A 143,342-nucleotide genomic window follows, 5' to 3' on the forward strand; every position below is an offset into this window, starting at 1 on the left:
TACTGTTACCAACTTCAGCTTTTGCTCAGGGACTCCCCTACTGCTGAATTAAGCAATATCCAGTATGAAGTAATTCAAATGGCATAACTTAGTCGCTACAACCTTGGTGTTTTGTTTGAGTTTTTAGCCTCTTCTTATATACGCATCTAGGCTAAAGTATGATTTTTGTCTTAATATCTTAATCTCCTATTTTACAATATTGAGGATTTTGATCCCAAGTATCAACTGTCAATTTCTAGACATTGGCGGTTAAATTAAAAATGTTGACCATTAACTTGTTAATAATGTGGCACCTTAATATTAATTTTTTAATTAATATTTTGATTAGTATAAAATTTAATTTAATAAGAACTTAATTAAAAACTAAAATATGTAAACAATTTTTACTTCTTCAGTTTTTTTATTATGTTAATTAATTAACTAAAAACTATGCACCTTTAAATAAACAAATGAAAAATAGGCATGTCACAACAGTCAACGCTAGACATGTCAGTCAATGGCCTGAAATTGATGGTTGAGGCCTAAATTCTCAATTTAGTAAGAATTAAATATCTTTATTTTTTATAAAATATAAAAAATTAAAATTGTGAATTAAGTAAAATTAGAGGAATAAAATTATATTTTAGCCTTACATCTATAATTTGAGACTGCAGCCTCCATCGCATTTTGGTTCGAGGCTTGAAAATTTGGACTAGTCTTATAAATGCTAATTATTGAACCTCAAACAATTTCTTTGTTTGCACATTATTATATTTCTTGTTTTCTTTTAATTTTTGTAGACTCAACCATACTCTCTACTTTACTAGAATTATTTTTCAAAATAAAGAGTAGGTTTAAATTTCTTAATAACTAAGCAAACAAATAAATTCATAAACAATGACAATTTAGTTCACTGCATTTCCTTTTAATTTTAAAATACTCCACCCAAATACAACATAATTTGATCACAAATCTCTCCAATAAGAACTTACTACAAAATCAGAACCAACCCGAGTGTTCTGATGAAATTAGATTGAAGAGGAATACTATTAATTTCAGTCACTAATAATTACGCGAAATAAGTTCAGTTAATTCACAAAAATTGTGTTAAAAAGTATATTGTTTACATTTCACTAAATTTAATTGAACAAATTAGGTTCAAGTTATACTTCAGCACATATATGAAAAAGAATCATAATACAATTCCGCTCGGTAAACAACACTCAAATCAGATAGTCATCAATACCACAATCTCTTCTACGGGACTATGGAAAATTATCAACCAACAAACCAAAAATATAGACAGGCCTTCACTTTCATTTTAAGAAGGGAAGTAAGATTGCTGGACTGGAGACAAACCTGCGCCCTTCCCCAAAGAAAAAGTGAGGAACAAGGAATACACAAGATTAAATACAAGAAATACATTACACGTAACAGGTTCCAGATAGCAAGACTGACAACCCACTCCACCAGAGGCAACAGTCGGAAAGTCTGAAAATAGAAAGAAATAATGCATCGGGTGGAATTGCTAAACTAAAAGGCACTCCAATTATCAGATCCTCGTCTTGGAGTTTGATTATCCGATGAAGTCCTAAACGGGCCAGAGCCAAAGGGATCCGAGTCATCAAAAGCTGGAAACCCATGAGCATGGTCAAAATCCACACTGTTGCGTACTGAATCATATTGTTCTGTCGTCTCCCGAGCAGGCAAAGATACACTATCATGTGTTCTGAAGGAATCAAATCTTGAGAAATCAAAAGCAGTTTCCAACCACTCTTTTGGCCTTTGCGGAGAGCTACTTGAGCTGTAAAGTGGTGTGCTTGGAACAGAATCATCAAAACCGAATCCACTGCTCCTCTGGAAGAAATCACCAGCCTGTGGTGAACCTGTTTTGATGGGGTTTAAGCCCAGTTCCCCAGAATCAAAGAAATAGTTGTTCCCAGCTCTATCAAGATCTCTCTCCTGTAAAAAGAAAATCCGGAAAGTAATGAGTAGATTGCTAGAGTATAAATATCCATTGATCAAACACGTACAAGCAACTCAGAATGTTAAATTTAAGAAATATATTACCAAGTACATTAACAGAAAGTGAGGGTTCAGTATTTTTAGTCAATCCTCAAATATATTCAATTATAAATCTTTGGGCTGGCAGATCTAGCACATTCAGATTACATTATGCTTTCTCCTCTGATCCCATCAATCCTTTGCAAACTGGCTTCCATAGTTTTTTGCAAAGAATGACACATCTATCCCTTTGATTTTAAGACACAATCATAAAATCTTATAAAAGCTCTGAATTTCTACTAGCTAAATCATCATGTCTTCATATTCAATCACAAGTATAACGTAATGTAACCATTGAAATCTCCTTAAAATCCAAGTCATATTCTCAACAACCACATGGAGGCCAACTAATGCTGGGTTCGATTGTAATCTATAAAAGGAAACAAAAGACCAGCACAATCTTCATTTATCTGGAAAAATCCTATGATAGGGTGCCACAAGAAGTCCAATGTAAAACTCTAGTGATAAGGAGTTCGTATTTTATATAATAAAATTGTAAAGGATATGTTTGAAATGGAGTTATCAAAAAAAGATTTCCTTTCAAAATAAGGTTTGCACCAAGGTCAATTTAGAGTCCAACTTTTTATCTTAGGCAATGAATAGCGAGTGAACTAATAGAGTTGTAATATAACCGTAGTCTTGCACCAAGGGTCAACTTTTCGTGCCTCTATCATGGTATTGCACATGCTTATTGGGCACAACCAAGAGTCAATGCCTCAATTATGGTAATTAGGCAATTGCTGCATATAAATATCCTTAAATATGGTAATTATGTAATTCTGAGTTACATAATTATGGAAATTAGGTAATTATTTTCTCTTTAATTAAATTATTACCCATAGACCATAGTCTATAATAATACACCCCGCTGTGTACACTAACACATGGATTCAGTTATGTCTCTTACTTTTTCTTCTTCTCAACATCAATAAACACTTTCTACAAATTATACATATAGGTCTGTTTTAAGAAAGCATTTTTTTAATAAAATAAGCAGTTTTCTTCATTTCTGATGTGTTTGTCTAAGCTACTTTTTCTTAAAATAAGCAGTTTCTGTTTTTTTTTTAAGAGGCAAATCCTATCTACTTCTTAAGAAGCGCTTTCTTTTAAATTGTTTTTTCAAGTTTAAACAAAAGGGTCCGATAAAAAAAAAAAGTTTAAACAAAAGGGCCCATAGTCCTAGTTGATGAGTGAAGAAAAGAAAGAAATATAGAAAACTTGAATTGTGGAGGAAGACCACCAAATGAAACATGATCAAGGTTTTGTCTCAAAATTCTGTTTTGAATGGGCCTATCTTAACTCCCAAAACTCTTGAAGTTACCATTGTTCAAGCCCTTGTTCTACTATGGTTGTATCTATAGTCGATATCGGATCTCAACAAAATTTGAGGTTTATTCAGTTTAAAGTTTCACAATAATGTGTTATAGATAAATTAGAAGAAATTTAGTGTATTTGAGCCTTTCTCTATATGATTTTGTCAATAATCTCTTGACTCTTTCCAAATATGCATACCTCAAATGATGATTTGTATTACCACATTAACTGTTCTCAATAGTGACAATTTCCTAGTATGCATCTTTCCAGTAATATTTTTCTTCATAGGCTATGTAACATCTTGACTAACTTTTCCAGATGAGCATCATTCTAACAATCTAATCACTATGTCGTCTTTATTAATGCTCTTTTTTGGTCAAATGTATTTAAGTCATTGTTTGGGAACCCAAATAACATTGTGTGCTTTGGTGAGCCTATCAAAGTTTCGAGATGACGACATACTAATCTTCAACTAGGGGGAGTGTTAGAATATTAGGATTATCATTATTGTGTAAAGAGTCTTGCCATGTTACTTATACAACATTTGTTACTTACTTGAATATTAGTATTCATTGTTGTATTAGACTATAGTGTTGGGTTAGCGTTTTCAAAATATTACAACATCTCAATTCAGTTAGTTACATATACTCCATATTTGTCTCTTTTCCATTCAGTCCCTATAATTTCGACAACCACCACTGGTCATGACAAGGAAGAATAGTGCAGGTGAAATTTAAACACACACACACACATATATATATAACTGGCAAACACGTGTTTTGAAATAAAAATTAATTTGGCCAAGACAATACTTTAAGGTGTGAGAATTGGCATACCTCCTTAGTGAAGCTACTAGCATTGAATCCCCAAACTGAATCAATATCATCATTTGTGTCAAAGGTTCCCCAATTTGGTTCATCAAAAATTTTGTCTCCAGAAAACACAGACTTGACACCACCATGATCACTACATATGCAAGATTATATGTAAATTATTTTGCATCATCAAGAGATCCATAACATGTGAAAATATGAAACAAAGTATACATTGGTATCTATTGACACTGATGTATGTCAAAATCAATTTCAAACCAAATTTGGAAATTAAAGTCTGTATCATGCACTAGAAATGTTCCTAGGACGGGTTGAAACAGGTTTAGCTTGATCCCTACCTAGTTAAAAATTTTAATAGGGTCATTTGATAGAAGCTGAATGTGTGTATGCTGATGATAGCATCACCATTCAAATATGACTAGTATAAAAAAATATGATAGTCCTAAATCTATAAAGTGATGATATACAACAATTTGTGACTCTGTTAAACGTGTCATATGAGAGATGATAGTTATGAATGACTCTTGAAAACTTGCTATCCGTGGGTCTCTAACACACACCCTCACATAAAAGCCCTTTGAGTTGAAGCATGGAAATGCACAGGCTCATTTTTCCTTGTGCTAAAGTTATAATATGATTGAAAAAAATGGGGCAGCACAAATCAAACTTTTATCCAAACAGTAAGAGGCTGTAAAACCATGTCAAGGACAAATCTTCTAGAAGAATAAGTTGTTGGGTGTAGACCAAGGAGTCTTTAACAATAATGCGACCATTTTTGTATAAAAAGAATAATAATAGAGAAGGGATCGAGTTACTACTGGAGGAGTAACTCTTCGTAAAGTTACTCCCTTCAATAACTCTTTGTATATATCAAATTTTATTAATCCAACTGTTAAATTAAAAGTTCTTATTTAGTACATCAAGTCTACAAATTTTTATAAAATTATAAAACTATTTGATACTTCGTCAAATAAATTTAATTTAAAATATAATATATTTTTGTAAAAATATAAGTAAATGTTGAGTATAAGATTACATAACTACAAATATCTGATTTATATAAAACTTGATGTGTGCGGTCATTGAATCAATATCTAAATATTCAATGGTAGGAATAATAAAAATTCATATAAACAAAAAGTTATTAAAGAGACTAACAAAAACAACAACCACAACCAATAACAACAACAACATTAATAATAATATTATTTTTATAAATACCATGACCTTCCAAAGGCATAAAGAATATTAATGGTCAGCAAAATAAGAGGACGCCTACTAAATATATGATCAAATGAGCAATTGGCCAGCATTTGGGAAACTGGTGAATAAATCTTAAAAACCATACCTTTGGGTTTCTTGTATGGTATCTTGATCACGGAGTGAGCTATCTTCACCAGCTGTCTTTCTAATGTCAGAATCAAAATCCCCATGTGGGCTTCCGATAGCACTGCTTGCAAATGGACTATTGGGAGCACTTTTTACAGACCCATCTTCACTTTTATTATAAACAGATCCATTGCCAACTCCCTGTTCATTGGTAGTCCGGGGCTTTTCCGACTTATCATCACTCTTGGGAGAAGCAGCAAATGTAGGACTGTCGGTGTTCACAGCTTCTGTGTTCACAGCTTCCACGTTCACAGCTTCCGTGTTCACAGCTTCCACGTTCACAGCTTTCGTGTTCACAGCTGACGGCAACTTTTGCTTTGGAGGCACTATAATGTTTTGCACGTCGAGAGTGAGTTCTTTGACAAAAACAAATTCTGCAAGAATAGTGAATAACAAAATTTATTTAGTCCTTTCCATGATTATCCAAACAAGAACAGATGCAGGTCAGAAAATAAAGAAGAATCAGTTAACCGTTATTTTAATTCAATCAATATCTTATAATATCTCTTAAAATATACACCTATTTTTGGAATGTATTGTCTCCTGAACTACATAACTGTTCAAAATTGATCCCTCACATTAAGAAGAACAGCTACACTTAGAAAATAATGACACAACAAAGTACAGCTAAGTAAAGTTCATCAGCTAACAAAGTACTTAGTGTAAAAGAAATATAGATATAAGAGAGGTATAGGCAAGCAGAGAAAGTGATAGAAACTAAGGTCTGTGAGTGCATAGAAGAGAATAATTTACAAATAGAAAAAGACTGGCCAGCTTCTACTGGTTCTTTTGATGCCGCAACCAATTGTAAAACTTATGAGTACCAAATTTCATTATCCCTCATCCAACCCATTAATTATTTACTTGTCACAAAGGTTGCAGATCAGTTTGCTTAGTCTTCTGATATTATAATTTTCTTTCAGCTATTAAAAATGTCAGTGTGTCATGAGTAGGCATGCCTTAAGATTCAGCTCTTACCTCAATGTTGCAATTTCTTCTCTGATCTGAAGAGATATTATCTGCATTTATTTCCTTAATTATTATCTCTATATTCTTTATTTTTTGTATTTGTGGACTTATCATCAATTAGGTTGAATAGGTTCATAAAAAATAGGAAAAATTGCAATTTTAGTCCCCCTTTAATTATTGATCTGTGATTTTAGTCCCCACATTTTAGAAAATCCATAATTTTAGTCCAATCCTCAACTTAACATACATTTTATTTCTTTTATTTTGGCCCAAAATAAACACTAGACCTAACATATTCACTTAAGGTACTATCAAGTATCAAGAAATAATTTAATTAATTAAAATGTAAAAATAAAATAAATGTAAGCAAAATTGAGGATTGGACCAAAGTTGCAGATTTTCTAAAATGTGGTGACTAAAATCGTGGATCATAAATTAAAGGGGACCAAAATTGCAATTTGGCATAAAAAAATATTACATAATTTTGTAAATTTTTTTATATAACCCTCCATTTCCTTTCCCTAGTTCATTGCCTTCCCTTTCCTCCCAACTTTCAAAACATATCTGATGTGGTTACTAGGACTATAAGTGCAAACAACCAAGGAAGAACAGTAAAAAAATTGATAATGCATTAAATCATAATGTATCACATATACATACTGTCAATTTTATTAATGCGGAAGAAAATACAGATGGAAGGATGAAAAACACTAAGCAAAACAAGAAACAAGTAATGCAGACTTTAATACTTCACAAACAAGTTTTTTTTTTTAGATCAACCCCTTAAATTATAAGAATGACAAAAGAATATCCTTATCAAAATGCAAATGAAATCAAATTGAGTTTGATGATACAGAAGGTAGGCATCCAATAAGAGTATATAAAATAAAAATGTGGTTTCATAACCTTGTGCAAAATTTCCTCAATTAATGGTGGATGCCACATAATTGGCACAGCATTTTTATTTTTATTCAATTAACAGATTATCATATATAGTTAGGGTTATTTTGGATACCTTTATCTTCAAGCTTATCCCAATCTTCATCCCAGTCAGCAGCTCCTTCTTGGATACCAGGTTGCCAGCCTTACAGTATAAAATGGAGTGAGGCCACAGAATACAACAAACTCAATATGCACATAATTATTGCATTATTCAATATAATATATACTAAGGGGAGCGCATGGGGTTTGTGGGCAGAGTTACCCGGTGTAACTCTTTCTTTTCTTTTAGTCATGTTGTGAGTCTAACTATAGTTGGTAGTTAGACTGATATTAGTAAGACAGTTAGTTAGGACAGCTGTCACTAACTAACTCAAGTTAGTTGACAGTTACATAACTATAACTGTTAAATAAACTGTATTGTTCTCAGTTTCTGTTTGGGCTGAATACAATATTCTTTCACCTCAATTTAGTTCTCTCTCAGTTTTACTTTCAGATTCATTTAGCTTCATTAAAATCATGATAGATAAATGCAATCATACAGATACAGAAAGCCAACAACTAAAGTTTTTTGTCAGAACAATCTAAATAAATAAGCATTACTTAATAGAACACCACCAATATCAATTAAATCAAATGTATTGAAGATGAAAATGCATAGCATTTCTTACATACTGGTCTCAGAAAAATCAGTTTTTCATGTTTCCCTTCTTTTCATAAAATCAATGCATTAACCCAACATTTGATAGCAAGTACAGTAGCAACTATTACAAAGAACCATATAATTATATAAGCATCAATACAAAGCCTCATCATATTGTATAGTAAATTGATTTCCTAAAAAAATTGCACAAGAGAAAACATTCATGATAAGGAGCATTTCCTAAACTGTATATATTAAATGTCAATTGATCAGGTTATACAGTTTATTCTGATTTTATGTAACCTTTAACTGATTTTTTACAAAGCATCATCATATGGTATTTTATAGAGCTTGTCAAACAGAGCTTTGCAACAAAATCAGTTAAAAGTTACATAAAATCAGAATAAACTGTATATATTTAATATTCAAAACTAGTAATTCAGCTACTGAAGGCCAGTTCCTCAAATTACAAAACAAAGCTGATATCTAAAACAAATGCACTAAATACCATATAACGAAATCATAGACACGAAAAAGATTTGAGAAGGACTGAAAGTAATAACAAAATCAATTATAAATTTGAATTTACCAAAGGGTAGCTCCAATAATGTAGTGGGCTTAGCACGTAATCCGTATTTCTTGCACCGCTCATTCAGAGATTTCACCAGCTCATCAAGGTCTGTTTGAATACGATCAACATGAGCCTGAAAATTTCAGATGACTAAATGAGATACATAAGTTGATCACAATTTCTCAACATGGATGCACAAACCTGGTAATATTAAAATGTACCTGCAGAGTTGCATCACCTTTTCCATCCTGTTCCATCTTGACAATTGCTTGGTACAATTCAATTTTTTTCTCCTACACATAAATAAATCATTTGACAGCAATGAAGCAGAACAGGTAAAAAAAATAACAAACTTTTTAGCATATATGCTTATAAGCTATCAATTGAAGATAAAGCCATATTTCATTGCACCTGTATGTCACGAAACGTGGCTTCCTCGGTAGTTAACTTGGATGATAAATCTCCCACTTGCTTATATTTATCTTCATATTTCTTTGCTAAAATCTCAACCTTAAATTAATATATTGAGCAAATAATAAATATTATGATTATTGAGGTGATAAAAACACATGCAATTCTAAAGAAAGATACCTCATGCTTATCAGCAGCTATCCTTTCTATGACCTCATTAAGACGATTGTCACATCTGCTTTTGTACAGAACCTTTTATGGGCAAAAGAACAAGTAATTTGTTTAAAAAAGGTGAAAAGAAAAAGAAATGATGAATACTAAGTATTAACCTGACACTAACACTATTAACCATACGAAGAAAATGGAAGATAGCTTTTATATGCTTTAATCTTCTAGGTATCCACAATTTCATAGTACAAAAGGGTTACAAAAGAACATGTCTGTTTCATAGGCTTTTTTTTCCAGTAGTTCCTAGGTATTTGCAGAAGCAGACAAAAGCTGAAAGAAAAGGGATAGCATCTATTAATGCATAACAATTAAGTAAAAGACCTTTCCAAGAGACCCTTTTTCACTTCCTTAAATTTTTTTTTATCACCAAAAATACTATTATATTAGATATAACCAGAGTACACGAGGTACTGTTCAAAATACAAATCAGCACCAAGATATGCAGAAATATGCTATCCTAATACAAGCTAATTAACAAGAATTAGGCTACCATACATCTGACAGTAAGCTTGGTATATAACTACCCAGTATCTATAGAATACTCCCCCCCTTATTACAAAAACCATCCCTGATATTACTGGACCAGTAATGGAAAGGTAAGTCACTTCCTTAAAATTAATAGGACAGGAAACCCAAGAGGCAGACAGGTGATTGTGTAATTATGTTCAGCAGATCTATAGTAAGAAATGATTAGTTTGGTTAACAAATCTGGATATTGACAATAAGAACAAAGGCATGGGATCTAGGAATATGTTCTTATATATACTTAAACAATAACCTGCATATATTTTCCATCCTTAAAGCTTTGACAGTAAAAGCTCTTGGTAAGAATGTAAGATGCATTCTTCCTAAAGTACAATAAATCATAATGGTGAACAATTTTTTGACCAAAGTACATTTCACAATTACTACTGCTAGCTACATCAGTACATCTATATGGTATATAGCTCAGCCTGCAAATCAAGATACAGTATAAATGTACACAAATCAAATGTTAATCTGTTAAGCGTATTCTAAAATAAGTCTCAAGCTTGGACAGTTAGGCAAGGCGAACCCTGTACATAAAAGAGACTAAAAACAGTAAAAAAGAACTCAGATAAAGCAGACTAGAGTTTTAAACCTCTTTTATTTAAGTTTTTTTTTTAAGAAAAAGTTCTTTTTAATTAAAATGGCATCTTAAAAGAATTTACAATGATTATATTTATGTAAGTTTTCAAAAAAGAAAAACTTCAAAAATGCTGCTCTAGTGGTTTTCTCAGAAGCAAAAAACAGTAACTTCTGAAAGAAAGCTCTAAAACAATGCATCACAGAACCACTTTTTCTATACACAGGCCTTAATAAGATACAAAGGAAGAAAGCAAGAAAAACACTCACAAGTTCCTGCATTTTTGCACGGTAAAATTCTATTTTCTCTCTGGACTCCATAATTTCCTTCTCAAGTTCTTCCACCTGCATTTAGCAAAACAAAAGAAGAGATGAGAATTGACTGTGTTCAATTGAACCACAAGAATTTTATCAACAATACATGGACTGCAATAATGATATGCTTCGCACAAATGACAATCTACAATATGATCTTTCCACGCTATCTTCAAATATACCAGTAACAGCTAATAATTTTTGTATCTGTAAGCTTCAATCATCAGCCAAAAAGAGTAAGCACACTTCATGACTGAAACCAAAAATAACTTAAAATGTCATCACACCACATCCTCAAATTAATTGACCTGAAAAGATTATCATAGAGGACACATTCCCCATATTTGTGATCACAAAGAACCTACTAAGCTGAAAGGTAAGTTTATCTTATTCCTATATGACTGACTATACTCTATCTATAGTAGTGAATGTTGAGCTTTAAACGGACAATAAAAGAAAAAAGTGAGAGTAAAAGAAATAATAATATTAAAGGATGTGACCACAGAAAAAAGAACAGAATATGAAATGATTGTATATGAGATTATGGGGAGATATTAATGTAACACTTATCAAAGAAAAAATGACAGGAAATTTGTTAAGGTGGTTTAGACATGTAAAGAAAGTCACTGAAGGCACCAGTGAAGAGAGTAGATCACATGACTTTTGGCCCTATAAAAAGTGCAACAGTAGAAATGATGCAAAAAATAAATAAAAGCACCTTCTTATCAGCTTCTGTCGCTTCTTGAAACTTTGAATTAATTGAATTTTGCTCATCTGAACTCAGCTGATTAATGAGGTGCTTCTCCAAGACTGGAATTCTAGATTTCTGCGGCTTGTTCTGAGGTCCTTCATCAGACTGAGAGACAGCAGCCGGCCTTGGCGGCCGACCTGCAGCAGGGTTCACTTGTCGAGCACCAGAACCAGTTGTCCCTGGCTGTTGTTGAAAAGCTTCAAAAGATAAAAGGGGGCAAAGACACAAAAATAAGAGAAAAATATAAATTTATCATTTATCCGAAGGGTTATATCAGTATAATACTACAATAGTAGTACTGTAGTAGTAGTAGTAAAATAAAACCTGCTAATTCTTGGGCACACACCTGATGGATTTCCCCAACTACTATAGTGAGCAGCAGGTTGACCAGTAGTTGGTAAATCAAGCACAATGTTACTTGGAAGTACTGCTGGAAGAACACGTCCTTCCCTGTGTCGCTCCATTAGGTACAATGCAATACAAAACTCCCTGAGAGAAAGCATGCTATCATTATCTTGATCCGATAAGTCCCAAACCTGCTTTAAAACCTCTGAAAAATATAAAACATGGCATACACATAATGTTCAGGAAATTAGCTAGCCATGAAAAGTAATACACATGGAGGATGTGAAAACTAAACATAACCCCCACCCCAAACAGACAAAAAAAAACAAATGCTATCAAATGCAACTTAGTTCGGAAATATGTTTAATTAATCATATTTAAGTTGATTTCCTAATGCGTGTATAGCTAGAACACTAGAGAAGTAGAAAAATATATATGGCGTTTTAAGCCAACTGTCCAAACAAAAAGGCAAGGAAGTAGAAGAAATATACCTCTTGGTAATCTCCAACTAAGAAACAAGTTCCGCGCTTGTTCCCCCGTGATTTTCCCATCTCTATCTGTGTCTACTTCCATGAATACTTTCATATATTTCTGAACATCAGTTTGAGTCATCCTTGGCCATGGAGCTTGGGATTGACTGGAAGCAGAATCCTGTAATCTCCCTGGAAGTCCAGATGAATTCGGCATATTATGTGTCTGGACTGACGCATGCTGGTCCTGTTTTACCACCGGCTGGGCTTGCTGAAGCTGTGCACCAACAGGCTGGGTTGCAAGTGAGCGCTGCAAAGAATCAGGGGTACTAGTCCTAGTAGAATGCTGGTTTCCTCCAGATACAGGAACAATAGCTGAAGAAAGCGCTGAAGTGCCAGAAGAAAATCCTTGTGGAGAAGAAGCTTGCTTGGGCTGAAATGAGCTAGCTGAGAATAAATCTCCTCCAAAAAATGAATCGGAAGAATCACCGTTAACAGAAGCATCCACTGGTTTAGAATCCTTAACCAATTGATCTGATGACTTTATGGGGGAGGCAGGATATTGGCCAGGTGGCCGTGCCACATTTGATCCAAACCCAAACCCCTCCTGCGCTGATGGGGGACTAGTTCCTCTAACTGCTACTGGAGAGGAAGTTACTTCTGGAGTTCCACCCATCTTGCCATAACTGGAAATGCCAGGGGTTTCAGGGCGAGCCATTCCTTGAGTGGCAACAGTAGCTGGAGGCCTCGCAAACTGATTTCCCTGAGAAGGGAGGGTTTGCTGGTTACCACTCAAATTTGGAACTGCCCCCCTTGGTCCAAGATTTTGGTGGGATAAAGGACTAACAGGACCAATCTGTGGTACAGGTGCAGGTGCAGGTGCAGGCGCAGGTGCAGATACTGTGGCACTGAAATTAATCTGAGGAGCAGGAATCTTAGATGCAGCCGGGCCATACAATGCTGCTTTTACCATTTCGGGAGTTAGTTCCCGCTTACTCTGTGCCACGGTAACAAGCTTAAGGGCATTGTAAAACTCTGCCCGCCCAAGGAAACCACTCTGGCTTTGGTTTGCAAATGCCCAAATCTGCCGACACACAGACAGTTCAGTGTGATTTCTCAAGTATTTAGCATTTAGACAAACAGATTTCTAATGCAGTGACTAACTAATTCAAAAAAAACAATGCTCTGAGATGCTTGGTGGCACTTGATGTGAAGTAAATCAAATAATAAGCAGAATTTGATTGAGAATAGAGAGAGAGTGAGACCTGCGCAAGAACATGTTTGGGCAAACCGGAGCCCTGGAAGAAGGAGACGGCTTCGGCACCGCTGATACGGCCGTCTCGATCCAAATCTGCACGGCGAAAATAGGCATCGAAGAGATCGACATTAGGCGCTGCCGATGCCATTGCAGAATTCAACAGCACCGCCTGATTTCAATTGATTCCACACTTTTTTAGTTCTCCTTTGCCTTTTCAGATCACACCATGCATTTAATTGTGATTCATAAAAGCTCAACAAACATCAAATTTCGTACCCCGAAGATTGATTAATCGCTTGATTTGCACTTTGCTTGCCTCCAATCCAATCCGATCAACACACTCACCCAACAACAAAATTACAGATCATCCCTCGATTCTCAATTTTCGCCCAACGGACAATTTTAATCCTCTTTACTGTCTGAATTTCAAAAATACCACTCCTTATCACATTTTTGGGGAGACCCTGGCCAACTGTTTTAATCTTCTATGTTTTTATCCATTTATTTTCATGTGATTGAAGTTTATATTTATAATAATACATAAAATATTTTAAAATAAATAAATTATATTTTTAATTTTTATTCATGATTTTAGGTCATTTTTTATTATCGATAATTAGTATTTTAATTTGTATTAAATCATCATAATTAACTTACCTCATAGGTCAACTTGTTTACTTAAATATTTATGGTGATAGACTTAATGTTTATAAGGTCTTGGATCATCCCGACATGCTCTTAAGATTGACTCATACTTTTGTAAGGTGTGAAAATAGTTTTACTTTCGCACCCTAGACATCGTCTTATTTTGATCACTAACCCAAGCCTTAATCACCAGAGGGAAAAATATTATTTTAATCATTTTACCTCTCAACTAACTCATACATTCTGATACATTGACCTTGTACTTATATACGAAACTTAAAATATTAAGACATGATGACATAATTAGGAAAGTGTCACATCCATCCTAATATGTGAGACACACATAACTACATCTCATATATGTAAAAGGGGGCAAGAACAAGCACATGTCATGGGGTGAGGATGAAAAACTTGTAAGACGGTGACACGTGGATAGGATTGTTAAAAGCATTATATATAAATAGAGGGGGATTAGATGATTCACCTCAAATCGAAATATATCCCTTTTTTGAATATTGTGAGTCACTCTTTATTCTAGAAATCAATTTTAAAAAACACTCTTCATGATACACCCCCTTTCAAAGCACCCTTTTATCCTCCAAAAAGTTTTTGTTTGCAAATGTCATTTAGTCACTTTTGATATGTCTATTCAATTATAGCTAAATTAGGATTTTGAATGTGGAGGTTAGTGCAACGAAACATGGTGAATTGGAAAATAATTAAAAAAATTGAAAATAGAGTTTATTAGTAAAAATGAGGGGGTGTAAATATCATTTAACCTTGTTGCATATTCTTAGACTATCTGAGTCCAAAACCATTAGTTTGTTTTTTTATGGAATTTTCTTTCTAATCTACCTCCAACATTTTTTCAAATATTCCAAAATTACCCAACACTTCTTAGACTATCCCAGCCTTTTCTTTTTACCTCATTTTTTTTCCAACACAACCCCTTTTTTCAATTTTCAAAATATCAAAATTATCCTTCCCTTTTAAAAAAATAAAAAATCACCCCTCTTCTCTCATCTCACATACCTTGTCAATTAAAAAGGAAAAAAAATTATAAATAACCTTACAATTTTGAATTTCGTAATATCTCAAAATTTATAAAATGCTCTTTTCTAAATAGTTGATAAATCTAAAAATGAAATTTGATTTTAATGCATACGAAAATTCATAAAATTTATTTAAATTTCAATCATTGACAAAAATATCAGAACATATAAATGTAAAAAACTTAAATCAGAACATAAAGGAGAGAGAAAATTATTTTTTATTTGTTAAATTATTCAATTTTAAATTACTACAATACCATTAAAATTAATTAATTAGAATAACTAAAAGAGTGGTTTTTTGTCCTAATTTTTTTGTATAGCATGCTAATACACACCAACTCAAAATTACAATAAATAAACTTTTTTTAAGAGGCTACAATAGATAGAATTAAAACTTTTTTTTAATGAAGATAGAGTTCAAACTTAATAACTATAAAAGGTATAAAAATAAAATATGTCTTTATTAAAAGATTTAATACAATATTCACAATAGACAATGAACACTTAATTTTACAAACACCCGCATATATATATATATATATATATATATATATATATATATATATAATTAAATCTTTTAAAAAAATCTTAATTTTTTTACATACTCAGTTTTTTTTCCTATAAACTTAAGCATATCATTAATAATCGGCTGCGAAATATAATGACGAACATATAGATAAACTTTAGATTAGTGCATGACGTAGATGCTCATGCAAGAACATAATTCATTACATTAGCATGTCTTTTCACAAACTTGACTCTAAAGTTTTAAAATAATGAAAGGATTTGTCTACGCTCATTTAGGTTGTCTCCAAATTCAGAAATATCAAGAGATAAGTTATGGGACAGTTTGTTTGAATTTTTAAAAAATTAAAATAAATACTTTAAAAAAAATTAATTTTATAATAAATAAATATGATTTGTTTCTTAAAATAAAAAGAAAATTACTTTTTTAAGCATAATTATTTAGACACAGTTATTTATTTTAATCAATTTTTTTTTTAAAAAAAAAACATATTTTGTTTGTCACATTAGAGAAAAAGTTAAGGTGTTTGTGAAAATTTCGTGAAGAACAACTAAAAATAAGTTTTGTATAAAGTATAAAATAAAGACTAAATTTAATAATATAAAACTTGAAGGGCTAAAAAAAATTTTACAAAAATATAAAGACTAAGTATATATATATATATATTTTTTAAAATTATTCTTAATTTTTTCCGTCGGGCCATTCATCCCATTCCACACACAACTTAATAAACTTTTCTAGAGTATACAAACATATGAATTCTAGAATTATTACCAAAAGATAATTTTATCGACTTTTTTAGCCCAAAATTGTAGAGCAATTGTTCTTTTTTTTGGAAAGAAAACATGTGCAGTGGGATTGAAAGGATTTTCTTCTTTCACCTAACAAATTTCCTCATACACCCAACAGTCACAACACGGAAAATAAAAAATATTCTTACATATAATTTATATAGATTATCAATTCGTAAAAACTATATGAATAATTAAAAATATATTTTATGAAATAATTTAAAATTAATTATTCATGTAAATCTCAAATATGTGAGTTTTGTATCACTAACACGACATTCTAATTAATTCAACTCATAAATTAATTATGTTAAAAAATAATTAAAATTGTTATATATAATACTAAAATTTATAATATATATTTAATACATATATAAATTTACATAATAAATTTTATAATAATTAATTTTGATCTAATATATTTTTTGCATTTTAAATTTTTATTAAATCTATATTTTTATTTAAAATTTATATATATAAAAAAATATATTATTAGATTAAAATTAATTATCATAAATTTATGTAAATTTATATGTATATTAAATATATATTAAAAAAATTAATTATTTTTTTAACATAATTAATTTATTAGTTCGTCACGGTGTGAAGACTTATATGAATTATTGGGTTGTGTTTAATTTTTTTAGTGCATCAAATTAGATTAGGTTTTTGGTTTTAAAATACAATTTGAAAACTGAAAGGTGTTTGGCTATTTCTTATTTCCTCTGTCGCGAAGACTGGAACACCACCACCGAACTCGCCTCTGCAACCTCCTTGATCCTTAACCTCACCACCAGAACATGCGTAGCACCCCCTGCATCCACCATTCCCCAATCCTTTATCCCTACGTCGGCTCGGATTCATGGAACGTACGAGCTCCAGCGCGGCCTTTCCGTCACAACAATTCTCGATGAGGAAGCGTGTGGTGATGATGCGTTGCGAGGTGCCGAGGAGACGGATCTCATAGAGGAGCTCGACACCGCCGGTGTTGAAGGCGGCGAGGAGGTCAGGGCCGGCCTTGGAGTGGACGAGGGAGCCACCAACCTATGTGCCGACGATGAGGCGGTTTTGCTTGACGCTGGTGGTTTCTTCGATTGTCAGAGGGGAGAAGCCTTCGCGGATTAGGGAAGTAATTAAGGGCGCGTAGTCGTACCAGAGGCCGAGGCGGTTGGTGAGGATGTTGATTCGGCCGCTGATGTCCAGGGTGCCGAATTGCAAGGGGAAGGGTTGGTGGATTTGATGCTGCGACGACTGAGGTTGCAGGGGCTTCTTGAAGGAAGATGAGTGATGGAGATGGATTTCACAAAGTAACAATGCTGAAGAACTTGCAACAACTTCTAAATTTTCAAAATTGAAAATGAAACTCAAACAAAAACTCAACACTCAAAACTAAGACTGGGTTTAGTTTTTAATAATTTTAAAAAAAATATAAAACTACTTCGAATGGGACCTTAAATAACTGATTTTGAGGGGGTTTTATTGCAATTTTTTAGGTTTTTTTTTTGTTAAAAGTTAAAGCGTCCAATTATTTTTAATTATTCAATTCGATGAATCAATCTAACCAACTAAGATTTAATTTGATTGTGTTAATAATTAGACTAAATTCTACCCAATTCGAGTAATTTACTCTCCATTGTGCAGAAATTACATTTAAAATACAAAAGTGTGGGGGGGATTAAGCGAACTTGGTTTAAAAAAAGAGTGAATTTCAAATTTAGGCACGAATTTTTGGCTTTCAACCTGAGCTTAATTAATTTAACAATCAAGACAGAATAAGGAGAACATGAAATAATTTTTTAATTCGCAACTTGTACCGAGAATTTGATAATACTTAGAGGTCAATGACATTATTTTGAATTCTTGACCAAAAACAAATTGATTCACGGGAGATTGGTTCTGAAAATGAATTTGGTCTGATTTGACTAAAGCAAGCCACGAAAGTTGACTTGGATGATAAGTGTAGGCAGGCAGCAATTACCTGCGAAGGAGTGAGCCTCTTTCCCACGTTGGACTGACTGACCCAGTCCATGTGACTTAATATGTCAATACAACAACAATTAATAAATCATCCTTCCATTAAAGTTTTGCCTTTTACTGTACCATACACATTTCCTATAGGCTCTTGCAAAGCTAAATTCAATTATTGAAGCCAAAGAAAAAGAGACAAGACCAAAGGCAGGTGTGGAAGGAAGAAGAAAGCTCTCATCGATCGGTGTTCAACTTTAAACACTCAGGAAGAGCCACAAAATTCTTCTTTCTGCAGGGTGCAAGGTACAGCTTCAATGGGAAATTGCTGGGGTTCTCCACCTCACAACCCAACCCCAACAACTACCGGTAACCTTAGTACAGGTTGGTTGGGTTGTTTGTTCTTTGGTCTCAATTCATTTGATTTCTCATGAGTTCATTTAATTTATGATTTCCCTCGTGCAGGTACGACGGGGACATCTCAGGCGATCAGCAGCGGTAGCTATACTACTACTACTACGACGACTACTACTTCTTCTGGAAGTGGGAGCAGCTCCATAAATAGCAAGTTCTCAGTGTCAAGCGGTGGTCAGCCTTATCCAAATGGACAGATCTTACCTACCTCTAATTTGAGGATCTTCACTTTTGCCGAGTTGAAGGCTGCGACTAGAAATTTCAGAGCTGATACAGTGCTTGGGGAGGGAGGTTTTGGAAAAGTTTACAAGGGTTGGCTTGAAGAAAAGGCCACCTCAAAGACTGGAAGCGGAACAGTTATTGCCGTTAAAAAACTCAACTCTGAAAGCTTACAAGGACTTGAAGAGTGGCAGGTAATCCTTCATAATAATCAAACCGCTTTTACTTTATTTACTTCTGCATATCCTTTTGTTACTTAATGTACTCCACTAGCTATGAGTAGCCCCTGTCACCAGAAGAAGATATTTTATGCACTCAACTTTTTGGTTGTGTCACCCTTCTCCAGCCCTTCCAAGCAATTATTTGGAACAAGAATTAGAATTGTGAAACTCAAATAATAACCGTCGTATCCATGCAATTTCCCTTCCCTTTTAGTTTTAGGATGAAGGCAAAGCGTAGCCGAATGAGCATACTGCTTTTTACTTAGATCACATTGACTTCTTTACTAAACAGAATTCTAAGATCTCAAATCTGGAAATATCCCCATGTCACCGTATGGGTAGCATTATGCACAGAAAAAAGTAGTTGAATTGCTGAATTGAGGGAGTATCTGAATAGTGTAGCTGGAAGTTTCATCATGTGCAAATTGTGTAATATATTATGGTATTGTAATAAAATGAAGGCATTAGTTTGTGCCCCCAGCCCCCTCCTTTCATTTTGTTACTTGCTTCATCAAACTGTTTTATCGTACACTTATAAATTGCTATTAAACTAATGGTTCATTCTTTTGGTGCAGTCCGAAGTAAATTTTCTAGGGCGTCTTTCTCATCCTAATCTTGTTAAGCTGTTAGGATACTGTTTGGAGGAATCGGAGCTTCTTCTGGTCTATGAATTCATGCAAAAGGGCAGTTTGGAAAACCATCTATTTGGAAGTGAGTGCTTAATGCCACTGTCTTGGCAAGTGTATTATAAGTTCAAACATGAATTGAAATAGCAAATTAAATGTATATTTTCAACTAAAAGCTACATTATTTTAATTGTAGGGGGTTCTGCTGTTCAACCACTTCCTTGGGACATCAGGCTTAAGATAGCAATTGGAGCAGCTCGTGGCCTCGCATTCTTGCATACATCCGAGAAAGTAATTTACAGAGACTTCAAGGCCTCCAATATATTGCTTGATGGGGTAAGTTCTGCGCAAAATAAGCATACACAATATATATTTGCTGTTGCCATGCTATGAGCATGATGAAAAAATGAATGTTTTACTTATTTTCTATCTTCAACATCAGAAATCGTTTTAGTTTAGTGGGTGGTCAACTTAATTAATTTCTGTGATGCTACAGTCCTATAACGCAAAGATATCAGATTTTGGCTTGGCAAAACTGGGTCCTTCAGCTAGTCAATCCCATGTGACAACAAGGGTGATGGGCACACACGGCTATGCAGCTCCTGAATATGTGGCCACAGGTAATGTCACGCTGTTCTAATTGTAGTGCATGTGCTTATTTGGTAAAACTGATTTTTTTCTTCTGTTTTCAAAACCATGTCAGTAATTTTTGAATTATAAGCTATGTTAAATACAAAATAACCCAATTGAAACGTGAATTTAAAGCTTGTGATGATATTTTGTCCAGCTGATTTTGTCATGTTCAAGTATTCTTTTTTTCTTTTTGTGGGGTGTGGCTGGAAATTTAAATTGATTATTAAAGTAGTGGACATTGAAATTTTGTTGGATTATTACGTAGGGCATCTATACGTAAAGAGTGATGTATACGGGTTTGGAGTTGTTTTGGTGGAAATACTAACAGGCCTACGAGCACTTGATAGCAACCGTCCAAGTGGGCAACACAAACTAACAGAGTGGGTGAAACCCTACCTGCATGACAGAAGAAAATTGAAGGGCATTATGGATTCTCGATTAGAAGGAAAATTTCCATCCAAAGCTGCATTCCGTATAGCTCAGCTTTCTATGAAATGTCTTGCATCTGAGCCCAAACATCGGCCATCAATGAAGGACGTTTTGGAGAATTTGGAGCGAATTCAAGCTGCCAATGAGAAACCTGTGGAGCCTAAATTCCGTTCTACTCATGCCGCCAGCCGTCAAGGTCACCAGGCTGTGCACCATCGTTCTCCACGTCAGGACGGTAGTAATTAGTTTCTCTTAAGAAAACTAATCCCGTTGGTTGGTTGTGTTATCTGTCTCTCCGTTGAAGAGTTTGCCTGTTGTTCATTATGTATTTCTTGGACTCACAGATTTGTATGGGTAAGTCATGTATTAGTATTGTAAAGTGTAAATTATTATTTGTGTTCTGCTAAACAAATGGAGAGGTCTCTAGTACAACATTATCAGGAAAGTGTTTGCATTAAATTTGACGAGTCTATCCAGATACAATGTAAAAGTCATACAAACTTTGATCAAATACTTTACTAGAAGGATGCCCAAGCCTTAAATGCTAAGTGTCAAAAACGGAATTATTACGTTTTGTATGGATAAAATTAATGAAAGGTTTACAAGGAATTGAAGGTGCTCTTAGTTTAGTCAACTTGGATAAGCCAGATTTCAAGGATTGTTGTGCCATTGGTTGGAGCATGATCTGAAGCATCAATGCTTTAATGTTTTCCTTCTCTCAAGTTATTGTTTATCATGTTCATAGAGAGAGGAAAATTATTGTGCTGATGCATTGGCTATAGTACACATGACATTAATGGAGATTTTATGATGTTTCAGCTACACTCAACTTTTTTAAGCCAATTGTTGCAAGCTGATGGGGTTGCTACCCCTAGACTAGTTCCTGGGTAGTCTTTCTAGGCCTTTGTCCCGAAATATATATATAAAAAAGTCTAGTTATATTCAAAGTTAGTATATATTTTAGGGTAAATAGTCATTTTTGTTTCTTAATGTGTAATTCACTGATAAATGTATCATTGAAAGATGAAAATATAAAATTTAGTCCCTGAAAGGATAGAGAGTGCAACAAATATGTCCTGACGTTAACTTTCGTCCGTCACCATTAATAAAATAGTTTACGTGACACGGAAAGACAAATTTGTCACTGAAATGATTGCAAACGTGAATTGTTAGCATAGGAACATATATGTCATAATTTTTTTTGACTTTTTATCATATTAGTGATTTACATTTGGCCTTCACATTCTTGTTTATGTGAAAGTTGAACAACAAATTTGTGCATTCAAGGAATACATCTTTCACTGCATTCATCAATGCTTAGTCTTTGTCAGTGACAATAAATCCAGGGAGGGCATCACGCTTTAAAAAAAGACCTCGAAAGCGTTGTAAAGCCCATACCAAATTATTAACACGTTCACCCTCCAGATATGCAAAACCAACAGAGAATGTCATCCTAGTCGGTGTCACCCCAACAAAATCGAGCAGTGGAAGTCTGTACCGATTTGTTTTGTAGGTGATGTCTATCAAAAATACCAAATTACATGCGTTGACTAACTTCAATACATTGGGGTGACACCAAAACATATCACGAACCACGTCTTCATCCTTTATTATGTGCCAATGAATATACTGATCACGTTCAAGAAGCTTCATCAGATGTTGCATTTCAAGATCGCTTCCTCTTATGGAAGAATGGAATGCACTTCTTGCATTGTATATCTGTTTAATGGTCGTACAACTATTGACATTGTGTTCCTTCAGAGTTAGCAGAATGTTTCTTGGCTTCACCATGGGCTTCGTCATATTAACAATAAGTGTTTTTTCAGCTTTAGTCAATCGCCCCGCATATGGATGTCCAACTAATGACTTGGCCAATTCATGATTATGCACTCCACAAATCAACTTCACCATTCAGCCTTCTCCTCCAACCACGGGCTTGCAACGAAGCTTGAAGGGACACCTACATTTCCTAGTCCTAGTATTTCTTTTGATAAATTCTTTTTTCCTACACCTATACTCGTCACTCCTTTCACAACCAATTAACACAAACATAGTCCTTCCTCTACTACCTGTGTTTGTGTCTGACCTTAAAATCACTGTCACAAATCCATTTTCATGAGCCATGGATCGAGTCCACCGCAAAACATCCTCTCGACACTCAAACACCTACAAAGCAATCCACATAATTTAAGTTTTCTACCAGTATTCATTTTATTAAATTTGTGACAAACATTAACATTATAACCTGAGAAGTATTGAATGCATCCGAACAATCAACATGTGGTTCATTCAAACCACATGCTTTTGCATTTTCATAATCCATATCCGCTCATTCAGACATTATTTCATACATCCACTCATCTTCGTCCATCTAACCAACTCAAACAAAAAATGACCATACAAAAAAGTTAGTAATTTAAAAGAAAAAAAGAAACTAATTCAAAAAACATCAAATACTAAAAATAAGTCTCTTACAGATCAAGTTGATCCATACGTCCGCGACACAACAATCACCTTCTGCGTACCTCGTTTGCCGTCGCCGACCACCGCAACGCACCTTCACCTTCACCACACCTAACCGTTCACAACGAACCCGAGATAATGACGTACGAAAACCACAAAAACAGAGAAAAACAACGAACAAAAATGATAGCTGTGAAGCGCAGGAAAAAAAAGAAGCTTTTATAAGGAAAAAAAACTCAGGGGCATTTTTGGCATTTAGAATTTTTGTTGGATGCACCAACAAAAATGCTGGGTACACCTAGCAGCATTCAACAAGTTTTGGGTGCTGGAAGCAACGGCCTTGTTTTTTTTCAACCATTAGAAGCTTAGCTTGTTAAGCACTAGTACCGACTACCGAGTGAATATAACTTTCTAGTGCTTGATTTCCTGAAGTGTATACAGTGTTCAATTGAAGATTTGAAGTAGACTGGAAAAAGGTCGAACCAAAAGTTTATTTGAGATATGAAATAATATTTTAATGATAGAAGAGATTTTGAATAAAAATGTCGTAATTTGTTAAAAGATTTTAAGACGGGGATTGTTCATATTGTGTGTGTGTGTGTGTTACCTCTAAGAAGGGTTCTATCCAAATTTTAAAGATTCAAATACTTTTGCCTGTGGGCTTTGTTAATCAATTTTGCTGGAATGTCATCCTAGTTGGGATCACCAACATTTCTGATTTCTAACCCACCTTAGCTTATTAAAAAAAAAAATACTAGCAAAACGAAAATTGAACAACAAATTTCGATTTTTTTCGTTTAAAAGGGGAAAAAGGGTTCTTCTAAGATTATAGATGTCTCTTTTTCTAGATAAACTCTAGACGAAGAATTGCTACTAAAAAGAAACTTACCAATTCAACTTCGTCTCATGGAGAAAGTAAGATACTTACGGTGAATTAATAGGGAAATGCCCTCACAGCCGTTTGATATATATTTTTGAATAAATCATCAATTTGGTGCCGTGAGTATTATCTTTTTTCCAAAATAGTCCTTAAAGTAATAAAATCATAAAAGTGATCTTTAAAGTATGAAATATCCACCAATTTAATCTCTAAATTGTTAATTTTACTAATATTGAGGGACTAATCTTAAGGATTTCTCAATAATCAAGAAACTAAGGAGCATAATTTCTAATACTTAAAGAATTACTTATCGTATATATTTATTTATTTTTACTTTAGGGATTATTTAGGAGAGAGAACAATACTTTAATGATAAAATTGATGGTTTATAGTATCATTTAAATACCAACCATCCAGAAGTATGGTATGGCCAACCTGTACTTGGCTATATCAACTCAAGTTTTAATATTTATTCGATAGGGTCTATTTTGACACAATTTATAATTTTAGCCAATTTCAAATAATATATTGTCATTAGATTTTATATATCTAATTCAATCTTAACTGTAGACATTTATATCAAAATCTATCATTTTTAATTTCTTTATAAATTACGCAGTTGAACACATACTGAAAAGACAGATGGTAAATCAAAGTCAGTAGAAGTGCCACTCTGTTTAAAAATAGCTTTGAACACAGCACAGACACGGGAGTGCAACTAACTCAACAACAAAGACAAGACAACAGAGAAAATATTAAAACAGCTGCCCCCTCGTGTGCAATAAGTGTATGCTGCAATTTCGTGAGCTGCATACTTCAATATGGCTCAGCTTGCAATTTGGTGTCCTGTATATTCAACTGGGTCTTGTGCAGCTAATTTTCAATACTATATGCAATGGTTTAATTAATAGTTAAACAATTTCTGTTTGCATCACATCACAACATCAATCGCAAATTGGGTTTCGATTGGTTTGGGATTGATTTTGTTCAACAGCTCAAGAGCTTCTCTAATTCAATTTAGCTCAAGGATTTCTATATAATATTTATATTGTGCGTTGGGTTTATCGGTTTATTTTCAAAATTGGTGTCTTTTATAGACCTTCATACGATCCTGAGTAAAAACCTACCATCGTTACAAAAGGATTGAAAAAGTAACTTCATTTCAATTTCACAACCCAAGGATTAAGGCTATCAATCATGTTTTATAAAGCTCTGAGTGTGGATCAATGTCCCTTTAATAATCTCAACCCTCATCTATTATTTATCAAATTTCAAGAAGCAATAGGTTAGAACATGATAAAATTTTCATTTTTCTGATAAAAAAGGTTTACAGCCAAACAATGATGTACAATACAGGGCTAAGGCTGATTAACAAGGACACAAATGTCAAGAAAATGATTATGATATTTCGAAAAATCTGAGGTAATTTAACTGGAGTTCTAGCCTTCTGGACCTAGATACATGAAAGTTGAATGATCACCAGCAGCTACTCAGGAAAAGCAAGCATCATGTTACACATTAAAGACATTTTAACAAACAGGAGGAACACAGTTCATAACAGACACAATAAAATGATATGAAAGTATTTAAATCAAATCCAAAAAACAAGAGCATAAGAATTATACATTTCAAACAAATATGGTGGAAAATCTTAAAATGCATTTGGAAGACAGTGATAGCCTGGCCTAAACCAAATAATTTTATCAACAACTCAGTATTAAATAATTCATAATCAAAATGGAACTAGAGACAAAACAAAAAAATTAAAACAAGAGGAAGTGCCTTACATACAGCTCTAAGCTTAATCAGCTAACATCCCTAAGTCTTTTTATCAATGTATCCAGTGATTTCCTTTTTGGATTCTGCCTGGCCCCACGACTACCAAAGGTTCCAAAGAGCCGATCGGAAGGATCCCTCAACTTTTCTGAAACAATCACCACTTTCTTGTGGTCCAAAGTATTGTAGCTCCTCTCCCTGATCACTGGATTCAAGAAATTCTCCGGATGATTGCTTAACAGCAAATTAATCAGTTGTTTTGAGCTGGCAAGTGATGCTTTCAGAACATCAACATCCCCATCAGAGAAAAGGGAAGCCTGATTATCAGAAAATGACTCTAAGAGCCGGATGTCTACTTCAATTCCATTAATAGCATTCACATTAAACCTCTTAACAGAATCACTAACTAAAGTCCCAACTATCTTCTCCGATATGTGAGCAAAAACCTCCTGTAAAACTCTCTTAAGGACTTGAGATGGCAATATCTGTTGAGCAGTTGAAACCAAAATTTCCAAATAAATTATGACCTCGTTTACATATTCATTTCCACTCTGAGGTGCCTCGTCACACATCCAATTTACATTTTCGATCAATGTCATGAATCCATCAACCTTGGCTTTGAGTAGCCCAGAGAGCATGTCTTCTGCAGCATCACGGGCTTTTCTAAGAGGGAACTGCCTTCTGCTTCTCTCCACCATTCTCAAGGGAACACCTGAAAGTTGTGCAGCATGGCGAAAGAAAAAATCACAAGCACGCTCCAAGACAACCATATTCGCTGCCATTTGCATTGCCTGGGAAACCCCATTTATCGAAGTATTGATAAGCTTCACTAAAGCTTCGTCCAAAACCTCACTCAAAAGCCTATCTAAGTATTTCTTGACAACTTCATAGAACTCAAGCTGCCCGCCATACGACATGAAACTCACAGAATCCTCAATGAAAGACCGCACAATGCGACAACAATCCGGCACAGTGGATGAAAATGGCGCCACATAGGGAAAAGCTGGTATGATATCTGAGGTCTGTATCTGGAAAGAAAGCACATGCATGGAATACTCATACTCCTTCTTCATCAACATCTGCTCAAATTTATCAGCCACAACCGCCTCCGCAATCTGCTTCCTACAGTCAGACAAAAGCAGCTCATGGTACTTATCCCTATGTTTGCTCAAAACATCAAGCAACGCATCAATGGGGTACCCATATCTCCGCAGAGTCACTCCTAACAGACTCACATAATCCTTAATAAGCAATAAATGATTAGCAGTTTGCATTCTGGAGAACTGATCCTCCAAGACAGAACACATTTTACTAACAGCAATATCCCAAAGGTTCTCAACTTCCATTTTCGAAATCAACCCACCCCCGGTCCTCAACACACGATCCTCCACCACGAAGAACCCTGCAATCTGCGCAAAGAACGTTTGATGCGACTCCAGAAAAGGAGTCATAGACGAAACCTGAAAGTCCGAAGTCAACTGAAGCTTCCGGTTCTCAAAATAATACTGCTTAAACCGATCCTCTAACCCTAAAGTCTGATGAATATGATATGCTCTATACAGAGAAGTCAAATCAAACCCGGCGGCTCCACCGCCGTCTTCTCCGATCCCGCCGGCGACGATTCCGTCTTCTTCCTCTTCCTCCAACGCATAGATACAGTCCCTCACGCTGAGCCTACTCTGTTCCTCCGCTTGGCGCTGCTTAATTCTTAGATCCTCTTCTCTCTGCCTTGCTGCCGAGGCTTGACCTATCGCCAATTGACCTAAATTGCGACTCACGACACGGATCTCCACCAACCAGTCACCGAACTCCTTGTTCACCTTCCTCTCGATGTAGGACCGAATCTCCGGAATCTTCTTCTCCAGCATCCGCCTCAGCGTGGACGACGCCGTTTGGTCCAAGTACTCGCGCTCGATCGCGTCGACGCACTTGAGCGCCATGTAGAAGTTGTCGTCGGCGAGGTGGCGGTTCGCGCGTGTGCAGACCTCCATGAGCTTCACGCACGTGCGGACGGAGTCGATGGCGAGGTTGACATTCTTGGAGACGTTGCGCGTCTCGACGAAGGCGTCGAGCGAGGAGAGGAGCGGGCACGCGACGTGCTGGAGGCGCGAGTTGGAGTCGGAGAGGGAGGACTTGAGCGAATCGACGTCGGAGAGGAGAGATCGGAGGTCGTCGACGGCGAGGATGAAGTCCTGGTAGTGAGCCTTGCACACCTCTTCGATCTCCGACTCTTTCGACCTCGCGAAGTGGCGAAGGTGGTGGTGGAGGGTCTCCGGCTTGCCGGAGGCGAAGGTCTTGCGGATGAACGGACCTAGGTCCTCGTTGTTGCAAATGGCGGAGGAGAGAAGGAGCTGGTCGAGTTTGTCGGCGGAGTCATCGCCGTTCGCCGGAACCACTTTCCGGCGCGGGGGTTTGGAGGAGAGCATCGTCGTCGATACGCGCCCTGGCAGGAGGAGAAAATTTAGGGATTCAGAAAATTTCCGGACACGCCATCAGAGTCGTCGGAAGTCTTTAGTTTTGGGTATTGCATAATTTTCTCGGGATATTTTGGTAATTTAATAGAAAAATGAAAAATATTTATTTCAGACCTCGTATGTGAATGATTATTGAATAATAAGAAGTCGCTTTATACATTGTAGAACTACATGTGGTGGGTGCATCAGCTATAACAACCTAAAATATGTAATGCTAACTTCTGTTTTTTTGGTGTTGGGAATCGGTTGTTATTGTTTGTAAATGATAATTATATTAAATAACATGACAAATGATTGACCCAGTCATAAAAGCTGGACCAACGAAAGATAAACATAGCTTCGATTTTACCCATTTAAGATCTCACAAAAAAATCTTACTTTCCGGAATAAGATAAGGTTTAGAATCAAATGAACATCTGTCATGTCTGAATGCTGTGTATAGTTAAATTTATTTGTTAAGATTAATTAATAAAGATATTTTATTAATAGTCTCATTATTATATAAAAAAAGTCTTATTATGACATCAAACAATAAGAACTTTGTTGGGTTTTTTTTTTCTTTCATGGTATTTATTGGTAACATCAAAATGAATGGCAGGTTATTATTGATCTAATTTGATGATGCATGGTGTAACATCAAAATGGATGATGGTGTTCTTAAAATGTTAAATTCCATTTAAACTACTTAGAAAATGAATGGCAGGTTATTATTGATCTAATTTGATGGAAAATAAAATGATTCCAAGATGATAGAAATATTCACTATTTTTGTTGACTTGTCATTGTTAATATCTTATTGTTGGTGCATCTTATTTGTTGTGATAAATATGGGTATGATTTAAATATTAAAATTTGAAGTATGCTAGTTTAGGTTTATGAGATTATCTTTATGTTTGTCCTAGAACTTACACACACATAATTGAATCGAAGATAGTATGTTTGCTCCTGCTTCAAGGAAAGAAGGAATTCAAGTTTCAACATGATAATTCTTTAAAGACAAATGCTAACCAGTGCCCTGGCATTGGTTAAGGAACTAAAAGAAGAAAGATTTTTATTGGGATGTACAAAATTGTGGGAAAAGCTTAATTCATTTTATCAGTTTTTCTTTCCCTACAAATTCTTAATGAGAAGTTTTATCGAAACAGGTCCTAGCTCATGTGGTCTTGGTGCTACAGCTGCACCCATGGTCAGTTAGTTTACTGGAAGACTGGTTGCTTTGGTACGGAGATTTTTTAGTCCCAAAATTGAATTAAAGTGGGTAATTTTGTTTTATTTGGAAGTATTAGTGTGTACTGTTGAGTAAGACCCTTCTTTTCTTAATAACCCAAACAGTGGAAAAATACAGAAGATGGAACTACCACAGTTAGTATTCTTTCTGAAAATGGGAAGGGACACCCATCAATCTCAACCAAATCTTTGGACATCTGCACCCTAATGTTGGTTTGGTTTTCAGTTTCAATTATTTCTAGGATTTATATTTTTGTTAATTCAATCTCGATTAGAAGAAACCCTACCTGCTTGACAGAAGAAAATTGAAGGGCATTATGGATTCTCGATTAGAAGGAAAATTTCCATCCAAAGCTGCATTCTGTATAACTCAGCTTTCTATGAAATGTCTTGCATCTGAGCCCAAACACCGGCCATCAATGAAGGACGTTTTGGAGAATTTGGAGCGAATTCAAGCTGCCAATGAGAAACCTGTGGAGCCTAAATTCCGTTCTACTCATGCCGCCAGCCGTCAAGGTCACCAGGCTGTGCACCATCGTTCTCCACGTCAGGACGGTAGTAATTAGTTTCTCTTAAGAAAACTAATCCCGTTGGTTGGTTGTGTTATTTGTCTCTCCGTTGAAGAGTTTGCCTGTTGTTCATTATGTATTTCTTGGACTCACAGATTTGTACGGGTAAGTCATGTATTAGTATGGTAAAGTGTAAATTATTATTTGTGTTCTGCTAAACAAATGGAGAGGTCTCTATAGTACAACATTATCAGGGAAGTGTTTGCATTAAATTTGTCGAGTCTATCTAGATACAATGTAATTGTTTACGTATATATAAACTAGTGAAAGAAAGAAGAGTCCAGAAACTATATTGGTGAACACAACAAAATTATGCATTTGTTTTCGCGCTTCAGATTTTAATTTCATTAGAAATAGCCAAGTTTGTCGTGTATAATCATCAACAACAGCAAGGAAATAACCGTGTCCAGGCAATGAAGATAATGCACTAGAGCAAAAGCATGACTAATGAATGTGGTGCTAGGCCAGAAGGAGGTTTAGATTGCTTTGCCAAGTGAGAGAAGCTTTATTTATTAACATTGTATTTCACATAAAAGTCATACAAACTTTGATCAAATACTTTATTAGAAGGATGCCCAAGCCTTAAATGATAAGTGTCAAAAACGGAATTATTACGTTTTGTATGGATAAAATGAATGAAAGATTTACAAGGAATTGAAGGTGCTCTTAGTTTAGTCAACTTGGATAAGCCAAATTTCAAGGATGGTTGTGCCATTGGTTGGAGCATGATCTGAAGCATCAATGCTTCAACGTTTTCCTTCTTTCAAGTTATTGTTTATCATGTTCATAGAGAGAGGAAAACTATTGTGCTGATGCATTGGCTATAGTACACATGACATGAATGGGGATTTTATGATGTTTCAGCAACATTCAACTTTTTAAAGTCAATAGTTGCAAGCTGATGAAGTTGCTACCCCTAGACTAGTTCCTGTGTAGTCTTTCTGGGCCTTGGTCCCGATTTTTATATATACATGGATACAAGTCTAGTCATATTCAAAGTTAGTATATATTTATCTGGCATTTGTTTCTTGCACTCCCCATATTAATTGTATGGAAAAAATTACCTTTAATGAGTATGAGTCTCAGTACTCCCTTCTCCCACATGTCTCACCCCTAAATCTACACAATCGATCCCTCCACCGCCGCCTTTGGCTCGGTAGCATGATTTCTGATGCCAATGCCGTTCCAGACGCTAACACTATTTACTACCGTGACTCACCCAACAACGAACGCAAGAAACTAGCACCGACGAGAAAGTCTGTTGTGGCGACCATCCCCTTGAAGAATCCCTTCTTCTTCAATAATGTTGATTTGCTTCTACAACTTGGCTGTGGCTGTAGTCCTTCTTGGAGGAGCGCACAGAAAAGGAGTGGCGCGAGTGCGGTGGAGAAGCAACGGGGCTGAGAAGAGGCTTGAAGTGAAATGATGTTGTTGAGGTTTTCCCTTGGGAGTTTGCGAGGTCATGATGAATTAGAGGTTGAGGGTGGTGTGCGCAGATGAAACGTCCATTCGGGTAAAAAGGAAAAGGAATATCACCCTATTTCGAAATAACTATTATTATAGAATGTAAAAATTACATTCAGAAATAGATATTTTGAAACAGGTACATTCAGAAATAGATATTTTGAAATATATACATTCAAAAATAGATATTTTGAAATAAGTGCTGGAGCACTTATTTGTGTTCTTGAATGTAATTTTTTTATTATTTAAGATTAAAATTATTCTTTTATCTAAAATAATCTTATTCGAGTTGAACGATTATTATTAAATTAAAATAATTTTATATCAATTAATTTTCACTATTTGATGATAATTATATATCATGTATGTATGATAAGTTTTTTAATTATATTATTAATAATTTTTTATTAGTTGATGGAATAAAATTTTTATTGTATGAATGCATATAAATTAAATTCTATCATTAGAGTATTGTTAGAGATTTTTAAGAGTTTAAATTTTATATATTTTTAGTGTAAAAATTTGTGCAATCAAATAATTAAAAATTATTATTTCACTATTAAGGAAGTTATGATAAAATAATTATATTTTAGTAAATAAATAATTTTATTTTATAAAGTGGTTTGTAATTGGATAGCAATATAAAGTAGTAAACAATGTATTTACTCATTTTTTTTAATTAGATGATCTTTACATAGAAATTTTAAGAAAATTAAATCAGGTTTAGTAGGATTTATTCAATAAAATAATAGAGATTAATTACTCAGTAAAAGTTTAACAAATGTATCAAATGATTTGTCAAATATTCCAATTAATTGTCCCCAAAAATATATTTTGACTATATATATATATATATTATAAAATAACTTCCAACCAAGATATAAACTTTAGTTGGGAGTATCTATATTTAATGCTCCATAGGACCATGTCACGAAAACAAGAAATCAAGAATAATATTAATGTCCAAATTTGGGTACTTAGAGGAATGAGACTGAGAGGAAAAAAAAGTAGAGGAATGTGTGAATGTGATAGGAATAAGAATGAGAAATAAGAATAAAAAGAACAGGAAAAATAAGTTATAAAAGGGTAAGATGTAATTATCTCAAAATTAATTGTTTTAAGAGAAAATACCAAACAATTAGCTTAGTCGTTAAAACTGGAAATGGAAAAATATCCGTGGGAAAATGTTAAATTCAGGAATTAATATGACAGAATATAGAAATTCAGGAACCAATGACGTAAGAGAAAAATATCCGTGGGAAAATGAAAAAAAGGAATAAAAGGTTTAATAACTGGCCTTGTAGGTTCCGTCTAAAGAGGAAGACGCAAGCATTGAGTTGAGGAATGAAGTAGTGTAGCAGTGTCATCATTCATCATCTGATCCGCGTTGCTATGGATATCATCTTCTCCGTTGCTTTTCTATTACAGGCAAGAACTGATTCCTCTCCTTTCTCTTAATCTTACCCTGTTGATCGGTTGTTTGACTTGAACTTGGGCTATCACTCACCTCCACTGTCCATCTTGATGTAGGTATTCCTACTCTCTTCTTCGCCTGCTACCTCACAACATGAAACCTTTAGGTACGTACGGCTAAATTTACATTCAGATTCTTTTTTCCGACCCACTAATCATTTCTCTTTAGGGCTAAGCATTCTGAAGAATACTGCGCAATGTATGATATATGCGGTCAAAGCAGTGATGGCAAGGCTCTCAATTGCCCATATGGTTCCCCTTCTGTCAAGGTAATTCATTCATCTCTTTTTTTACTTAATTAATTAATGCCGCACCATCTTCATTTAACTATAATCTTCTAACTCCAGCCTGATGACCTACTGTCTGCCAAAATTCAAAGTTTGTGCCCCACCATAACTGGAAATGTTTGTTGCACTGCGGATCAGTTTGACACACTAAGAGTCCAGGTTCAACAGGCAAGTTTTTTAACTCGGTGATTTTGGTTGTTGTCTGTTGCATTAGCTCGCTCTTAACCATTTCTAGCTTATGATAAATTGCTTTATCTTTTTCTTGGCCGGGGGTATCCCAAAAACTTATCTAATATGCAGCACTAGTATAGAGGAGATGAGGGAGAATATATACAGTTTATGTTGTACTGGCTATTTTATGAATTTTCTTTTACTACTCTCATTAATCACCTCATTGACATGATGACATATTGACCTAACGATCCTAATCAGAATTTTGTTTATTTCTGTTTTTATTATGCAGTAACATAAACTTTGTATCTTGCAGGCTGTACCAATTCTAGTGGGCTGTCCAGCATGCTTGAGGAATTTTCTAAATCTTTTTTGTGAACTTTCTTGCTCTCCTAATCAGAGTTTATTCATCAACGTGACTTCTATTTCTGAGGTCAGGCATTTCCTTCTCTGAACTTGTTTGTTAGTAACTTTTTTTTTTTTTACTTTTAAGTTTTTGGGTGGCTCTTTTATGGTCACATGAGTGTTTTCTGTGCTTCTAGGTTTATATATATCTTTTTAAAGTAACTGTACAACTTTGGCATTTGTTTTCTTTTAGCTGCATGTTACCCTGTTTGTTAGTTTTTATGGTTTGGAGATGCTGTTTTTGGAGTTCCAGGAAGTCTATAATACTGAACGATTTGGGGAGTAAAGTTTCCAGTTGTTCACCCGATCAGTGCTCCCTTTACCCCTTGTTTGGATACCATGGAAAAGAGAAGAAAGGAAGAGAATTGTGTGGAAATGGAGGGTGCATATGTTTTTGGTTGTGTGAAATTGTGTGGAAATTTTTGAATTTCAATGTGGGTTCCATGCCTTATATTTCTTACCTACCAAACAACTTCAATTCAAATATTTCCTCTCTATTCCATTCCCTCCCTTTCTTTCCTCACAACCAAACACACCATTAATGCAACTATTTTATGTATATTTAGCTTCATTGCAAATTATGTAGTGGATGCTTCCGAGTTTATGATAAAGAGAAATAAAGTGAAAATAATATATTGTCTCTAGAGCCGATAAAAAAAAATTAATCCATAGGTAGGCTCTTATCCTCATTGCAAGCTTATTCTTTTCTTATGACAGTAGGTTCCCCTCCACTGGTAGATGTTTAAAATGAAAAAAATACAATAATAAAGTAGCTAAATAATGGTATCTATTAATGAAATCATAAATGAAAACTTCAGTTATTAGGCTAAATGCTAATTCAGGTGTGAAATATGATATGATTTTAGTGAACTTGCAATATTGCTTAGCTTGGTATTGGTAAACTGCATATGTTTAGTTATAGTTTCTTAATCATGCCTCATTGCTCCAATAACTAATCAATCTTTCCTCATTAAAAAAGTTTAGAAGAATGTAATGATTTGATGCTTTTTGTGTTGTTATTTGTTAATGTTATATGTTTATGATAAAAACCTTGGGAGAACCACACCACAAAAGCTAGCTGTTGAAGTTGGAAAGCCCAAAGCCTTATAACCCCCCTGGGATGTTTTGCACCCATAATCATGTTAGTGTTTTATGTAGACTTATTGGGAAAAATGAAACTTAGCTCACAATTTTATAAATAACTAGTACGTTGACTTGTGCACTCCCATGGTTGCCTTGTTCCTTATAATATGTACCAAAATGGCTGACTTGTAACTATAGTAATAATTTGCCATTGTGCTGCTGGTGTCATTTTCCTTCTTTTTAATCAAGTCCAAGTAGCTTTCTTGTTCATATAAGGTCCAGTATTCTATACTTTTGTGATAAATGTAATGACAAATTGGTGAATAGAGGGGGAAAAATAAAAACAAATTGCATTATTAATAGGCAACATCACGTTGCCCCACCCAAATAATTTTTGTGAAAGAGGACAACTTACCTGGTGCTACCTCCCGAAGCAAACAAAGCAAATGAATGAGGTGGTTTGGAAAGAAAATCAGTGACTCCAAATCAAGCAGTAATAATTTCTGTTAGAAACCCAACAAGAACTCAATCGTTGAATCAACTGTACAAAAATATATCAATGGTTAAAATGACAGGTGAAAAATAGGCAGGTAATGTTTTAAGGAGCATATGACATTATGACCTATTATATTATAGGAAATACTTGTTTTATTATATAGATAGAAAAATCAGTTTTTTTCATGTGATTTTGTCTTATAAATTCACTCTAGACTTGAAATTATAATTTGATATTGACCATATTATGTTCATTTCAGGTTAATGGTAATATGACTGTGGATGGCATTGATTATTACATAACTGAAACTTTTGGAGAAGGTCTATATGAATCATGTAAGGATGTAAAGTTTGGGACAATGAATACAAGGGCCATAGATTTTGTTGGGGCTGGAGCTAGCAATTTTAAAGGTGATTCATTATAACATGGGTGGATTTATTGTATGAAATATATGAACTCTGTTATCAAGTGATCTTACCTTTTCAATTAGAACGATTCACCCCTTCTTGTATTGAGTATCGATATGTTCATTGTGCATGTTTTTCTATAATTTGGGGATGGATCTTGAGTTTTGCACAACAATAAAAGGGAAAATGGGGAGTTAATTTAATGTTAGTTTACTCCTTGTATGTCATGTTTGTAGTTCTGAGGTAGATTGCAGATATACATGTTTAGCCATAAAAAAAATACAAAAGATCCTCCTGAGTTGCTGCAGACATACTTTTTCTTGTTCCTATTTTGGTACTAAGTAGCTGCTAATGTTTTTCATATCATTAGAATATTTCTTTTTCTCTTTATCTGCATGTATTATACTTGCTCTTCATCTGCTAATGTGTTTTCTGATTATCATTGCCAGAGTGGTTTGCATTTCTTGGTCAGAAAGTTCCTCCTGGTTTTCCTGGTTCTCCGTATTCTATACTTTTTAAGACAACCATTCTTGACTCTTCTCCTATGAAACTTATGAATGCGTCTGTATATTCATGTAATGACACTTCGCTGGGCTGCTCTTGTGGTGATTGTCCTTCATCACCTGTTTGCTCGGGTTCAGAACCTTCTCCACCCAGAAAAGATCCCTGCTCCATTAGAATTGGATCTCTAAAGGTTGAAACAATAGAGGCTGCTTTTTTCTTTATAATTAATTTTCATTTGCTTTATGACTGAATAAATTCTGTCTTTTTCTTTCTTAAAAGTAATGCCTTTTGAATCATAATCCAGTGGAACAATTGGTTTTCTACTGAAAAACTGTCTTTCATCTTTTGATACATGTTGTGAAACTGGTTTTCGTATAATGATACCTACAGGTCAGATGTGTAGATTTTTCAATGGCCATTTTGTACATTGTATTGGTTTTCGTGTTGTTTGGGTGGGCATTGCTGCAAAGGACAAGAGGAAGGAGGAGACTTGGATCTGGTGTGGAACCATTATTGGATGATATGGTTGATGAAGGGAGTAGTTTTGCTAACCTCCAAAAGGATGGAACTCATCCTGCAGAGGTATGTTTAAAAGCTTGTTTTGTATTGACCCATCGTTTTGGCATTCAGAAGGAAGATTTCATTTCTTCTTGTTATTATTATAATTGTGGAAACCCGCTGTCCCAAAAGCTAATTGTTTGGTGAAGTCAAATGACTGATTTTATACTTAAATAATCTGTGCATATCAATTCATGCAAGAGCTCTTTTGGCTTGAAACACAGATAATGTTCAGGTTCACTTGTCTTGTGCTTAATTTCAACTTATTTATTTAAAAGAATGGGAGCTGCAAGGGCCGAACTCTAGACTACTTGGTCATATAGACTTTAATACTATGTAATGAACCAACTATCTCATAGAGATCAAATGTCTATCAATTAACACTAAGTATAGGTCTTAGAATGTGGGTTAGGCCTAACTCTACCCCAAAAGCTAGCTCATGGGGTGAGGGTTGCTCCTCACTTATATATTCTATCTTTGCCTTATCTCTAGTCATTGTGGGACTTGGGTTTTTCGCAATAATAGGGAACCTTTATTTATTCTCTTAAATAAATGATATTCCAAATCACCAAATACATAAGGCCCTTTCCATTAACATTTATATTATGTGGTTTATTTTTTATAATAAATAGTCATCTTTTCATACATTGTGAAGCAGCTTTGCAGATTGAAGTTCTTTGTGTTCTCTGTTTGAAGAAAGTGTTTTTATAATAAATAGTCATCTTTTCATACATGGGGTGACTGTTTGAAGAAAGTGTTTTTATAATAAATAGTCATCTTTTCATACATGGGGTGAGGGTTGCAAAGCAGAATAAATTGCTTAGGAAATGTGCTTTTTTGCCTGGTGTATGCTGCTTTTAGTTGGAGTGAAATTCCTTAATTTTACTTAATGTATTCTTTCTTCATTTTTTTCTCCTGTTACAGGCTCCTTTTTTTTATAGCATTTTTTCAGGTTTCACCTCACCAGTCTTTTGAAGGAGTTTCTTTGTATTATTATGCAAAGGGACTGCTAACTCTTCTATGCTATTTTTTTTTTTTTTATCAATCACCCCCCTTGCTATAGGGTGATATCTGATTCTCCATCTCCGTACAAATTTTCTCTCATAACGAACTCTTTTGAACCCCTCCCCCCAAAAAACAAAAGAAAACCTTGTTTTCCAAAATCCATTCCTGCTTAAACCTGAAGATAATTTGAGGAGAGTCTGTTTTTTAATAGCTGGTATTGTATGTGTAGTAGTGGTTGTTGAACCATATTTTGTATTTCAGTATTTTAAGTGCACTGGACTGCTACCCTTGAATACTATGTCTAAATTTCTTAGCATCTAACATAAGTAAAGTAGGGACTAGGGAGCTATTTTCTATTGAATAAGAAATTCATCGAAGATCTTGGAGTTCTAGGAAACACTGTTTATACATGGTATGTAAAATGATTTGCATAAGGCATCTGTAATACAACTTCGTTGTGTTTTCTTCTTGTTTAGCTGTGGGACCTGATTTAATTCCCGGAATCTTGTTTCTCAATTTGCCTCTTTCAATTCTACATTAAGATGTGTTAGAGTTAAATGATTTATTTCCCATGTATAATGAGCAGTTTTAGTTATTACTCATTATGATATTGTTGGCTTTGTATTGACAAATAAAAGGTGCAACAGATAGATCCTCAAGGGCAGAATGTGGTGCAATTTTCTTTTGTTCAAGGGTGCCTGTCCAGCTTTTACAGGTCAGTGGCTCTAGCAGTTCTTGCTAGGTTTACAATTACATAATCTTTGATTTTGTTTATGCATTCAGGACATATGGAAGGTGGGCCACTAGAAAACCCACAATTGTTCTTTGTTCCTCATTGACAATTGTCGTTTTGCTTTGTTTGGGTCTGCTTCGTTTTGAGGTGGAGACCCGGCCTGAGAAGGTACCGTATTTTCATCTTTAGTATCTCCACATTGTGCAATTTGGATTTGCTTCTGTAACTTCTACATGCAATTTTTTTTAATCTCCTTCCTGGCTATCAAATAATATCTACCTTATCCTTTTTGTGCTGTTACTTTGTTTTTTTTATCTACCCTTAGACATGTTTGGATGAGCTGTTGGAACATATGATCAAATGTTAAGCACATTTTGCATAATAGCTCAAGCAAATTAAAATTGTTTTACACTGTGAACCTATACTTATAAATAATGTCAAGAAAAATATTTTCATAAAGGCTTATGGTACCGAATAAGTGCTTTTAAACAAAAAAATACTGTCCAAGGGTTCATTCTTATGGAAACTACCTTTCTGTCTTGTTGAGCTTTCTGGATAGATACATACCAGACAATTTCTGGGCCTTAATTCCTGAATTTTAGAGAATTCTTAATATTCTAAATTTAAGATATATGATCATGGTTTTTCTGTGGAATGGTTTTTGTGTTTGTTTTCTTGTTGGAGGGCATTTATTCTCTAAATGGGTATCTTGCTCGCACTGCCCCTTTAATAATATTTCTTCTTTAATCCTCCCTCTCCACCACACAACAAAATATTTTCTAGTACTTAAACTGCGATAAGTTTTAAAAGGAATATATATATGCTCATAATGCTAATTTTCTTCTTGAAGTTGAAGAATATCGGCTTTGCTGTCTTCTTTGTGTTGCAGTTATGGGTTGGTCCTGGGAGTAAGGCAGCTGAAGAGAAAGAGTTTTTTGATAGCCACCTTGCTCCATTCTACAGAATTGAACAGGTTTCAGTTTGCTTGTAATTTATTTTACTTTTCTTTCTGGTCTCGTAATTCCATGTGTGTGATCTACTTACTGAAATCTAGGCTCCGTCTTATGTAAATGAGTTATCTAGCATGCCTGCTCATTTGCATGTTTGGCCTTTACCACCTCTTCCCCCCCCTACAAAATAAATAAATAAAGGAAGAAATATATTAAGATAGAGAGAACAAAATTAGTTTGAAAAATAAGGAATCCTCAATGAAGCAAAGCTACCTAATCCCTGAACATATCTGCAAGGGAGATCTCCCCTCCCTTAAAAAGACCATGTGCTTTATGCCAAATAGAAGCCAAATTTCTGACTTTTTGATCCAATGAAACCTCCTTAAAGATAAGAGAGATGCTTGAATGTATTTTCCACACAGAAAAATGATCTATTTACATTCAAGAGTATTACAATGATGATTAATGCCAAAGACTATTTACAAGGGAGCAATTAAGATACCACTACTTCCTAAGATGCACTGAGGCTGAGTACAGAAGCCTTGCAGCTGCTACAGCTGACATTTTGTGGATTCAGACTCTTCTTGGTGAGCTTGCAGTCCCACACCTCACTCCTATGGTGCTTTGTGATAATTCAAGTGCTCTGATACCATCTTGATAAACTGATATTATTGATATCAAAGGAGAAATTACAATTGGTCAAAGAGTCTCTGTTTACACTAAGATATGTATAGGCACAGAGATCCTAACTTACTAGTGACAGTTGCTGACAATGTACTAACCAACTGACAGCTGTACACAGCTGTATTGGCTAACTAAGGGTTACCTCTAACTAGTAGAGTTAACTTACAGAGACATAACAGAGTATACTCATGGTATGAATGAGATAAATATCTCAGCAAATCTCAATAGATATGTTTTGGTTATTTATCAAATAAGACATTTTGATTTTATTATTATGTTGATATTGATGCTGATGCAATTTTTAGTGCCCCATTCTTGTCAATGTCTTCCAATTTCCAAGAAAGTTTTCCCTTTCCATCCAAACATGTACTTTGCAATGAATATGAAGTCAACCATAGTTTCCTTTTTAATGTTTTTGTTATGTTGCCTTCTTATTTCCTGCTATTATTTTATCTGAAATAAATCACGTTTTAAAATATTTTTTGTGTATATTTCAGCTCATAATAGCGACAATCCCTGAATCTAAGCATGGCAAACCGCCAAGTATCATAACAGAAGAAAATATTGAATTGCTTTTCGAAATACAGGAAAAGGTGTTTTGATTTTCAGTTTTTTTTACTTACTAGAATTTAAATGGAGCTGTTGTATGCTTAGTGGGGCCTTCTTTATTAAAAAATATGTTTACATTTCAATATTCCAACAGGTTGATGGAATTCGTGCAAATTATTCTGGTTTGTTAGTATCACTGAGTGACATTTGCTTGAAGCCTTTAGGCGACGACTGTGCCTCTCAAAGCATTTTGCAGGTCCAACCCACTAATTTCCAAATTATTCCTGTAGTACTTTTGAATTGTGTATTGCGAATAATTAATTATTTGGCTTCTATTATCTGTAAGTTGTACAACCAGTTGGCTTTTCTTATTCAGTTCTATATCAATTTACTATTCTTTTTTTTTTGGCATACTCAGAAGCCTTCATTTGATTTCCTTTTTTGTCTTTATTTTATTCTAATAGTATTTTCAAATGGACCCTGACAATTATGACAACTACGGAGGTGTTGAGCATGCTGAGTATTGTTTTCAGGTAAACTTCTGTAATCTGATTATGGATTACCTTAGTTTTGTTATTCAAATGAGTTTAATTTAAAACAGTTTTACTTTATGAGCAGACAAATATTGTAAAACAAAAAGATTAATGTGTTAAGAAACACTAAATTCCAATAAGCATACTAATTCAAGTTGAAATATTTGCATAGGTATGGAAGGAATACCTGCTTTTTCATTTCTTTTTTCTTTGTAAATAGTGTAGCTGTAGTGTGTCATGCATTGAATGTAGAATGCTCTGTTGATGCTTCTATACATAATTACTTCTTATAGATTATGTTGAATTTATCTCATAGCTTGTGTTTAATAAGACTTAAATCTTATTATTTTATTTTATCATTTTCAGCATTACACTTCTACTGAAACATGCTTTAGTGCATTCAAGGCTCCCCTTGAGCCAACTACTGCCTTGGGAGGGTTTTCTGGAAATAATTATTCTGAGGTAAGAATCTTGAATTTTAGCATAGATTTCTTTTTATGGGTTACTGCTATGCTGATTCACCTATTCTAGGCTTCTGCATTTGTTATCACGTACCCTGTCAATAATGCAATTACAAAAGTCGGAGATGAGAATGGGAAGGCAATAGCTTGGGAAAAAGCATTCATCCAGTTGGCTAAGGTATGACTACTAAATATATTTATTACAGTTATTAATTCTTGTGTAGCTTATATGCACAAAATCTTCATTTTATTTTTGACATCTCTCTATAAATCCTTATGGTGCTGTTGTTTTCTTCATTAATGAAAGAAAATTGGTTGTCATCTTTGGTGCAATAATAACAGATATTCTGCAATTTGTGCCAATTAATAACTAATATTCTTCTAATCAATTCCATTGACATAACTAACCTGAGTTAGTTAGTGACAGCTGTCCTAACAGATAACTAACTAACTATAGACTAACTACTAACTGTTGTTTAGCCTTTACAGATCAGTTTAAGCAAAAAGAAAAATAGACCGAGTAAGTATACTCCTACCTATACTTATAGTGTTAGATTTTGATTGTTAGATGACTCTAGGAAAGAAAAACCTGGGGTCTCCGTGTTTGTTACCCTAGCATGTTCTAGTGAAGTATGTTTCTGAATACAGATTTGTTTATTTGTTACTGATATGCATGGCTCTAAATCTGGCTGTAGCCTGTAGGCAATATATTGGTATAAAGTAAATGTTGATCCATCCACTGTCAACTTTTGAAATAAGGAAAAGTGCATGAGTGCATTTTTCAGATACCTACTCATAAGTAGGTTTGAGTTAAATTGATTATATTGTCCTAGTACAAGTGGCTATATAATATACTTATTTTTTTGAGTGGGTGTACTTTTGCACATTGCATGATATTACAGATATGCTAGCTGAATGCTAAAGGTACTTTATACTATCTGTCTTTTCTTCTCATTCCTTATCCATACGTATTTTGATCCAATTTTACATTTGGAAGGAGGAATTGCTGCCAATGGTGCAATCTAGCAATCTTACCTTGTCATTTTCAACTGAAAGTTCAATTGAGGAAGAACTAAAGAGAGAAAGCACTGCAGATGTCATAACAATACTTGTAAGAAATTTCTGTTTCTTTCAACTGAATGTGAAAACATGATTTGTGTTGTGTGTAAGCTAATGACTGATTAGTTTGGTTGTGACTTCATAAAGATGTGCTTTATTGGAATATACAATAAATGTCTTCTCCAACATATTATTAGGTGAGCTATATTGTAATGTTTGCTTATATATCGGTGACCTTGGGAGATAGACCACCTCATCCGTCTTCTTTGTTCCTCTCGTCCAAGGTATGTTATTTTCCTTGAAGCTTTCAATTGTCTTTTTCCCATGATCCCATCTAGTGTACCCTGTGATACCAAATTGTTTGTGTATATTCAAAAGTCAAAACATACATGCATAATATAAGTGCCAATACGTGATAAATTGTACTTGATGTTAATGTTCTTAACTAATGCTCCCAAGCATCTAAACTACACAGCAGAGTTGAAGTGTAGACCATTAATTCTGAATTTTACTTAGCAGAGTGATCTATTTATAATAATTGTGATTACAAGATAATAAATAACTACTATTATCAAGAGAACTACTTCCTAAGATAATTCAACTAAGCTAAATGCAATAACTAAGCTACATGGAGCTGAGCAAAAAAAAAAAAAGCTACATGGAAGAATAATAATCATTTAATGCTCCTATTCCCAACATTAATAATAACAAATGCAAAAGCTCAGAGTTGACGAGGAAACGGTTTGCATGTTTTGACATTTGTTATCATTGTGGTGGGGTGTTATTTTTTTTTTATCAGCAAACATAATATCATATATTAATTGAGTACCAGAGGTACTGGAAATACATATTACTATCCAGATTTGGTCCCAAGACATATGGTTTTCATTGAACGAGAATCTGAGGTATAGTTTAGGTTATTACAGAAATTTGCTCTAATGTTCTATCCTGCTCTATTGAGAAACCCTGCTCTAATGTTGGAAGACCAGTAATTGTAGTGAGTGTTGAAATCCTTCTCCAAATTTGTGAGCCATGTCATAATAAGAAAACTACATCATCTAGGATTCTGTTGGCATTGAATGTACCATTTGAGAAGATAATATCATTTCTGTGCTTCCAAATGGTCTATGTCAGTGCCAACCACCATCATTTCCATCTACTAGACCTCATTCCCTCTGTCATTCCATATATGTGTTGGAGAAAGTGTTGCCTTGGATGATTTGGAAAGACACCCGACAAGTTCACCCAAGACAAGGACTCCCACCTTACTGGAATTATCTTGCTGCACTGAAAGAATAGATGACCTGCGCTCTCCTCCTCAGCTCTGTAGAATAGGCATCTTGAATCTCCAACCTCTATCTGTCGCCTCCGCAAGTTCGCTCTAGTTGGTAGTCTATCTCTGATTAGCCTCCATGCAAATATAACAATTTTAGACGGAAACTTAAGCTTCCACAGCTCCTCAAATGCTCCATCCTGTTGCTGTTCAGATATTTCCCCCCGAAACACATAATAGGCAGATTTGGCCGTGTATTGCTCACTCGGGTCTGCCTTCCACTCCCACTGATCACCTTTCTGAGGCTGAATTGGGTGGCATGCAACATCCGATAGGAATGAAACCGCTATATCTATTTCGTTATCAAACAGTGGTCTTCTCCACCTAAAATCCCATTCTCAACCTGCATCTTTGAAGGCCTCCATATGCTGTATACTTTGGTGTGCTGAGTAGAAATACTATACAGCCTAGGGTATCTTGCAAGTAACGAATCCTCTCCCCCCCATCCATCTGTCCTCCCAGAATTTAAACTTGTCCCCACATCCAACCCTCCATAATGTTGTAGTGTTCATTATCGCTCCATGTTGCGGATGATTAAACACGATCTTTAGATCCCTCCACCATACCGATTCACCCTTCCCTCTAGTTACTTCGCTTAAACCCCTCCTACCCTCATATTTTGATTCCAGTACCCTAGCCCACAACTCCCCTTGGCTCTGAAATAGGCTCCATTTCCATTTGCCTAACAATGACAGATTAAAAGAATTAATGTCTTTGACTCCCAGACCCCCATCTTCCTTTGGCAAGCAGACAGTTTCCCATTTAACCCAAGCTATTTTGTTTTGCTCTTGATCACCTCCCCATAGGAACCTTCTCTATAGCCTCACTAGCTTGTCCACCAACTTATTAGGTACCCTGAAAAAAGAGAAAAAATAAATAGGAATGGACGTTAGCACTAACTTTATGAAAGTCACTCTCCCCCCAAAAGACAAGTGTCGTTGCTTCCATTTCGCTAACTTTCTCTCACACTTAGTTATGATAGGATCCCATGTCTGATATAATCTCGGATTTGCTCCAATAGGAACACCAATGTATGTGAAAGGGAACGTCAACAAGCTACAATTGAGGTATTCAACTGCATCTTTTTCCACAAATCCGACAGCCCAAAAGCACCAAAACCGCTTTTAGCAAAGTTGATTTTGAGGCCCGATACAAGTTCGAAAGCCCTCAACATTGCTTTGATAGCTCTCACATTATCCATTGATGCTTCTCCAAAAAAGATTGTGTCATCCGCATACTGGAGCAGGCTAACTTCCACCTTGTTTTTGCCACATAAGAATCCCCTAAACAACCCCTTCTCGAGCGCTTGTGACATAATGCCACTGAGGGCCTCTGCTACTATATTAAAGAGGAGAGGTGATAATGGGTCTCCTTGTTTGAGCCCTCTTTGAGGCAAGAACTGTGCTGAAGGGCTACCATTCACCAGAACTGAAACAGATGCTGATTTTAGGCACCCCTCCATCCACTGGATCCATTTAGAATAGAAACCCATTCTTTTCAACATATAAATCAGGAATTCCCAGCAAACAGAGTCATACGCCTTCTCGTAATCCATTTTGAACATCAAGTACGGTTTTTGGCCTCTTTTGGCTTCGTCAATCACCTCATTTGCAATCATCATGCTATGTAGCATGTGCCTGCCTTGTATGAATGCTGATTGCCTTTCATGTATGATAAAAGGCATAACTTCTTCAATCTATTCGCCAGTATCTTCGCAACTATCTTATATGTGCAACCTGTCAATGAGATAGGTCTGTAGTCGCTCAGTGTTTGAGGATTCGATACCTTGGGGATCAGGGCTACGAAAGATGCATTTGAAGGTTAATCCATTGACATAGAATTCATCCAAGAAGCGCAGGACATCGGACTTGATGATATGTCAGAATTGCTTGATGAATTTGAAGGTTAATCCATCTGGCCCTGGACTCTTATCACTCCCACAATCCCATACAGCCCTTTTTACCTCCTCCTCCTGAAAATGCCCCACCAAAGTATCATTTTGGTGACTATCAATGGTCTGGAAGCTTAATCCATCCAATGTAGGTCTCTCAATCACAGTTTCTTGAAACCGTTGCTCAAAGAACAACCTAACTGCCTCTTTGATTGTTGCCGGCTCCTCCGTCCAGGCCCCATCAATCAACAACCCTTTCAGGCAATTATTTCTTCTACTAGCATTGATCATCAAAAGGTGGAAGTGTTGGTGGCTAACTTTGACATGGTCAATATGGCAACATCGGAACAAAATTATATTCTCCGATGAAACATTCAACGGGAACAGGATCATGGATGATGCATCTTTCCTACTTTGGACATGGCTTAGGTGTTTTGAGAAGGACTTTGTCATAGATTTTAATCATTGGTCGAGTAATCTTAGATCAGGATTTGTTTATTAGATGTGGAAAGCACTATAGATTGGCAATGGAAAAGAGATTCATTTTGTATCCAGACATTGGTCCATATCAAGACTACATCAAGTTTGATAATGGAACCATATGTCTGATGTCTTTAATTGTAACAGTTGTACCCCTGGTACTCAGATTAATATACATAATTATTTTTGCTGATAAAAAAAAAAGCATTGATCATCAGATGAAAATATCTAGAGTTGCAGTCACCTTCTTTGATCCATCTGGATCTCGCCTTTTGTCTTAGTAACGACTCATGTGATCGAGCTGTCACCCATAATTCCTCCTGAAGCTGCTTCCTGATCATCATCTCCGGATGGGATAACTGTCTGTCAACTGTGGCCTCTTCCATCTTATTTAAATCTTCCTGAATCTTCATATATTTCTTAAAAGTATCCCCAAATTGCTCTCTATTCCACACGTTGAGCCTGTTCTTGAGTGCTTTTATTTTTTCTTTTAGGACATACCCTCCCCACCCACTTTGTTGGTTGGATGTCCAGCTCTCTTCAACAGTTTTCTTGAACGAGGTGTCAAATAACCAACAATCCATGATTCTGAAAGGTTTAGGGCCCCAATCAATACTTTTGGAGCGGAGCAATATCGGGCAATGGTCAGAGAAGTTCCTCTACAATGTGTATTGAGCTGATCCAGGCCATTTGGAAAGCCATTCTGGAGATAACAGGAATCTATCTAACTTGTTCCTTGCTGATCCGTTTGGTCTTACCCATGTAAACTTGCTACCCACCCATGGCGCTTCCTCAACCTCCAGTTCTTTAATCCATTCATTGAATTCTCTAGACCCGTAATCCTCTAAGCCCCTGTGGCATGCACCAAATCTCTCTGTAGAATTTCTAATGCTATTGAAATCCCCCAATATGCACCATAATCCACCTTGGCTCTGGGTTTTCAATTGTTTGATAGACTCCCATAATACTCGTTTACTTTGAATATCACAAGGTGAATATATGCTTATAATATTCACTGTTTGAGCCTCTTGAATCCACTTCCCTACCAACAATACAAAACCAGTCCCAACTCTCTAGTTTGTGGTGGGGTGTTAGAGATGTAATATAAAACAACCAAATGTCTTCACCTAATAACTTAAAATTTTGGGATAATTGGTTCATGACATGGTATCTGATCATCTATGATTGAGTGATGTAGAGGTTCCATGCTGCCGTAATTCCTCTAATAAATAGTTAAATTTCAGCTAAAGGTAGGTGAGCCTCTGCATGTGTACACTTCAATCCCTAAAGGTTCTTGCATAAGTAGGCATATTAGAGATGTAATATAAAATTTTCACGTTTTCATCTAATAACTTTAGGTTTTGCAATAGTTGGTTTATGACATGGAGAGTTTATATTTTCGAATTTGGATTTACTAGTTGATCATTGTAAATATTCTCGTTTGCTATCATGTTGTTTGTTCAAGTATGGAGACTTAGGTTCATCTTAGGTTGCCACTGGTTTTTGACAGTCCATAGTATTTTCTTTAAATTTTGTTTTCTCGTCTTCATTGTACTTCAGATGACTATTATTCTTGATCAAAATTTCTTTGTGTTTCTCATGGATCTTGCTTCTCTCAAATTATATCCTCTCAATGATCTCTCCGATTTCTATCAAGATCTTAAATTCACTTGTTGGTGTCAGAGCTGTTTTGGTTTGGTTCCATTATGTGAGCCCTCAAGGGAGCTTCATTATTTGTTGAGGGCAGTTCACTTTTCAATTTGAAGATTCGGTATTAATTTACTTTAGTGCCTAAAGCTTTAAGTTTCAAAGGGGCTTTCAGTTTCCTGTGTTATTAGTGGTGTAAGATGGGAGACAAAGGCTAATAATAATATTGGACTATTAGAGTAGAAGAGTAGAATTCCCTTTTCTTCTTAAATATGGACCAGGTTTAAGTTGTTGACCATTTTTTACCATTGTTAATGAGAAGACCAATAATGTACATTCTATCTTGAATTCTTGTGTAGGTTTTCATGCTTATCAACAACTGCATTATTTTTTTTCCAATTCTTTTCTCACGTGGTTGATGCAGATATGATAGAAATTAATTTTAACTTTTTCAAATGTTATGGGTAGCCTCTTCAACTCTGGCTATTTACTCTAATACTTCTCATTCTTCAATTTGATGTTATCCAGGTATTGCTTGGTCTTTTGGGGGTTTTGCTAGTTATGCTTTCTGTCCTTGGATCAGTTGGATTTTTCAGTGCTATTGGAGTAAAATCGACACTAATCATAATGGAAGTCATACCTTTTCTGGTTTTAGCTGTAAGTCTTTGTTTTTATCCTTCTCAAGATAATTTTATGAACTGCCATCAGAGATACCATATTTATCTTATATAAGTATTATGCAAGGTTGACTGGACTAAGTGCCTGTTTGGTTGCCTCCAGAATCATGTTACGGGGGGAGATTTGGGGGGGGGGGGGGGGGGGGATGGGACCAAATTCAACTTTTTACTGTACCCATGCTTGTTTGAATGATTTTTGTGCTGGATAGTGGATGGAATTAATCTCTCAATGCATAGAATTGATACTGGGAAGCCTGAATTTTTAGCTTTTATGTTGCGCATAATTGATTCTAGGTGTTAGACCACAAATTATGTCTTAACTACACTCCGTAAAGCAATTCTACTTTACCAACCAGACAAGATCAATTCTTTTCAACTAACTTCTAAAGTCAATACTCAAACACAATTTGATGTTTTCTAAATCAATTCTTTCAAAATGAAAAATCTAAAAAAACAAACGGTGGCTCCACACTATGATGCTTCACTCAGCTTTTCTAGTCAATTCCTTTGTAGGTAGCCCTTTACGTGACTCTTGCAATTTAGGGGTGACCATAGTTAAAGCTACTTTGTAACAGATTGAATGAAGAACTGAGAGAGATTTCTATTGATCTGAATATTTGATACACTGCAAAACTGAGTCTCTGTTTCCACTTTCCAGAGATTCTTGTTTATACACCAGTGTTGGACTTCTCTAGGAAGCCAATTACAGTATCTAACTCCAACTAACCCACAACTTTCATAACAGACTATGATAGTTAGCCTAACTGACTAAGGTAGTGATAACGATTTACAACTATATATACAGTGATCATAGGTATATACTGTAGAGAAGATATAAAGAGAGAGAGAGAGGAGAGAGAATCAGGACTTGTATTATAGACAGAAGAAGAAAATACAAAGCCACTGAAATCTCTTACAAGAACAGTATTTATACTGCTGAGATTAAGTTATAACTGTCAACTGACTAAGGCTAACAGTTAACTAACTACAGTAGAAAAACTAAGGTTAGTTATTCTTATAGCTCAGCTACATTGAGTTTGGAGCTCAAATATGTGAACCTAGTAGAAGACAAAGGCTTGTTAAGTAAATCTGCCCATTGGTCTGGGCCAGGTATATACTAAATCACCAGCTGCTTAGTAAAAACCTTTTCTTGGACAAAAAACACATCCAACTCCATATATTTAATTTTAGCATGGAGAACTGGATTATGAGCTAGCTGCACTGCACTGGAATTGTCACACAGCATGATAGGTGTAGAATGAGGAACTGCAAGTTCCTGGAGAAGAGTCTGAATCCAGAGAATGTTAGCTGTGGCAGCAGCTAAACTTCTATACTCTGCTTCAGTACTGGACCTAGAAACCACCTTTTGCTTTCTAGACCACCAAGACACCAGGTTAGGACCAACAAAGACAGCTTCACCAGATGTAGATCTTCTGTCATCTGGTTCTGAAGCCCAGTCAGAGTCACAAAAGCCTCTGAGAGAAAGATGGTTATTAAGAGAGGCAGGATACAGAATAAGTCCAGAATGAAGGGCACCTTGAAGGTACCTCAAAATCCTTTTCACAGCAGTCCAGTGAGACTCAAGAGGAGAAGCCATAAACTGACATACTTTGTTAACTGAAAAACTGAGTTCAGGGTGAGTTTTTTTTTTGCACAGCAAAAATCTGATAATATTAATAGGGTCAGTACTAGATGTACTGAAATATAACAGAATATACAAGGCAGAAATCTGCCATCCCCATCTACATAATAAATAACCACAATATGTGGTTACCCAAACAACAAAAAATCCTAAGACATTTCCTCCTTTAAGCAAGAAGACCACTGATTGAAATGTGTGTGAAAGTCTTTCTCCATGCAGTGGATCCAAGACCAAGTGTTAAATAAAGCTTCGTCCATGACTTTTTCGGTGCAGAAATTCTGGTTATTAAACACCAAGGCATTTCTGTGCTTCCAAATAGTCATGGATAGAGCTATCCAAAGAGCTTTCCACCGATTGTCTACATTGCTGTTTCCACTCCACTGAGAGAATTGCAGAAAGTGGCAATTAGGCTGAAGAGGGAAAGGACCCATCCTATTAACCCATCTCAAAATCTCCCACCAAAGAACACAAGTTTTCCTGCAAGAATACATAATATGGCCAACAGTTTCCTCTTCCTGATCACAAAGAGGGCAATTGTAAGAGGGCAGCTCGACATGCCTCCTCCTTAGATTATCCCTAGTAGGTAGTCTATTCTTGAAGATTCTCCAAGAGAAAGCAGATGCTCTTGGGGGAATTTGCAATTTCCAAATGGTCTTATAATTGCTGTCTTCAGAATTAGAACTGGCCTCAGCCTTAAGAAGGTTGTAAGCTGACTTTGTGGAGTAACAACCAGCAGGATCAGCCCCCCAACTGAGGAAATCCCGAGTTAAAGGTTGAATTTGGATACCCTCAATGTCAGCCATGAATGCTGCCAAGGTGTCAATTTCGTGGTCAAAGAAATGCCTCCTCCATTGTATCTTCCACTCCCAATTACTACCAGATAAGATGCCCATAGAGTTGATATTCTGATTCTGCTGAGTACTCACTTGAAAAAGAGTTGGGTACTTTTCTTGAAGACTTAGATCATCCTCTTCCCTCCACTTGTCTGTCCAGAACTTGATTGTGTTCCCATCACCTAACTTCCACTTCAAATTATTGGAGATGCAGTTTCTATGGTGCGGTTGGAAAACATTTTTCAAATCCTTCCACCAAGGAGAATAATCTGCTCTGTTTCTACCACAGCAAAGAGTATTCCACCCTCCATATTTGGACATTAATATTCTGGCCCAAAGCTGATCCTGATTATTTGCCAAGTCGCAGCCCCATTTACCAAGCAATGCTTCATTAAACTTGGTCAAGTCTTTAATCCCAAGACCCCCTCTGTTCTTGGGGAGGCAAATAGTATCCCAATTTACCCAAGCAATCTTAGCCACTTCAGAATCTCCTCCCCAAAGAAAATTTCTCTGAATTGAGACTAGCTTGTGCACTACTTTTTTAGGGACTCTAAAGAAGGACAGCATGTAGATGGGAAGAGCTGTTAAAACAGAATTAATGAGAGTTATCCTTCCTCCCATGGATAGGCTTTTCTGCTTCCATTTGCTAAGTTTAAACTCAAACTTGTTAATGATAGGGTGCCACACATTCCAGCTTTTAGAAGATGTTCCCACTGGTATACCAAGGTAGGAAAAGGGAATTTCTAGCTGACCACAGTTGAGAAAGAGAGCTGCCTCCCTACACCAAGCCTCTGATTTTCCCATGCACCCAAATTGGCTTTTGGAATAATTAATCTTGAGACCAAAAACCATCTCAAAAATTCTGAGGACAGATTTCAGGACTCTAATGTTATCCATAGATGCAGTTCCAAAAAAAAGCGTATCATCTGCATATTGCAGAATATTTATCTCCTCCTTTTGTCTCCCCACTTGGTAGCTGTGGAACAAGTTTTTTGAGATTGCTGACCTCATCAATCCAGTAAGTCCTTCAGCTGCAATGTTAAACAGAAAGGGGGCAAGGGGATCACCCTGCCTTAAACCTCTTTGAGGCACAAACTCTGAAGTGGGACTGCCGTTAACCAAAATAGATATGGTTGCACTAGACAAGCATCCATCTATCCATTGTCTCCATTTATCAGAAAAGCCCATCCTCATCATCATGTAGTTTAAGAAGCCCCAAGAGACCGTATCATAGGCTTTTTCAAAATCCACCTTGAAGATCATGCAAGGATTTTTTTTATACTTGGCTTCAACAATAACCTCGTTAGCAATCAACACCCCATGAAGAATATGCCTCCCCTTGAGGAAAGCTGTCTGCCTTTCATCTATAAGGTGAGGTAAAACCCTAGCCAGCCGAGAAGCCAAGATTTTTGACACTATTTTATAGACACATCCTATAAGAGAGATGGGTCTATAATCATGCAAGGACTGCGGATTAGAGATCTTGGGTATGAGGGCTATGAAAGAGGCATTACTTCCTTTAGGGAATCTGCCATTGATATAAAATTCATCCAAGAACCTTGTAAAATCAGGTTTTAAAACCTCCCAAAACTGCTTTATAAAATTGAAATTCAAGCCATCAGGACCAGGGCTTTTATCTCCTCCACAAGCCCACACTGCTGCTTTAATTTCCTCCTCACCGAATCTAGCAGTAAGGTAGTCCTTGTCTTCTTGACCAAGGGAAGGAAAGTGGACTCCATCCAGGGTTGGCCTTTGAGGATTCTGTTCTGAGAATCTATGTTTAAAGTGGTTTAGAACTGCATTCTTGACTCTAGTAGGCTCCTGGACCCATTCACCTGCAATGAGCAGACCTTGAATTGCATTAATTCTCCTTCTGTGGTTGATCATCCTGTGGAAATAAGCTGAGTTTCTATCCCCTTCTCTTATCCACTTGACTCTTGATTTTTGCCTCAACATGGACTCATAGGCAAGAGCTGCACTCCAAAGCTGTTCCTGCAAAGATTTCTTTAAATCCACCTCAGCTTGAGATAGAATTCCAGTACTGCTACCAGCTTCCAAGTCATTCAGCTCCTTCTTTAAATTCTGGATTTTAGAAACATTGATAACACCATTTTGCAAGCTCCACTGTCTGATGCATCCCTTAATGAACTTCAGTTTCAGCTTTAAAGCATATCCACCCCAACCGCTAGGATGATAGTTGCCCCATCTATGAGACACCATTTTCTGAAAATCTTTGTCCTTCAACCACCAGTCCATTACTTTGAAAGGTCTAGGCCCCCAATCCACTGTTGTAGACCTCAAGAGGATGGGGCAATGGTCAGAGAAATCTCTATCAAGCACGAATTGAGTAGAATCTGGCCATTGGGATAGCCATTCATCAGATAGAAGACATCTGTCCAGTCTACTCATAGCAGTCCCATTAGGTCTATACCAAGTGAAGTTCCTCCCTATTGACCTGACCTCCTCCAAATCCATATCCGAGATCCAAGAATTAAATTCAGAGATACATGAAGAACTCCCCATTGACTGAGATGAGCTGATCCTCTCATTGTGGTGTCTTATAGAATTAAAGTCACCGACAATGCACCAAGGGCCATCATGGAAGGAAGGTTTGAGAAGTTTAATCTCTTCCCATTGCTCCCTCTTAGTGATTGTAACATACTGCTAGGCTCCAACAACAGATCTGTAAAAGGAGGGATCTTGCAGTAAATCAGAGCCATGTTGGAGAGTCTGCAGCTAGAGTTCATAGGAGAAGAAATGGGCTTTGCTTCTAGCACATTGATTTTCTGTAGCAGATCTCGAATGTACTTGGACTGAGTCATCAAAAGTGCTCCACTGGATAATGAATGAACCTCAATCCCCAAAAAATAGTCTAAAGAGCCCAGCTGCTTGAGAGATGAATTAACTTTTGCACGAGTGTAGATGAATTTCCAGTGATAATAATATCATCTACATATACTAAAATGTAGGTAGTGGTAGAGCAAGTCTTGTAAATGAATAAAGAAGGGTCACATTTGCTTTCAGTTTTTTTTTTTTCTTTGATCAGCGAAAATATCTTTTTATATATATAAGGGAAAGTACCAGAGGTACTCTTGTTTTCTTGTAGGAAAACTAGACACCTTTGGTGGGAGAGTTTGAGATGGGTTAATAGAGAGGGTCCTTTCTCTATTGAACACAAAAGCCATTTTCTGCAATTCTCTCTTTGGAGTGGGAAAAGCAATGTAGACAAGCGATGGGAAGTTTTCTGGATAGCTCTATCCATGTCTATTTGGAAGCATAGAAATGCCTTGGTGTTTCACAACCAGGATTTCAACTCTGAAAAAATTATGGATGAAGCTGTGTTTCACACCTGGTCTTGGATCAACAGCATGGAGAAAGATTTCCATTGTCATTTTAATCAATGGTCTTCTAGCTTAAAGGAGGAAATGTCCTAGGGCCTTTTCTTTTGTTGTATGGGTATCCACTTTTTGTGGTCATATCTTTGTAGGTGGGCCTGGCAGAGTACTGCCTGTGTATATTCTGTTACTCCTCAGTACTCCTAGTACTGATTATCTTTTAATACTATCAGATTTTTGCTGTGCAAAAAAAAAAACAAGATTATAACTAAGTAAGATGCTAGATCCACTGTTATGATCCAAGCTAGATACATTGTTACATTAGTCAATAACTACCCGTCTATCCTAGTTGCAGAAAGCTGCTGGTAGGTTGCTAGACCAGTAGTTATAATGCGCTGTAAATCCTTTCTCCAGCTCTCTGAGCCAAGACCATACTAGGAACACTGCATCCTCCATCATCTTACTTCCATTGAATGGTTCATTTGAGAAGATAGTCTGATTTTTGTGCTACCATATTGTGAGAGTCAAAGCAACCCACCAACATTTCCATCTGATGTACTGTTTCGTTCCATGTAAGCCATTTGGGTGCTGTATAAAATGTTGCCTTGGGTTGACTGAAAATGCTCCCAATGTGTTGATCCAAGATAGGGATTCCCACCATAGGGTTGTGTTTTTGGGCAGTTAAAGAACAGATGGGAAGCTTCCTCCTCCTTATTTCTATAGAAAAGGCACAATGAATCATTTAGCTGTATTTGTCTCCTTCTCAAATTGACTTTAGTTGACAATCTGTCTTTGACTAGTCTCCAGGCAAAGATGGCTGCTTTTGCTGGGATTTGTAGCTTCCATATCTCCACAAACACATCATCTATATTTTGTCATCTCGAAGCTGCTGGATAATACAATTTTCCTCTCTTGGTCTTGGATGAGGGGGTGGGAAAAGGATTTTACTGTTCCTTTTCACCAATGGTCCTCATCTATGGCTTTGACTTTTAAGTAGTGTTTGTGTTGTTGGGTTGGGTTGTATTGTTTCTGTTGGGATGTTGGATAATTTTAATTACTTTTCTGTCCCAGGAGATCCTACCTCCTGTGGCTTCTTGTAGTACCTCTGGTACTATGTATCTTCTATTATATATTTAATATAATTTTGGCCGTTCAAAAAAAAAAAAATCTATATTTTCCTCTGCTGCTTCACCTTGCATCAAGTGGTATGCGCTCCTTGTAGAGTAGTGTCCATTGGGTTCTGATTTCCATATCCAGCAATCTGCTATGTGTCGATGGATATGGATCCGTGATGTCTCTTCCAAAAAACCGATTGCCGCGTCCACTTCATTTTCAAATAAAGGCCTTCTCCATTGAAATTTCCATTCCCAAGCTATGTTTGTATGGCTTCCCACTTGTTGAACGAGCTGTTGTTGTTGACAGGATATTTGATATAGCCTTGGATATTTCCTCATTAGTGCCTCCCCTTCTCCGGACCATTTATCCTCCCAAAATCTGATTTTGTCCCCACACCCCACCTTCCAAGTTGTTTCTTGTTGGAGTACTTTATTCATTTGATGTTCGTGTGTCACCTTCATTAAATCCTGCCACCATATGGATTCATTGTTGACTCGTTTACCCTCAGCTAATGATCGCCACCCTCCATATTTCGAATCCAATATTCTAGCCCAAAGTTTTGAACTTTGCTGCATCATGTTCCACCTCCACTTCCCCAGCAGTGCTTTGTTGAATGTCCTGATGTCTTTTATACCCAAGCCACCTTTTTCCTTTGAGAGACAAATTGTTTCCCATTTAACCCAAGCAATTTTCTTTTGGTCCAGTCCTCCGCCCCATAGGAACCTTCTTTGAATTTGGACCAACTTATCCACCACTTTATTTGGAATCCTGAAAAAAGAAAGAAAGTAAATTGGGATAGATGTTAGGATTGATCTTATAAGAGTCACTTGTCCCCCAAATGATAAATGTCTCTGTTTCCATCTAGCTAGTTTTCTGTCACTCTTTCTTAGGATCGGATCCCACAGCTCACTACGCCTTGGGTTAGCCCTAATTGGAATACCCAAATATGTGAATGGCATAGACAGAATTCTGCAATTCAAGTACTCAGCAGTCTGCACTCTCCACTGATCAGATTGTCCCACTGTCCCAAAGCGACTCTTTGCATAGTTTATTTTAAGACCGGATGCAAGTTCAAAAGCCCTCAGGATCGATTTGATTATCTTAACATTTTGCATGGTGGCCTCCCCAAAAAATATGGTATTGTCGGCATATTGTAGGATGCTAACTGGTACCTTATTTACCCCCACTAGAAATTTAATGAACAACTTTTTTACTGCTTCTCTCATGAGTCCGGTTAAGGCTTCCGCTGCAATGTTGAATAAGAGGGCTGCTAGTGGGTCGCCTTGTCTGAGTCCTTTTTGTGGGACAAATTCTGATGTGGGGCTGCCATTTACCAACACCGACACTGAGGCAGATTTGAGGCAACCTTCCATCCAATGAATCCATTTATCGCAGAACCCCATTCTCCTTAGAACATAAGAGAGGAAGTCCCACGAGACTGAGTCATAGGCCTGTTCGAAGTCAACTTTGAATATCAGGCATGGCTTTTTAACCCTCCTTGCTTCCTCCACTACTTCATTAGCAATGGCTGCACTATGTAGCAAATGTCTTCTAGCTATAAAAGCAAATTGTCTTTCATCAATAATTGTTGGCATGATTCTCTTTAATCTGTTGGCTAGCACCTTAGCCACTATCTTGTAGACACATCCTATGAGGCATTGGGGGTCAGGCATCTTAGGTGTCAAAGCAATAAATGAGGCATTGCCTCCCCTTGGGAAAGTACCGTGAGCATGAAATTCATCTAGAAAGCGCAAGATATCAGGTTTCAGGATCTGCCAAAACTGCTTGATGAACTTGAAATTAAGTCCATCCGGGCCTGAGCTCTTTTCACTACTGCATTCCCATACCGCTCTCCTTATTTCTTCCTCAGTGAAGGTACCCACCAGCATTTGGTTTGTTTGTTGCCCGATGTTGTTGAAGTTGATGCCATTTAGAGTTGGTCTAGTTTGCATTGATTCTTGATATCTTTGCTGAAAAAACCGGCGGACTTCCTCTTTCACTCTGCTTGGTTCCTCAACCCAGGAGCCATTGATGAACACTCCATTTACTGCATTAGTTCTGCGATTTGAATTGATCAGCAGGTGGAAGTAGCAGGAGTTACAGTCGCCTTCTTTGATCCATCTAGACCTAGCCTTTTGTCTCATTAGTGATTCATGTGACTGGGCTGCTGTCCACAGATCTTGCTGCAGTCTCTTCCTGTTCATACTTTCATGGGGAGTCAACTGTCTATCTGCTGTGTCATTTTCCAGCTTATTTAACTCAGCCTCTATATTTTGATCCTTCTTGAAGGTATCTCCAAACTGCTACTTGTTCCATAGCTTCATTCTTTCCTTAAGGCATTTGATTTTTTCTTTGAGTATATAGCCGCCCCAGCCCCTTTGTTGTGTCTGTGTCCAGCTTTCATTAACCATCTTCCCAAATGACTTATTTTTGAGCCAGCAATCAAGTACCCTAAATGGTTTGGGCCCCAAATCAACATTTTTAGATTTGAAGAGCACTGGACAATGATTTGAGAAATTTCTTTCTAGAATAAGTTGCGAACTGGCTGGTCATTTAGAGAGCCATTCTGAGGAAATAAAAGCTCTATCTAGTTTGCTTCTGGCTGTCCCATTTGGTCTGAACCAAGTGTATTTACTCCCTATGCATGGTGGCTCAACAACTTCAATATCCTCTAACCATTCATTGAATTCATTGATGGGTGTATCATCCATCCCTCTCTGTGATACTCCCACCCTTTTCGATACATTCCTAACACTATTAAAGTCTCCCAGCAGGCACCATAGGCTCCGTGGGTTCAGATCCTTGAGCTGTTTTAGAGATTCCCATAATATTCTCTTGTTTTGAGAATCACAAGAGGCATATATGTTGACTATAATCACCTTCTGTGCTTCTTTTCTCCATACCCCTTCCAATAGTATAAACCCCCTACCACTGACCCTTCTTTCCACATTAAAGTTGTCAGTGAACCCAAACTTCAACAAAGTGACTTTAAGTCTCTCAAACCAAGCTTTAGGAGCTTGTTTGAGTCCATAAATCGCTTTATTCAGTTTACATACAAGGGATTTATCAGAGGACTCAAACCCTGGAGGTTGAGTCATGTAAACTTCTTCCTCTAACAGCCCATTAAGAAAGGCATTATTTACATCCAACTGCTGCAGGGGCCACTTGTGAGTAATGGCAAGAGTTAAAATCACTCTAATAGTCACTGGTTTGATCACTGGAGAAAATGTCTCATTAAACATCTTTTGAGAAACTAACTCAATGATAGGTAAGGTGGTTGAAATGAACTCAGTAGGTGTAGAACTAGAAGTAGGAGAGGAAAAGAGGGTAGGATAAGGAAACTGATTTTCATTGAAAATAACATCTTTTGAAATGGAAATTCACTCAATCACAGGCTAAACACTAAACAAAGGTTGATGAGATGTCTGTCCTACAATATAAAGCCACACAATATTTGATTTCATAACCATCAAATAAGTTGCTTTTGTTGAGTGTTTGAAAGCTCATTTGGTGGCTAAAGGCTATCCCCAGACTTATTGCCTTGGTTACATTGACACTTTCTCTTTGGTGGCAAAAAATTGCTTATGTTCTTTTATTTCTAGCCGTGGATGTCATTTTTGTTGGCCTCCTTAACAACTTGACATCAAGAATAGCTTTCTTAATGGAGATTTATAGGAGGAAGTACACATGGAACAACCCGTTGCTTTTATTGCTCAGCGGGAGTCTGGCCTAAGTTTACATGCTTCGCAAATTTGTATATGGTCAAAAGCAATCTCCTTGCACTTGGTCTGGATGTTTTAGTATTGTATTACAAGCCTTTGGCATGACTAGAAGTGAAGCCAATTATTCCATTTCCTTTTTTTTTTTTGCTCAGCAAAAATAGATAATTATATTATATGCAAAGTACAAGAGGTACTGAAAATACAAACAGTAGTACTATACACAGATGGTATCAATACTATCCTAGAGATTAGTATTAGATACCATTTGAGCCCAAGGCCAAGATTACAGCTGTTGTGTATCTACTACAGAGAATCCTAGCCATTACCCTTCTTTCCTATTTACCCAAATACCTCCCCCAGATGAGATGACCATTGGTTGTAATGCATAGTGAAGTCCTTCTCCATAACTTTGAGCCATGACCATAATAGGAGAAGTGCGGCATCCATTACTTTGGTTGTGTCAAAAATCTGCGTGTCAAAAACTGCTTTGTTTCTATGTTGCCAAATGGTCCACGTGAGGGCTATCCACCAGCATTTCCATCTTGTATCCTTAATGCTACCGGCATTCCTGTTGGTGTGTTGCATAAAGTGTTCGATTGGGTTCTGTGGAAAAGCTGCCTTTTTTCCCACCCATCTCAATGATTCCCACCACAGGGGGAGTATGCTGCTGCATTGGAAGAAGAGATGTGATGCATCCTCCTCCATATTGTTGCATAAAGGACATTGTCATCACCAATAAATATGTGATGCATCTCAATGATTCCCACCACAGGGGGAGTATGCTGCTGCATTGGAAGAAGAGATGTGATGCATCCTCCTCCATATTGAATGCTCGAAGCAGAATTTGTTCAAGCCTTTTCAGATTAAGGATGTTGGCAAGCTTTTCTCTGGGTATAGAAGTTGCACAATGTGGATTTCCTTGAGGAAATATGCCTTGGATATTCTAGAGGAGGCTGGCATGACCAAGTATAAGCATATCAATACACCCATGGCTCCCAGCATAAAGCTTTTACCAAGATAGAGGAAGCCATTACCAGATCCTAAATAATATTGAAGAATGATTGGGTAACTGAACTTTCTCCCAATAACTAGGTCAAATATTTCTTTTGATGTGACATTGTTGAGTCAATTCTTTCATCCTACATGTGACTCGTACTAGGATGCCACTGTTCAGGTCTTAGATACATAAAAGAGCTATAGGAAGATGGTTACTCTATGACTATGACGATGCTGATCCGGCGGCAGGTTCTCCTTTAGGCATTCTTCCTCAAGATACTGCTTTCATTTTGGAGTTAATCTGATATCTTGGGAAAGAAGAAGCTGACATCAAGCAATGGCAGTTGCAATGTGTGAACTCGTATAGCTAAAATAGTTTCTTAAGGAGTTAGGTGTTTGTAAATGGCAATTCATGAAGCTTGTGTGTGATAATCTAGCTTCCCTGCATAAAGCTTCAAATCCAAGGTTTCATGAAAGAATAAAACACCTGTAGGTTGATTTTCATTTTGTGAGGGAGAAGAGCCGTCCTAGAGAAATGATCACTTCTTTCATCTCACTGTTTCAGTGAGTAGCTGTTAACATTTTCACCAAGATTCTTTGAAGTCCTCGAGTTAATTACGTATGAAACAAGCTTGTTGCATGACTCCTATGCAACAATTTGGAGCAAGTAATATAATGTTTGTAGAATTTGAGTTTGGGCCTAACTCAACACTACTAAACTGGCTTGTAAGGTGAGGGATGTCCCCCACTTATATACTTTAATTTGGTTGTATCACTAGTCGATGTAGGATCTCCAACACACACCGCTCATGCTGAAGACTAACATCTTGAGCGTGAAGTTTGCAAGACTGGACATCTACGGATGGTCTGATAACAGACTAATAGCGGGTGGCATAATAGGCCCAACAACAATCGCTAGGATAACAAATGTTATTATAATTATTAGAATGTTGGAAAGTAAACATTAAGAATTGGTATATTTGGTTCATGTCCTTTGAGCAATAGTGCCATAGGAAATAGCTTAAATTCATTTTTTTTTGTCTTGTAAATGCTCTCTTGATGTATATAAATATCATATATGCTGACTGCTACTTTCTTAAGATAATTCAGAACCTTTCTTCTAAATTTGGGCCATTCTCTAAATTCAAGTTTTATTAATTTTTATAACTCTTCTGCTTACTTTTCTGCAAGTGTGGTTAGATTTCACTTTTTTTTTTTGGATTTTCATTTTTTTTATCAGGTTGGTGTTGATAACATGTGTATAATCGTAGATGCTGTGAAACGGCAACCCTCAGGTTTACCAGTAGAGGAACAAATAAGCAATGCAATGGGTGAAGTTGGACCTTCAATAACACTGGCCAGCTTATCAGAAATTCTAGCATTTGCTGTAGGATCATTTGTTTCTATGCCAGCATGTCGTGTTTTCTCCATGATTGCAGGTTACAGATTTTTCTCTTCTCACCCTGTACTTTGGACCAAAAGAAAACTGAATCGACATCATCTATACACATAAAAAGGAGGGTGAAATATACGACTCCTTTAAAAAGTGGTTTTAAGATTTCTTAACTCCTTAATTTTCTTTTTTATAGCTTTGGCGGTTCTACTGGACTTCCTTCTACAAATTACTGCTTTTGTAGCTTTGGTTACATTAGACTTTATGAGGGCCAAGGATAATAGGATTGACTGCTTTCCGTGCATGAAGTTGAATCCGCCCTCTGCGGAGCGAAATGAAGGTACATGTGAGTTATGGCATGTATACTTTGGTTTTCTGCTAAGCCTGCATCTTATAGTTTAGGCTTTTGGGTAGTAGGGTTTCAAATTGGTATAGCCTTTATGACCATGTTGTCAATAAGTTGATCATTTATGCTCCTATTCTTATGCATCTATGATGGGCCCTTTTGCTTTGTCTACGCTTCAAGCAATCAAGCCCGAAGCTCTTTTGCATGAGGGGTTTACTTGGACTTATAAATCATTCTTGTTACTCTATCTAATAAGCCTTAAGCTTTTAGGATTGAGTTGGTCTTTGACATGATATCAAAGGCTCCATGTAGTGGTTACAAATTTGATCCTTGTTGTCCTTTTTTGGCTTGGTGAGATTTAATTTCAGCACTACGCATGAATGTTATGTGATTTGTCAATGCTTCAACTTGAAAGGACTCTCACATAATGAAACATCAAACATGTTAAGGGTATAAATCACTCTTAAGTTTCCACCTTGTAGATTAAACTTTTACTTTTAAATTGATGCTCAATAATTCTTTATATCTAACATTTTCCATTGAAGCATAATCATGAATTATTTTCAGCTGCTGTTGGTACTTTTGTATTTTAAACTTTTTTTTCTCTCCTTGCTTATATATGGTTCTAATCATATCCTAATAAAGTGTAGGCGTTAGGCGGGAAAGAGATGGATTACTGACACGATATATGAAGGTAAAGTTATATTTACTTCATGAGTTGATTATTTGTAAACTAAAAAATAAATTTTATTGTATTACCCATGTTTTATGAATTCGATTTTGTTGTTTTCTAATTCTATTTGGTGGTCATAAGCAAAAATTCTCAAGATAATGCTATAGAACTTTTACTTTGTTAGAGTGGATTAGCTAGATAAATAAGGTGGAATTTGGATGGAATGGGCATTCAGTTAGTTAGAACATTTATAAGAAAAAGAGAAATCCTTTGTGAAAGAGAAATCCTAAATTATTTGCATATTTACAACATAGATAATATATAGTGTTAGAACTTAAATGTAATAATTTTATATTAGAAATAGATAAAACAACTTAATCATTAGTCTCATGAAACAAAATTATAAGTTATATCTGAGGTTATGAAACCTCTATTTTGGAAGATGGAATTGAAGAAATGAAACAACCAATTAGAGTGCATGCATTGAATGAGTGAGTGACAAATAGAGTAGTGGAATAATCCATAAGATAAGCTATCCTTCAATTCCTTTTCGTTTATTAATTTAAGCTAATATGCTCTTCGATTTCTTTCATGAGAATTGGTGAAAGAAAAGTAAGGAAGGATAAATAATGAATGTTGAATCGTGTGATTATTGCACCAATTCGTTAATGGATAGTAAGATTTGTATTCATTTGAGATTCATCTTATGATACAAATTGCTAGCTAGCTGAATCACATGATTCAAATCGTGAATTGTAATATTCCAATAATTATGATAGCTGCCCTATCAGGACTGGTTAGTTAGTTAGTTAGTTAGAGGGGATTAACATATAAATAAGGGAGAATAAGATTGGAAGGGGCATTCAAAGAATTTGAAGATTTGTAAGAAAGGAATTATCATTTGTGAAAGGGAAGCAGCCCTTGGACAAGAACTACTTTTCCTTGTTCTGTTCAGTTTCAATCAAGAAAAATCACTGTTTATTTCCATCTTGTGTTCCTATCACTTTTCTGATCAAAATTAACTCTACTATCATTGTATGAATTTAGGAGGTTCATGCACCATTTCTTGGACTATGTGGAGTTAAAATCTTGGTCATTGCCGTATTTGCTGCATTTACCTTAGCAAGCATTGTGAGTTTCGTGGGAAACGAGAAAATATTAATTTTCAGTAAGCCCTTTTCAGAAATGTCATTCTATTTTTGCTTTTATTGTTTCCTTTTATTTTGACAGGCATTATGCACAAGGATTGAACCTGGTCTTGAGCAACAGATTGCTCTTCCACGGGATTCCTACCTTCAGGTTTAAGTTTCTATTTGTTTTCCCATGTTCCATTTTGTACTATCCAGCCTCTTATATTCATTTTTTCTTTCAGGGTTATTTCAGTAACATATCCGAGTACCTTAGAGTTGGACCACCCTTATATTTTGTTGTAAAGGATTACAACTACAGGTTGATTAATTTTATTGTTCTTAGTGTACTTATATCTTTATTAATTGATGGGTCTTTTAAGAAGACAATTCAATGTTGTATTATTTACCTGAAATGATGCATTAGGCATGCCAGCTGCTGTTGAATAAAAAAGGAAATAGAATTAGTGGAAAGAAAATTATGTATATCATTATTTTCCTCCACAGTGCTAGCACATGAAAAATCTCATATAGATGTATCAATTAAGTGTATTATCTGAACTTTTGAACTGATTTCCTGTGAGTCTCTTGTGCAGTTTGGAATCCAAACACACAAACCAGCTATGCTCCATTAGCCACTGTGATTCAAATTCTCTTTTAAATGAGGTAATTCAATGGTCAAGTTCTTCAACAAGTGATTATTAGTGTTAACCTCCATTCATTAGTTCTAGTAAAAACTGAATATTTTATTGATTGCTTGAGAGAAAACTCACTTAAGAAAGATTGTGTAAATGATAATAAACACTGGAAACAAAGAACTCTAAGACTAAGAGAATAAGAGATTGACTGAGATTACATCAATAATATCTAACCTATCTAAGTAAAAATATCAAATACAGAAATAAAATAAATATAAACCCCCCAAGCCGTGTCATATATATGTAATTCTAGGACCTCTTGAAGACTTGGTAAAATGTCAGCCTGATTATCTTTGGAGCTCATAGAGGTAGTTTTGATAATGCTGAAAAGTATCTTCTCTATATAAAGTGGCAATCAACTTATGTTGTCTTCTCTTGAAAAAACTAGATTTAATAAGAGATATAGGGCAGATTATCACAAACAAGCTCCTAAGACCTAACTCTTAAAACTTGCAAGTCTTGAAGCAAGTGTTTTAGCCATAGAAAATCACATGTGGGGTGAGCCATGGTGCAATACTCTACAATCTAGCCACAACATTCTGTTTCTTACTCTTCCATGAGGTGATTCCTCTCATAAGAACACAATAGCCTGAAGTGGAATGGGACATTTGTCACTGACATCTTTTGCCCACTTGGCATCTAAGTATGGTATAATATTAGTGACCCCTAGCCATATAAACTGGGTCCTTTCCTGGTCACCCCTTAATGTACCTTAGTCCAAACAACTACATTCCAATGACATTGGCAAAGAGAGTTCAAGAACTGACTAATAAGGCTCCCCCTGATTAGGAAGAAGCTTAATATTTTTGGTCATATGGGTATCAAAAGGTTTACAATCTAGCATTCCTGTTTTCTTCATGTGTGATCTCTGTACCCAAATTGCAAGTGTTTTGCTTTATTTTCCTAAAAAATTAATGAAATTCCTCATGTAAGTCTTATCTACAAAAGGAAACATCTCTAAACTCAAACTAAGCTAATTTTTATGGGTTTTCAAAAAAAATATTCTTTTTGGTTTATTTTTCTTCAATTTTTCCTTTGAAATCATGCACATAAGTTCATAAAAAATGAATTTATCATGGTGCAAACTAGCTGTGCTCACACTGAAGGTAGTTTTGCTCATGAAGATGGTAAGACCCTTCCTTGCAACACTGGTAAATCTTTTGGGCTAAGAGACTATAGAGAAGTTGTTTTTCCTCAGACAAGTAAAAAAAAAAAAAAAAGCAAAACAGATTTTCAATCACAGCCAAAAAAAATGAGAAGATGGTGCTTTCTAACAGCTGCAAAAGAGACAGTATTAGGACAAATGAAACATAACAGGGAGTGGGCAGTGTCCTGTTGTGTGGTGGGGGTGGCAAGAGGTGCACACACACCTGAAATGCATGGCTACTGGTTGCGTGCATAAGGGAACATGGCAGATCTGATGAGAGCTGAAACTTTGGGTACAGGGACATCAGTGACGTCCGCTTTGCTGAGGGGATCTTTGCTGGAGAAACCTGCTGGAAAAAAAAATTCCAGCAATGGCAGTGGTGGATGAAGGCTGCCTAAGATAGCTTCAAGAAGGAAGCTAGTCTTTTGATGCATCTAGAGTCTGATACCTACTTGATAAACCTAAAAGATTTGAAAAAGAATAAAAGTATAGAGTATACTTACTCTTATAGTGGCTGAAGTTTATTTATTATTCAGCTTATTACAAAGGATGATTACCACTCCTATATATAGACTACGTTACCAATTTTACTGATGACTAATCTCCGCCGGAGAACCTGACTGGTCACCTTTAGTGGGGTCCCCTCCCAACCACGTTTTTTCCATTCACAAGGATCGAATCCGAGACCTTGCTTAAGGGGGCCGAGCCCAGGACCACTCAGACCAACGACTTGTTGGTAGAGTCTAAGAATATGTACAGGCTAACTAATGAAAGAAATAAACCCTATGAATTACAACAATTATATTCTTCATTTATATTGTTGAATGGCTGACTTGTACATAACTACACTTGTAATATAATTTCTTTTTTTGTCTTGGCATATATTTGAATGGATTCTGTATATATTGTTCTGTAACGTTGCAGATATCTAGAGCATCATTAGTGCCAACATCAAGCTACATAGCCAAACCAGCTGCCTCATGGCTTGATGATTTTCTTGTATGGATATCACCTGAAGCTTTTAGTTGCTGTCGAAAATTCACAAATGACTCTTATTGTCCACCTGATGATCAGGTTCATGCTTCTTTAAATGTCCTTGGATAATATTTGCGTGCTGCGTGCTAAGTTTTCTTCTCTCCTACATGCTTTGAACTAATATTCATACACATTGTATATGTATATATGGTTTCTCTTTTCTCCTGCCTTGTTTTTGTATCTACATCAATTGTTTAAATGATAAATCTAATTAAATATTGCTCAATGTACCATCGTATATCTTTCATTTACAATAGTAAATGTCTGTCCTTGTTCAGCCGCCTTGCTGTTTACCAGATGAAGGGCCATGTGGGTTGGGTGGAGTGTGTAAAGACTGTACAACAGTAATATACTTCTCCCTCTAAACTTTTTTGTTTATTACATAGGATACTACTTTCCTAATAGATGTGACTGTAAATCAAAAGGATGAATTAGTAAAGCGACTGACACTTTTGGTTGATTCCTAGTGTTTCCGCCACTCGGATTTGGTTAATGATCGTCCATCTACGGCACAGTTCAGAGAGAAGCTTCCCTGGTTTCTTGATGCACTGCCATCAGCTGATTGTGCCAAGGGTGGTCATGGAGCTTACACCAACAGTGTAGATCTGAATGGTTTGAAAAATACTCACTCCCTCTTTATAAAAGGGCAAAACTTATATTTTGTTCCTTATGTATTTGCTGTAACATTCTCAAAATTGAAAATATAATATGTAGATTTTGCTTATAACTGGCTTTCAGGTTATGAGGGTGGTGTCATCCAAGCTTCTGAGTTCCGTACTTATCACACACCAGTTAATAGACAAGTATGCAGTGTGATAAGTGATGATCTTATTTTCATTGCTTTGGCATATTTTTTTTCATACATTTCTCTGTTTGTTCTAATGAAAATCTTGTTAGGGTGACTATGTTAATGCAATACGAGCTGCAAGGGACTTTTCGGCAAGAATTTCTTCATCTTTAAAGGTTTGGACGTCAATGGCATTATGCATTTTTACCTGATTTGTTTTGGCATTCTGGATCAAAAAAATGTTCGGAATATGGTCTACACATATTTTTTCTCCTTGTAATTATTTTTTTATTTGAACTGCATTTCTGAGCCTTTTCCTAGGATTGGCTCTACTATTACTGCTATTATTGTTATTGTTGTTGTTGTTTGTTATTGGTGTTATTATTGTTACTGTGTTATTTCTGTCTTTCACCAATCTAATATTTTATTTGGGAGTCCTTCTTTTCACTTGTCCTTTGAATCTCAATCTCTGTTGGTGTTAGCTCATCACTTTTTATCTGAATGTCTCTTTGTTGGTATTTAGTTTATAGCAAAATATTAGATGATATGATTATGGATCTACTTACCATTTTCTCATCCTTATGAAGCATTTTGTAATGACTAAAATCATACAATGTCTCATTAATGTTGATTCTTTTGTGGATCACCACTTCTTGTTGTGCAGATGGATATTTTTCCGTACTCAGTGTTTTATATCTTCTTTGAACAATACCTGGATATATGGAAGTTAGCCCTGATCAACATTTCCATAGCACTAGGTTGGTATTCCAAAACAGTTTAAATAGAACATATACACACAGTATGACATACTCGTTTGTCAACCTTGTTGTATAAGCTGTACTGTCTGTTATGATCCTTCAGTTTCCCTTCCTGTTTGCAGTTTATATGTTGAAATTTGAGCCTTTATTGAGAAGATTTATACTTGTGTCTTGGCTTCAAACTTTTAAATTCTATCTCTATGGTCTTTCATGGAGTACTCTGTTGTCTTATCAGCATCAAACCACTTTATGTCTTCCACTTGAAAGATATATAGGATCTTCTGTTGCTTTTTATGTATGAAAGATTTCAGTATCGGGATTTAGACTACATATTCATGGGTTGCACTTATTTTCCTCTCTCTTGATATTTCTGATTGGACCAAAATTGGAAAGTGAAAATCTAATTCATGTCTTCTCACTTTTATCCATGTTTTGTTTTCCATTTCTCGGGCATAGATTCTTCAACTACTACTTGTGTGAAAATGTATCATATCAAGTCTGTGTCTTTCTTTAGTCAAATTCATTTGTCATTAAATAACTTATGGTGATATAACAGGTGCTATTTTTGTTGTCTGTCTGATCATCACATCCAGGTATACTTGAGCCTTGTATATTTACAGTCAACTTGAAAATTTGTTCTCTCCAGTTCAAGATTAAGCATAATATTCTTTTTCTGTTTGCTATTAAATGCAGTGTGTGGAGTTCAGTAATCATATTACTTGTTCTGATCATGATAATTTTGGATCTCATGGTAACATTTATCTTACAGTTGCAAATTCGTTTCATCTTTCATTTGCTTTCCCTTTTGGTATCCTATTTATTACCTTAGTTACAGAATGAAACAAATGACCTTTGTGACTCCTGCAGGGCGTAATGGCAATTTTGGGTATTCAACTGAATGCGGTGTCTGTTGTAAACCTTATTATGTCAATAGGAATTGCTGTGGAGTTCTGTGTGCATATAGTACATGCTTTCACGGTTAGTCTGATCCTCTGTTCTATAAATTGACGGGTCTTCCCATAGGGTATGGTGGTCTTTTTGAGGAAACAGTGATATTTGTCAATGTGTCACTTTATAATTCCTATAACCTGTGAAATTCAACCTGCTTTGTCACCAGGGGAATATTGACACACTGATTTATTCAGGGAGGCCTTTTTATGCAATTGAACCACCTGTCTTTTGGTGACTATGCAGTATGCACATTTTCTGATGATCTTGTATACATTTGTTCACAGGTAAGCTTGGGGGATAGGAGCCAACGAGCAAAGACAGCATTGTGTACCATGGGGGCTTCCGTATTCAGGTTGACTATATGTATTATGACATTTGGAAAGATCATGGATTGTAATATTTGTAGCTTTACCCCACCCCCCACCCTACCCCACTTATATGCATTATTTTTTGCCATATCACCGGTCAGTGGATCTTTAACACCCCCGACATGCTGAGGACTGGGACATCTTTAACATGAAGTTCATAGGACTGGACATCTATGGGTGGTCCAATAACAGCCAGATAAACCCAACAACAATCACTAGGATAGGTGGTCATACCACCTTAAAGTTTAGGTTTGCACTATAGGCTTTGATACCATGTTAGAATTGGGTTTGATAGGTGGATAATATGGTAAGTGGCCCAATAATGGAATAAGGATAGACTCTTTTACCATCTTAGAATTTTGAGTCTGGGCCTAATTCTATCTCACAAAACCGGGTTGTAAGGTGAGGGTTAGTGGATTACCCCTTACTTATATACACTATTTTGGCCATATCACTAGAGTGATAAAATTTGAGGACTTCCGATTGACAATGCCTACCCACATGATGTTCTAGGTGAGGACCTTGTTTGTGTTCCTGGGTGGTATATACTATAAACCCAGTTGGAGGCCACTTACTCGGTGGTATGATAGTTAGTATTTTGGAAACAAGTTTATAGGTTGATAGGGCAACTAAGGTGGATGTTGCCAGTGTTTTGTTAGGGAGGCACTAGTTTCCTAAGTTTTTGGATGAGATCACGTAATTTTCGTGTATATCTAAATAAGTATTTTTACATGTATCGTATCTTATATAATATATTTTAAAATAATTGAACCACGGTAACCACCCTATTGGATGCGTATCGTATTTGTGCATCAACATGTAACATATGCATAAGCTTGAGGGAGAATATTAAAGATATGAAGGTTGTTGTTAGTAGTGGGCCTAGGCTAGGGTTTGGGCTTGTACTGGTAGTTCTAAAACTCGGTCTTTTTAATGGTATAAATAGGTGCATTTGTATTTGTGCGTGACATCTTATTATCAATCTCAAAATACATTGTTTGCCATGATTTGTTCTTACCTCTTTTCCTCGTCTTAACCCTAAAGGTTCAGCAAAGATGAAATGTTATGCGCATGATAGGACTTGTGAAAAGTTTATCTTATAGTAGTTATTTAGTAGTGTAGCTTTGATATAACGCTTTATCTGTTGTAAGATAATTGATGCAGGTATACCGTTTATAACTAATTACAAAAATGATTTGAATCGTGGTTGAATTATTAGTGTTTGCTTGCACTATTATTTTGTTGACACTTTCTTTTTGTATTATTTATCTGTTTGGTAGTGGAATCACACTTACAAAATTAGTCGGAGTCCTCGTCCTTTGCTTCTCAACATCACAAATTTTTGTGGTATGTGACATATCACCCTTGGCTCGAAACTTGATTGTCTGCTCAAGAAATGTTAAAGTACCTTTTGGGTCTTTGCAGGTGTATTACTTCCAGATGTATCTGGCCTTGGTTCTCATTGGCTTCTTACACGGTCTTGTGTTTCTACCTGTAAGTTTGTGGTGTTTGGTGTTGCTCTATAAAGTATAAATAACTAGTTTTTCATTAATGTCAGGAAATAGGTTTTGCTCCGTTTCCATTTTGCGAGTTTTAATTGTTGGTCACAATTTCACAATTTGTTCAACAAGCCTTACACGTTTGACATTGTCATTAATCCATACAATCGCCACTGGGATTAGTTCTGCCGGTAGGAATGAAAACACTTTACCTATACGGCTTATGTTCAATTCCTACTGCCAGCAATCCTCTTTGGTGAGCAATCTGTTATAACTTAGCACCAGTGTAAGCCCTTGCTGAGGCGTGTGGTATGTTTTGACCTTATATAGGACAGCCTACCTTCCCCCTATATGTAACATCCATAATTTTGGACTCCTCTGCGGCTCTCACACTACGGTACTTCACGGGTGATACTTTAATCAACATCCTTATTGATCAGAATCCTCCGTAAATAGCTTTGTTCGAGACCTCGAAAATCAGCTCTGTTTACATATAAGATCAATGACTGATCCAACAAACCAACATAAGACTTTTCAACGTGTTTTGTCTTCACTTACATGTTTTTCAGACAATTTTCCGGAAGGTTACTTATCTCATTATTATTTCAAGCCAAACACGTTTAATTATAAAATTCTTAAGTAATGGATTATCGAAAAATAGAAATTTTTTGTTAGTATAAGATAATACCAATTAATTTCTTTAAGTCATTCTTAATTGTATAATCTTATACCTACACAACCTTCTAGTGTAATTCGTCATGGTGTTACACTATATCTTTTTATTCCCAAAAATATAGGTGCACAATAACTAATTAGGAAACATCTCACATTCCTGCCCTTTATTTTTCAGGTGGTTTTGAGCTTGTTTGGTCCTCCATTAAGATATACAGTCATTAAGGAGCAGCTAGAAGACATGCCTTCTGCTTCATCAGAACAGCCTCTAATTAGATGAAAGTTAGATTTTAACTACGTGATTACATACTTAATGAACAAGAAAAATTGTTTTGATTATAGAGGATTAATAGTATCTTTTCTTTTGACTTTTAGATCGAGAAAGTTCATTGCTTATGTATCTGAACATGGTCACGGAGAAACTCAGTCGATTTTTGTAATTTCTGATGTTTGGTAGGTTTGATCATCAGTTATGTTGGTGTGTATATAATTCCGATAACATTTGCTTATATTTGAAGCAAATATACGTTTATAAATATTTATATACTTTTGTTTCTTTTTAATTATTATTTATTGGCTATGGTTATCATTCTTAAACAACATGAGGTACCACTAAGAGAATCATCTGATTTAAAATGTAACTATCACATTATCACTTGGTGGGATTATAAATAATGAAGAATTTTTTTTTGGGAGATTAAGACTTGTCAAACTTTTTTTAGGAATTATATGTAAGTTTACTGTAACTTATGTTTGGATAATTTTATTTTAAAACTATTTTTTGTTAAAATGAAACTTATTTAAATTAATATTAATCAAAAGCACTTTCAAATATATGATTATTCAAATGGGTATAGATTTTATGATGTGATGTTAATATTATTTATTTTATTATTTTAAGTATATTTGAATTGATAATATATTATTATTATTGCTACATCTTATAAAAAAATGGTGTTAATATTATAAATTCAAAAAAAAAAAATTAAAAAAATCAAAATATGTACATAAAAACATTTAATATCAATGCAATTTAATCACATAAAAACTTAATAATAATATAAATGTAATTTAATATAAATGTAATTTAATCACGTCAAGGGGTTTAGCTTTGGTTGACCAATTCTAGAACTAATCACGTGACCAAATTTGTTATGGCGTTGTTAAATTGTCTTTAGTATTGTTATCACTACACGTTGAACGAAAAAGCAACTATATGTGGATGCTTTGAGGAGAACGGTTATTTTGATGAGATCTAGATACAATTCAAGTGTAGTTCAAATTTGCTAAATAAATATGTATGTCGTTCCATGAAGGCCGAACGTTTGTTTGAGTGGCCAAACGGTAAAACAAGCATACCCAGTAGCTTTGATTGATATGATAAACTTAATTGAAAAATAAATTAAATCATACACTGATGTGAAAGGTACTGGCACTAAAATAACTTAATTGAAAAATAAAACTAAATGTTTAATATAATAAATTAAATCATATTTATTGGTATTTTTTAAAAAAAATATTTAGAGCAAATTAATTTAATGTCCATCTAAAATTTTTAAAATTTGATTTTAGTTCCTAAAAAAATTTTGCCCCTCGAAATACAAAACATTATTTTAACATCAATGCTATACACATGATAGTTTTGATTGATATGACATTCATGTGACCATTTTTTTATTTCTATTTTTTTAAAATGTTTTTTTTTCTTCTAAAACTTTGAAATTTAGTTTTAGTCTCTATAAAATTTAAAGTTTCATTTTAATCTTCATAGAAGTCAAAATTTTGATTTTAATCCTCATAAAATATTATATATTAATTTTTTAACATAACCTATTTAGTAATATTAAACAAAAATAACATAATATTAATAATTTAATAATATTATTGGTAGGATGAACATGAGAAGTCACAAAGTATATACTCATCTTTGTTATTAGCCTACCTAAAATTGTGTTAGGATCATTTATGCGTGAACCCAAATCCAATAACATGATCAAGACCAAATAATATATGTGGGATAAGAATAGGTCAACTTGATTTATTAACGTAATATATTAATATTAAAATTATGTATAATTAAATCGTGGATTAAAAGAATTATAAAGTTTAAGTAAAATCTATTTGAAATTATAAATTTTTTATTATTGATTAAAATTTGTACTCTTTAACATATTCTTTGTTATTGATTAAAATTTATTAAAAAATTATGAAATTATACATTAAGTGGTACTCATAAAATCTTGTGATTTTCAATAAACTCAACCAATAATAAAGGGTGTATTCGATGGAGCGTGATAAGAGAATATATTGCTAGCATCTCTTAATCAAATATGTCATAACGTTGAAGTTTAACGACACACTAGAAATGATTCTATGGCAATCATGTAAAAATTAAATTGAATTCCCTTAAAAAAATTTAAGTTTGTTAAATCATTATTCTTTAAGAAATCGAGCCGCAAGCAGTTTCAAGAGCTGACTTAAGTCCCTTCCAGCCCCACATATATACCATTTCCTTTGTATTAGGAGAGAGAAACAATCTAAATGCAGCTTTTTGGTTATATATAGTTGGATGGAGCAACTGATATGGAGCTTGGTGAATAAAGTGTAGATAAGGCAATGTTAGCATTTTAAGAAGAAGTAATAGATATAAATAAAATGAGTCTAAAAAGTAAAAGCAAAGCAGAAATGAATGCAAATGTGATGGTAGAGTACTAAAGAGAGACGGCGAGGCTGGAAGAAGGGGTAGCCGCGGCAAAAGTATATGTATTTGGTAGATTATTAAGAGGAGAAGCTTGAAATAGGGCGAGTCTAATTGTGCGGCTCTGAGATGTTGTATGCAAGTCTTTACACTCCTCAAGATCACCATCGCAGGCTAAAACAACCCACTCCCCGTCATCATCCAAATACTTTAGAACCAAGTAGCCGTTGCTCACATCGTTTAGGTTGAAGCGCCTTGCGATTTCCAGCTGCAATTCTGTGAACCCCCAATGTGGTTGCAAGCTAAAACGGATTTTTTCATCCGCAAAAGTAGCCTTCACTCTCAAGGGTTGTTGAGGGCTTTGTGCTGCTGCTGCTGCTGCTGTAGGAGAGGATGAGTTGTTGTTGTTGTTGGACTTGGATGATTGAGAACTCAACTCCGGAAAACTGTTGTAGAAGGAGCCGATCTGTATGGCACCCTCGGCACCCTGCACTGAATCGATTACAAGTTGAAGTTTCTTCAAAGAGTGGCCCACCTTCTTGATTTTCCTTGAAGGCCACCTCGTTATGCCGTGCTGTCTGCATATCCTTTTCAGAGTCGTGGGACACACTGCATGCATGCATTCATTCATTCATTAAACAAGAGCTGGAGTAGAGAGAGACAAAGAATGCAATTATTAATGGATCATATCTCACCGCCAATGCTCTTTGCCGCATCTTTTAGGCTTCCTGCAAAGTACTGTCTTAGAACTGGCAAGCTGATAGTCTTCTCGGCCTTGGTTCGTCTCTTCTCGCCTGGTTTTCTGCCACGCTTCCCACCAAATGTGTGAGTGTGAGATTCTTCCCCAAACACGACCTGGTCATGTGCCTGATAAGTACTGGTGGCAGTACTGTCCCAGTTGCAGTAGTGGGTTGTGGTGACTTTGAACTCCTCTTTGGGTTCTTCTTCCAAGGACAAGCACACGCCTTTAATGTGTTGGGACTGGGCCTCCATCATGTGTGCAATCCAGGAGGCCTGGGAAGGGGATTCAGTAGGCAAGAATTCAAAATCAAGATGGTGATCATGGATGAGAGAAAGATGGAAGGTGGAGCGGCAAGCTTGGTGAAGGAGAAGGGATAAAGAGTTGAGGAAGTGGTTGTGGTCAGGGCAGTCTAGGGGAAGGAAGAACTCCAAGACAAAATGAAAAGAGGAAGAGAAAGTAGTAAGAGGAATAGCGACAGCAGCATGCAAGTCAAAGATGGAGGCGTGGTGGGAGAGAGGATATTCGGCGTTGGAGAAGGCGGTTATGTCGGTGGCGAAACAGGGCTTGGCTGTTGCCAAGGCAGTCCCAACAACTCCTTGTCCGCGGAAAAGGTGATGCTGAGAGCAGGCCTCCTGGAAGCCCAACAGCTGGGGGTTCTCTTCTCCGACAAAGCACGCTCTCTCCACAGTCGACACATAGCTCTCATCCCTTGAATGCCCGCAGTACTTGGCTTGCTTCTGTTGGACGCATGGAGCCCATGCCAGTGCCAAAGGCACCTTCTGCGCCTTGCACACACACCTCACCACCTCCATCATCTCACTCACTACCTCATCCTCCATTACTATCTCTAGTACACCCAGGCATGTGCCACTCCCTCTTTCCAACACAGGAACCCCCACACATCCCTCTTGGCTTCTAAACAACCTAAGCTTTACGTTCCTGTTCCTTTCAAAAGCAATCGTATCCGACTCATCAGTCCCAAGCTCCTGGCCTGCGCTCCTCCTCAGGGGAACCCATATCTGAATGTTGTTGTTTGTGTATTCTCTCAAGTATCCCATCGCAGCCTCTAGTCTTTCTTTGACGGATGCATGATTAGCCTTTGGTCCAATCCACCATGTCTTCCCCATGGGCATTTCCTCGCTTCTCCCACTCGTTTCCACCCAGCATCCCTGTACCAGCAACTCTTCAATCAACTCTTCTTCGCACTCCGACAGGCTCCCAAACCCACCATACTCCATGCTTCCTCGATCCTATCCTATCATTTTACATTACATAAAACAATCAATTATATAAGTTTAATCACCCAGAGAGAGGTGGAGCCATCAAGTGCTAACTCACCTTAAACTTAATATTGCTTGATGAGAAAATATGATTACCTCTACTCAACTCGATCGACTTGCGACCGATCCACAGTCCTCTTATATAATGACCAGAAAAGGAAAGCAAAAACCAGAGAGTGCCTCCTCAGTCTCACATCTCTCACCTTGGCCTGTATTTATTTATATATACATATTTTTCCCTTGCTTATCACTGCTGTAAATTATATAATTATATCCTTCATGTACTATACACTATATTCTCTATGCTTCCTGTATTACAAACAACACCCCAGCAAATTAAAATAAAATAAAATAAAGTCATTCTCATGATGAAAGCAACATATAGAGATGAATTCAAGTTACTGGGTAATTATGTTTCTTTGAGATGATTTTTTTAAAAGAAAAAAGTATTTTTTTACTTACAAAGTAATAAAAATTAAATATAATTCTTCATGTTTTCAAGGAAAAATTAGTTTATTATTTTTTATAGAAAAATATATTACGTAATTTATTCTTATATTATAAATTTAAGTCTTCACTTGAATAAAGGTTTTTTAAGATTCATCATTTTCGCTAAATCACATAACTTCTCCTGTATTACTATTTTTTTATTCCTTTCAAAAGTTATTACTTATATTCATTTTTAAATTTTAAATAAAATCGAAATAAATCTTAAAAAAATTGGACACTATATTAAATTAATAGATATAGAAATTATGTGTTTTATTTGAATAATTATTTTCATAATTTTCTTTTTAATATTTTTTTTGTCTCATTAATTATGTATTTCTATCTAATTGGACTATTCCATCAAGTTGATTAATCATATCAAGCGTCTATGCCTTTTAAACTCAAAACTTAAGGAATTATAGAGTGTCTATAGTTAGATACACACATACTAGGATACAAGGTAAGGGTTGAATCCTTTCATATGGCTGAATCCTTAAAGAGTTAAAGATGACCGAGATCAAGACAAATTAACAATCATTATGCCATGAATGCAAAGAACTTAGGACCAATTTTGATATTCTAAAACATTTTTATCACGTGAGTAAGGTGTGATACACATCACTCCTTTTATATATGTTAGTAGAAAACGATGACAAAATCATTAGAAAACACATGACATAAATAAGTGTGATATTCTCAAGTTAAGCAGAATAGATTTATAAGGTTTCTTTGATTCTTTTTAATTTGAAAATTTTTTAAAGTGTGTTTTCTAACATGAACACTAATAAAATAAAATATCTGTTATAGTAATGAAAATATATTATTATAGTTTATTGTAATTTTTTGTCTAAATTGATCATAAATATTTTTTATTGGAGACAATTATGTTTGAACCATATAGGATCACGTACTATGAACGATAAGATTCTTTCTTTAAGTATTGAATATAATTATATGTCTAATATTCGAATTTAAGATCTCTAATTAAGTTAAAACAACTATACATCAATTAACTAGTGTGCTTGGTGGTGGTAGTTTGTTATATTTAAGATACATAATTTTATCACATATTGAATATATAATAATGACATTTTTATTATCAATTTAAATGCTTTTATTTTAAAATTTACTTAAATTTAAATATCCGTAAATACATGGAAAAGTACTTGGTTATTATGTAAAGAAAACTCAAACCAACATACCTTACTCGTTACAAAAAAAAAAAAAAAAATGATTGATAGGAGTGTTGGGGGTGCTAGGGTTGTGTGTCTGCCCATTAATCAATTTAAGTAAGCTAAAGTCGCAGCTCTTTGTATGTATAATATTGATGCATGACCGGCTGTATAATAGTGGGAGATGATTCCGATGACCAAAACAAAAAGAATATAGAGAGGATGCTCTGTGCGCCACATGCCAACCAGAGATGATAAGTGGATCGCCCAAACAAATTGATGTTATGTTTCTACTATCTACCTTCAAGTGGATCGCAACAATACCTAAGCTTCATTCGTCGATTCGGAATTCTTTGATTTTTTTTTTAATTCTAACGTCCAAGTTGAGGCCGCGAAAATTGAAAAAGATTCTTCTCTGTTTCATTGGTGAATTAATTGACGTAATGCATCTCCAAGAACCTAGATGATAAGTGATAACCACTGCCACTGTAGTTAAACCTTGGCCATTGTTTAATTTCCTGCCTGGCTAGCTACATCAACATGGATGCTTGGGACTTTTTTTTTTTAAAACAAAAAAAAAAACGTAAACTTAGAGAGACATTTTTAATCACAAATGAGGAAAGAAAGAAAAACAAATCTAGCATTTGGAATATTGAGATTGTCTCCACCTACGAGCTTAGTGCTTTTTGCTCTAGCTTGAACTGCTGACGTTGTAAATAAATTTTACATATATAAATAATAAATAAAAACGAAGGATTTATAATTCTGACATCTGTCGTGAAATGGGTCATCGTACGAACAAGACCAGCTGGACAATAGAGTTTAAATTACCTTTCACCAACGGGATTACTTCTTAGCTCGCAGTAATTCTTAATCGCATGCTTTCAATGTTATTGCGAAAGCTACGTTTTATCGTTCAAAAAATAATAATCAGTACGTTTTTGATAGAAAATATGTACAGTATTTAAATATAATTCATAATTAATATTAATTTAAATATAGTTTAAGTAAATTTAATTATTTTAAAATTAATTATATCAAAAATAATTTTTATATACCCTTAATACAAATCTTGTCAAACATATTCTCGTCATCCTTACAAATTAGAACTCGGTTATTCTTTATTCTGCATAACCATATTTGCCTCCGATAAGGATTGAATGTCACTTTTAGTTTACAAATCACCATACAAAAATAGAGTAAATTATGCATATTTTTCGAGATTTAAAGAAATTATATATATATATATATATATATATATATATATATTAAACATATACACATTTTTTTATGAGATTTAAAGAAATTATATATATTTCTTCTCGTCCTCCTCCTAAATGTCGTATAAGCATTTGACACTAACAAGATATGTATTGACAATTTTGATAAAAGAAACTAAAATATATTTTTTATCCTCATAAATATAGAAATGTTCGAAATTTGTAATTACAAGTTTTTTTGTCTATTTTCATTCACACAAAATTTAAATTTGTTACTTTTTCGCTTAAATCTAAGTTTAGATACATTCGAACTTGTGTATGTTGTTGTACAAAATGTTAGATTTTTAATTTTTTTACATCCAAATCTGTGTATATGTTGTTGTAAAAAGTGTTAAGTTTTTCAAATTTTTTACGCTAATTATACATATAAGTGATGTAAAAAAGTTTTAAAAATATGACATTTTTTACAACAATATATCTATAGGTTCAAACGTATTCGAACCTAGCTCCATAAAAAAATAACAAATTTAAATTTTGTGAGTACAAAAAATAGATAAATTTTTTGCAGTGTCGAATTTTGAACATTTCCATATTTATGAAGACGAAAAATATATTTTAGTATTTTTTAATCAAAATTGTTAATGTAGGTGAATTGTTACGATCAAATATTTAGACGACATTTAGGAGTTTGTGGATGTTTCAAAAACAAAAAGGATACATATGTAATTTCTTTAAACATAAAAAGAAAGATGCATAATTTACTCAAAATTATAATAAAGAAAAATGAAGAATGAAAGTAAACCAATTTAGCATTCACAATAGATATCAATTTTACTTCTTCTAAATCCTTAGATGCAAACATACCATAGATAAATATGTCAAATATGAAATTTAGTATTTCACCTTTTAATAGTTTTATATTTAATCAATATAATTTTTTAATCAAAAGTACATATTACCTTATACAATTCGAACAATAATGTTGAAATATTCTTTTTTTCTCCATATTTTTAATGTATATTATGTTAATTTTGACATATATTAATAATAGACTTAAATATGTTTTTGATTCTTAATATATATTCGAATTTTGTGTTTGCTTCTTAAAAAAAATTCTTCGCATTTGTTCTAGATATTTGAAAATTTTTATTTTAAGTCTGTACCATTAATTAAGTGATGACATATTCGTTAACCATTTGATAATGCGATTTGTGATGACTCTATAAACCATCATAATTGATTTCAAAATTTAAATTATGACGATTAAAAATCATTGGAGTCAATGAAAGTAAAAATCAAATAAAAATTTTGACGACTCCTTCCTTGGCCTAATCCATATCCCTCCATTCATAAAATGGGCATTTGGATCATAAAAAATACTTCTCCTACCAAATATGATACCCATATAGATCAATATTTCACTCTAGCATTGCTTTCATTTCAATTAAAATCGATCAATCAATCATCCAAGGGGAACTCGATAATGGACGTCAAAGAAATACACTTAGAGGGAATGTAAAATGTTGAACAACCAATTCGAATATTGGACACAAGGTGAAGAAGCGGTGCAATCTTGGGTGGAGGATGTCCTAGATCTAGGTTTCAAGGTGAAAAATCACGATTTTGGCATTGGACTAAATCCGGGTGGTGCCGATGGGGCGATTCTACTCTACACTAATGACTGAACTTGGACAACAACAATGAGACAGTTTTGCTCAATGTCAGAGAGAAGATGGTAAGAGAGAAGCTTTTGTAGATGAAATTGGTTTATTTCTTGATACAAATCCTGAGGAAACAAAATGTGTGCTTTTTTTATTGCTTTAATTGATTCTAGTGATTTTTAAACCATATTGCTAGAAGTTGTAATTTAATTCTATGAATGACTAGAGTTAGTTCTAAAACCACCACAAATCATCTTTCGAAATAATTAAATAATTAATGAAGACGTACAATAGAAATTTAAAATAAAAATTTCTAAATATTAGAAAGCAAATATAAAGAAAAAAATTATAAAAAACAAACACAAAATTCAAATATATACTAGAAATAAAAAACATATTTAAGCCTTAATAAAATATATATATATATAAAGTTGAATAATATATGATTTTTACATATATAACTTATACCAAAGAAAACTTTTTTTTACAAAACAAAAGGAAACTTTTAGTCCTAGAATGAATTGAAATAAATTTATCCATTGAAATATTATTAGAAAGTATAAGAATGACTAAATTTACAATTTATCAATCGTTATACTTGACTCATCACTCTTACTGGCTAGCAATGTTTGGGTCGAATAGTTTAGAACCTTTCGCGCGTTTTGGTCCTCTTGCCCTTTAGAACTGCGTGTTACAGAGATTCCCTAAGAACCTTGTACCCAGAGGCAATTAGTTTGTTTTGTTTTTCTGTGTTTTGGCTTTGCATCTTTTTCATTGATAAAAAAAATAATACTTGACTCATCACTTTTTAAATGTCAACCTTCAATTCATTTGTTGCTAAAAGCTATTTTCTTTTAGTGGATGTCTGTGTCACTAATTAATGTGTATTTGTGTTTATTAAATCAAAGCAATCTCAATATTTCATCTGAGTTACTATTGTTTACAATATCCCGATAAATTAACATAACACAATTTTTTTACAGATTAATAAACTTGCAAGTATATAGTTTATTGGTTAAATTAATCTTAAGTCCTTCAACTATTTGAAATATTTTTGATAGGTTTCTAAATGATTTGTTTCAATTAGATCCTTGTATGTATTTTTTAATTAGATTTTTATCATTGGAAAGAGAGTATTGAAAACTATATTGTTAACCCTTCTCTTAATAATAACTTATGTAAATGAATGTCTCCAAATTACAGTAGTAGGTGGTTGTTTAAATAAGAGATGAGATACAAATACAAAAATCCATATAACAATTACCTATACAACATCTTTTTTTTTTTTCTATCTTTACTATTTTCTTATTTATTATATTTAAAATTTAAAAGCATTTCTCTTTCTCTCTGTTGGTTCATTGGTTGTACACTTTGTTGTATAAATTTTATACAATTATTATTTTCTTTAAGTAATTAAAAATTTATAATAACCAAAAAAATTGAAGGACAAAAATTAAACATAATTATATTTACATATAGTAATTAAAACATATTTTAACTTTTTTCTTAAATTTTCTTTTCACCCTAATATGTTTAAATATAAATTTGATTTAATATAATTAGTTATAATATTAATAATCAATTGTTGACACAATCAATTATTAAAGGAATTTATTTTTAACTAAGCCTAAAAAAGCTTAGCCTACTTTTTGTCGAGGTGGATCATTGTTAATGCGCTTACGCATCTACAGTAATTACTAATTAGTGAACGGAGCAAGGAAATCCCTTTTAACAAATAGGTCGGCCGACGAATCTTCTTTCAATTTCTGATGAATTAAAAATAATAAACAAATTTGTATGATAAAGAGCATGAAAAATATATTTGAAAAATGAATTGAGAACTAGTGCAACAGGAATACAGCACATTAAGAACACACACACACACACACAAAATACAGTATTAACGCATTGAAATTAAAGTATATGTGGGTAGAGCCAACCTAGCCTACAATCGAATAAAATTTAAATGATATTAGCTTTCTCTAACTTTGAGCAATTTAGTTTTTGTACTTTAAAAGAACAGTGATTTTCATCATTCGTTACATATACTATAAAAAGAGACAAAATCTACTGCTTTTTGTAAAACTTAGGATCAAGTTGACCTAGTTAAAAATTCAAGGACAATACAGAAATTAAAAATATATTTTACCTAAAATTTAATTATAGAGTTTATCTACACTTTACTAACACGTGTATCATAGATAAGCACCACAACATAATATATGCGTTTAGTATTATTTTTTGTTTTAAAATAATCTCACTTTAAGACTTATCCATATGAATAAGAAGTTACTAATATTTTTAATTTTAAAATATAAAATTGCTCTATTATATTAGAAATAAAATGAAAATTAACACTTTAAAAAAGGTCTTAATATTTTGAAAATATGCAATATAGCTTCTCCATTAAAAAATTTCCTTAGAAATGGATAGATTTTGTCATGAGATTCGCACATGACTCGATTTATTCCAAAATTATTTATAGGAAAATATAAATTACTATCTTGAAATTTGAGTAATATATGATTTGGGATTTTTTTTATTTTATATTACAGAAAAGGTACTTATTGTGATAGATTTAAATCTTAGTAAGTTTTAGTAAAAGTATTGATACACTGTTTAGTATAATTACAAAAATATTGTCCATCCATGCAATTAAGCAAAATTTGTTATCTTTTCATTATTTCTATAGGTAGATTGATTCCAATCCGGATTTATATTTGCAATCTTGTATGAATACATTAATCTCTAGTTTCAGGACATACTATTAAATTCTATTAATTATTTAAATAAATATTAAATATTTTTTTACTACCTCCTCATATGGATATTTACCTCTTTTTATCATCACAAACACAATTTATATATGTTTTAGAAATACAGTCTATTTTTTTTAAAAAAAATATCCTTATTTCACGTTAATAAACGTAAAGGCATGATAGATTAAAATATTAAATAAAGATATTTTAGTGTAAAATACAATAATATTTTACATTCATTAAATATTTGTTAACTCCGTTTGGATGACAATAAAACAAGTACTAAAAAAACATCTATCGATTTTTTTAGAAGAAACATCCAACCAATTTTACTTTTAAAAGTGTTAGTATTATTATATAGTAAACGGAAAGCATAACCTTATATTAGTCGAAATTCGTAAGAGTATTTAATAATATAATAATCATAATGATTGATGTTTGATATTGATCGAGGAAAGAGTGTGGATATTACCGTATACTGTTGATACTTGATACTCCAATATATTCTTGACACGTAATTCAATTCCCAAAGTCGGTGTCTTTCTGTTTACACTCCCAAAAATAACTAAACAATGAATAAATTCGTGCCAATCACTTTCTTGAATTGCGATTAAGTTTAATGCAAGGGTGACTTATATGCTTTGTTTGGTTCAGAGATAAAAAAAAATTAATTAAAGTAGTGTGTTTGGATAATAAGTAAGAATTGATTTTGGTTATAAAATTATGGTAACATGATAAAAAAAAAAAGTTAAAGAAATTATTAGTTGTTTCACTATTATTATAATTTTCTAATCAATTATGTTGGAAGCGATTTAAACCAAACATGCTATTAGAAGTATAATGCAGAAAACTAGGATGAAGGTAAGTCCAAAGAAAATTAGGACGAAGGTAAGTCCAAACAAAAATTAGGATTTCTCCCGTTCCAAAACAAGTTTTGAGTCTGGAGAAAAAAAAGTATTCTATTATATTATCTTTTTAATGTAATATCAATTATTTTCACTGATATACCTAATAAGTGTTATACTGATATACCTAATAAGTGTTATGATATGTTATTACATGTATTTATTAATTTTTATTAGTTTATATAAAATAACCTAAAATAACATTTATTTTAGGAGAGTAATTCCTACACTACTGTTGAAAAAGAAAATCAAATTATAACGAAAGTTATTATTAGCACGTCATTTCATAGGATTTTTAACTTTTCATCGATTAAAAAAATTATTTGACCTTATTATTATTATTAATGTTTGATAAATAAATTATTTTAAAAGTGTACAGTGTTTTTATTATATCACTTCAAGTAATACTTTTCGAAATATTGATGTCTAACTTTTAGTTTTTAATATTAATTCTTTCGTTGTTCTTAAAATATTTATTAATATTTTTTTATTCTTTTCTGTATATAAGTTAAAACTTTGGCACTCATAAGATAGGTTTTATCATTTATCTTTTTACATAATATATGATTTTCTTATTTTTATCTTTTTATTAAGTAAGATATTGATAATGATAATGATTGATAATGACTTAATTTATTTTATTATTATTTTATTATTACTAATTACAATATTTCTATTCTTATTTTTGCATCATACCTCCAGATATTAATAGATGATAAATTTATTTTTTATTTTATTTTTGAAATAATTTTGATATTATACTATTTATTTTAATTATTATATTATTTATAATATTTTTTATTAAATTTTCACATTATACTTCAAAATATTTTAACCATTACACTAATTAACATGAAGAAAACATGATGTATATTGAAATAAAGTATACAACTTTAAATTTATTTTACATTTGATTGAAAATATTTTAAGATATGTAATTACATTAGATGAATATAAAATATACAATATGAAAATATATACTTCATTTGATCTCAATTATAAGCCAAAAATAAAAAAAAATTATTCTCACGCTTATTAAGGAAATTAGTTAACTTGTTAAAAAAAATTAAAAAAAGTAGTTAACTTGTTAAAAAAATTAAGAAAACTAGTTATTAAATTATGTCAATCACAATTAAAAATAATTTTTTTCCTATATTACATTCATTGAAACTTGATATGAAACGTTGAAGATCAAGATACACTAATTTTTTTCCTTATATTTGAGACTAAATAGAGTACTATTTAAAAGTAATTGATAAATAAATAAAAAAATTACAAGAGTTTAAAATTAAAATTATAAACACCTCAAAACATATTTTTAACAACAAAATAATTAAAATTTATATAAAAAATACAATGCAAACATATGTATTTGTATCATTTTATATTCATCCGTTACTTTAAGAGACAATTTTATTAAATGCTTATAAATTAATAAGTTACATGAACAACTTTCACTTCAGATTATTAACTTTTAGTTATTTTCTAACTTTTCAATTTTTAACTATTTTATTTTTATTTTTAGCTAATGTTTGAAAACATAGTAGACATATAAAAAAAACCATAAAAAATAAAACCTCAATAATTATTATAAAAATAAATTAATTTACTATATATAAAAATTTATAATTAAATAATAATATAAAAATATTTACACTATCAAATTTAGGAAAATTTTAAAATTTGGAAAAACAAAACTAGTAAGATTTTTTTAATGACAATAATCACCTAAAGAGTCTAAGACCAAGTTAAAAATAAAGTGAGAACTAGGCTAATTGATCAAGTCAAACAAAAAATTCATTTTTAATATGTAGTAAGCTAATTTATAATTTTTTTCTATATTTAATTAAAAAATATATATTTCAGTAAAAAAATTAAAAATATTAATCTTTTTAAATATTAATAAAATATACAACAAAATGTTCGTTGTCTTTTCTCTCTATATTTTTTTCATTCTTACACACTATAGTATAACTTCTCTTGAATGTAGGCATGATCCGTATCCAAGTTTTCTTATTAGATTATTATATTTGTATACCTAATTTTTGTTTCATATCATTTTCATTTTTTTTCTTTTTTATTATATTACTTATCCAAACTAGTATTTTTTTTCTATTTTGTTTAATTTTCTCTTTATTTTTGCATCCTTCACCCTTAACTTTTCCCTTTTTTTATTAGAGCATAATAATAATAATAATAATAATAATAATAATAATAATGCACCACATGGTATACGTTTAATGATGATATCCTTTTTGCGATTGACCCCTCCACTTGCATCTTTCAATGATTTGACATGCAACCTATCGTTTATCTTCACTGACGTTAGAACCCAGTCAGATGCTGTGGATTTACAACTGAAATTTAGACACCTCAACCCACTTGTTTTCCTCTTCTCATAATTTTCACATTATTTAATTAGATAAATACTATTTTAATTCATATTGCGAACAAATTAATTTTTAAAAGATATTAAACTTAAATTTTATTTTCAAATATACAAAAAGTACATATTAATCCTGTTATTAACACAAGTCTGTTAACTTTAACATTCCAATATACGTGACACTTTTCAATGAAAACGTACACATGTTTAATGTTATATCAATGAACACTCAGGGAGACTATTTTGTCAGAACTAATGTTTTCCATACTATTGGTTAATATAGAAGTAAACTTGAATTTTCCCATACATATAATGTTAAATTATACCTTATAATCTCATCAAAAATATAATTATGAGTGAAAACAATGCGAATCTCATGCTTAAATCGGTACTTGAACTTGACACAACATAGCATTTTTTTTTAATGGAGAGGGGAACACAACCATTTTATAATACACTTATACTACTATTATCTAAACATAAAAACATTAACACTGTGTATGATATTATATATAATTATTTTTTATCCTTTACTTATTTTTTTATTTTTTATTTATAAACATGCATCTTAAAATAAAAGGACAAACTTTTATTATAACACCTCTTAAAACATTTTCCTTTTCAACATGCTACTTCGAATTCTCTGATGAGATATTTCTTTTTAACATCTACTGACCATAAAACTAAATAAATTAACTTCAACATCTTTCTATTTCTTTCCCAATCCTTTCTTCTATTTTTCTTACCAAGAAATACATGATTATGGTCTCCATATATGATATATGTCCATGTGGAAAAGCAAGAAAATTAAAATAATGGCAAGCTTATTGTAGATCGACTTGAAGGTGCTTACGAGGTTCCTTGGGATCTTCTCCTTGAGTTGTTTTTCCTCGAGTTCCAAATTCCCTCGTAGCGCAATAGAGAGATTAGGCTCTAGAAACTATAGATTTGACATTAACACAATTTTAGTTTAGTATTAAATACTTTTGATTGCAATGGAACATGTCTGATCAACAGGAAACAAAATTAAACTAAATTTGAGCATGCCGGCAATCAGTGTCAAGAGGATCTGCTTAAGTAATATAAGTATGCATGGTTACGAGATAGGCAATCGTAAGGCTTTAGATTCTCGCATTAAATCATAGATACAGTTTCGCTATGTATGTTATGGATTTCCATATCTTATAGGGATGTTATCAACAATTATCTTTTATTCTCTCTATCTTATTGTTTGCTAGTCTTTTTCATTAGCTACAACAGTAGAATAGTAGCCTCTGGCCAACCCATAAAATAACATACGCCGTTGATTCAAACCAATTTTTCCAAATCCCGTTATTATTTAATATTAGTTGTTTGCTTTAGTCGCTTCTTCAGTTATCATCTTCGACTGCATTAATTAATAAAGGGCGCTGCTGTATATGAAATAATCGAGCCCAGTCTATATATGCTTTGGTCAAAAACCAATTTTATGTGAGACTCATTTCTATAGTCTATAATTTAAATAAAAACTGATGAAGTTCTACTAATTTATTATCTGCATAATGCATGATTTAATGGCATCACCCTGAAATAAATATATTCTACCAATAAGGGAAGCCCCACTTCTATTATCTTTTCTTTGGATTTGGGAAACTTTCAATGATTTTTTTAAAAAAAGTTCAAATAATTTAAGCTTGGAACATTACTAGCTTGTTCATGTGCAAAAGAAATTATCTCAGTTGTATCGGTTATTAAGCAACTCAAATTTCGTCAAGTAATTAAGATCTAGAACCTGAAATTTGAATCAATGGCATTTTTCTTTCCCTCTGTTTTTTTAATAGAGTTGAAAGTCAAACAATATTGATTCAATTTCTCTGAAGTACATCTGAATGACACTTTTTAAATGCAAATGTCATTGTTCTTGTATTTTCCCATATATATAGAAATTTTAATGGGTCCCGCGATGGATATTAATGAATCCGTATTGTATCTGCATTAGATATTCAGTCCTTTGTATTTTATTAGTGAGAAGAAATCCTGGTCTACGTGATTGATTTCATTTGTATTTTTTTCCCTTCTTTAATTACTTTTTAATCTTTTTTCCTTAATTAATTGAAAAATCCATAATATTATAAGGGACATAAGATGGGCAGGTAGAATATTTACAACAATTAAATACATTTAAAGCAGATCTATATAATGAAATCAAACGCTCAAGTTTATACCTTCAAAACCAAGGAATTCCTTAGGCTATAGATTCGAAACGATCTATTCATGATATCGTATCCTTCATTGCTTCGGTGCTTCAGTTTATATATATATGATAATAAATAAACGGACAAAATGAAATAACTGTTCATTGCTTCATCTTTTTATATATGATGTCCTTAAGTCTTTTAGCTAGGTTGATGAGAGTGACCACACTGATACTGATCTAGCATGGAATAAGCAAGGTTGAATACTTGCAAAGACACTCAATATTTAAGTTAGTATGCATATCAACAACATGACGATATATGGAATAGAATGTTTATCTAGTGATATTAAAAATACTTTATTTATAATTCTCGAATGCAGGTGAGTTATAATAATAATGTCATTCGAGCTCATCAGCTATCTGGTAATCCTAATAGAGAGTGTGCCCTTTTAACTAAAATATCATGACACACCGTACGTGAAGTATGTAAACAAGTGATGAGGATACTTTGCTTTTGAACATATAATTTTAAAATGCACTATGTGGTGTAGGCTTTGAATAGTGTATGTCTCCCGAGTCCCGGCCCTATAAGGGATTTGAGTGGTTCGATCATACTAAATTCGGCCTAATAGTGTAAACCTCAAACAAGAGGAAACGTGACAAACTTGTCATCTAGGGTCTTTGAGTTAAGTAGCATCTGAACCTCTAGTAAAGAACTCTTATGGCTTTGACAATCGAATCATTAGTTCAATCATGTTAAAATTTGAACCTTTGTTAATCATGGTATAGTAATCTAAACCTTTGTTCTTCTGACCATCGTTTATTATAATGATTTGAGTTCCCTCATGTTTAAGGGATATGTGTATATATGGGCTCTCATAATAAAAAAATAGTTTTGTAATCAATTTAAGTGAGTTACGGTCTTTGCTAGGTGCACCAGGCTATTGTTTGTGCACCCAGCATTAAAACAAAATTCCAAAAATGTTCTTAAAATTTTTTTATTTTTATGAATTACATAATTTGTAATAAGTCATACGAATTACATGATCCGTGTGAGTCATACAGATTAACTCATATGGATTACGTAGTCCGTATGAATTATATCAAAATTAATTGTCACAAAATTTATTATTTAAATTTACATTCGTATTAAATAAACATTAAAAATTTTAATATTATATATAACAACATTATTTATTTTAGAATATAATTAACGTATTAGCTAAGTTGATTAGAGCATCGTACGGATCAGCTTATTCATAAGTGAATTACCTTTCCAATTGTTGGGTGACAATTAATGCTAGTTGGGCATGTTGGACACTGTTCTTGGTGTCCAACCCTTGAGTTTAATTCAGGCTTCCCTATGACGCATGTTTAAGAGTTGTTTTATTCCATATATATATATATATATATATATATATATATATATATATATATATATATGCAACAACTAATGACACTGATGAAAATATTACTAAGTTGTATTTGCTTTGAAAAAGGGCTATTTGCAGTTTGTTTTTTTTGCACTTTAATCTTTCAAATTTCAAATTCTTTCAGAATTTTTAATTTTCTTCGGTTTTCCTCTCTTGTTCACACTTCTTCCATTCTCAAGAGACCAGGCTTGCCTCCAAGAGCGTTTCTCTTCATTATTCATTTGTTCAACAAACGTTCAAGACTTCGATCATCTTCGTAAAGTTTCACATTTTATGATACAAAGTCTATCTTCATTATTCATTTGTTCAACAAACGTTCTTTTTTCTTTATTTATTTTTTCTCTATTACTAGTAAACTCACGGTATGCATATGACTAGATATCCCTAGAGGTGTGGTAAATTGAATCCTTGACGAGTGAGGGAAAAGTTTTGGGGCTTCAAGTGACTTCGATTAACTTCAATTTGACAGTCCTTGACCAACATATATAGTCACATTTGCAACCAATCATTCATATATATCCTTTTACTATTAATACTTTTACATGTATGATTATTTCCTTGTGACACTTAGTCCTTTACGAAGGTTGTTGATCAGTGAGTCACTGGGGTGGACTGTGGACGCCAACTTTATCATTGTTTTTGCACCTATTCCAAACTCAAACGTTCTCTAGTCATAAGTAGAGATGGATGAGTAATGATAAATAAAATGAAAGCCAGCAACTTGATCCAAACAAAAGTGCAAAATATTGGATGTGTATGGGTAGAAATAAGAAAGATGGAGAGAGAGAGAGAAAAAAAATGATAAATATGATAAATGATATGATAAAAAAATGAAGACAAATAGAAAGAGACATAGAGTGAAAGTGAGATGGAAGAAAGAGTTGACGTGTGTTGACCATTTTTTTTTTACATTGGATTGATTTTGTTTGGATTTTGAATTAAAAAAGAATGAAACAAAATAAAGTCATCGTTTTATTATTTAGATATTTATATAAAGAAATGAGATAAAAAATTTTCATGCCATTCCCTTCAAATTAAGATGGAAGAAAAAGAAGAAATAATATATGAAATGGAGCAAAATGCATTTTTATCATAGGTATTTTTTTGTTAACTTTAAATAATTTTTTATTTAATAAAATTGTTTATTTAAAACTTAATGTTTAAATTTTGTTGTTATTTAATTATTTTATAAATAACTATGTTAATTTAATAAATTATTTTTGTTTATTTTAATTTAATAAATTTTTTTATTTAAAAATCAATGTATAAATTTTCAACTAAGTTTCATTATTTAATTTATTTTAAAAAAATTAAATAATGAAACTTAGTTGTTGTTTTTATTTTTTTTAATTCCATTATATACTCGTATTTCACCCTTCCTGTGAATCCAAATATAGTCTGAATTACACTTGTGAAAATAAGATGCAGAATGATAGGAATAATTCACAGTTGAATAGAATACCTTTAATAAGAAACTAAGTAATATATAGAAAATAATAGGCTCGTACGTTCCATCCATCCGTTAATCCATTCGAAAGTCTCTTGTTAGTTTCCCCTAAACTACTTATAATGGTCGTTTATGCACATTTTTTTATCTTTTAAAATATACTCTTAGAGAAGCTGTCCAACGTCACTTCCACTTGGGAGATAAGCATACCAACTTCTCAGGTATCCATTAAATATTATATGAAACTTGAACATAAATGACGATTCTACAAAGGTTACTTCTACATATCTTGAATTGATAATTATTGTTAATGTTCTATTTATTAGGAGATTCATATTTGTAAGCACTAAGAAGGAGACGCAAAAGGTTTTAAAATAGTCGCAGTTGTAGTTTCATTATTGCAAGAAAATGCAGCTGAGATGAGTGCAATTGTAATTGGCATGTGGTCACAACGAGTAAAAAGAACCTTAACAAATGCCTTTAAAAGCATATATGGATACAGATATAAATGTTTATAAATAGAAAATGAAGATGGTGTGTTGTGAAGGACAAATTGGAGTGAATGTAGCCGACAAGCTATTTGTCAAGAAGGAAAGTATAAGTGTCATTGCATGCTAAAATGTAGAGAGAGAGAATGAATATTAATAAAGTGGTGAAGTAGATGAGCTTAGTGCATAAATTGGAGGGAAGGAAAAGAGAATAAATAGAAAGAAGGGTGTAGTCTAGAGACCCAACCTCAAATCGAGAGTGAGGGGGGGAGGGAAATTCAAGTCGAAGTCGAGGACAGAGAGAGACTTGGAAGAAGAAGAGTCCCAGTGACAGCGCTTGTGGCCACCAAGAGCCTGACCAGTAGAGAAAACCCTGAGGCAAATGCTGCACTTGTGCCCATCACTCTCCAGAACGTTGGAGTTGGCAAGCAGGAGCAGAGAGGCAGCGACCTCGTGGTCTTCCTGGCTCATTTGTTCTTGTTCTTGTTGTCTCCTGACCACATTGGCCGGAGGATTGATCCCTCTCCAGTGACGCTCTGGGTGGCATCTCATGTGGCCGAAGAGTGCCTTCCACGACCAGAACTTCTTGCCGCACTCCGTGCAGGGACGTGCTCCTGCATCCTCCATTAACCGCTTCTGCTTCTTGCGTGAACAAGAACTCGCTTCGCCACACTCCCTCTTCATTCCTCAATTCAATCCAATGGAACCGCGTTGCCTTTTTTAACTAACCGCATCGCCACAATAACTAACTGCCTCACGGTTACTACTGCAACTCCTCAGGCGGTTTCTTCTTTTCAACCCTTTTTTTTTCTATTTCCATAGTTCCTTTCAATTATTATTTTTCAACTAACTTTCATTTCACTATTTTTTTTAATCTTTTATGACATTTCACATTATTTAATTCTACTTTTTTACAAATCATTTTTATAGTTTTTTTAAATAAATAGTAATTAAAGTTCAATAAATCTAAAAATAACACATTTTTTTACATCTTTTAAGCTTACATAAATATAATATTTTCAATAGAAAGCTTTAAATATTAATTAAAATTTAATATGAAATACGTATTTGTTTCATTAGTAATATATTTTAATTTTATTTATATTAGCAATATTATTAGTAAAATGAACATTAAATTCTCATTATCATATGTGTGTGCATGGCTTACTAATAGATATAATGTCTAGTACAGCATGAGGTGGTTTTTTTTATATTTAATTTCTAAGCTTTCAATAGATATATTTCGTTGGATGTAATGATAATTATTTTAAAGAAAAAAAAAACCACAAAGTGGTGAAGCTTGAGTGTTAAAAGTTAATTAAACTAATAATCATCAACGTTTACAAGTGACTATCATATGATGTTTAGAAAAATAAATAAAAATCAAATAGGCTTTACAAAAAGATTGCATTAGTTTGTTTGAATTGATTTAAGTATAATAAATAAATTTAAAACTTTCTCATAAAATAAATTAATTACTTAATTTAATTAATTGCGATTTAAGTAATCATAGGATACAAGACTATATACTTGAGTTCAATTGAAACTATTGATTATTTTTAAGTATTATATTTATAACATTTAATTTAAATATTATAATAACTTCTTAAATGACTTAGTATTATAATGTTCAAAGAGTTCATAATGCTCTACAATGATTTGGGTTTGGGACTTGGGAGGTTTGAAAAACTAATCTGTTGAGCTTAACTCGTGAACGAGCATTATTCCATCATGATTTTGAAGGTCATCATGCTCTACAATGAAGGGAACCAAACCTCCAAATTAGCAGTCCAAGATTATCCTCCTCTAAGAATATATACCTAGGACAATGCCCAACATAGACAAGGCACAATATTTGCTCCAATGGAATAATAATACCTCTGTTTCATTCTATTTTAATCCAACATATTCTATCCCATTATGTTTCAATTCATTTTGTTTCATTCTTTATCATCAATCTAAACATTATGTGAAAGAAGACATCACTAATAAAGCAGGGAAAATGGGCTGAGGCTCGTGGGCGTGTGCTTAGTCTGAGCCCGCACGGTCCACGATTCTAAAAACGAATTTTGGACCACAGACTGGTAATAGGCCACTTGTTTTAAATTTTGCGGGCCACAGAGTGGCCCATTATCCTGCAGGCCATGCAGACACAGGACAAACTTTTGGACCATTTAATTTGCAGGCCAGCCCGTATGGTCAATCGAGAATTGCACAGAATCTCCCATAATGGGACGTATAAGTGATAATGATTATTTGCTAATTGGTACCAAAAAAAAGAAATTCACATCAGATGCCATGTTATTCGTGATTGAAATTTTATTTGCTAAATAATCTATAAAGTAATAAATGGAATAGGGAGCAAAACGAATTTAGATCCCTGTTCCTAAAAAAATGACTGGGGAGGTGTTTTGTATTTTGAAATGAAACCATATATAGGGGTCTGACATCTCAAATGACTGCCCTGAGCTCTCCAGTAAGCAGCGCATGTTTGCGGTGCTGGGACAAGATTGGTGCCACCTGAACTGCAGTCAGTATTGATGCTAAGTCATTATATGTGGGTTCCTTGTGTTCATTAGCTGCATGCAGAATTGTTTGCAAGATTTGCAAGGGATCTCCATGGCTGACAACCAAAACTGCACATCTGCAACATGTGGGTGGAACTGACTTATATTAGCTGATAGAATATGAATAAAAATAACAATAAGAGCATCTCAATCAACCACTGGTGGAAGACCTACTAGGTACCTGTTTGTTTTGACCTTTTGAAAATCAATTTTTGCACTTTCGAATAATGTATGGATGGGATAACTTTGGATACACATTCCAATTGCGTAATAACAGTTCAAAATCAATTTACTCAACTTGAAAACAAATGGACACAACTACGATGCAGGCCTTGCACACATTCATGCCAGAAAAATCAAAGAATACCAAAAGAATTTACCCTTGAAATTCTGATTCCATAGTGGCCATTGCAGTTGCAAGTCGACAAGCAACATCCTTGACACTTTCCCCTCCTTCTGGCCCAAGAAATGGATCTTTTTCATCTATATCCCAAATCACTTGGTACTGTTGATGATTGGAAAGAAGTAATCAATGAGTTGCAAACTACAGTTGGTTTGATAATGGTGACAAGGATAGAGTTTATTAGAACCTGAACCTGACTAATGTTCCAAACATACAAGATATCTATAACAAAAAATGATGCAGAGAAAGAGATTTTAATTTATTAAAAAATTAAGGTGAATTGCCAAAACAGTAGGCAGCAGAACAAAGTGGGCATGGAGGATGACTTACTTTATCATGCGAAAGGAGTTCAAAAGAAGGACCAAAATAGCGTTCTCGAAGATCTTGGATGACCTGCTGCATAGTGTTTAGTGCTTAGTAAATGAGAATCAATTGAGGCAAGTTGTTGGAAGGGCTTACCTTACAGTGGGGTCCATCAAAAGGGAGATTCAAGAGAGTTGAAACAACGTTAGCGGTATGGGTTGTTCTTGAAAAGGGGGAGTAGCAAATGCGTACATTAGCAAGCGGGATATTATTAGCCTCTAGTTCCTGCGAAGCGCAGTCAGGGTGGCGTGGTTAATTGAAATTGAAATTGAAAATGAGTTGAGGTACCTTTTGGAATGATTGTGCAGCGAGTTGTGCTTGATGAACACCGTCGGAGGCCAATTGGAATTCGGGGCGAGTCCCGTTCTCCTGCGAATGCGATTCAATTCAATAACTAGGAAAATAATATTATTAAGATTGGACTGGATTTAAGCAAACCATGGAGGAAACGATGATGCCTCGCTCGTTGGGAATGCTCTTGCCATGCCTCAGAACCCAGTATCTGTTCTTCACAATCGACGACATCCCTTTCCCTAATCTAATCCCCTCCCTGTGTCTGTTTTATTTTATAAATAAATATCTTGAGAGGGGCACGAGTGCAAATTGCAAAGAGAACCTTTGGTTTTTGTTTATCATTTACTTTCTGAGCCGAGGCTGCAGTGTGAGATCGGATCGGGAGAGAGAGAGAGATGGGGCTAAGAAGTAAATTAAGAATGTCAGCGTCAGTGGTGCAGCAGGGGATGAAGGAAATAAGAAGGAGCGTGACGTACATGCCTCGACCGGGGGACGGTGCGCCGCGGGGGGTGACGCTGATACCGGGGGACGGAATTGGGCCTCTGGTGACTCATGCGGTGGAGCAGGTGATGGAGGCGATGCACGCCCCCATATACTTCGAGAAGTACGATGTGCACGGGGACATGAGGCGTGTGCCGGAGGAGGTGCTGGATTCGATACGGAAGAACAAGGTGTGCTTGAAGGGTGGTTTGAGGACTCCGGTGGGTGGGGGTGTGAGCTCCCTCAACGTTCAGCTCAGAAAGGACCTCGATCTCTACGCTTCCCTCGTCAATTGCTTCAACTTGCCCGGCTTGCCCACCCGCCACCACAACGTCGACATCGTCGTCATTCGCGAGAACACCGAGGGAGAGTACTCCGGTCTCGAGCACGAGGTCGTTCCAGGCGTCGTCGAGAGCCTCAAGGTTATGTCCAAGTTCTGCTCCGAACGTATTGCCAAATATGCCTTCGAGTATGCATACTTAAACAACAGGAAGCAAGTCACCGCCGTCCATAAAGCCAACATCATGAAACTCGCAGATGGTCTCTTCCTTGAATCTTGCCGACATGTAGCTACCAAATATCCTGGTATCAAGTACAACGAGATTATTGTCGATAATTGCTGCATGCAACTTGTCTCCAAACCAGAGCAGTTCGATGTTATGGTTAGTTAGTTAATTGGTTACTATAGTATCATCTTCCCTTCCCTTTCCAATCTAAATCTCTTCTCGTGTTATTATCTCAGGTGACTCCTAATCTCTATGGAAATCTAGTGGCTAATACGGCAGCTGGAATTGCCGGTGGCACTGGGGTCATGCCCGGAGGTAATTGAATACAAATACAATAATAATCGTTCATTCTATTGAATAAGAAGTAAATAAATGGTTGGTGCAATGCAGGGAACGTTGGGGCTGATCATGCTGTGTTTGAGCAAGGTGCTTCCGCAGGAAATGTCGGAAAGGAAAAGATGGTGGAGCAGAAGAAGGCAAATCCTGTTGCTCTGCTTCTCTCCTCCGCCATGATGCTCAGGCATCTACAGTTTCCTTCATTCGCGGACCGCCTTGAGACTGCTGTCAAGCGTGTCATTTCGGAGGGCAACTGCAGAACTAAAGATCTTGGTGGAGACAGCACTACACAGCAAGTTGTTGACGCTGTCATTGCCAATCTCGACTAGACTACACCTTCCCATGGCTATGCACAATCTTTTTCAAATATCCTTCCCCCAGTTTGTTGTAATCAAAGTTCATTTTCTATTGCTATTTTTCAACAGGGTTGAAGACTCTCTATAATAATTCGGCTTAATTTTCATGTAATTATGTTTGCTCAACCAAAGTCACACTTGTAACCTGTCCATTGTTTGAGGCAATTTGCTCAAACAAAGGATGCTTCTCTATCCACATAATGTGTAATGTAACGTTGATTGAAACGAACAACACTGCCTTCCACCCCCTCCGCTTTTCACGCAGGAACCTTTTGTTGTTGAAAACATGTTATCACCTCAAAGTGCAAGGAAGGAAAAAAGTAGGAAAGAATTAATACCGTAAAAAATCAAACACTGACATGACTTAGAGGTAATTTCAATTGAGTTTCATATATATGATACAAATTCTTTTCTGCAGGTGACCCTCTAGTCCAGACAAGTATGCTTAAAACGAAACAAGAATAAATGTGATTAGATAGTGAAAATTATGCAATTAAGGTCGTGTGTATTTATCTATATAACATTTAACTAAATTAAACCATTTTCCTTTACACAGTAACATTGACTAATTTCATTGCGAGAACCCAGAAAGTGCTTCTAAAATGTCTTAAATTATCTACACATCTAAATATAATATCCAACGGAGAGAATCCTCTTCAAAATGTCACATCCAGTGTTGCATCCATATTCTCCATCTAAAGACTCACGAGACCACCTGCAAACATGAGTTACAAGATCAAGATAACAAATCTCGTAGATATGAATATCCCATCCAGAACGTTAAGAGCAATATCACATAATAATATTAATCAACACAGAAAAATAAATTAGAAATTGTTTTCCTCGATATCTTATTTAAGTGATTAAGCATGCCCTAGTTCACCAATAAACTAACAAGAAGCAATAATTAACTCTTCATAAATGGGCACACTGCCATGATCATGCTGACTAATATTATCTTTGCTCTTTCTAGTGACATTTTCAAACAGGACACTAGGCTATCAGCATCAACATACACATTCCGACTTACAGGTAACATCATTTTCAATCAGATCAAAAGTCACCTTGAAACTTCAGAAAATGAGTATTAACTAAGGATCACAGAATATATACAACAAGGCCTTATCCCATTAGTTAGGTCAGTTGTATAGATCAAACAAAGCCAATGTACTCAATGATTTGGAGCAATGTCTTTTTGAATGGTTTCACCAAAGGTCTTTCTTTACCTCCCTTAATTGAACTATGCTCCATTTGATTAACATGATCAAACGGCCTTAGTTAAGTTTCTATCATTTCTTCAGGATCTACTCCTACTTTATGTCCACTAATCCACCATAACATTTTCTTTTCGCAACATTAGCTCTTGTTAACCCATCATTGAGCGGTATTAGTCTTATAGTTTTCTGGTCACATTGTAATCGCAAATCACGCCTAAAGCATTTCTCCACTTCATCTGACCATCTTAAACCCTATATGTATACCCTTCAATCTCTGCAATAAATTTCTCATCACTTCGTAAGATAGATCCCATTATCTTGAACCATGCTTTCCACCTCCAAAACACTACTAGCTTGCTTACACCTTCTACTAGCATCTAATATACTCCATCAAGGAAGATTTTTTCTAGAAATAACATTTTACTGTTTGGTGCACAAAATATAGCAGTAAGTAGATAAGCAAAACCAAGGACAGAAAGGTAAAAATGATAATATTATATTCACAAGTCGAGAGAAAATAAACCCCAGCAATGATGTTAACTATATTTTACTCAATCAAAAAGCAGAGACATGTTAGGAATTGTAAAAATAGACACCGACCTCTGCAATTTGTAAATCTCTGTGTAGAAACCACCAAGGACCATTCTTTGAGAGTAATCTGAAAATGTAGAAGCACAAAGGATTCAACCACAAAAGGGGAAAAAAAAAACTTTAAAAGCACAGATTGACAATTCAAAAAGAGAGCCACACTATCTAGCATCAGCAAATCTACTGAAAGGACAGGGTGATACGCTCAATTACTATATTTCTTTCTCTTAATAAATGATTTACAATTTCACTTGAGATTTGATAACCCCTGTAGAAGATGTCAACTATAGAAACAGATTTTCAAAAAGCATTTTAACAATTGAAACAAGGTTAAAACCATGACACTTGTACACCATTCCACAAAGAAACTATAATAGTATAGTATGATCAATCATGCATTTAAATACCATCAGATCAAATGAATTGTCAGCTCAAGATGTATAGGAAAATATTCTAATCAAAGATGGGTAAATAGTAGAGGGTGAAGGTTGAAGTAGCCATCTAGTCAACTACAATGGGTAGAGTAACCTATTTTTATTTTTAAAACAAGATAGAAACAACATGAAACATTTCTTCCCAATACACACAAAACTAATGTACCATTTTACCTGACAGCACCAGCTGCCGCACGAAGAGCCATGAAGAGAACTAAGCCCAGCCATACGCCCTGAAGGCCAAAAAGTGGAGGTGCAAATACCAAGAATGCAGAGGAGACTGCTCCCACGAACATCTATGAAGCAATGGTCATAAAAGTTAACCTCAAGAAGCAAATGTACCAGAAGAGAAACATCGTGACACATTTAGAAAAGTAAACAACTTACCATGGAGAAAGCAGCATATCGGAAATCAGAAACACCATAATGGAGACCATCAAAAATATATGCCAGTGCATTAAATGGTTGAGAAGCACTGACAAACTAGCAACAATCACAGATAACAGTGTAATTCTAATGCGGATACAGACAAATGCAAACAAATACATACAAATCAATCACCAATACCATACATACCAACGCCAGAGTTTTGACCACCTGCAAGACTTCAGAGTCCTGAGTAAAAATAGTGGCTAAAGATCCAAACGATGCACCCAGAATTGCAGTCAAGCAAATACCCATTACCAGCCCAATCTGGAAAGGCATAATCAGGTTCTCAAATAATTTCATATAACTTCCTTATTTGACATAGTTAAACAACTATAGCTTACATAAAATCAGAATAACTAATGAATGAAAGGCATCAAAGGCTAAAAATTCAATCCATAAAAAAAAAAATAAGCGCTTACCCTTAATACAAAACTAGTAACTTCCTTCACAACTTTGTATTCATGTCTGGATACAGAACTTGCAATAAGGGCCTATAAATAATAATACAGCAGTATAAGCAAAAAGGCATATACAAACAAGAAGACAGTAACGAAGTAAAGGCCAAGCTTAAAAGAATCTATGAATTTAAAATGTAAAAAAGTTTCAAAGTCAAGCAAACTGAAAATTTTCCCAAGAGGTTCAAACAAAGCACCCAGAATTATGTTGGCTCCACTTGTTTCATTGCAAGACAGCATGGTATTTTTACTAGATTGAAAGAAATTTAAGAAATTATACCACAAGGGGGAAAATATTAAAAAAGATAAAATGATTAAAGAAAAATATACAAGTTTTCGTAATGGATGATTCAATACCTGACCAGATGCAGCCAATGCATCTGTAAGAAGGGAAACAGCCAACCACACTTGCATACATATCTGATGTGCAGCCATAGCTACTGGACCATGTCGAGCAGCTATTGATGTCCCCAATGTCATGGTTGAAAGAACAGCAAGTGTTCTTCCAAGAAGGAAACCACCTGTAACAGCCCACAGATCATAACTGAAACAACTACAAAAACCTAACAGAAAGCAAAATAATATACACAGTAAAGAAAAGAGAAATGTGTCCATGCAATTAAAGTTAAACATTCATAAATTAATATTCGATAAATTAATAATCTCTCTAAAAAAATATTTTTTCTGGTCCCAACTTGGGCCAGCTTACAGAATTGGTAATGTGTCCATTCCAAACACAGTTGTTCTATTAATGGAGGTGAGATCTTTTGCTTAGAAAGTGTTTTGTAAACAGTGTTTGAGATTGCATTTAGCTTTTAGCTGTTATCTTCCCTTCTCCCTACTTTTTCAACAAACAAAATCATTTTAAGAGGAGGGCCAAACACACTCATTCATCTCAGGTTTTAACAACACATAATAAGACACAAATCCTCACCAGATTTAATATAACTGCCAAATTGCAGGTCTCCCATCTTTGGAGGTAGTAACTCAGCTCGCTTATTCAGACACCAGATCATCAACATGGTCCCAATATATCTGAGGTACAAAAATTCCATCATAATTAGGGTTGAATCAAGTCAAGAAATAAAGAAAAAAAAATGCTTTTGAAAAGGACTTACTGAGAGATGACGGTGGAAATGGCCGCACCAGTTACACCCAGCCGAAAGTAATACATAAGTAAGGGAAATAAGAAGACAGCTGAAAAGTTACCAATGCCTGCATTTTCAAAGAGGAATTAGCACACACATACATACAATATAATGAAAATGAAAATGAAAATGATTTTTAAATTTAATCAATCTTTCAAAGAAAGTAAAAGAGGGCAATCCCTAGTGTAATGCTAAAATTGTGCCTTGGTGACCACTGGTCATGGGCTCAAATCCGAAAACAGCCTCTTTGCATATGCAAGGCGAAGGCTGTGTACAATTACCCTCCCCATACCTTTGGGAAATGAGGAGCATTGTGGTATGTTAGTTTTTTTTTTTTTAAGATAGTAAAACAGCAAGAACATTTATGATATCAAAATCAAAAATTATTTTTCAAGATTATAAGTCACAAGTATTCCAATCAACTAAAATATCAATTCCCCCTCACTCTTCAGCAAACAAGCTATGATAATTTTGTTCATTCCTTAGAGTTGCATGCGAGCTAGTTAATAATAACAATAATGTATTCATGAATTGCGAGTGAAGGTACTAGAGTACGTGCAGAAAATAGAAAAGGTATTGAAAAGGCGAAATTAGGAAAGAAAGAAAACACTTGCCTAGACAAATAACAGGAGTTTTTGTATCCTTAAAACCGCGGAAAATGCCTTGAAGAGCCAAAGAAAGTACAACAGCAGGAGCGCCAACAGCTCTTAAAGAGAGAAAGTGTCGTGCGGGAACATATGTTGGATTTTGCTGATGAAAAGGAGAAGACAATTGATATACTTGGAAGAGGATACAAGAAATATAACGCATAAAGTAGAGGGTGAAAACATACTGTAGGAACACCAATTAAATGGAGAAAAGCTCCAGCTCCCAGGTATAAAGCTAAAGCCTCAAAAAAGCCAAGGGCGAGTGCCAATAGCAGAGCAGTGGAGACAGAGGAGAGTTGTTGTTTTGTTTTGGCATCTGCAGCGGAGGAAGACTTGGCAATGTCCTCGGCAACAAAGGAAGTAGCAACACTTAGAAGGGGGATATTAAAAAGCTTAGAAATGATGTTAAAGATGGATATGGAAACGCCGGCAGAAGCCAATTCAACGGTGCCAAGTCGACCAATGTAGGCGGTTTCCATCAACTGTGCTAAGGGGTCAATTGCCTGACTGGCAAGGGCGGGCAGAGTCAGCGATATAAGCTCTCGTTTGACATCCACAGAAGCAGAATCTGAATGATGTTGGTCCTCAGAAGTGTAGGAAGAGGGTTTAGAGCCAAGGGCTATGAACGGCGAGGAGAGACTTGGGCTATGGCGCAGGAAGTGGTGGTGGGGGTGGTGGCCATAACCGAAACTGATATGGTTGCGCTTGCGCAGGAAGGGTATTCTGGTGAAGCCTCCATGATATTGAAGTTGGTATTGAGAGGTGGTGAAATGTATAGCCTCCATGAGCATCAGCGCTGCACTGCAACAAAGTACAAAGTTGAATAATCCATCAACATGGAAATAAATATCAAATAGCAGACTCGACTCCACCTGCAGCCCACAGAATGTATCGTCGCCCTCTGCAATTGAAATTGTTAGCCGATGATTGCAACGTTTTCCTTTTATAAATTTCAACAACGCCCATTTGCCAACAATTTTAGTTCCACGGAATTCAATTTTCATTTTTATTGCCTGATATTTTCAATTACATCAGGTTAAGTTATTATAAGAAATAATTTAGCCTAACCAACAAAGCACGGCCCGTTAGTAAGATCAAACTCAAATCCCAAATTACAACCTTATTATGCCTTGGCCTTAGTGAGCTAAACTCGTATTGTCATACCTTATGTTTAAACTATATTTAAATCTATTTTATGACATAAAAATTCAGTCAAGATTTAAGTGTTAGGGAGAGCATATTGTTATTTTCATCTTATTTCAATAAACTCTTCAAGATGGTTTATGAAAATAATTTACAATTTATACGAAGACAATTTAAGTGTATTTCCTCTACTACTAGAAAAAACAACTTATATATAAGCACTTACTCAATATGTGTTTAATTAATTTGTTTACTAACACACACCCTTAAAAAAAGTTTTTATGAAGTTTATTAGTTTCATATAAACATTTAAGTGGGCAATAGAAAGTATTTAAAATTTATAGGCTAAAACATATATGTTTGATCCTTAATCTCTATTGTGAAATTCATTTTGTCTTTTATATTTTAAAAGATTCATCTTATTTCTTTAACCTTTAAATTTGAGTAAATGTTACCCTTTTTTTCTGGAATAAAGAGACAAAGTCCAATGCAAACACCAAAAACTAGGATGTAAGCTTAGCGCTTACTATATCGGAAAGCAAAAACGGCCCACCACCGAGTGGAGGAACATCAAAACAAACAAAGGTTTTGTTAGTCTAAAACTAAAGTCATTAGTGTTTTATATAATAATTATTTTAACACAGTGCCAATTTTTAACTATCACGTACTATAGTAATTTATTTATTAAATTATTATAGTAGGAGAAAAAAAATTATACACATTGATGACTCCAATAACTCATAACACGTCACATTGAAAAATGAATGGATGCCCTCTCCACACCCAACAACCACAAAAGTGTCACTTCTCTTTTTGTTGGAATTAAATTTTAAAGCATTATGGATTAAATTATTCAGGTAAGGGATGGTGAATAAAGAAAGAAACAAAAATTAATATTTTGACTATTAATTTGGAAATTACTAGTTAAATGTTATTGATTTGACTAACTTACAAGTTAATTTGACTAAAATAAACTTATAAATATTTTTAGCTTATTTTTAGAATATATATATATATATATATATATATATATAATTATAACCAAATAATCAAATATATCATTTTATTTTATGTTGTTTTTATATCTATTGATTAGGTTATAATTTTTAGCAATTCTAGCCAATGAAAGGGTGTATGGAGTGATTTTAGATGCGGAGCCTCCAAACCAGATGAAACAGATGTTGGCCCTTTGATGTTTTAGGAGTTTCTTCCACATTTAGTTTTAATGTAATTTTCTTTTTCTGGGTTTAGGCTCCGCTAATTATTAAAAAATACTTTCTAATCAATCACATAACTTATATAACAATTAGTTTTACATTATTATTTAATTAAAAATAATGATATATAATAAGTTTATTCAACTTTATAAAATTTATCTTAAAAATTATATAATAATGATTTACGATTGAATAAAATTATAAAATAATTTTATCTTATAAGTACATCCGTTTGAACCTCCTAGTTGATAAGCTTTTAATTAACTTACAAATTTCCAAGTGATTTATAAGCTACTTTTGCTAATACACCTTTATGATTTATGGTGATTCAAACTCTATGAATAAAACTCACAAAATTATTAGATACATTTCACATAAATACGTTGTCAGTCTTTATAAAATAAATAGGTTTTGATTTTAATCCTTGTAAAAAAAATTCTTTAATTTTCATCTCTAAAAATTTTGAAATCATTGTTCTTAATTCCTACTATTGTTTAACATGTGAAGTGATCATTTCAAGTGATATTTAATTACCTGTGTTTGTTCTAATATGTCATCATGTGATACCACTAAATTTTTTTCTAAATCTTAAAAATAAATATTATTTATCTATCTTATAGTGAACATTAGAAACCAAAAATAGTAATTCAAATTTTTTAGGACAGAAATCAAAATTAACATTTTTTAAAGAGAATATATTTGTATTGCAAGAAGAGGGATATACAAAAGCTTCTGTACAAGTTGTACAGGTCGAGCCACTGTACAGGGACACAACTAGCTAAACCAAAAGGCCTTCCATACCAGGAACAAGATAAATAAAGCTGTAAAGACATTGTAAAATTAGACCAAAAGACAACAAGGGGATTAGTACAGAAGAAGAAAATGCCTGGTTTTACTCCCCTTCTATACAAAACCCATTGCCACGCTGAGGATTTTATCCGGCAAAGCTAACATTCATTCATGTTACTGGGACCAAGAATAATGATTTCAATGAAAAATAAAAAAACATTTTTTTCTTTTTACAAAAATCAAAATCAAAACTTGTTCGCTTTAAAAAAATTTAATGTCAATTTTCATCTATTATATTTACAATTATTTTGCTTTAGAACATTAAGTTTTAAAAATTTTAAAATACATTATTTTGATTATTTTTTAAATTTTTCGTTAGAAATGTTAAACTTTAGTAAACTTTTAAATTTAAAATGATTTAATATCACTTTTAGTCCTATGTTTCGAAACTCTTTAACTTTGATATATTATATTTTAAAAGTTTCATTTTGATTTTTTATATTTTCAAAAAGTATGTTTTGATATTTTTTCAATTTTTTGTTAGAAATGTTATGATCCACTGTTTTAAACTTTAAAATAGTTAAAGTTAATATAGTGACGGTAAAAAATCGTCATTATTATTTTATTTAAAAAATTAAAAATCACTCAGTAAAGAAAAAATGGATTTAAAATCATGAACAACAACAACTTTCACTCTATTAATAATAATATTATTATTATTATCATCTTCTTCTTCATTTAATTTAATCATTTAATAATGATAATAATTTCATTCACTAATCATTCTCAATAACAATGGATAAGAGTTCCTTCTCCTTCCACCTGTTACCCCTGACCCAAAAAGATCATTGTCTCACCCTCGCTTCCGTCTTCGCTGCAACATCCATACGCAACCAGAATTGTTGCCTCATCTAATGACAATAATTGTCTCATTGCCACGATCACAACAACGCGTTGATGAAGGGGAGAAGAAGACCAACAACGCCTCATTGTGGATGAGGTTTAACCAGTTGGACCAGTCAGAATCATCTTCCAATGAAACATACTATTTGACCCCTCTTTGCGTTGCTCATCTTCGCCTATCTCGGTTGTAGATGTCGAATGAGAAATTCTATATTTGTTTAGTCCAATCGTGCACGACAATGAAAATTTTGCTCGGAGACCTCACAAAGAGCCATATTATGGTTTCCTCGTTCAAATCTTGATTAATTGGCGAGATAGGATTATGTTTTTATCTTTTGTCAAGGACACTTCTTGCTTTGATCTCCCCTGCTCTAGTTTCTAATAGCATAGCTATATGAAAAGTTTTGATTTTCTAGTAAGGAGTATAAGATTTTTTTGTGATTCTAGCAAAATTATGTGTTAATGTGTTTGATGTGTGTGATGCTATATGTTCTACCTTTTGAGATATGGAAAATGTTGGAGGATATGATAATTTTTTAGTTGTTTATTTTTCAAAAAAAATAAAATAAAGATAATGATCATTTATAATTGCTTTTATGTAAAGTTAATTATTTTAAAAGACTTGATATCACTTTTGATTCATTATATTTTGTAACTCTTTTCACTTCGGCACATTAAGATTTAAAATATTTATTTTGATCCTTTATATTTTCAAAATATCATTTTGATCTTTTTTAAAAAAATTAAAAATTATCATAACACTGACATTTTTAAAGAAAAATTGAAAAGAATGACCAAAATAATACATTTCAAAAACATAAATGATTTGAATAAAAAATTTAAAACTTAATGCATTAATAAAACAAAATAACTGTAAAAACATATTAAACCAATAAATTTGATAATTCACTCAATAACTAATTAAATATTAAAGTATGATTATAGATACTCGCAAACATTACTTTATCTTATATAAATGAAAAATGGTAATGACAGTCTCCTAAACTCTCTTTTTAACACTACTAAAATAATATCTTCAGCAACTTACAATAAATCCGGGAAAGCCTAAGGCTCCAATAGATTAAGAAGAACTAATAACTTGAGTAAAATTTTGTAAGACCAATTTGATCATTTTCACATTTCACTCTTCACTATTTCCATCAATTCCATCCATTTTGATAGATAGCTTGTGCTTCAACTCCTCTCTACAGTTACGCATGAACTTTCTCCAATTTTGGTTTCGTAACCGTAACATAGAGGAATGAAACGCGAGTGCGAGATCAAGCGACCACATGAAACACACGTGAAGAGTAGTAAAGAGCAACCAAATTTTTTGATAGGATTGCATAAATAAGTACTAATAAAGTTAAGGTACAGAAAGAAGAATTTGTGCCTTAAATGTTCATCAATCAATGTATGTCGTTGTTACTTGTTGGCAGTGTCCACGTATCCGTTAAGAAACCACTTTTCTCTTTCCCTTTGATTTTCAAGCGTAATATTACACAAGGAAATAGCAGTTATCAGAAAATTAGAACTCTTAGTATATGTTTAAGAATTTTTTAAAATAATTATTTTTCAAAAGTTATTTTAGAAACTCGGTTAAAAAAAATACCGTTTTCTTTGAAATAAACTAAAGTAAAAGCATATTTTTTTAAAATTTATTAGTTTTATTTTAGTAAAATATTTTATTCAATTGTAAATACAATCAATAAAAATGGCCTGTACAAGAAATTTGTGTTAATTTAATCGGTGTAAAAATTAAATAATTAGAATGAGATACATACATGTTATATGTTTTTCACATCCCAATCCTCAATAAACACGCTTTGTCTAATCACCTCTTATTGATAATGATCTTAAAACTAATTAAAGTAATGTAAATAGCGAAAGAAAACAAACTGGTAAGTTGAAATGAAAGCTATAACAGAGTTGTGAGTAAGAATTTGGTCCAACCCAAAAACAGAATATATAACAGTAGTAAGTACACCTTGAATACAACAGACTTTGAGTTCCAAATATAGGTAGAGAATCCGCTGGTTAATTAGTTAGAGTCAAGCATCGAAGAAACTTGCCATGCACTCCATATTTAGAGTTAATTTAGAGATGAAATTGATTGTAAACATTTGAGTCAAAATCAAACTTGGACAACGAAACCAAGTACTCAACGTTAAATACAAGATTAACGCGAGCTTAATTGAAATTGAAATTGTGGTTTGGTGAGAAAGTAAAATTTATTACGAGGGGATTAGTTGGAGTTGGAACTTAGAATTGACACGATACGTATGTATTGTTGTAACGGCTGATAATCTATATATTCTAGTTGATCGATCATCCAATTCCACGCACAGGCATATCAATTTTACGTGCTGTTGCGTTCGTTTTTGTTGGAAGGTCGTCGTCTCATCTCCACCTTCTTCTTCTTCAAAGAAAAGTTGACAAAATGGAGAATGCGAGAAACGGCGTCGTTGCTGCGAATCAATAGCCGTAAGCAACGCAATATTGATCGAATTAATGATATTCGGTGTAAGGTACGTAACGACAGCAACATCAATGAAGAGAAAGAAGCATCACACTGAGAAATCCAGAATAATCGGACTCCTGGTTGTGAGTTTCCTTCGAAGTCGGCTCCTCCACCGCACTCTCATCATCGCCATCTCCGCCTCCCTTCTTCTGCTATTCGCCCTATTCTCTCTGTTCGCTCCGTCCCCGGTAAATGAAATCAATCTTCAGACACAGAACAATGACCAAGTCAGATCACGGTTCGAGGTTCCGGTAAGCTATTTAGTATTAACTAAAACGCGTGTCACTATTCTGCGTTTTATTTTGCTTAATCTATCTGTGTTGGTTGGACTTTGAAGGCCGGTGGAGGAAGATGCAGGCGTGATTTATGGAGTTCAATGCACTCACGCCTCTTCTATGGCTGCAGTAATGCCGGTGTCAATTTTGCAAGTAAAGCTAATCCCTATCATCCCATCTCGCAACCCATTTATGAATTTAATTTCGGACTTTAAATTGAACCAAATTTTAAGCCGTGTGTTCATTCGTTTTTTATTGGACGTGCAATTTGATTGCGTAAGTACTTGTTTCTTGCACTTGCAGAGGCTAACGTCAAAACGAATCCAGATCGATACTTGCTAATTGCCACCAGTGGAGGTTTAAATCAACAGAGAACAGGGGTAAGCTTCTTCATCAACTAATAACTATTTATTATCAGCTCATATGTAATCCCTATGGTTTCAAGGAGGTAACCAAACAATATTGGAAGATTTACTTAGTCTTTCTGTGTGTAAACAACATGGATGGTTCTTTTCTTTCTTTACCTGAAATATGTCATATGCTATTGCTCTAAATTCAATTGATATGATATCAGAGTTTTGTCTGGCGGGGCTATCAGACACCAATATAATAAGTGATTTAGGGATACAAATTTGAGTGACATGAAGAAGGCTAATTTATGTAGCTGGATTATTGATGCAGATAGTTGATGCTGTGGTGGCTGCATATCTTTTGAATGCTACCCTTGTTGTTCCAGAGTTGGATCATACTTCTTTCTGGAAAGACACCAGGTCTGTCTTTGCCTTGTAAATCATGTATGATACTTTTATTGGAAGCAATATTCGGGGTCTCTTAATTTGTGTGCTATTTTTTTGCAGCAACTTTTCTGAACTATTTGATACAGACTGGTTTATAACATTTCTCCGGAATGACGTGAGAATTGTAAAAGAGCTTCCGGATATGGGAGGGAACTTCGTGGCTCCATATACGGTGCGTGTTCCAAGGAAATGCACCCCCAAGTGCTATGAGGATCGTGTTTTACCCGTTCTGGTCAGGAAGCGTGTAAGTCTTCACATCCTCAAAATTATTTGCATGCATTCCACCATTAAAATCTGGACTTTTCCTCCCGTTTTGAGCCTAGATGCTGTATGCTTTTCTGCTTCTTTTTTTTGGTTTATTTTATCTATTTCTTTTATAGAACTTTTTCTTGCCAAATATATAACTCCTTAAATGCACTCAGTAGTAGTATAAATATTTCAAGTTGCTAGTTTTGGGCAACTTTTTCTCTTACAAACTGAAATCTTTTGTTATTTTTGGTATATAAATAGTTCAGGGGAGAAAATATTCCTATTCTTTTCCATTCTGTTGTATATGAATATCAAAGCCTCAACAATTTTTTTTTTTATTATCAACTATAGTGCACGTTTGGTTATATATTAATATTAAAAAATAATTTCCTTATTCTTTTAAAAAAAACAGGAGGGTGAAATTAAATATTTTTTTAAAATAATTTAATTCAAACATGCGGACTTTTCCAGTGAAGGTTGCGTGAATTTTACGGCTGAGCAAAAATAGTTAATTTTACTAACAAGTATCTTGTACTTTCTATAGATTATTTTTAAATATATAAAAATTTAAATTTATTTAAAATTATAAATATACATAATTTATTAAAAATATTATAATTAAAATTTAAAAGAATAGAAGTTAAGAATAGAGTGTACTAAAAGATTAATGCACTTTTAAGTTGGAGTTTTCTAAATGAATATGTATGAATGAATTTACTTTAAAAATATATGACATTTGACATGAATAATGTGAGTAGAACTTTTAATCATAAAAAATTGATAATCGATTTTTTTTAGTTGAACATTTGATATTTGATTAAACATATAAATAAGGAACAATAAACTAAATGAAGGATTGATGGAACATATGATTAATCAAAATTGAAATTTATTTAAGCAATAATGACAGTTGACTCTCAAGGAAAATACAATAAGGAAATTATCTTAAGTAGTGACTGGTGAGTCTGTCAAAAAAGTAGTGACTCCTAGTAGTGTTTCGGAAATATTATTTTTGAAAAAATATATATTTTTCTTCAAAGCTATCATATACAGTGACAATTGCTAATCTTCAACTATTGTAATAAGTACGTTATGGTGGTGTTCTTGATTCGATGGATGATACTTAAATTTCTTGATGCATGCAGGCTGTTCGGTTAACTAAGTTTGACTATAGACTTGCTAATATGTTGGATGAAGATCTTCAAAGGCTGAGGTGCAGGGTTAATTACCATGCTCTCAGATTTACGGATTCCATTCAGGGGATGGGTAAATTGTTGGTTGAGCGGATGAAAATGAAAGGCAAGCATTTCATTGCTCTACATTTGAGGTAATTAAGCTTTAATAATTATAGCCAAGCTTTATTTTTGGTTCATTTAGTTCCTCAGCAAAGAATGCAATATGCAGCATGATATCACCGTCAGAATTTCATCAGCTTTTTAAGTTATAGAAATTAACTCGCATTTTGTAATTGAGACGCTAAGTTCTTTTCATATTTTCCATATCGAAGTTCAATGTGATTCAAACTGATGTTTTAACACATAGGTTTGAACCGGATATGCTTGCATTCTCTGGTTGCTATTATGGCGGGGGAGAAAAAGAAAAAAAGGAACTTGGTGAAATTAGGAAACGGTGGAAAAATTTACATGTAAGGTTTTTTATTTATTAATTACATGTAAGGTTTTAGTAGCATCTAAGAAAGGAGCTCCACATGTACGAAAATTGATTGATATATTCTTTCTTATTTGGAAATGGGAGACAGGCAAGTAATCCTGAGAAAGTTCGAAGACATGGAAGATGCCCACTTACCCCAGAGGAAGTTGGTCTTATGCTAAGAGCACTAGGTTTTGGAAGTGAAGTTAACTTGTACGTGGCATCTGGCGAAATATATGGAGGCCAGGAAACATTAGCTCCCCTCAAGGCTCTTTTCCCAAACTTCCATTCAAAGGAGACCATAGCTACGAAGGAGGAGTTGGCGCCATTTGTGTCATTTTCTTCTCGCATGGCTGCACTAGACTTCATAGTTTGTGAGGAGAGTGATGTCTTTGTAACAAACAACAACGGTAACATGGCGAAAATTTTAGCTGGAAGAAGGAGGTACTTGGGTCATAAAGCCACCATCCGGCCAAATGCAAAGAAGTTGAACATGTTATTCATGAACAGAAATAATAGGACGTGGGAGGAATTTGCCTCTCGAGTACGAACTTTCCAGGTAGGCTTTATGGGAGAACCGAATGAGTTGAGACCCGGTAGTGGTGAGTTTACCGAGAACCCATCAGCTTGCATATGTCAAAACTCTGGTGGTGGGGGAATTTCCTACCCCCAAAATCACAACAATATTACCGAGTTTGAAGAGCAGCAGGAGTGGTATGATGTAGTAGATAATAAGCTCAATGCCAATGGAACTAAAATTGATTCACTCCCTCTTCTAATGAACACGGACCAATTAGCTGAAGTGCAAGAATTCTTCTCCGATTAACTCTGTTATCTCCCCAGTGATGGTATTGAATTTGTACATATATATTCATCTTGTGAAAAAATGTAGACTGTAAAGTAGCAATTGTATAGTGTTTGACGCTTCTAGAAGGAAGACTTGTTAAGGCGTTCTTTTGCTTTGATCATAGTGTTAACTGTTAAGGATAGCAGAAGCGTCTGTGTTCCATACCATTTTAGAGATTTTTAAAGATTTAGTTGTACATGTCCATAAAATGAAAATTACAATTCAAAAACTCTTTTTTGTCTTTAACTTGCTTTTTCTTCTGTGGCTTTGGTACCTGGCACCCGGGGAAAACTACCGGACTATCCACCCTTCTGGATTTGAATTGACTCCGTGGCCCAATACTTGTATGAACCATTCGCCTTGCTTTGCCTTTCTCATGGGCTTTATCATGGCATTTTATTATGCTTTCACTTGATTAGTAAGTTTGTCTTTTCTTTCCATTGGTTTAATCAAGGAGCACTTTGAAAAGCCATATTTACGGCAATTTCTACTTTGACGAGAATGTAAAAAAAATTTACTCACAATATATGAAAATTGGACTCTTATTTTTAAACCATCATTTTAATTAAAAAATACATTTCCCTTGAAAAAATATGTTGGTGATGTAAATAAACAAAAATTCAAGATTGTAAGACTCAACAAGATGTTAAATTGTTTTAAAAAAAAGGAAAAGAAAAGAAAGCAAGAAAAAAATTAAGATCTTTTTAATTGTTTTTAAAAAATTGATATTAAATTAATGATATATCCTTATTACAAGTGAAGAGATGATGGATTTTTTTTCCAAGATTTATGGTGAAAGTTGCTAATGTACTCATACTTAAAGTTAAAGTTAAGTGTGAGTGTATTAGCAAACTCTTATTATATGTGATAATTTCTAAATATTAAAAATATTTATTTTTTCATTTAGAAAAAAAATTATTGTAAAAAATTAAAAATATTCTTTTAAAAACGCTGAACGAAAAAATTTATCCTTTACGAGGTAGAGAATCTCAAACAAATAAAGCATTAATGCCACATATTATGATATTGATCCCATTTATTTAAACTTATTTTTTACCAGAGTGTTTTTAAGAAAAATAGTTTTGTTGCTTTTTTTTGATAAATTATATATACTTCTTAAAAAATTATTTTTAAAAAATTTAAACAATTGACTTATTATTAAGTAATTATTGCTATTTTTTGTTCCTTTTGGTAATAAGAAAAATGTTATGCATAATCATCCGTTGTTAGTGGTATACATTTTTTTATTAACAAAAATTATTAGTTAATTTTGTTAAAATATTAATGAAAACTATTCAAACTCAAAATCTTTTTTTCTTTTTTTTTTTCTTCAATCATTAAATTGATTTTATAACTCTTCTTAATAATGTGTGGGAATACTTGAATTACATATGTCTATCATGGCGTGGCATTTCATAGCTGAAAGAATTTGTCCAAAGGCCTTTTTACAGTTTAATCTGTGAACTGAAAAAATATATTTCTTGTTCTTTCACCATTTTGTATAATTAAACCAACAAATAGTTTCCTACTTTTCTCCCACTAATTATTTTTCCTAGGAGACTTTGTATGAGTTTCGGCTCTACTTAATAACCACTACCAAAAACTGACACCAATCATGAAGCCCATCAATGCACAATGACAATGATTTGAAAGGTGATGACAAGTCCTTTTAAGTTGGGACCATTAGCGTAACTATGAAGCCCTTTGCCATCCAATCTTATTGGCCCCCAACACGGCGAAATTATTAAAAGGGGTAATTATTTTTAAAATTTATCAAATAAGAGTAAATTTTAAATGAATACATACAAAAGAGTAAGTCTTAGGGTATTTTACTTTTGAAACTAAAGTCGTAAATTAATCCAAATTTTTTGTTTTTTTCCCTTTATTGAAATCATAAAAAAATAACGATTTCTGATTTTTTTTAATTATAACTTTTAAATCATAAATATTTTAATTTTTTTAAAAATAATATTTAGAAGTCGTAAACGACTTCAAAGTCGTACTTTTTTAAAAACAATAATTATTAATGAATTTAAACTAGTTTTAATTTTTTATTTATAGTTCAATGTTTTTAATCAATGTTTTTTTATATTTTTTTTACTAATATTAACTTAAAATTTATTAAATAATATTTATTTTTTAAAAAAGTTTTTAATTAATTTTTACAGTTATCATTAAGTAAATTAATAATTTCATGCAGTATTATTAATTAACTTTATTTGATAAAATTATTTTAATATTAATAACAGAAATAATTTAATAATAAAACTGGTCGTTAAAATAAAAGAACATGGTATATTAATATAAAATAAATAATATAAATAAAAGTAGTTAAAATAAAAGAACATGGTATATTAATATAAAATAAATAATATAAATAAAAGTAGTTAAAATAAAAGCAACATAATATATTAATATAAAATGAATAATACAAATTAAACACAAACATAAAAATAAAAAAAATTTAAATAACATTAACGATCAACTTGTTTGTTTAGATAATTATTATAATTATATCTTTCATATTTACATAATGAGTTCTTTTTATACTTATTTGAAATTTGTTTGCTTATACAAGTAGTGGTTGATATCTTTTATATGTCTTGTTAATTCGAAAAATCAAACATAAAATATGAACACAAATCTTAAAAATCATTTATCTTCATTTTTATTTAAATTTAAGTCTTTTATTTACATTATTTTTCTAATTTACAAAATAAATAATCATCATTAACATTAGTAAAAAATATATATAAAATATTAAATAAAATAATATAAAAATATTAAATAAAATTAATTTAAAAAGTACGACTTCAAGTCATAAATATGTGTATGACTTTTAAATATTATTTTTTTAAAAAAATAAAATATTTATGATTTTAAAGTCGTGATTAAAAAAAATTAGTGATTATATCACTAAAAAAAATCATGAATTAATTTACATCTCGACCTTAGAAGTTGTAGGATACCCTACCACTTACCGGTATTAATTTGAAATTTATGTTATTTGTTGAATTCCAAAAATAATTGTCCCCTATTGTTAGTTTCAACCCCCACTCCCTTACAATCAAATTGTACTCAGTAGTTGCATTAAATTATGAATTTAACACATATTTTAATAAATAAAGTGCAGTTATGATTAATAGTTGGATTTTTTATATTATCAAAACAAATTATATTACTTTGTTTAACAAAAAATGGTTAAGTTTTTTAAGTTACAAAAGTTGAAAATTACTATATCCGTCTGTGTTTAACAAAATTATTTATTGTAACTAATTAAATATAAAATAACATGAATACTATATATGATATTTTAAGTTTATGAAACAAAGATATAGTAGTAAATTTTTAAAGATTAAATACTTTTATTAAAAAATAAAAATAAAGGACGTAAATAATTTAATTGCTTCCATTTGCACCTGCATGCATGGTGGGGACTGAGTGGGTGTGCATTGCATCACATGTGCTCTGCACGTGAGTGTCTGAACCCGTACCCTTCTTTTTCCTCTCTGCCCTCGGCTATATAGTATCAGTGAACTAACTCTCTTTAGGGTTTGGTTTGGTCTTTGGGCAATCACTTATAAAAGACAATGTAGTGGCCTACCATTAAATATTAATTCGCTGTTGCCAACAAATTAAGCCATTCCTCTCTGTATTGTATTTGTAGGGTGTGGACAATCTCAATACAATTGCATTGATACAGACCTCATTATAAACTATTCTATTTAGTACTTTAGCTCATTCGAAGAAAGAAATCTATAGTTACTTTCTAGACAGTTTTTTTTTTTTTTAAGTTGTTCTTCTAACCGTAATTGTTATCAGCATCCTTTAAGCCTAACTCGTTATACAAAAACATCTGAAGTGCTTTTATAATTTATAATAAAAGAAACACATGAATTAAAAAATTGAACAGTGTAACTAAAACTTTTATAGTAATAGAAAAGACAGGGGGGATTCGTATAAACTGACATATCCCGCAACAATCAATCACATGCACATATAATATACTTGTACCAAACAAGGCCAAACATAAAAAACATGAAAATTAAATAGCTTTACAAGAGGTCAAAACGCAAATAGCAAAGCCTTTGTGGGGGCCATTGCAATTGACCTGACCCACTCTCTTCATCAGAGCAAGAGCAATACCACACGAATGATCCTTCACATTTGAAATTTGGGGACGCTCCAAGCCTCTCATAACTTTCCCACATTCCTATGGCAACATTATGATTAAAATCCTTGCCCCATCAGGTGAGTGGAAAGAAAAGAAGATCCTCTCTCTCTGTGATTTCATGATCTGCACAAAGTCCTCATTACTTTAAAGCCTAAAAGATTGGTAGGCCTATCTGCATATTCTCCACCTGATCCCTTTGACTTCTATTTTTTCTTTTTATCTTTTAAAAAAAAAAGTGTCCACCTTTGTTTTCACCTCCTTAATTAACTTTTACGCAAAATAATTTAATAACATTAATTACATTTGGCTTGCTAGTTTTCTTCTTGACCTATAATATATGGACATCCTTTATATAAATACCTATATAACATCTTTTGTCTTTTTTTTTTTATTTTTTTTGCTGTATTGCATTTCTTATCATATTTATATTTTTCTCTCAAAATATCACATAACATGTGTTCATGCATCATTATTCATTCTCTCTTTTTTTTCGCGTGACTCTTCTTCCTTCAATTTTTCTTTCTATAGAATAATAATAATAAGAAAGAAAGGATGAGATTTCCTATTTCAATTCTATTGACTAGGAGAGAACATGCATTCCTTTGTTTTTGAGAACAATATTTCATGGTGGTATTCTCATAAGTAGGAGTGAAGAAATACAAACTATTCTCATCACTTATGTGAGTTGATTTTACTAATTTCTAAATTTGTCCTTCTCATGAAACACACAACTCCTTTATACAAATATATAATAGAATCATATTTTCATTACATATATACAAGATGAAAAAACATAAATAACATAAACACATTCGGATTGTATATTTGTACAATGGAATCATGTTTTCTATTGTATATGTTTTGGGTGGAAAAAATATATGTAACAAAAACATAATTTTGTTATAAAAGTATAAAACCAGTGACGAATCTAGGATGCGTGGTCAGTTGGGACAATCTATTTAAACAAAATAAATCTAACACATAAAAATAAGTAGTAAGTTCAACACATATAAAAATAAGAGGTGTGAGTTATATAATTTAAAGATAAATACTTATGATTTTATTAAAATAAAAGGGTATATTTGTTTACCCTCACATGAGAATAAGTGAAGGGGTTCAAACACATAAAATTAGGTGCTGCAAAATATAATATTTTAAGCTAAATACATGTGGCTTTATTAAAATAAGGGGGTATATTTATCCACCTTCATATAAGAGTAGGTTTGCCATTGTTTACAATAAAATAATTTTTCTGTTGTATTTTTTCACCTCAAATATATATAATGAAAATACAATTTCATTATATACTCTTAAAACTGAATTATATTTTTATTATTGTTTAGCAGAGCATAACTTTTGACTTATGTCCAATTTTAGCGTATAATATGTCTATTTCATGTAACTTTTTGAGATGAATGTGTGGCAAGTATCCAAATTCTAATACTTTTTTCAAGAAATCCTTCCTTCAATGAAAAAATGGACTTGGAAGATTTAAGGTTTGGAGTTTGGAGTGTAATGAAAAAAGAAGGGAGAAGGGAGTGGGGGTGTTGTGGAGAGGGTGGTGAGGGAATTAAGGGAAAGGGTTTGGGTGTAGGAAAGGAAGGAGGGTAACAAAGACAATTTACATTTTCTTGGGTGAGAATAGCAACCGACTAAAGAGACTATAAATTTGAGAGACAACAACTTCTTTTCTTGAGTCTTGACCTATAAATTACATTAATCAACACCGTCTTACTTACCATAAATTACATTTGTCTTGCTAGTTTTTTTCTTGACCTATAAATTACAATATCCCTCCCCATACTTTCGCATAGCGAAGAGTGACAATGGAGTACGAAGTTTTTATAATATATATGTGGACACCTTTAATTATTTATACGTATTAAATCTCACTTTAAATAAAAATGAATATATTAAATCTCGTGGAAGTGATTGACCCATGTACATCTTATCCTAGATTAATATATACAATGTCCAATAATTAACTCATAATCGTATTATGTTCTCTTTTAAAAAATTAACTTATAATATGTTAATAAAGATGTTTCCAAATATTTTACCTCCATCGTATTGCCTGCATAATGATGAAGTATTTTCAGCAGGACTTTCCCTTTTATACTCAGAAGGAGACACTGAGAGGCGGAACCAGAAGATCTAATACCAATAATAGTCTATCTGAGTCCGAGTCATATGTTGATTGAGTTTGGCAGCAAAATCTACGTACGCTTTGCATTTGCATCCAGCTACATCGATTTTTGGTCTGCGGAGTGTAGAGATTGAGGCATTCCACTGTCTCAAAAGACTATACTATATATTAATATTTCCATACAACAAACTGATGTAGTACTAATTTAATCTTACATTATTATATTGTTAGATAAAGTGACACGGTAATCAAGTCAAACAAAAGGGAAAAGAATAAAATTATTCTTTTAGTTACAAACTTCATTGACGTATAGTAAATAATTATCTAAATTTCTCGAAAAGTGCATTGATCACCAAAAATTGTTATAAGAATAAAGATTTAAGATTAAAGGAAGGATGAAAGAATTCTAAATCTCTTTAATAACTTTTTAACAAAAATTAATGATTAACATTGACCACTAAAAAAATTAATATTGATCCACTATGCCGATATTGAAATTCTATATATCTTGCATATATTCCATAAAAGGTGACTGAATACTTGTTTTGCCAGTCTGAGGATCGAGGAGAATAAGATCAAACTACATAATGCACTTTTTTTTTTCGAAGTAAAGAATATTTTACATAACCAATATGAAATTTTGAGTCCCGATTATGGACTAACAAGGTAAAAAATTCTATTGGGTTTTCATGATTCTATGTTTAATCCTTTAAGAATTTTGAGATTTTTTTATGAGCAAATGATGTATTATTATTTGAACCAAACATGGCACAAGTAGTGTTGGTGTAAGGAGGTACAAAGAACATAAGATGCAAGAAAAGAATTTTGAGAAGTACGTCAAGAACATAGAATTCATTTCATTTCAGATTTGTAACAATTTCATCCACAATATTGCTTGAAATTTTTGTCAGTAAACATGATTTTCTTTTTCGTTGCGGCTAGACTGGACAAAACAACCAAAGTGTACAGTACCTAAATCATCTATAAAGAGCAAGTGTTGCAATCCAGCACGGCTACATGACCATTATAAGTAATTAAAAAAACAACTAGTTATTCTACGGCACGGGTACATGACCCTTTAGCACATGTTTTAAGATTTGTTCCCCAAATTCACGTATATGAAAAAAATATTAAATAACTTCTTAATCTCTATAAAATAAGATTTTTTTTTATTATTTTAGTCCTGTAAAATTTTAATTCCTTTTATTCTAGTCTCTGCTGTTTTAAAATTTAAAATTTACAAGAACTAAAAAAATCTTTAAAAAATTAAAATAAAATAAAAATCTCCTATTTATAGGAACTGAATTGAAGCATATTTAAGTTCGGAAAAAAAATATTATTTTTAGTAGTTTTCTGTTGGCATTTAATCGTACTACAAAGATTATTCTCTTACCCATTAGATGAGAGGTTACTTTGGGAAATAGAAAAATGGTTAATTTTGCTTTTATTCTCTCTATTATAGTTAATGTATAATTTTCTTCTATCACTATCTTTTAGCAAAATTAATTTCTCAGATTTTTAATTGAGTTTAACTGATATGTATTGTTACTGTAAAATTTTTTACTCTGTTAACGAATTAAAAAAAGAAATTTATATGACTTTAGATCATTATTATAAAGATGTCAACAAATTTACCAAATAATAATTTATAATTAAATGATAGTGTAAAAAAATATTTACATTAACTAATACATATATTATTATTTTTAATTATTAAAAATAATATTATGTCTCTTTATAATTTATTTTTACATAAAATTCTTAAATTCTCACTTTATTCTCGCAAGAGTGATCAAATGCAACACATTCAACGATACAAGAATAAATCCATAAATCTATTAAAGTGGGGTTGAAATATTTTTCCTCCTTTACAATTATTTAAATGTCTAACTTCTATAGATAAATTATTTAACAAATAATGATTTTCACAAAAGGTTTATTATAAACTGACCGAGTAATGATATTTACATAAAAAACATGAGCAGTGATATTTATAATTGAAGTGCAATTTTTAGTATTACAAAATCATGAATATTTTCTCTTAAATATTTCTTAATATATATTACAAATTAAAATCATATTCTTTAATTATTACTAGTTCAATCATAATTAAACCATTAAACCTTAAATTATTGTCTTCACCAGCTTAATATATGGCCCGATTTAAAAAACCCTGAGCAAAATCAATTCTTTACGTTTAATCAAACAAAAATTATATTATATAAGCACAAAAAAAATATAATTATTCAAATTTTTGGTTTACGTTATTTTGAAATTACTCATACCCGGTAAAATTTATTTAAAATAAGAATTCATATAAAATATATTGTCGGTGTAAAAAAAATTATATATCTTTCGGTCACAAACTGTAATATATGAAAAGTTTGTTAATTTTTAAGTATCGCATTCATTTTATTGGTGATCGAATAATGGAAAATTGAAGAAAACAAAACCGGAGTGCTGCAATAATTGTCTCGACAGGGGATTTGAGAGTGGTAAACGCAAGCAAAAGGCATCCAATCAACATTTCAATAATGATAAAATAAATTATTGGATTGGGAGATATTGATTATTACTGTATGACTCTGGTAGCAGTAATTTGATTTCACATTGCATAGATGATCGATTTTCGATCGTATTTATATTCTCCTTGCCAAAATACAATACTGTATGTCAAACAAAAGTTACAGAACCGACTCAATTCAAATACGGCGGCTAGCCCGCAAGGATTTGCAATATTGTATACTGGATACATGACATATACGTACGACTGAATAATTATAGAATATTAACTACGGATTACGGAAATTCCTTAAGAAGATGATGGTTATGTTCTCTTTGCATGTAGAATTTAGAAACGTAAAACAGACCAACATTGTGAAAAAAGAAGTGACTGATGTGGTATTATGTGCATGCAACACATTACCAATCATGAAAAAGAATTTCTTGTGGGTTCATATATAGAGATCAAAAGTTTTTCTATTAACATAGAGGTCAAATATGTGTTTCTTTGTCGTGAAATGGTGGAAAACATGTTGGTAGTAATGGATAAACTCTTAAGGCCTAAAATTGACAAAATGCCACCATATATGCAGATCCATTTCTGACTGACTAAACGTTAAGGTAAACTCATTTGTCAATGATTTTTTTTTTTTTTTTATATATATAATGGGAAACAAGACTTGTTTTTTTATTTCATTAATTAATTCTAACGGTTTTAAAACCGTTGAAAATTGTAATTTAAATTTCAAAATAGTGAGGATTTTTGAGCTATAATTTAAATTGTAATTTAAAATTCTTAACTAACACGTCGTACGTTAGTTAACTAACACAGGATGTTTTAAACAAAATTTCTAATATATTAGATATCTAACTTTAAAAAAAATATTAGAAACTTAAAATAAAATCTATTAATTTATTAGGACCTAAAATATATTTTAGTGATATATATATATATATATATTAATAACATGATATACTGTATTCACACATAATTTTATTTATAAAAAACTAATATAAATTATGAATAAAATATCAGGATAATATATTGTATATATTATTAATATAATATATATATATATATATATTAATAATTAAATTTAAATTAAATAAATATATTAAAAGAGATGCTCCTAATAACATTTTCCATATTTACTTAGTGTTTGGAAAGATGCATGGATTCGGTCTAATGATAGTTCAAATGCTCCATTAGTTCCTCCCATGGGTCTCGAAAATATGAAAGTAGTTAGGTGACTTATTGGATCCCAATTTGAACTCTTGGAATGTTGCACTTATTCATAATATTTTTTCCCTAAATGACGCTGAAAATATCTTGTCTATGCCTTTATGTTTTATAAACACTCCTGATAAGATTATGTGGAAGCTTAGTCAAGATGGGGCTTTTTCTCTCAGATCTTCAAATTTTTGTATCATGGAAAATTTTCTGGATAACAATCATCTCTGTGAAAGTGGTAATTGGGTGGCTATTTGGAATTTGAATATCCTTGCAAAATTGAAAGATTTTATTTGGAGAATAACGATTATCTACAAGGGGTGTTCAATGTCCAATTACACGCCCTCACTGTGACAATGGTATTGAAAATGATTGGCATTCTTTCCTAGGCTGCACTCATATTCAACAAGTGTGGATGGAAGCTTCTTTGTGGCATATTCTTCAACATGCTTTTGATACTCCGGAAGATATGCGTAATTTCATTTTTTTCATCCCGGAAAAATTCAATAACAGCCAAGTGGAGCATATTGTTACTGTACTTTGGTGCTTATGGCGGAGAAGAAATGAGAAGCTTTAGGATGGAGCTACTAAACCTGCCGGATTGTCTCTGCAGCAAGCTTTTCAGCAGCTTCGATCAAGAATGGAACACACACCACAAACGGCCAAATATACTTCCACCGCAATTCAACATGGTCGAAGCCTCCAACCAAATTCATGAAGTGTAATATGGATGTTTTTTGTTTTTTCATGAAGACAACAAGTTTGGTGTTGCTGCTTGTATCCGTGATGATGAAGGAATATTTGCTGCTGGCTGCTGCTGCTGCAACTTCTTGGTTCCAAGGTCAGCCAACTCCACAAGAGGCTGAATCTATGGCTCTCCTATTTACTAGAGCCCTTTAAATAATTTTTAACCTTTCAAAGGATTAATTCTTTAAAAAAGAATATTCTACATATCTGACTTTAACAACAACAAATAGCAGCAATTCATTCCATGATAGGTTTGCCGTAAACACATCCATATGTGGACAATTCTTTGGTATTTTATTAGAAACAGATGTCTGAGCGGGATAGTTTCTGCGTCTCGGGCAACAAAATAAAAGGAGTTTGTGGATCTTATATAATAAATGAGTAAAACAAATAAAAACGTCTATTACATGACATTTATATTGTTTTAAATACTTTTTTTATTACTTTGAAAAGGCATTGAATATTTTTATGTTTTTAAAATGTTAAAGTTCCTTGTTCATTTAATATTTGGAGGGCAAATATGAAAATATAATATAAATTAAAATACATGACTGAAACTTTTGATTGTACATTCTTAGTATTTTTTTCCTTTTTATAAGTGTATTTTAAAATTATTTAAAATATTTTTTCAACAATATTATACTATCATTCTTTTATTTTTATTTATATATCATAATTTAAATGGTTTATTATAAATTTAAAATATAAATTATATATTAAGTAATATTTATATACTAGTATAAATATTGTAATGTAGTATTTTTCAATTGAAATTACGTGTAATGTAGTATTTTTCAATATTGTAATGTAGTACTCTTTTATATTAAGTAATATTGTAGAGGATAAGATGGTGTAGTATTTTTCAATTGAAATTACGTGTTTTAGTAGAAAAAGGAAACAAAATTGTAATGTAGTAGTTCCGATAAAGCTGAAAGAAATGAAGGAGGCAATGGAATTCCTAGTAGGAGGAATTTTAATATAATAAGAAAGGAGGAAGGGGCATAACCGGAAAAGGAAATAAATTAGAGCGGAGGCAGGCGTCAAAGGTCAAATTTTGAAGCTTCAAAAGTGGAATATGTATGTTAGGTGTTTGTGGCTGAAGATATCTTCCAACTTAAATAACCACAAGGAAATTGTGATGAGTTGAAATGGGAAAAAAGAGAGTGGTCAATGGAGTAAAATATATATTAGAGAGGTAGGCAACCTCAAATATATGAAAATTTGATAAAAAAAATATGTTGAATAAGAAAGAAGGGTGTGAAACCTAATGAAAGAAAAAGATATAATTTAGTAGAAGAAAGATAAAAGGGAGAGAGAGGAGTAGTGCGGTCTTTTAATAAAAAAAGAAAAGGACGAAGAAGTCCGTGCTGGCAAAAGATTCCCTCATTCAATCACTAAGGAGTAGTGGGTGGCGGGGTGGCAGTTCTTTGGTTGTTCCCGGTGGCTGGCTGTGGTGTTAAATAGCAATTTTGGTTACAATTAGAAACCCTAAGAGGCATGGGGTGTGGCAGCTCCAAGCTGGAGGATCTACCAGCAGTGGCCCTTTGCAGGGAGCGGTGTGGTTTCCTTGACGAAGCAATTCACCAGCGCTACGCACTGGCCGCAGCTCACATGGCCTACATCAACTCCCTCAAGGCAATTGGTCACTCCTTACACCTTTTCATTCAGCAAGACATGGATGCTCCTCCCTCTCCCTCTCCCTCTCCCTCCCCTTCTCCCCCTCACAAACCCTCCAAACACGCCTCTTCTTCTCACTCCGACTCCGCCGGCTCCCACCTCCACTTCCACTCCGACTCCGACTCCGACCACCTCCCCTCCCTCCACCATTCCCCTGATCCATCCTCTCCTCTGCCTCACCATCTTCATATGAATTACATGAAGAATAAAGCCGCTCCTTCAATTGTCTACGAGCAGAGGCCTCTGAGTCCCCAAACCATGTACTTGGGAGAGTCCTCCTCTTCCTCCTCCTTTTACCCTTACCAGTATCCCCCTTACCCCTACCCCTACGATCCCTATTCGGCCGTAGGTTCTTCCTCGCCGCAGCTCCATGCCGTTTCCAAGCCTCCCCCGCCTCCTCCCTCTCCTCCTCGCTCCTCCACCTGGGACTTTCTCAACTTCTTCGATAACAGCGACGACAAGTACTATCCCCAAACTCATTACCCTGCCACGGCCACCCCCAGCCGCGATTCCAGGGAGGTTCGAGAGGAGGAGGGGATCCCCGATTTGGAAGATGAGGATTACCACCACGAAGTTGTCAAGCAGGTCCATGGGGATCAGAAGCTCGTCCAGCCAACTATGCACGAACCCCCAGCCTCCTCCCGCCACCACGACGAAGATGACGATGATGACGATGATGATGATGATGATGATGATGAGGTAGAATATGAGGTGCACGTGGTAGATAAGAAAGTGGTTGATGGAGATAATAATGATGGGAACAAGGCCAAGGAGCACGCCGCATTCCGTACCCGGAGACCTGGTTCCCGGAATCCACTTGAGGTTGCTAAAGAGATTCAGATTCTATTTCAGAGGGCTTCCGATTCTGGTGCCCAAATCGCCAAGATTCTTGAGGTCGGCAAGCTTCCCCACAATCGAAAGCACGCAGCTTATCAAGGTAACATCAACAACATTTCTCTCTATTCATTTCGCTCCTCACTTACCTTTACCTTTTCACTTCCTGTCAACCAGCTTCTTCCAAGATGTTACAAGTTGTTGCTCCCTCTTTGTCCCTTGTCTCCTCCCAACCTTCTACTTCCAAAGATGCTGAATCCGCCTCCGCTGCTAACATGGATTTTAATGTTGATCTAACAACCGGGGCACGCAATCTTTCCTCTACGCTTCAGAAGCTCCTTCTTTGGGAGAAGAAACTCTTTAATGAAGTTAAGGTATGGATCTTAAATCACCAATCTCATTTCATTGCTTTGAGTTTTTTCCACTTTTCATCTCCGTGAGGCTATTTAATCCTGCTGCATTCGCATCAATTCTTGTATGTTCTAATGTAACCAACCTGTGCTGATAATTTGAGAGATATCAACTGGTCATAAGTCTTTTATGCCATAAGTGAAACATTGTTAACCAGTGTTTACAGGTTTCCAAATAGCTTTCTTGTTAGACAAATAATTAGGAAGACATAAACAATAAGTATAGCAGTAGAATAAGTTCAAATAGAATCATAACACATACAAAGTTTATAATAATCAATTATACAAAGCATAAAATTTAATAGTTAAAGAGTCTGGGTTAAAGTGCACTATGTGCTATCCTTAGAGAAAAAAACTCCTCCACTGCACTGGTAGAATAAATTAATATGCATGTGCTCACGTCTCTAGATATGTCAATCCGTTAATCCAATCGAGTGCAGCGAAAGGATCCCGAACCAAAGAACATCATGGTCCAAAACATATAGTTGTAGTAATATAATGTAATTTTATAAAAAGGAGAAATAGACAAATGGTATTTTGCTGTAGGTGTGTGCCTCTACGTTCTCCTTGTTTTTTGGTAAGAGGAAGTTTTATATAAGCAAAATAAATAACCACCAAATGTGCAGCCCAAGTATCACAACTAACAAACTAGTAATAAACATAACAAGTCTTCATAACGTGCAAAAGGCCTCCAACGGATAAAAAGACTAAAGACTTAGTCAAACACAATTTCTAAAAGATAGGAATAAATAGATAGGGAATAGTTTTTATCTTTGGAAAAAACTGATTGAGAAAAAGAAAATATATTTACTTTAAATTTTAAATTATAGGAAAATATTTTCCAACATTTTTTTCCAACGTTCATTTGTTTGCAGGCGGAGGAAAAGATGCGGGTCATGCACGATAGGAAGTGTCACAGGTTGAAGCGTTTGGATGATAGGGGTTCTGATTTTCATAAAGTCGATTCGACTCGAACTTTGATTAGGAATCTGTCCACAAAAATTAGAATGGCAATTCAGGTGGTTGATAAGATTTCTATGACTATAAATAAGATAAGGGATGAAGAACTGTGGCCACAGCTGAAGGAATTAATCCAGGGGTATGTGATGTTAAAAACTAACCATTTTTGTTATTTGTTCAAGTCCTAAATGTCTCTCTATTCATGATGGGCAACACTGTATGTAGGGATGGCAAAATAATCCCATATCTATGCCCCAATCCTTCCATTCCACACCCCCCCCCCCCCCCCCAATCCTTTGGATTATTAAACTATTGAAAATGGAACAAGTGGTGTTTCTTCCTATTAGTATTGAAAGCCAATTTCTTCTTCCTTCTGCCTTTCCATCACCATGTGATCCATAAAATATAACGTACTTTTAAATGGATGGGTTGGATATACGTCCCTAATTTTTTTTTATTAATCGATGGGTTGTATGGTTTTAATTAAATGGATCAGGAATGGATTGGATTTTTTCATTATATATTCCTAATGTCATAGTCATAGAGATTCGACAAAGTTTAACGTTGGCTGTCGAAAGCCTAACACAACCCTCTCCTTTTATCCGGGCTTGGGACCGGCTAAGAATAGCAAAGCTACCCTAGGCAGGATGTCCCCACCTAGTGGGATAAGGCGTTGTTGTTGTTGTTGTATATTCCTAATGTATCATAAATATGTGAAAAAGGTTTAGGGTCAAGTTATGTGTTTTCTGTACAAAATTTGATTTGATGTGCTTCTGTTTTGGGTGCTTGTCTATTATCATTGAGGTGATATAAAATGACCTCATGCAAAATGTGTAGATCATATTATAACGAGTCAGTCAAGCATTTTCTGCCTGTTCAGTGGCACTTTCCACTTTTAGCTGTTTGTATTGGCTTCTAGTAACTGAACTAATTATGTGCTCTACAACATTAGACAAAGATTGAATGGAAGGGGTTATTGTGTTATTGAGATTCCATTCCATAGGAATCATCTCCCCTATATTTCAACCCTATGAAATGAATTGAAATATTGGTGCACAATTTCCCAGAATTCTTTGATAACCATGGTGAAATGTATATATCTTGATGAAATCCAACAAATCCACCTGCAATCTACACATAGTGCTGATAGAAAGAAGCAAATAGTTGGCCATCTTCTAAGACTATTTCTGATAATTTTGATAAATCCTGCTATTTACTCTGATGTATGTTTACAATTTCCAACCATATAATCTAAGATAATTTGGTGGTTTATCTGTCCAATTTCTGGATAATGTTGTGCTTGAGCTGTCAGCCAGAGGAATAATCATCCTTTACAGGGGAGATGATGCAACCCTGCAAGTGGATTGAGCACTTGAATTCAGTATTCTCCTTCCAGTTTTCCGTTCCACACATGCTGTGATGTTATCACCCATGCGCTTTTTTATTCTTCTTAAGTTTGTATGGTTGAATTAATGTTCTCATTTTCTTTTGAAGTTGCTAAATTTTTTCTATGTCCTTTGGGTTAAGACATGCATGTGAGATATCCATTCATACATAGTATAGGATAAATGTTTTGCCTTTTCTCATAGTAATGTAATTATCACCTGAGAATTTTTTGGGTGCCTGTGCATAACATTCAATGTATATATGGTATAATATGAGATAAGCTTATTTTCAGGTTGACCAGAATGTGGAAATCCATGCTTGAATGTCATCATGATCAGTGTGAAGCAATTAGAGAAGCCAGAATACTGGGTTCCATTGGATCCAGGAAGAAGAGCGGTGATAGTCATCTCCAGGCAACCAAGCAGCTCGAACAAGAGCTTATCAATTGGACATTCCAATTCTCTGGCTGGATAAGTGCTCAAAAAGGTTATGTTAGAGCATTGAATAATTGGCTGTTGAAATGTCTCCTGTATGAACCTGAAGAAACACCAGATGGCATAGTCCCCTTTTCCCCTGGTAGGATTGGGGCCCCGCAAATATTTGTAATATGTAATCAGTGGTCCCAAGCTTTGGATAGAATATCTGAAAAGGAAGTTGTTGATTCCATGCATTTATTTACCATGAGTGTGCTTCAGATATGGGAACAAGATAAGCTAGAAATGCATAGGCAGGTGATGAAGAACAAGGATCTTGAGAGAAAAGTGAGAAATATGGATAGAGATGACCAGAAGCTGCAGAAGCAAATTCAAGCATTAGAGCGAAAGGTGGTTCTGGTATCTGGAGAAGGCAAAGGTCTCTCAGTTTCTGAGAATATCATATATCAGAGTGACAAAAGCAGTAGTCTACAGGCTAGCTTGCAGCGCATTTTTGAGGCCATGGAGAGATTTACTGATGAATCTGTGAGAGCTTATGAGGAGTTGCTACAACGGAGCGAAGAAGAAAGTGCTGCCCGAAATCATGAGAGAGTTTCATAGGGGTGGTGTAGCTGATGGAAGTTGGAATGATATTATCTTTGCCATTTGCCGAGAATAGAAACTAGCTGATCTCCCTCTACTAACTATTCTTTACAACAGAGTCTTGGGAGGAGGGGTTGGGTTTGATTTCTCACTACGCTAAGCTAACTGCATTGGAGCTGAAGATACTACTGAGATGGGACAGTGGAGTTTATTGTCAAACGAAAAGAGAAGTGTGAGGTATTAGGCGCACAGTTGCTTTTTGGGTATGCAGCGCTATAAGGCTACAAGTGAAGTTGTGCTGCTAAAAGACAGGGGAAGGGGAGCCCACAAATTGTAACATCTAAATGGTTCTTCTTTCTGCATTTGAAAATAGAAATGAAGGAGAAGGACGGACTTTCGGGTATAGAACCCCTGCAACTGGCAAGTCATGTGATAGAAGGCTCAAATTGAATCAGTAAAATTGGAGTAACGCACGCCACTGAATGCATGGGTGTTATTGGTTCCTGTATAAAAACATTCGTTTTTAAGTTAAATTATTGTACAGATTACCTATTAACACTGAGCAGGCTTGATGAAAAAGCATTTAGAATAATTTTTTTTTTTATAGCCATTTGTTCCTCAACTGAAATAAATTGCTGAGAACTGTTCAAAGAATGAAAACAGAACCCCGTTATTAAATGCAAAGCAACTTACATCTGACATCAGTGGTGGTGGGCTCTTCCGTGACCAAATTTTGTTTAAGATAAGATAGACAACGGACATTGGAACGGGCTGGCCGAAGCAGAGTCCAAGAGCTCTCAAAGTGAACAAGCCTCTTCACCAAGGCAGCTCAAAATAACCAGTTCAAAAAAATTATATAAGTAGTTATAAAATTATAACTAATTTTATAGTTATGGTTATTTTTGTTGAAAAAATAGTTATAGTTATAAATCTATAAAACTACAACTTATTTTATAGAAATTTAACTTATTTTTATTCATTCAACCGGTTATGTGATTGATTTTCAATACAAGTTGTTAAATAGCTGATTATGTATTTAGTTTATTCATAATCGATTATATATTCATATTTTAAAAACAATAACAGGTTATATCAAATTATAACTAGTTATGGTCAAAGTTATAATATTCAGTTATAATCTAGTTATTTATCAGAACATGTTTGAAAATCAGCTAAAAAATTAAGTCATGTTGAACTAATTTATTTAGAGCATGGTGGAAATCAGCTAAAAATTACTTTTGAAGCAAAAATACTTTTACAAAAGGATTAAGATATTTACTTTTCCTTTCATTTTATTTTTATCCTTTGGACCTACATTGAAATGTATGTCACAACAATTTCAACTACAAACTAAATATGCATTTAGGGTATATTAGAATTTTTGGTGGGAGGGTGCAAAAATATGTTTAAAAGTAAGCTAAAATATATTTGTGATTTCTAATAAATATTTAAATTTTGTATTTGTTTTCTAATAATTTTTTTTATTTTTATTTTTGGATAAAACAATAATCTTATTTTTGGTCTTTGACACTACTTTTAGTCCTCAATGTTTGTTAGTTTATCATGACTAAAAAAAAATACCAAAGATCAAAAATAAAATTATTATTTTATTAAAGATTCAATAAAAAAAAATATCCAAAAATAAATACAAAATTTAAGTATTTATTAAGGATCATAAATATATTCCACCCTTAAAAGTAAAATCATTTTGAAATTATGTTTAATTAGTATCTCTAAAATCAATTTAGAAACTTAAGTTTGACCCCTAGGATTAATCTGCAAATAAAAAGAAAAAAATTTATTAGACAACTTGAGATTCTTTGCACATTAACCCTATTAAGATTTATATTTTTTTCTTTTATTTTTCATTGTATCATATTATATCATCTATCGTACTTATATATTTTTTAATCTTTTGTTGTCTCTCTCAAGTATCATATGGTGTACTCATCATTTTCCATTTATAATCCAACTTTTTCGCGCTTGCTATTGTGAGGTGTTAATGAATGAACTCTGCATTTTGTACGCCTATAATAAGAAGGTGCAGAGGTGTTTTTGAGGGATTGGATTGTCAGTGCTAATCTTTGTGCCACCCTACGGAACTGAATTATTCCCATATGATGTTTTTTACTTCAATTATTGACATACGGTAATAATATTTTGTCTGTAAATTTCTATTACTTATTTGCCCGGTCACACTCGCTTTTTTTTTTATTCATATATCCGTACAAGGCCCCGGCTTATTGCTTACGCGCAAGAATTATTATTTTTTTGTCCTTTTCAACCCTTGTTACGAAATTTAAATGTGATTCTTGCGTTGCGTGGTAGATTGTCATTTAACAAAAGGAGCACAAAAATGTTGTTGGTTACTATTGAATTTGAATAGGGAAATTTTGGCTAGCAGACATTGTTAAATGCCAATCATATGTAATAATTGATCATAACATCCATAAGATACATTATTTATGAAATATTTTATTATTTTCTTTTTCTTTTTCTATTATATGATATAAATGTATTGCATAAATATAATTTTGGCTAATGCTAATGGAAATTGTTGTATTAACCACACTTCAAGTGAACTTATGAAAGTTGGTGTAAAATGTACGAAAATTTGTCATCCATTCGTAGGATTCCATGTTGTATAATAAACGTTAGAAATGAGTAGGATAAATAAAATTATAGGTTAAATTAGTTTGTTGATATTTTAATTGATTTTTTAAGTTTAATCTGGTTATCTAATTTTTTAGAATTTAATTTGATTGTTTAATTTTTAAAATTGATTTATTTTTATCTTATTATGTCTAAATTGAATCGATGGTATTAAAAAATTATACTTTTCTGACCATTTAAAATTATTTAATGATAATTTTAAATTATCACAAAACATACATTTAGACAATAGGATAAATTTAAATGACAAGGTTACTTAAATTAATTTAGATAGCATGATTAAATTAAATTGATTTTAAGAAGTAGAGAATTAAATTAAATAAAAAAATTAAAGAATTAAATTAAACTAATTTAAAAAAACAAAGGATGAAATCGAACTATATATTAGAGGAAAAAAAATTAAATTAAGCAAAATTATATAAATAATTATGTTTAGCGGTGACGTTATGCAGCAGCAAGTTTGTGGCACCTTAAAAAGGAAAAGGAAAAACTTAGACTTGATTAGAATATGCATCCCTGCACGTGATGAATGGTAATGGAGATAACATTTCACGAAAGGGAGAGACAAGTCTTAAAATGCACCATTGAGCAACTTAATTAAACGGATCTGCGCAGAAGCTTCCCTCCAATCACATTATTCTTTCTTGCTTTCAGATTCTCAACTTTAAGCAAGTGTAAAGGTAAGGAATCACATTTATACTTAATTTTAATATATAAAATTTATTAGATAAAAATTAAGATTAAATGTCATTTTGATTCTTTTATTCTGTTCTATCTGTCATTTTCATCATTTCTTTTAAAATAGAAACATTTTATTTCTTTATTTTTAAAAAAATACGTGATTGCATTTCAAAATAAAAATATTTGATTATTATATTTTAAAAAATTTATAATTTTATTCTCATATTAAAAAAATGTAATTTTGATCTCATCTTTAATTTTATTTATATTTTATTTTTTACATTACAATTAATGAAATTATTTTTTTATGATAACTTAAATAAATATGTTAGGTTTAAAATTCAACTGGATTAAAATAAAAGAAATAAACTATAGATAAAATAAAAAATTTAACTGAAATTAAAAAAAATTGTAAAATATAAAAATAAAATGTTTGTATTTTAAAAGGAAAAATTAAAATCATAAAATTTTTAAAATAAAAATAAAAGGAGTAAAATTGAAAAGAAAAAGAAAAGTAAAATTAGTGGAGTGACATAAATTGAAGACATATGATGTGTATGCTGACTTGACGTGTCTGGGTTGAGATATATTAGTCGGCAAGGTATTATTGGTGGAGCTAGCTAGCTTTGGAAGATATTTGTAATGTGTCGAAAAACCAGGTAACAAAAAAAATAGAAGGTAAAATAGTAACAAGAATGGGAAGCATTGATTTGGGTTGGTGAAGAAGGGAAGCAGATAGGGTTCTAGTATGGATAAAAAGGTAATATTGAGGATGATGAAGTTGGAAATTCATTTAATGTAATAAGTAAAGAGTGATTAGTAGTAATTAGGGGTCAAGAAACAAAGTGGAGATCGGTGAGAGAGAGAGAGAGAGAGAGAGAGAGAGGAGGGAAAGGATGGGTTGTTGCCAATCATCGACGTTGCTGAGAGTGGGAGAGAGGGAGACTCACCCTGAAAAGGAAAAGGAAAAAGACCACCAGAGGCTCTCTGAGGCCGAGAAAGAGGGCTTTGATTTCTCCTTCTCTGAGTTCTCGCTGGCTGAGCTGAAGGCGGCCACCAACAATTTCAGCTCTGACTATATCGTGTCTGAGAGTGGGGAGAAGGCACCCAACCTTGTTTACAAGGGTCGCCTCCAGAACCATAGCCGCTGGATTGCCGTCAAGAAGTTCAGCAAGTCTGCTTGGCCTGATCCCAAGCAATTCGTCGAAGAGGCTTCCGGCGTCGGCAAGTTGCGCCATCCAAGGCTCGCTATTTTGATCGGTTTCTGCTGCGACGGCGATGAGAGGCTTCTCGTTGCCGAGTACATGCCTAATGATACTCTTGCCAAGCATCTTTTCCACTGTATGTTTAACTTCTCTCTCTTTTTTTTTTTTAATCTTTACTCTTGTTTATCTCATCTTTTCATTCATTCATTCATTCATTGTTTCATTTATTCAGGGGAAACTCAGACTATTGAGTGGGCCATGCGGTTGCGAGTCGCTCTTTACATCGCCCAGGCTTTGCATTATTGCAGCTCTGAGGGTCGTCCCTTGTACCATGACTTGAATGCTTACCGTGTTCTCTTCGACCAGGAAGGCGATCCCCGTCTCTCTTGCTTTGGTTTTATGAAGAACAGCAGGGATGGTAAGAGTTATAGCACCAATCTTGCTTACACACCTCCTGAATATTTAAGAAATGGTAACCAACTCCCTTCTCGACATTTTCTTTTACTTTTTTATGTATAACGATAATTCTCTCAATCAGATTTCTTTTTTTTCCAGGAAGGGTCACGCCTGAAAGTGTCATTTACAGCTTTGGAACCGTTCTTCTAGACCTCCTCAGTGGCAAGCACATCCCTCCCAGTCAAGTAACTGCCTTCTATCCTTTATCTGCACCTTTCTTCACCTAAACACAGGACAAATAATTCATTAAAATTTTCAAATGAAACCCCCCTACCCTCAATCAACTTGCCTTTGTTGTCACATATTTATTTATCTTTTGATTCCACATATCACTAAAAGCTGTAAATTCCTCTATGTTTTTAATCGAGCCATTTTAATCTTAACTTGCAATTCTTACTTTCAGTGTTTTTCCATCTTGACTATTATTGTGTTTATAAGTGCTTGTTATGAATGTATTTATTTTGTTGCATTGAAGTTGTGAAATGATATTACATTATTGTTCAATAAATGAAACATGAACTTGTACGAATGACAACTTAAGTTATGGAAATCTTTCTCTTTGATTAAATACTTAAATACTTAATAATGGAAGTTGCAGATGCTATGATATAGTTATTTATTTGAATTTAACGTCAATTCATTTTTCATATGCTCACGTGTTCAATTAGCTTTCTTCTTGGTTGGTGCCATATGGAGTTATCTGATTCTGTTTGCAGGCACTTGATATGATACAGGGGAAAAACAATATGCTCTTAATGGATTCACATTTAGAGGGGAAGTTTTCAACAGAAGAGGCAACGGTAGTTGTTAATCTTGCCTCTAAATGTTTGCAATATGAACCAAGGGAGCGGCCTGATACAAAGGATTTGGTCACAACACTTGCCCCGTTGCATACAAAACCCGATGTACAGACCCCTTCTCTAACTTAATAATGGAACATATTATTTACTGGAACTTTGTTGTTTCAACAGCCCTATCAAATATTCCATTATCACCTAAACAAATTTTTTTGTTGGATGTTAATGTCTAATATTCAAATTCTATGACTTTTTATTTCATATTTGTTTCTTTGGTCACTCATTTCAAAATGGAATCTACATGGTTGGGGTCGCTTAGCTCACCATCCTCAACTTACGTAAAACATGGTAATTCAAATATTAGGCTGGAACATTTTAAATTGTCTTTGGAGAAAATTTAGTTGAACCTGGGTTATTTGTAAAAGTTCATTTTGACTCTAGGGTTTTTTTAGTCCATAAACTTTTCCACTTGCTTGAGATGATATAATATTATAAGGGTTTTCTGCATAAGTAAGGTTAAAAGATGTTTGATATGTCAAGTTCTCAAACAGCCAAAGTAATTAGTTTATGGTTCTAGCTGACTTGTGAATTCTAGTTAGCAAAGAATTAGTCATCTTTGCTGGTTTGGTCCTTGTTTCAGAGTTACATTAATAGAATTCATTCACCCCAAAATAAATCTTGTATGTACTACTGTTAGTTTATTACTTTTAAAGGATAGAAGAAATTTTAGTAATTTTCGTGATGTAATATTGTCTAGAAATATAGGCATATGAACTTCAAGGAACCTGTTCTTTGTGTACATCTATCTCAAAGAGCTTAGTCAAGACTTATTTTATTTTATTTTTAAAATCTATAGCCAGTTCTTAGAATTTGAGCTTAGGGCATAATTCAGCCCCCACAAAATTGGTATTAAAGTGGCTTCTAAGTTGAGGATTGCCAAAGCCTTAGAAAGACTACATTGGTCATATATTTAGTTGATGCGAGATCTTAACACACACCTTCATGCCTAGGAATAGACATCTAGAGCATAGACAAATACGGGTGACCCAATAACGGATGTAGGATTGACCTTGATTCCATATTAGAATTTAGATTTATGGCCTAACTCAACCCCACAAAATCAGCTTGTAAAGTTAGGATTGCTTTTTGAAGTTCTAGTTAAGTCGCATCTCTAAGCGATGTGTGACTAAACACGCCTCCTTGAGGCTGCAATTAAGGCAGGCCAAAAAGGCCACATTAATAGGAGTGACAACAATACTGAAGTTTTATATACTATCAGATTTTTGCAGTGCAAAAAAAAATAAAATAGGAGTGACAACAATGTTGCAATTGGGTGGCCCAACAATGAATTTTGGATAGGCTTTGCTACCATCTTGGAATTTGGGCTTAGAGCCCAACTCTACCCTATAAGATTAGCTTTAAAAAATCAAATTGATGTTAGATTTTAACACACCTTTTGCCGTACAACCCAATAACAATACCCTCTCATGCCTAGGAATAACCTTCTAGAGCATAGACAAATACGGGTGGCTCAATAACGGATCTAGGATAAGTTTTGATATCACATTAAAATTTGGGTTGGACTGAGTCTAACTCAACCCCGCAAATTGACTTGTAAGGTGAGAATTGCTCAAGCTTTATATGCTCTATTTAAGTCGTATCTCTAGGTGATGTTGGGCTAAACACACTCCCTTGAGGCTATAGTTTAGCCAACTCCCCAAGAGTTACCCCCCCCCCCCCCCCCCCAAGGCTATATAGGCTTGGAACATGGTAAGAGGCCCAACCACGAATCTAGGATAGATTTTGGGATCATTGAATTTGGGCTTAGGGTCTATCTCAATTCCACAAAGCTGACTTTAAAAATTCAGTTTGTAAGGTGACGATTATCCATGCCTTATAAGAACTACATTGGTTATATCTCAAGTTGATGAGGGATCTTAATGCACCCATGACCCAGTAACAGCCCTTCATGTCTAGGAATAAGCATCTAGGATGTAGACAAACACGGATGACCCAATATGGATTTAGGTTTAGCTCTAACACCATCTTAAAATTTAGGCTTAGGGCCTAACTCAACCCCACAAAAGCGGCCTGTAAAGTGAGACTGCTCAAGCTTTATAAGCTTTATTTAAGTCATATCTCTAAGCAATATGAGACTAAACACACCTCCTTGAGGCTACAATTAAGGCAATCTCCAATGTGGCTGAAATTAAGGTGGGCTAAGGATGACCACAATTAAGGTGACTTTCCAACACCCCTTTCACGCCTAGAGCTTTGGACCTAGAGTGTGGTGTTAAGAACCTTGGGACCACAAAAGCTACTTATTGTAGTTAGAGTTTGTTCTTTTCATACATCTACTTAATAAAGAGCTTAGTCAAGACTTTTTATCTATAGCTAGTTCTTGGGATTTAGGGCCTAACTTAACCCCACAAAACCGACATTAAAAAAACCAGCTTGTAAGTTGAGGATTGTCCAAGCCTTATAAGGATAACATTGGCCATATTTCTAGTTGATGTGAGATCTTAACACACCTCATGCCTAGGATTGGGTGACCTAATAGCAACCCCCTCTGCATAGGAATAGACATCTAGAGCATAGACAAATACAGGTGACCTAATAATGATCTAGGATAGACTTTGATACCATATTAGAATTTGGGCTTATGGCTTAATTTAACTTCACAAAATTGACTTGTAAAGTGAGGATTGCTCAAGATTTATATGCTCTATTTAAGCCACATCTCTAGCGGATAAGGTGAAACAACCCCCTCCTTGAGGCTTCAATTAAGGTGGGCTAGGGTTGACCACAAGGTAGATTTCCAGCACACTTGATAGGGCTATGGCCTGGATTGTGGTAATGCAAGTGGCTCAACAATGAATCTAGGATAGACTCTACTACCATTTTAGAATTTAGGCTTAGAGATTAACTCAACCCTACAAAATTGACTTATAAAAAAATCATCTTGTAAGTTGAGGACTGTTCAGGCTTTGTAAGGACTACATTGACCTTATCTCCAATCGATGTGAGATCTTAACTCCTTGCGCCCATGATCCAATGACCACACCCCCTCACCCCTGGGAATGGGAATAGAAATCTAGAGCATAGACAAACAAAAATGGCCTAATAACGGATCTAGGACATGTTTTAATACCATCTTAAAATTTAGATAAATTATTAACATCTTAGAATAAGAACACTCCCTCACGACTAGGGATAACATCTAGAGCAGAGAAATATGGGTGACCCAATAACAAATCTAGGTTAGACTTTGATATCTGATTAGAATTTGGGTCTAATTCCACCCCACAAAATCACCTTGTAAGGTGAGTATTGCTCAAACTTTATATCCTCTATTTAGAAGCTATATTTCTAGGTGATGTGGGACTAAACACACCCATCACATCTACAATTAAGGAAACTCCAAAGAGGCTGCAATTAAGGCAAGTTAAGGGTAATTGCAATTAAGGCGGTTTTCCAACAATAAACAAATTTTAATTAATTAAGGCTGTTTTCCAACAATAAACAAATTTTAATTCATATTTTTCAAGCATTTTAAATATAGGACAATCTAGTACACAAGGCTCCAACCTAATGGAGTTTAGGGAGGGTAGATGTGTCAGGCAGCCTTACCCGTTCGTGGAGAGAGGTTGTTTCTTGGACTTGAATGTGACTTCAAAGGAAGACAACAATGTTACAGTTTTTCAAGGCTTGCTCTCCATGAAGCATTGTAATTTGTGAATATAAAACTATTTATGTAGAGACTTTTTATTTTATTGCATTTATGTATTATATAAAGACATTCAGTTGGATAAGGATGACCCAATTGTTAGACTCGCATGATTTCAAATTTTGAGCTTTTGGTCATACACCTGGTTGAATGACTTTAGGGCTGAGCCCGGTGTTACTTTTAAGTTTGCATTTACTTGCAGTTTGAAAAATCTTAAGCTATATGATATGATTTTCATGCATGTACGTTGAAGGTTTTGAACTTCATATAGCCATCGGATAAAATTTAGTTATCTATCTATAAATTTTAACTACGCATTCATGCATATCTTAGAAGAATCTTTTAAGCAGTATGATAAAAATAGTGCACAAGACAAACTAGTTCTATGCAAGGCTGAACGTGACTAAAGAAAGTTCTTCCATGCTTTTTGTATACTTTTTTCAATTCGTCATGCATGCAAGTATTTTTATTGTCTTCCTTGTCTTATCATGTATTTCTCAGTGTAGAAAACTAGAGAAGGGATTAAAGGTATATATTGAGCTATAGCAATGCCAACATCTTCTGTCACTTGATATGGAAATATATCCTTGTTAAATGGCAATTTAGACATATAAATGGGATTAAAGCAGCAACAATTCTAGTTGACTATTATTATGTGCTTCAGGTTCGTTCTCATATCATGCTTGGAATTCCAAAGCATGAGGAAGCTCCATCAACCCCACAACGTCCTCTTTCAGCAATGGGTGAGGCTTGTTCAAGAATGGACCTAACTGCAATACATCAGATCTTGGTTGCGACACACTACAGAGACGATGAAGGAACTAATGAGGTAACTGATGGGTGCATTGGTTTTAAATTTACTATTTTTAATTGGATGATGTGCCATAAGGTTTGAATTTGGATTGGTTCAGTTGTCTTTTCAAGAGTGGACTCAACAGATGAGAGATATGCTGGAAGCAAGGAAGCGCGGAGACCATGCATTCCGTGACAAGGACTTTAGGACAGCCATTGATAACTATTCCCAGGTGCAATTCTGCACTTGTTTGACATTGTAAACTATTGTAGCTTTGCTATGTGCACGCCAATTATTTTGAGATGCTTCTGCATTGTTATTCATGCAGTTTATTGATGTTGGAACAATGGTCTCCCCAACTGTGTTTGCAAGGCGCAGTCTATGCTATCTGTTATGTGATCAACCAGATCCTGCGCTACGAGATGCAATGCAAGCACAGTGCGTTTATCCAGACTGGCCCACGGCTTTCTACATGCAATCAGTTGCTCTTGCAAAACTGGACATGCACAAGGATGCGGCTGATATGTTAAATGAGGCAGCTGCATTGGAAGAGAAGAGGCAAAGAGGAGCGAGAGGATCATAGTTTTATGCAGTGGGCTAATTTGAGGGTGTCAAGTTCTGTATAAAGGTTGAGCTGGGAAGCAAAACTAACGTTTGAATGAGTATAAAATGTGTCAGAGAAATACAAAAGTGGTGGAGTAGATGGCACATGCATTTTATTTCACCATCTTATAGGAATCGGTTAACTTGAAAACTGTGCTTATGCACTCTAAATTGGGAAGGAATACCGGTAATTTTTCCATTGTTAATGAAATTGATTGGTTGATGCCTACTGGGTTACTTACTGTCAACCAGGTGTTTATTGAGGTTATTCTAACTCTTCACTGGTCAAGGCCATGGTGTTCATGATATTATGTGATGCCTGCATAAATTCATAATCTACATAATTCTGTTTATTTTTCCATGATTGGTAAAATCCTGAATAAAAAGTACCGGCCCGTGCTCATTGGCCATAGCAGTAGGCAGCATGCACGATTTTTAATCCAGCGCTTTATTTTGATCTTGAACCAGACAATGTGAGCGACAACATTCCTTCCTTTTTCTAATATTTAAATACCAGAAACTTTGTTCTTATTATCACATATCACCTATCATTCATATATATATATATATATCTCACTAGGTCGTAGATGTATTTTGGGTGTTAAAATCACTTATAATGTTTTTATGGGAAACACTAGAACTAAGTACACAAGACAGCTAGTTCACGTTCACGTAGATTTGCAAACAAATAGGTTGAGTCAAGCTGACTCGTGATACATGAGTCAACATAACGGTTAGTTTGTACCAACTTGCTATTGGTTTGTGGGTTGGTGGGAACCGTGGGCTAACGTATGGACCTAAATAAAAACGTGAAAACTTTTTTAAAAAAGAAGCTAAATAATAACCTATTAGCCACTTTTGTCCCTTAATGTGTAATTCGTTGAAAATTGCATCCCTGAAAGATAAAAATATAAAATTTAGTCTCTGAAAGTGTAAAAAGTGTGAAAAATATATCCTGCTGTTTACTTCTGTCCGTTACCGATAATAAAATAGTCTACGTGGCACGGAGGGACAAATTCGTCATTGAAAAAATTGTTAACGTGAATTGTTAGCATAGGGACATATTTGTCATAATATTTTTTTTTTACTTTTCGTCTTCCCACTCCGCTGACAAATCCGTCCCTGAAAGATGAAAATGCAAAATTCAGTCCCCGAAAGTATAAGAAGTGCAACAAATATATCCTTAATAATGAATTATATAGGAAAGAAGCTATAGAAAAAGGGATTAAAAAACACTAAAATACACCTTAAGACTTGAACTCTTATACTTTGATTATTTATCTATTTATCCGTCTATCAAATTGTTAATTAGTTTTTTAATTAATCAATACAACTACTTATTTTCCAAAATAAAATTCTTTAGTTTTATGATATAAAAAAATTGAGTTACCATTTAAAAAAATGAAAGTCTTT

The 143,342-nt window shown here is 33.9% G+C and overlaps 12 protein-coding genes across 19 annotated transcripts; 6 read left to right on the plus strand and 6 right to left on the minus strand.

Moving 5' to 3' along the window:
• Positions 1–1,081: 1,081 nt before the first annotated feature.
• LOC114385464 (epidermal growth factor receptor substrate 15-like 1) lies at positions 1,082–14,056 on the minus strand. The gene is made up of 13 exons (XM_028345556.1): positions 13,591–14,056; positions 12,347–13,409; positions 11,857–12,060; positions 11,478–11,707; positions 10,715–10,789; positions 9,293–9,364; positions 9,113–9,211; positions 8,923–8,994; positions 8,720–8,834; positions 7,564–7,632; positions 5,539–5,953; positions 4,194–4,323; positions 1,082–1,941 (listed from the first exon to the last, which is right to left on the minus strand). The coding sequence occupies exons 1-13, from the start codon at positions 13,729–13,731 to the stop codon at positions 1,513–1,515; spliced, it is 3,114 nt and encodes a 1,037-aa protein (XP_028201357.1). The 5' UTR covers positions 13,732–14,056; the 3' UTR covers positions 1,082–1,512.
• Positions 14,057–18,461: 4,405 nt separating this feature from the next.
• On the plus strand, positions 18,462–21,713 carry LOC114384972 (probable serine/threonine-protein kinase PIX13). Its single transcript, XM_028344847.1, has 6 exons — positions 18,462–18,946; positions 19,028–19,389; positions 19,992–20,127; positions 20,239–20,378; positions 20,539–20,662; positions 20,941–21,713. The coding sequence occupies exons 1-6, from the start codon at positions 18,880–18,882 to the stop codon at positions 21,348–21,350; spliced, it is 1,239 nt and encodes a 412-aa protein (XP_028200648.1). The 5' UTR covers positions 18,462–18,879; the 3' UTR covers positions 21,351–21,713.
• A 4,306-nt stretch (positions 21,714–26,019) lies between these two features.
• LOC114383753 (exocyst complex component SEC15B-like) lies at positions 26,020–28,908 on the minus strand. Its single transcript, XM_028343484.1, has one exon. It carries the CDS (start codon positions 28,647–28,649, stop codon positions 26,253–26,255), a length of 2,397 nt encoding a protein of 798 aa, XP_028199285.1. The 5' UTR covers positions 28,650–28,908; the 3' UTR covers positions 26,020–26,252.
• A 4,337-nt stretch (positions 28,909–33,245) lies between these two features.
• On the plus strand, positions 33,246–73,004 carry LOC114385390 (NPC intracellular cholesterol transporter 1-like). 2 transcript variants are annotated; one of them, XM_028345446.1, is made up of 39 exons: positions 33,246–33,385; positions 33,488–33,537; positions 33,600–33,699; positions 33,778–33,885; positions 34,205–34,321; positions 36,132–36,282; positions 36,729–36,973; positions 37,174–37,365; positions 38,985–39,061; positions 39,130–39,247; positions 39,969–40,052; positions 41,211–41,306; positions 41,417–41,518; positions 41,727–41,795; positions 42,162–42,257; positions 42,327–42,434; positions 43,254–43,367; positions 43,513–43,599; positions 49,195–49,323; positions 62,228–62,426; positions 62,577–62,726; positions 63,377–63,420; positions 64,447–64,530; positions 64,630–64,698; positions 64,772–64,848; positions 65,123–65,192; positions 67,296–67,445; positions 67,685–67,750; positions 67,874–68,018; positions 68,145–68,209; positions 68,304–68,369; positions 68,858–68,951; positions 69,508–69,544; positions 69,645–69,702; positions 69,819–69,929; positions 70,187–70,254; positions 71,551–71,617; positions 71,696–71,764; positions 72,620–73,004. In XM_028345446.1, exons 1-39 carry the CDS (start codon positions 33,350–33,352, stop codon positions 72,719–72,721), a joined length of 3,870 nt encoding a protein of 1,289 aa, XP_028201247.1. In that variant the 5' UTR covers positions 33,246–33,349; the 3' UTR covers positions 72,722–73,004. The 2 variants fall into 2 exon arrangements, with proteins under 2 accessions (XP_028201247.1, XP_028201248.1); XM_028345447.1 differs by having other exon boundaries at positions 62,577–62,720.
• Positions 73,005–75,060: 2,056 nt separating this feature from the next.
• On the minus strand, positions 75,061–77,391 carry LOC114384374 (protein NLP2-like). 4 transcript variants are annotated; one of them, XM_028344043.1, is made up of 3 exons: positions 77,258–77,391; positions 75,835–77,131; positions 75,061–75,748 (listed from the first exon to the last, which is right to left on the minus strand). In XM_028344043.1, exons 2-3 carry the CDS (start codon positions 77,117–77,119, stop codon positions 75,153–75,155), a joined length of 1,881 nt encoding a protein of 626 aa, XP_028199844.1. In that variant the 5' UTR covers positions 77,120–77,131; positions 77,258–77,391; the 3' UTR covers positions 75,061–75,152. The 4 variants fall into 4 exon arrangements, with proteins under 4 accessions (XP_028199844.1, XP_028199842.1, XP_028199843.1 ...); XM_028344041.1 differs by having other exon boundaries at positions 75,835–77,136; XM_028344042.1 differs by having other exon boundaries at positions 75,835–77,136; positions 77,220–77,391.
• A 16,140-nt stretch (positions 77,392–93,531) lies between these two features.
• LOC114385191 (zinc finger protein ZAT3-like) lies at positions 93,532–93,981 on the minus strand. The gene has a single exon (XM_028345213.1). The coding sequence runs from the start codon at positions 93,979–93,981 to the stop codon at positions 93,532–93,534; it is 450 nt and encodes a 149-aa protein (XP_028201014.1).
• Positions 93,982–95,536: 1,555 nt separating this feature from the next.
• LOC114382999 lies at positions 95,537–97,176 on the minus strand. Of its 2 annotated transcripts, none has more exons than XM_028342570.1 (6): positions 97,069–97,176; positions 96,919–96,999; positions 96,727–96,855; positions 96,598–96,660; positions 96,245–96,369; positions 95,537–95,941 (listed from the first exon to the last, which is right to left on the minus strand). In XM_028342570.1, the coding sequence occupies exons 1-6, from the start codon at positions 97,153–97,155 to the stop codon at positions 95,749–95,751; spliced, it is 678 nt and encodes a 225-aa protein (XP_028198371.1). In that variant the 5' UTR covers positions 97,156–97,176; the 3' UTR covers positions 95,537–95,748. The 2 variants fall into 2 exon arrangements, with proteins under 2 accessions (XP_028198371.1, XP_028198370.1); XM_028342569.1 differs by having other exon boundaries at positions 96,598–96,663.
• Positions 97,177–97,288: 112 nt separating this feature from the next.
• On the plus strand, positions 97,289–98,846 carry LOC114382998 (isocitrate dehydrogenase [NAD] regulatory subunit 1, mitochondrial-like). Its single transcript, XM_028342568.1, has 3 exons — positions 97,289–98,066; positions 98,147–98,225; positions 98,301–98,846. The coding sequence occupies exons 1-3, from the start codon at positions 97,320–97,322 to the stop codon at positions 98,573–98,575; spliced, it is 1,101 nt and encodes a 366-aa protein (XP_028198369.1). The 5' UTR covers positions 97,289–97,319; the 3' UTR covers positions 98,576–98,846.
• Positions 98,847–98,973: 127 nt separating this feature from the next.
• LOC114382997 (protein DETOXIFICATION 45, chloroplastic-like) lies at positions 98,974–104,539 on the minus strand. Of its 2 annotated transcripts, none has more exons than XM_028342565.1 (12): positions 104,393–104,539; positions 103,706–104,316; positions 103,488–103,623; positions 102,844–102,940; positions 102,660–102,760; positions 102,083–102,246; positions 101,690–101,761; positions 101,418–101,534; positions 101,229–101,324; positions 101,016–101,137; positions 100,420–100,477; positions 98,974–99,317 (listed from the first exon to the last, which is right to left on the minus strand). In XM_028342565.1, the coding sequence occupies exons 1-12, from the start codon at positions 104,484–104,486 to the stop codon at positions 99,306–99,308; spliced, it is 1,680 nt and encodes a 559-aa protein (XP_028198366.1). In that variant the 5' UTR covers positions 104,487–104,539; the 3' UTR covers positions 98,974–99,305. The 2 variants fall into 2 exon arrangements, with proteins under 2 accessions (XP_028198366.1, XP_028198367.1); XM_028342566.1 differs by having other exon boundaries at positions 103,706–104,321; positions 104,393–104,522.
• A 5,135-nt stretch (positions 104,540–109,674) lies between these two features.
• LOC114384476 (protein ROOT HAIR SPECIFIC 17-like) lies at positions 109,675–114,150 on the plus strand. The gene is made up of 8 exons (XM_028344144.1): positions 109,675–110,344; positions 110,431–110,521; positions 110,672–110,748; positions 111,050–111,138; positions 111,226–111,409; positions 112,560–112,741; positions 112,957–113,059; positions 113,174–114,150. The coding sequence occupies exons 1-8, from the start codon at positions 110,084–110,086 to the stop codon at positions 113,888–113,890; spliced, it is 1,704 nt and encodes a 567-aa protein (XP_028199945.1). The 5' UTR covers positions 109,675–110,083; the 3' UTR covers positions 113,891–114,150.
• Positions 114,151–125,978: 11,828 nt separating this feature from the next.
• On the plus strand, positions 125,979–131,654 carry LOC114383526 (nitrate regulatory gene2 protein-like). Its single transcript, XM_028343211.1, has 4 exons — positions 125,979–127,325; positions 127,400–127,596; positions 128,508–128,731; positions 130,271–131,654. The coding sequence occupies exons 1-4, from the start codon at positions 126,209–126,211 to the stop codon at positions 131,010–131,012; spliced, it is 2,280 nt and encodes a 759-aa protein (XP_028199012.1). The 5' UTR covers positions 125,979–126,208; the 3' UTR covers positions 131,013–131,654.
• Positions 131,655–134,969: 3,315 nt separating this feature from the next.
• Positions 134,970–142,288, plus strand: LOC114383527 (serine/threonine-protein kinase BSK1-like). Of its 2 annotated transcripts, none has more exons than XM_028343212.1 (7): positions 134,970–135,689; positions 135,786–136,025; positions 136,109–136,194; positions 136,726–136,914; positions 141,198–141,362; positions 141,445–141,558; positions 141,655–142,288. In XM_028343212.1, exons 1-7 carry the CDS (start codon positions 135,245–135,247, stop codon positions 141,907–141,909), a joined length of 1,494 nt encoding a protein of 497 aa, XP_028199013.1. In that variant the 5' UTR covers positions 134,970–135,244; the 3' UTR covers positions 141,910–142,288. The 2 variants fall into 2 exon arrangements, with proteins under 2 accessions (XP_028199013.1, XP_028199014.1); XM_028343213.1 differs by having other exon boundaries at positions 135,786–135,971.
• The last annotated feature ends 1,054 nt before the right edge of the window (positions 142,289–143,342 follow it).

This window comes from Glycine soja, chromosome 14 (genome assembly GCF_004193775.1).
Source record: "Glycine soja cultivar W05 chromosome 14, ASM419377v2, whole genome shotgun sequence".
In the NCBI taxonomy this organism is placed as follows: Eukaryota; Viridiplantae; Streptophyta; class Magnoliopsida; order Fabales; family Fabaceae; genus Glycine; species Glycine soja.

What these genes read in the sequence shown, in the direction of transcription:
- LOC114385191 (XM_028345213.1), bottom strand. Translation starts at nt 93,981, where the DNA reads ATGAAGAGGGAGTGTGGCGAAGCGAGTTCTTGTTCACGCAAGAAGCAG.
- LOC114384972 (XM_028344847.1), top strand. Translation starts at nt 18,880, where the DNA reads ATGGGAAATTGCTGGGGTTCTCCACCTCACAACCCAACCCCAACAACT. An exon ending in AAGGACTTGAAGAGTGGCAG is followed by an intron (nt 19,390 to 19,991) that starts GTAATCCTTCAT and finishes CTTTTGGTGCAG; the next exon opens with TCCGAAGTAAATTTTCTAGG. An exon ending in GGAAAACCATCTATTTGGAA is followed by an intron (nt 20,128 to 20,238) that starts GTGAGTGCTTAA and finishes TTTTAATTGTAG; the next exon opens with GGGGTTCTGCTGTTCAACCA.
- LOC114383753 (XM_028343484.1), bottom strand. Translation starts at nt 28,649, where the DNA reads ATGCTCTCCTCCAAACCCCCGCGCCGGAAAGTGGTTCCGGCGAACGGC.
- LOC114383527 (XM_028343212.1), top strand. Translation starts at nt 135,245, where the DNA reads ATGGGTTGTTGCCAATCATCGACGTTGCTGAGAGTGGGAGAGAGGGAG. An exon ending in TCCTGAATATTTAAGAAATG is followed by an intron (nt 136,026 to 136,108) that starts GTAACCAACTCC and finishes TTTTTTTTCCAG; the next exon opens with GAAGGGTCACGCCTGAAAGT. An exon ending in CCATTGATAACTATTCCCAG is followed by an intron (nt 141,559 to 141,654) that starts GTGCAATTCTGC and finishes TTATTCATGCAG; the next exon opens with TTTATTGATGTTGGAACAAT.
- LOC114384374 (XM_028344043.1), bottom strand. Translation starts at nt 77,119, where the DNA reads ATGGAGTATGGTGGGTTTGGGAGCCTGTCGGAGTGCGAAGAAGAGTTG. An exon ending in TGCGGCAAAGAGCATTGGCG is followed by an intron (nt 75,749 to 75,834) that starts GTGAGATATGAT and finishes GCATGCATGCAG; the next exon opens with TGTGTCCCACGACTCTGAAA.
- LOC114382997 (XM_028342565.1), bottom strand. Translation starts at nt 104,486, where the DNA reads ATGGGCGTTGTTGAAATTTATAAAAGGAAAACGTTGCAATCATCGGCT. An exon ending in TTACTAGTTTTGTATTAAGG is followed by an intron (nt 101,535 to 101,689) that starts GTAAGCGCTTAT and finishes ATGCCTTTCCAG; the next exon opens with ATTGGGCTGGTAATGGGTAT. An exon ending in GATATGCTGCTTTCTCCATG is followed by an intron (nt 101,138 to 101,228) that starts GTAAGTTGTTTA and finishes ATTGCTTCATAG; the next exon opens with ATGTTCGTGGGAGCAGTCTC.
- LOC114385464 (XM_028345556.1), bottom strand. Translation starts at nt 13,731, where the DNA reads ATGGCATCGGCAGCGCCTAATGTCGATCTCTTCGATGCCTATTTTCGC. An exon ending in TAGTTGGAGATTACCAAGAG is followed by an intron (nt 12,061 to 12,346) that starts GTATATTTCTTC and finishes TATATTTTTCAG; the next exon opens with AGGTTTTAAAGCAGGTTTGG. An exon ending in CGACAGAAGCTGATAAGAAG is followed by an intron (nt 10,790 to 11,477) that starts GTGCTTTTATTT and finishes TGCTAAATGCAG; the next exon opens with GTGGAAGAACTTGAGAAGGA.
- LOC114384476 (XM_028344144.1), top strand. Translation starts at nt 110,084, where the DNA reads ATGATATTCGGTGTAAGGTACGTAACGACAGCAACATCAATGAAGAGA. An exon ending in TAAATCAACAGAGAACAGGG is followed by an intron (nt 110,749 to 111,049) that starts GTAAGCTTCTTC and finishes TTATTGATGCAG; the next exon opens with ATAGTTGATGCTGTGGTGGC. An exon ending in TTCATTGCTCTACATTTGAG is followed by an intron (nt 112,742 to 112,956) that starts GTAATTAAGCTT and finishes TTTAACACATAG; the next exon opens with GTTTGAACCGGATATGCTTG.
- LOC114385390 (XM_028345446.1), top strand. Translation starts at nt 33,350, where the DNA reads ATGGATATCATCTTCTCCGTTGCTTTTCTATTACAG. An exon ending in ATGCTGAGTATTGTTTTCAG is followed by an intron (nt 41,796 to 42,161) that starts GTAAACTTCTGT and finishes TATCATTTTCAG; the next exon opens with CATTACACTTCTACTGAAAC. An exon ending in CAGATGTCATAACAATACTT is followed by an intron (nt 43,368 to 43,512) that starts GTAAGAAATTTC and finishes ACATATTATTAG; the next exon opens with GTGAGCTATATTGTAATGTT.
- LOC114382999 (XM_028342569.1), bottom strand. Translation starts at nt 97,155, where the DNA reads ATGTCGTCGATTGTGAAGAACAGATACTGGGTTCTGAGGCATGGCAAG. An exon ending in AACTCCTTTCGCATGATAAA is followed by an intron (nt 96,370 to 96,597) that starts GTAAGTCATCCT and finishes AATCATCAACAG; the next exon opens with TACCAAGTGATTTGGGATAT. An exon ending in ATGGAATCAGAATTTCAAGG is followed by an intron (nt 95,942 to 96,244) that starts GTAAATTCTTTT and finishes CACATGTTGCAG; the next exon opens with ATGTGCAGTTTTGGTTGTCA.
- LOC114383526 (XM_028343211.1), top strand. Translation starts at nt 126,209, where the DNA reads ATGGGGTGTGGCAGCTCCAAGCTGGAGGATCTACCAGCAGTGGCCCTT. An exon ending in AAAGCACGCAGCTTATCAAG is followed by an intron (nt 127,326 to 127,399) that starts GTAACATCAACA and finishes CCTGTCAACCAG; the next exon opens with CTTCTTCCAAGATGTTACAA. An exon ending in AACTCTTTAATGAAGTTAAG is followed by an intron (nt 127,597 to 128,507) that starts GTATGGATCTTA and finishes ATTTGTTTGCAG; the next exon opens with GCGGAGGAAAAGATGCGGGT.
- LOC114382998 (XM_028342568.1), top strand. Translation starts at nt 97,320, where the DNA reads ATGGGGCTAAGAAGTAAATTAAGAATGTCAGCGTCAGTGGTGCAGCAG. An exon ending in CAGAGCAGTTCGATGTTATG is followed by an intron (nt 98,067 to 98,146) that starts GTTAGTTAGTTA and finishes TTATTATCTCAG; the next exon opens with GTGACTCCTAATCTCTATGG. An exon ending in CACTGGGGTCATGCCCGGAG is followed by an intron (nt 98,226 to 98,300) that starts GTAATTGAATAC and finishes GGTGCAATGCAG; the next exon opens with GGAACGTTGGGGCTGATCAT.